The following is a 144179-nucleotide window of genomic DNA, read 5'->3' as shown; positions in this document are numbered from 1 at the left end:
TAAAATGTGTTTGGGAGCCTTCCCACCTTCTGGATTTTTTGGAATAGTTTGAGAACAATAGGTGATTGTCCGTTTTTGAATGTTTTGTAAAATTCACCTGTAAAGCCATCTGGTCCAGGGCTTTTGTTTTTTGGGAGTTGTTGATTATTGATTCAATTTCACTGGTAGTAATCAGTCTATTCAGACTTTCCGTTTCTTCTTGAGTTACCTTTGGAAGTTTGTATGCTTCTAGAAAATTGTCCATTTGTTCCAGATTGTCTAATTTGTTGGCATATAGTTGCTCATATTTCTTAGTAATTTCTTAGAATTGTTTTTGTATTTATGTGGAGTATGTTGTCACTTCTCCTCTTTCATTTCTGATTTTATTAATTTGGGTCCTCTCTTCTTTTCGATGAGTCTGGCTAAAGGTTTGTTGATTTTGTTTATCTTCTCTAAAAACCAACTATTGGATTCATTTATCTTTTGTATTGTTTCATTCGTCTCCATTTCACTTATTTCCACTCTGATCATTATTATCTCCATCCTTGTACTCCCTTTGGGCTTAATTTCCTATTCTTTTTCCAGATCCCTTAAGTGTGAAGATAAACTGTTGATTAGTGATTTTTTTGTTCCTTTGGGTAAGCTTGCATTGCTATAACTTTCCCTCTTAGGACTGCTTTCACTGCATCCCATAGATTTTGGGTCATTGCATTTTCATTTAAGTTTGTCTTGCGATATCTTTTGATTTCTTCCTTCATCTCATGGTTGACCCATTCATTATTTAGTAATATGTTATTCAGCCTCCATGAATTTGTGTGTCTTACAGTTTTTCTCCTGTAGTTCATTTCTAATTTCTTAGCACTGTGTTCACAGAAGACAATTGGTATGATTTCAATTTTCTTAAATTTATCAAGACTTGTTTCGTGACCTAACATATGGTCTATCTTGGAAAATGTTTCATGTGCACTTGAAAAGAACGTGTATTCTGCAGCTTTGGGGTGAAAAGCTCTGAAAATATCAATTAAATCCAAGTGGTCCAATGTGTCATTTAAGGCAGTTGTTTCCATGTTGATTTTCCGTCTGGAAGACATGTCCCTTGTTGTCAGAGGTGTGTTGAAGTCCCCTACTATGATAGTGTTACTGTTGATCTCTGTCTTTATGTCAGTCAATATCTGTTTTATATATTTAAGTGCTCCTATGTTGGGTGCATAGATGTTTAGTAGGGTTATGTCCTCTTGGTGGATTGATGCCTTTATTATTATGTAGTGCCCAACTTTGTTTTTTAATATATTCTTCATTTTAAAGTGTGTTTCGTCAGATATAAGTATTGAACTCCAGCTTTTTTCTCATTTCCATTTGCATGAAATATCTTACTCTAACCCTTCAGTTTCAGCCTGTGTGTGTCTTTTGATCTGAGGTGAGTCTCCTGTATATAGCATATACAAGGGTCTTGCTTTTTTATCCACTCAGGCACCCTATGTCTTTTGATTGGAGCATTTAATCCATTTACATTGAAAATGATTATTGATAGGTACATAGTTATTGCCGTTTTTTTATTTGTATTTAAATTGTTTTCATCTTTCTTCTGCTTACAGATCCCCTTTTAATATTTTCTGCAGTGCTGCCTTGGTGATAATAAATTCCTTTAGCTTATTCTTTTCTGGGAAGCTCTTTATCTCTTCTTCAATTTTAAATGATACCGTTGCTGGATAAAGCAATCTAGGTTGTAGGCTTTTGTTTTCCATCACTTTGAGTATCTCCTGCCACTCCCTCCTGGCCTGCAAAGTTTCTGTAGAAAAGTCATTTGATTGTCTTATAGGAATTCCCTTGTATGTAACCCACTGTCTTTCTCTTGCTGCTTTTAAGATTCTCTCTTTGTCTTTAACCTTTCCCATTTTAACTATAATGTGTCTTGGTGTGGACCTTTTTGGGTTCATCCTGGTTGGAACTCTCTGTGCTTCCTGGGCTTGTATGTCAGTTTCCTTCACCAGATTAAGGAAGTGTTTTGTCATTATCACTTCAAATATGTTCTTGATCCTTTGCTCCCTCTCTTCACCTTCTTGTATTTTGATGATGTGCATGTTGTTGCACTTGATGTTATCCCAGAGGTCTCTTAAACCATTTGCATTGTTTTTTATTCTTTTTTCTTTTTGTTGTTCCATTTGTGTGATCTCTGCTAACTTGTCTTCTAAGTCGCTGATTCGATCCTCTGCCTCATCTAACCTGCTGGTAATTCCTTCAAGTGTGTTCTTTATTTCAGGTATTGTATTCTTTAGTTCTAACTGGATGTTCATTGTGATTTCTTTATCCTTCTTTATGTTGTCACTGAGCTCCTTAACCCTTCTTATCCTCAGTGTTCTGAACTCTGTCTCTGACAGATTGTTTACCTCTATTTCATTTTGTTCCAGTTCTGGAGGTTTCTTCTGTTCTTTTATTTGGGACATGTTTCTTTCTTTCCCCATTCTAGCTGACTCTCTGTGTTTGCTTCAATGTATTAGGTAGATCCCCTAGGGTTCTTGGTTTTTGTGGGGTTATGTTATGTAGTATGTGTCCTTTATGTTTGACTTTCACCACTTCCCTATTCTCCTGTGCATGTGCTCCAAAGGTGACCCTTGTGTTGTGCATATTGTCCTGTTAAAGTTGAGCTTTAATTACTTTTGTCTTGTCAGTAGGTGGGATTGACTCCTAAGCTGACTAGTTGTGAGACTAGGCTCTGTCCACAGTGGATATTCTGCTGCATGAGGTTTGACCACTCAAATGAGGCTTGGCCCCTATGGGCTCTTGTGCCTGTAGAGAATTCCCTCTGGGTGTGTCACTTGTAGGTCAAACCCGATAATAGTATGGTTTGGTCTGGAGTTGGCCTCTGGGTGTGTTGAATTTTGTGCCTCTTGGATTGGGCCCTGGTGTAGGGCAATTTCATAACAAAATAAATCACCAAGCACAACAACAGCAAAGAAAATACCAAATATACTCACATGTAAAAACAACCAATAACCCACACTCAACATAGGCAAAATTATGAAAAATACAAAAACAAAACAAAACAAAAAAACAGCACCGGTCTCGGCTTAAGCCCACCAAGTAATCTCCAGGTTGTCCTCTGCTGTACCAAAGAGTCCTCTGAGTCTTATGCAGGCAGAGCTGGCCACCCCTGGTGCCCAAAATGACCCTGGGACTACAGTTCTAGATGAGTGGGGCTATGGTGTCTGGATGGTAATTTTTACAAAGTCAGTGCAGTTTCTGCTCTTGCTTCCTGTTGATGAACTCCTTTAGCTTTGTCTTGTCTGGGAAGCTCTTGAACTCTCCTTTGATTCTAAATGATAGCTTTGCTATCTGGGTTGTAGGGCCTTGCTTTTCATCAGTTTGAATATTCTGGCTTGCAGGGTTTCTGTTGAAAAACAGCTGACAATCTAGTGAGAGCTCACTTGCAGGTAACTAACTGCTTTTCTCTTCCTGCTTTTAAGATTCTCTCTGTCTTTAACCTATGGTATTTTAATAATGATGTATCTTGGTGTTGGCCTCTTTGCATTCATCCTGTGTGGGACTCTGCACTTTCTGGGCTTATATGTCTATTTCCTTTGCCAGGTTATGGAAGTTTTCCATCATTATTTCTTCAAATAGGTTTTCAATTCCTTGATGTCTCTCTTCTCCTTCTGGTGCATTATAATATGAATGTTGGTATGCTTGTTGTCCCAGAGTCCTCTGGAGCTATCCTCAGTTTTTTGGATTCTTTTTTCTTTTTGCTGCTTTGATTGAGTGTATTCTACTACTTTGTCTTCCAAATCTCGGATTCAGTCCTCTGCTTCATCTAATCTACCGTTGAGTCCCTCTAATATATTCTTCATTTTAGTTATCATATTCTTTATTTCTGATTGATTCCTTTTTTGTTTTCCATCTCCATTTTTATGTTTACTGTCTCTTTGTTGAAGTTCTCCCTGAGATCATTGAGCATCCTTATAACCAGTGTTTGGAACTCTGCATCTGGTAGATTGCTTCTCTCCATTTTGTTAAGTTCTTTTTCTAGCCCTTTGTTCCGTTTTTTCATTTGGGACATACTTCTTTGTCTCCCTATTTTGGCTGCCTCCCTTTGTTTGTTTCTATGTATTAGGTAGAGCTGCTATGTCTCCTGGGCTTAGTAGAGTGGTCTTATGTAATAGGTGCCCTGTGTGGCCCAGTGGCACAGTGTCCCTTATCACCTGAGCTGGGTGCTCCAGGTGTGTGTTTTGTGTGAGTTGTGTGTACCCTTCTATTGTAGTTGAGCCCTGGTTACTGTTTACATGTCAATGTGAGGGAATGACTCTTGGATTGATGGGTTGTGAGGACTGGCCATGACTACCGTGGAGGAGCTATGGTGCAGAGGCTGACCCTACAGAGCAGGATTCACTTTTAGCAGTGCTCTGGTGTTTGCCCAGTTTGTCCTTTGGGTGTGTCATTCTTAGAAGTGGCTGGGTGATGCACCAGGTCAATCTGAAGCTGGCCACTGGGCGTGCCATCTTCAGGGCCTCCTGAGAGGAACCCCCACTACAGGCCAAGTTCAGCAGCAGCCTGTGCTCTGCCCAGAGGCACCTGGCATGAGCCACAAAGCATTCCACAGATGGTGACGGCCTGCACTGCCTTGAAGGTGCCTCAAGAAGCCAAGCTACAAACCGAGGCCTGCTGTTACTAGTTCTGGGATTAGGGCTCCTCAGAAAGAGGTATGGGACATGCCAAAGCTAGATGCTGCTTGTTTGGGTTTTGTGGATTTTTGAGAGTTTTTGGAAACTCTGCAGCATGAGCCAAGACAGGCCCTTTTTGTGGAAAAGCCACTGGAACCAGGTTGGGTGTGCCTGAAATTTGCATGTGGCAGGGTCTCAGTGAATCAATAAGGCATAGTAAATGAATGGTGTTAGCTAGCTTGATGGAGACACATATATTCTGGCTACCTGTGTCTGCATGCTGGGAGGGGGAAGGGTTCAATAAAGAAACAATGGCTTACTCCAGCTTCTCAGTCCTGGAGAAAGCTGCCCCTCCAGCACTTGCCCTGAAACCAGACACTTCACTTCCTCCCTTCATGTACCTGGTGCCTTTAGAGCTGCTGCCCCATCACTGGAGCTCAGAGCTAGTGAGTCAGTCTGCAAGTAAGTATGTGCGCAGAACCTTTAAGAGGATCACCTGGAACTGCAATCACCCTTGTCTCACTCATCCACAATCTCTGCTGGTTTTCACAGCCAGAAATTATGGGACTTCTCTCCCCAGCACTGGAACCCTGGGCAGGGGACAATAGTGTGGGTCTCGGGCCCCTGGTTCCTCAAGGGAGACCTCCACAGCTGAGTTATCCCTCCCGATTTTTAATGATCATACTCAGGTGTGGGACCAGCCTGTTTCACATCTCTCCCCCTCCTGCCAGTCTCAAGGTAGCCTCTTCTGTATATCCTTAGTTGTAGGGCTTCAGTTCAGCTACACTTCAGCCGATTCCCAATGATGGTTGTTTTGTAGATTAGTTGTAATGTTGATGTGGTTATGCAAGGAAGCTTGCACAGCATACCTACTCTGCCATCTTGACCAGAAATTCCCTTTGAGAGATTTTAGGAAAGTCCACAGCATGAGCCATGACAGGCTGTTTGTATGGAAAAGCCACTGGAAGTGGCCTGGGTGGGCCCACAAGTTGGGTGAGGCGGGTCTCAGGAAATCACCATGGGAGGGCAAGTGGTATTAGCTAGGTTAATGGAGACTCAGATGTGCACCCTGGGTAAGGGGAGGGCTCAACAAAGAAACAATGACTTCTGCCACCATTTATTTCTGAAAGAACGCTGTCCCTCCAATCCTGGGCCTGAACTCAGACTGTTCAGTTCCTCCCCATATGTCCCTGGCACCTTTCCAGTTGCTGCCCCAGCACTGGATCTCAGAGTGAGTCAGTCCATCAGCAAGTAAGTCTTTGCATGGACCCTTTAAGAAGAACGCCTGGGACTCTAGCTGCCCTCCATCTCACTCAGCCACAATTTTTGCTGGTTTTCACAGCCAGAAGTTGTGGGGACTTCTCTTTCTGGCAGTAGAACTCTGGGCTTGGGTGCGTGGTGGACGATGGAGCCCCTTGCTCCTCAGGGGGGATCCCCACAACTGAGAAGTCCCTCTCTATTTTTATCCACCACATGTGTATTTGGGACCAGCCCTTTCTGCATTTCTGCCCCTCTTACGAGTCTTGATGTGGCTTCTTCTGTATATCCTTAGTTATAGGACTTCTGTTCAGCTAGATTTAAAGCAGTTCTCAATAACGGCTGTTCTGTAGTTTAGTTGTAATTTTAATATGGTCATGAGAGGGTGGAAGCAGAGAATTTACCTACTCTGACATCTTTACTGTAAGCCTGGTTAGTTCCTTCTGAGGGCAGGACTTTTTAAGAAAAACAGAATGCTCTGGGTGTATTTCAAAATGGCTACCTATCCCTTTCTTTTGCTGGAAACAGAAGGGAATTTTTCTCTGAACTTCACAATGAGAACCTTGTAGATCTCTTAAAGGTAAAACTCCACAAATGTGAAAGACTCCCTAAGACTGGGTCTACCTGGAGTTTTTAATTCTTTTTTTTTTTTTTTATTTTTAATTTATTGGGGTGACAATTGTTAGTAGAATTACATAGATTTCAGTTGTGCAATTCTGTATCACATCATCCATAAATCACACTGTGTGTTCACCACCCAGAGTCAGCTCCCCTTCCATCACCGTACATTTGATCCCCCTCACCCTCATCCCCCACCCCCCAACCCCCTTACGCTCTGGTAACCACCAAATTACGTTCCCCAGATTAATTTTCAAACCCCGTGGCCATCCTGTGGTCACCGACTGCCCTCCAATCCCCTCACCCCCCACCCCCCCCCCGCCCATCTAGCAACCCTCAGTTTTTCCTCATTGTCTCCCAAACAGTTTCTGATTAGTTCATTCACTTATTCTTTTCTTTAGAATCCGCAAATAAGTGAGATCATATGGAACTTATCTTTCTCTGTCTGACTTATTTCACTTAACATAATGTTCTCTAGATCCATCCATGTTGTTGCAAATGGTAAGATTTCTTTCTTCCTTATGGCTGCATAATACTCCATTGTATAAATGTACCACAGTTTCTTAATCCAGTCATCTACCGATGGGCATTTTGGTTGTTTCCATGTCTTAGCTATTGTGTATAGTGCTGCAATAAACAGGAGTGCATAGAGATTTTTGAATTGAAGTTCTGGATTTCTCCGGATAGATACCTAGGAGTGGAATTACTGGATCATAAGGTAGTTCCATTTTCAGAATTTTGAGATACCTCCATACTGTTTTCCATAGCGGCTGCACCAGTCTGCAATCCCACCAACAGTGCACAAGCATTCCCTTTTCTCCACATCCGCGCCAGCACTTGTTGTTTGTTGATTTATTGATGATAGCCATTCTGACTGGGGTGAGGTGGTATCTCATTGTGGTTTTTATTTGCATTTCTCTGATGGTTAGCGAGGTTGAGCATTTCTTCATATGTCTGTTTGCCATCTGTATGTCCTTTTCAGAAAAATGTCTCTTCAAGTCCTCTGCCCATTTTTTAATTGGATCGTTTGTTTTTTTGGAGTTGGGTTGAGTAAGTTTTCCATAGATTTGTGATATTAATCCCTTATCAGATATATCATTGGCAAATATCTTTTCCCATTCAGTAGGATCCCTTCTTGTTTTATTGATGGTTTCCTTTGCTGTGAAAAAACTTTTTAGTTTGATATAATCCCACATGTTTATTCTTTCTCTTAGTTCCCTCGCGCGAGGGTGTATATCAGTAAAAATCTTACTCCGGGTAATGTCTGAGAAGTTTCTTCCTATATTTTCTTCTAGGTATTTTATGGTTTCAGACCTTACATTTAAGTCTTTAAGCCATTTTGAATTTATTTTTGTATATGGTGTAAGGAGGTGGTCCAACTTCATTTTTTTGCATGTGTCTGTCCAGGTTTCCCAGAACCATTTATTGAATAGACTGTCATTACTCCATCGTACATTCTTGCTTCCATTGTCGTAGATTAAATGGCCATATAGGCGTGGATTTATTTCTGGACTCTCTATTCTGTTCCATTGATCTATGTGTCTGTTTTTATGCCAGTACCATGCTGTTTTGATTACTGTAGCCTTGTAGTATAATTTGAAGTCAGGTATTGTTATACCTCCCACTTTGTTCTTATTTCTCAAGATTGCCTTTGCTATTCGGGGTCTTTTATGGTCCCATATAAATTTTAGGATTATATGTTCTATTTCTGTGAAAAACGACGTTGGCAGTTTGATAGGAATTGCATTGAATATGTATATTGCCTTAGGCAGTATGGACATTTTAACTATATTAATTCTTCCTATCCATGAACATGATATGTGTTTCCATCTATTTATATCTTCCTTCATTCCTTTCATCAGTGTCTTATAATTTTCTGAGTATAGATCTTTTACTTCTTTGGTTAAATTTATTCCCAGGTATTTTATAGTCTTTGGAGCGATTGTAAATGGGATTGTTTTTTTAATTTCTCCTTCTGATGTTTTATTATTGGTATATACAAATGCAACTGATTTCTGAATATTAATTTTGTATCCTGCCACTTTACTAAATTCATCTATCAGCTCTAATAGCTTCTTGGTGGAGTCTTTAGGGTTCTCTATATATAGTATCATATCATCTGCATACAATGATAACTTTACTTCCTCCTTACCAATTTGGATGCCTTTTATTTCTTTTTCTTGTCTGATTGCTGTGGCAAGAACTTCCAGAACTATGTTGAATAGAAGCGGAGATAATGGGCATCCTTGCCTTGTTCCTGATCTTAGGGGGAATGGTTTTAGCTTTTCCCCATTGAGTATGATGTTAGCTGTGGGTTTGTCATATATGGCCTTTATACTATTCCCACTTTCTTAAGGGTTTTTATCATAAATGGCTGTTGGATTTTATCAAATGCTTTTTCTGCATCTATTGATATGATCATGTGATTTTTATTTTTCATTTTGTTAATGTGGTGTATCACATTAATAGATTTGCGGATGTTGAACCACCCCTGCATACCAGGGATGAATCCCACTTGATCGTGGTGAATGATCTTTTTAATGTATTGCTGAATTCTGTTTGCTAATATTTTGTTGAGGATTTTTGCATCTATGTTCATTAAAGATATCGGCCTGTAGTTTTCTTTTTTTGTGGTGTCTTTGTCTAATTTTGGGATCAGGGTGATAGTGGCTTCGTAAAAAGTGTTTGGGAGTCTTCCCTCCTTCTGGATTTTTTGGAAGAGCTTGAGGAGAATTGGTGATAATTCTTTTTTTTTTTTTTTTTTTTTTTTTTTTTTTTTTTTATTTATTGGGGTGACAATTGTTAGTAGAATTACATAGATTTCAGTTGTGCAATTCTGAATCACATCATCCATAAATCACACTGTGTGTTCACCACCCAGAGTCAGCTCCCCTTCCATCACCGTACATTTGATCCCCCTCACTCTCATCCCCCACCCCCCAACCCCCTTACGCTCTGGTAACCACCAAATTACGTTCCCCAGATTAATTTTCAAACCCCGTGGCCATCCTGTGGTCACCGACTGCCCTCCAATCCCCTCACCCTCCCCCCCACCCCCCACTCCCCCCGCCCATCTAGCAACCCTCAGTTTTTCCTCATTGTCTCCCAAACAGTTTCTGATTAGTTCATTCACTTATTCTTTTCTTTAGAATCCGCAAATAAGTGAGATCATATGGAACTTATCTTTCTCTGTCTGACTTATTTCACTTAACATAATGTTCTCTAGATCCATCCATGTTGTTGCAAATGGTAAGATTTCTTTCTTCCTTATGGCTGCATAATACTCCATTGTATAAACGTACCACAGTTTCTTAATCCAGTCATCTACCGATGGGCATTTTGGTTGTTTCCATGTCTTAGCTATTGTGTATAGTGCTGCAATAAACATAGGAGTGCATAGAGATTTTTGAATTGAAGTTCTGGATTTCTCCGGATAGATACCTAGGAGTGGAATTACTGGATCATAAGGTAGTTCCATTTTCAGAATTTTGAGATACCTCCATACTGTTTTCCATAGCGGCTGCACCAGTCTGCAATCCCACCAACAGTGCACAAGCGTTCCCTTTTCTCCACATCCGCGCCAGCACTTGTTGTTTGTTGATTTATTGATGATAGCCATTCTGACTGGGGTGAGGTGGTATCTCATTGTGGTTTTTATTTGCATTTCTCTGATGGTTAGCGAGGTTGAGCATTTCTTCATATGTCTGTTTGCCATCTGTATGTCCTTTTCAGAAAAATGTCTCTTCAAGTCCTCTGCCCATTTTTTAATTGGATCGTTTGTTTTTTTGGAGTTGGGTTGAGTAAGTTTTCCATAGATTTGTGATATTAATCCCTTATCAGATATATCACTGGCAAATATCTTTTCCCATTCAGTAGGATCCCTTCTTGTTTTATTGATGGTTTCCTTTGCTGTGAAAAAACTTTTTAGTTTGATATAATCCCACATGTTTATTCTTTCTCTTAGTTCCCTCGCGCGAGGGTGTATATCAGTAAAAATCTTACTCCGGGTAATGTCTGAGAAGTTTCTTCCTATGTTTTCTTCTAGGTATTTTATGGTTTCAGACCTTACATTTAAGTCTTTAAGCCATTTTGAATTTATTTTTGTATATGGTGTAAGGAGATGGTCCAACTTCATTTTTTTGCATGTGTCTGTCCAGGTTTCCCAGCACCATTTATTGAATAGACTGTCATTACTCCATCGTACATTCTTGCTTCCATTGTCGTAGATTAAATGGCCATATAGGCGTGGATTTATTTCTGGACTCTCTATTCTGTTCCATTGATCTATGTGTCTGTTTTTATGCCAGTACCATGCTGTTTTGATTACTGTAGCCTTGTAGTATAATCTGAAGTCAGGTATTGTTATACCTCCCACTTTGTTCTTATTTCTCAAGATTGCCTTTGCTATTCGGGGTCTTTTATGGTCCCATATAAATTTTAGGATTATATGTTCTATTTCTGTGAAAAACGACGTTGGCAGTTTGATAGGAATTGCATTGAATATGTATATTGCCTTAGGCAGTATGGACATTTTAACTATATTAATTCTTCCTATCCATGAGCATGATATGTGTTTCCATCTATTTATATCTTCCTTCATTCCTTTCATCAGTGTCTTATAATTTTCTGAGTATAGATCTTTTACTTCTTTGGTTAAATTTATTCCCAGGTATTTTATAGTCTTTGGAGCGATTGTAAATGGGATTGTTTTTTTAATTTCTCCTTCTGATGTTTTATTATTGGTATATACAAATGCAACTGATTTCTCAATATTGATTTTGTATCCTGCCACTTTACTAAATTCATCTATCAGCTCTAATAGCTTCTTGGTGGAGTCTTTAGGGTTCTCTATATATAGTATCATATCATCTGCATACAATGATAACTTTACTTCCTCCTTACCAATCTGGATGCCTTTTATTTCTTTTTCTTGTCTGATTGCTGTGGCAAGAACTTCCAGAACTATGTTGAATAGAAGCGGAGATAATGGGCATCCTTGCCTTGTTCCTGATCTTAGGGGGAATGGTTTTAGCTTTTCCCCATTGAGTATGATGTTAGCTGTGGGTTTGTCATATATGGCCTTTATTATGTTGAGATAAGATCCCTCTATTCCCACTTTCTTAAGGGTTTTTATCATAAATGGCTGTTGGATTTTATCAAATGCTTTTTCTGCATCTATTGATATGATCATGTGATTTTTATTTTTCATTTTGTTAATGTGGTGTATCACATTAATAGATTTGCGGATGTTGAACCACCCCTGCATACCAGGAATGAATCCCACTTGATCGTGGTGAATGATCTTTTTAATGTATTGCTGAATTCTGTTTGCTAATATTTTGTTGAGGATTTTTGCATCTATGTTCATTAAAGATATCGGCCTGTAGTTTTCTTTTTTTGTGGTGTCTTTGTCTAATTTTGGGATCAGGGTGATAGTGGCTTCGTAAAAAGTGTTTGGGAGTCTTCCCTCCTTCTGGATTTTTTGGAAGAGCTTGAGGAGAATTGGTGATAATTCTTTTTTGAACGCTTTGTAAAATTCACCTGTAAAGCCATCTGGTCCAGGGCTTTTGTTTGTTGGGAGACTGTTGATTACTGATTCAATTTCCGTGGTGGTAATCAGTCTATTCAGGTTTTCTGTTTCTTCTTGATTTAGCCTTGGAAGGTTGTACGCCTCTAGAAAATTGTCCATTTCTTCCAAATTGTCAAATTTGTTGGCATATAGTTGCTCATAGTAACTTCTTAAAACTCTTTGTATTTCTGCAGTGTCCGTTGTCACTTCTCCTCTTTCGTTTCTGATTTTATTAATTTGGGTCCTCTCTCTCTTTTTTTTAATGAGTCTGGCTAATGGTTTGTCGATTTTGTTTATCTTCTCTAAGAACCAACTCTTGGATTCATTGATCTTTTGTATTGTTTTTCTGGTTTCTATTTCATTTAATTCTGCTCTGATCTTTATTATCTCCTTCCTTGTGTTCCCTTTGGGCTTATTTTGCTGTTCTTTTTCCAGATCCCTTAAATGTGAAGATAAACTGTTGATTAGTGATGTTTCTTGTTTCTTTAGGTAGGCCTGCAAAGCTATGAATTTCCCTCTTAGGACTGCTTTCGCGGCATCCCAAAGATTTTGGGTCGTCGTGTTTTCATTTTCATTTATCTCGAAATATCTTTTGATTTCTTCCTTGATCTCCTGCTTGACCCATTCATTATTTAGTAATAAGTTATTCAGCCTCCATGAATTGGTGTGTCTTCCCGTTTTTTTCCTGTAGTTCATTTCTAATTTCATAGCATTGTGATCAGAGAAGACAATTGGTATGATTTCAATTTTCTTAAATTTATCAAGACTTGTTTTGTGGCCTAACATATGATCTATCTTGGAGAATGTTCCATGTGCGCTTGAGAAGAAGGTGTATTTTGCAGCATTGGGGTGAAATGTTCTGAAAATATCGATTAAATCCAAGTGGTCCAATGTATCATTTAAGGCTGTTGTTTCCATATTGATTTTCTGTCTGGAAGACCTGTCCCTTGTGGTCAGAGGTGTGTTGAAGTCCCCGACTATAATAGTGTTACTGTTGATCTCTGCCTTTATGTCAGTCAGTACCTGTTTTATATATTTAGGTGCTCCTATGTTGGGTGCATAGATGTTTACTAGGGTTATGTCCTCTTGTCGGATCGATCCCTTTATTATTATATAGTGCCCATCTTTATCTTTTAGTATGTTCTTCATTTTAAAGTCTATTTTGTCAGAAATAAGTATTGCAACTCCAGCTTTTTTCTCGTTTCCATTTGCATGAAATATCTTACTCCAACCCTTCACTTTCAGCCTGTGTGTGTCTTTTGTTCTGAGGTGAGTCTCTTGTATACAGCATATACAAGGGTCTTGCTGTCTTATCCAGTCAGCCACCCTATGTCTTTTGATTGGAGCATTTAATCCATTTACATTTAAAGTGATTATTGATAGGTACATAGATATTGCCATTTTTAAATTTGTAGTTAGGTTGTTTTGATCTTTCTTCTATTTACAGAAGACCTTTTAGTATTTCTTGCAATGCTGGCTTGGTGGTAATAAATTCCTTTAGCTTATTTTTTTCTGGAAAGCTCTTTATCTCTCCATCAACTTTAAATGATAGCCTTGCTGGATAAAGCAATCTAGGTTGTAGGCCTTTGTTTTCCATCACTTTAAGTATCTCCTGCCACTCCCTCCTGGCCTTCAATGTTTCTGTAGAAAAATCATTTGATAGTCTTATGGGAGTTCCCTTGTATGTAACCCTCCGTCTTTCTCTTGCTGCTTTTAGGATTCTCTCTTTGTCTTTAAGCTTTGCCATTTTAACTATAATGTGTCTTGGTGTGGACCTGTTTGGGTTAATCCTGGTTGGAACTCTCTGCACTTCCTGGACTTGTATGTTGGTTTCCTTCATCAGGTTGGGGAAGTTTTCAGACATTATTACTTCAAATATGTTCTCAATCCCTTGCTTGCTCTCTTCACCTTCTGGTATTCCTATGATGCGCATGTTGTTGCGCTTGATGTTATCCCAGAGGTCTCTTAGGCCATCTTCATTGTTTTTTATTCTTTTTTCTTTCTGTTGTTCCGTTTGGGTGATCTCTGCTACCTTGTCTTCTAAGTCGCTGATTCGATCCTCTGCTTCATCTAGCCTGCTGGTAATTCCTTCAAGTGAGTTCTTAATTTCGGTAATTGTGTTCTTTAGTTCCAACTGGTTTTTCGTTATGATTTCTACATCCTTCTTTATGTTTTCTCTAAGCTCGTTTGTTATGATTTCTACATCCTTCTTTATGTCTTCTCTAAGCTCCTTAAACATTCTTATCACCAGTGTTCTGAACTCTGTCTCTGAGAGGTTGGTTACGTCTGCTTCATTTGGTTCCAGTTGTGGAAGCTTCTTCTGTTCTTTTATTTGGGACGTGTATCTTTGTTTCCCCATTCTGGCTGACTGTGTTTATTTTGATATATTAGGTAGATCCCCTAGAGTTCTTAGTTCTTGCTAGGTTATCTTGTGTAGTATGTGTCCTTTATATTTGACTCGCACCACGTCGTCCTCCTCTGCGTGTGCTCCAAAGGTGAGTCTTGTGTTGTGTACACTGTCCCGTTCAAGAAGATCTTTAATTGCTTCCCGCTAATGAGCAGGTGGGGTCAACTCCTGGGCTGACCTGCCGTGAGACTTGGCTCTGCCCCCCGCAGGGCACTCTGCTGCGTGAGGGTTGACCACCCCAATGTGGTTTGGCCTCTATGGGCTCCAGAGCCTGCCGAGAACCCCCTCTAGGTATGTGACCTGCAGGTCAACCCCGGCTGCACTCAGATTTGGTCTGGAGTTGGCCCCCAGATATGCCGAGTCCCGTGCCACCCAAGCTGGGCCCCGGCAGGGAAGTCCCAGAACAAGGCAAATCACCAAGCACAGCAGCAATGACAACAGCAAAGAAGAAAAGAAAAAAAAAAAACAAAAAAAAAAACAAAACAAAACAAAAAAAAAAACAGCCGATAACCCCCGCTCGACACAGGCAAAGATATCAAAGATACAAGATAAAGCAAAACAAAACCAAGCAAAGCAAAACAAAGCAAAACAAAAAGCAGCGACCGTCTCGGCCTGAGCCCATCAAGCAATGACCAGGTTGTCCTCTGCTGTACCAAAGAGCCCCCTGCTTATTGCGCAGGCAGAGCCGGTCACCTGGTGCTCAGAGAGACTTTGGGACTGCAGACTTAAAAGCGTGGGCCTGAGGGGTCTGGATGATAGTCTCCACAAAGTCAGTGCAGCTTCTGCCCTTGTCCGCACGTATGCACACCGAGAGGAGCACCACCAGTCCTTTGTCCAGAGCTCGTGAGTCCTAGGGCACTCCTTCAGTGTGTGTGTATGGGTGCGGGCGGGAGATTTCTGATCTGCTGACCGTGCCTCACAAGCTGGGCCCCGGCAGGGCAGTTTCAGAACAAAGCAAATCACCAAGCACAACAACAACAACAACAAAGAAAAATATCAAATACGTTCACATGCAAAAACCACCTGATAACCCCACTCGACAGAGGCAAAGATATCAAAGATATAAGGACAAAGCAAAACAAGACAAAACAAAGCAATACAAAAAGCAGCGACAGTCTCGGCCTAAGCCCACCAAGCAATGTCCAGGTTGTTCTCTGCTGTACCAAGGAGCCCCCTGCTTATTGCGCAGGCAGAGCCGGTCACCTGGTGCCCAGAGAGACTTTGGGACTGCAGACTTAAAAGCGTGGGCCTGAGGGGTCTGGATGATAGTTTTTACAATATCAGTGCAGTTTCTGCCCTTGCCTGCACAAATGCAGACTGAGAGTGGCACCACCAGATATGTGACCAAAACTCTTGAGTCTTAAGGCACCTCTTCAGTGTGTGTGTGTGAGTGCGGGCAGGAGATTTCTGATCTGCTGGAAGCCCAGAGCTGCGCCTGCCTCACTGCTGATCTCCGGGTGTGTCTCGGCCGCTGCACCCACCCCACCCTAGGCAAGCCAGGAAGGGTGGGGGCTGGAAATGGAGGGGTCTTCACTCTCCCAGCCCAGCCGTGCGTCGCCCTCTTCCCGCAGGCCAGAAAAGGTGGTGGCTGGGGGTGGAGGCGTCTCTTCTCTCCTAGCGCAGCCAAAATCACGCACACTGCCCAGACTGCCTGGGTCAGGGCTGCCCGTCAGGCTTCCCAAAGCGTGAGCTTTTGATACCACTTCTCGGTTCAGGGGCCGGTTTAAGTCTCTGGAAGGGCGGGGTAAGATTGGAAGAGCGCGGCGGGGGAGGGGCCTAGGTATGGAGACTGCGCTCCCCGTCCACCGCAGGGCGCGCCGCCTTCCCGGCGGGAGAAATCAGCCGCGGGACGCAGGGAAAGAGCCGCCACCCGGTCTCTGCGCTCTCCGCTCCGCCTGGGATCCCGTCGAGTTTTTAATTCTTAAGCTTTTCCACACTGAGCTTCTAGCAATTTATCAATTATAAATTGTTTTCCTACCATTTGCTGGCTCTGGCAGTGGTCTGCTCCCGAGTTTCTGCTCCAGTAAGATGTGATTCTCAATATACACCTCTCTGTCCCTCGAATTTGTGGGGTCATTAGTTCACACTGTGACCTCAATTCTCCAACGGTCTAAGAATTGTTGATTTTCAGTTTGTCAGCTTTTCTGTTGTTGTGAAGATGAGAGTGATGAATTCTAAGCTCCTTACATGCTAAACTAACAAACAAAAATTGACAGGCATACTTTTTCTTATTTTTAATTAAAGTTTATTGGGGTGACAATTGTTAGTAAAGTTACACAGATTTCAGGTGTACAATTCTGTATTACATCATCTATAAATCCCATTGTGTGTTCATCACCCAGAGTCACTTCTCCTTCCATCACTATATATTTGATCCCCTTACCCTCATCTACTACCCCACTATCCCTTACTCACTGGTAACCACTAAACCACAGTCTGTGTCTACGAGTGTTTGTTTCGCATTTATTTGTCTTGTTCTTTTGTTGTTTTTGGTTTATATACCACATATCAATAAAATCATATGGTTCTCTGCTTTTTCTGTCTGACTTATTTCGTTTAGCATAATATTCTCAAGATCCATCCATGTTGTCACAAACAATCCTATTTCATCTTTTCTTACCGCCGAATAGTATTCCATTGTGTATATATACCACAATTTCTTTATCCATTCATCTATAGAAGGACATTCTGGTTGTTTCCATGTCTTGGTCACCGTAAACAAAGCTGCAATGAACATTGAAGCACACGTGTCTTTATGGGTAAATGTTTTCGGATTTTTTGGTTAGATACAAAGGAGAGGCATTGCTGGGTCATATGGTAATTCTAGTTTTAATTTCTTGAGGAACCTCCACACTGCCTTCCATAGCGGCTGCACCAATCTGCATTCCCAACAGCAGTGTATGAGGGTTCCTTTTTCTCCACAAACTCTCCAACACTTGTTACTATTTGTCTTGTTGATGATAGCCATTCTAACTGGAGTGAGGTGATAGCTCATAGTGGTTTTTATTTGCATTTCTCTGATGATTAGTGATGTTGAGCATTTTTTTCATATGTCTATTTGCCATTTGTATGTCCTTTTTGGAGAAATGTCTCTTCAGGTCGTCTGCCCATTTTTCAATAGGGTTGTTTTTTTGTTGTTGAGTTTCATGAGTTCCTTGTATATTTTGAATATTAGCCCCTTATCAGAGGCACTGTTTGCAAAAATCTAATCCCATTCAGTTGGTTGCCTCTTTATTTTGTCGATGGTTTCTTTTGCTGTGCAGAAGCTTTTAAGTTTCATATAGTCCCATTCATTTATTTTAGCTATTGCTTCTCTTGCCTTGGGAGTCAAATTCATAAAATGCTCTTTGAACCCAAGGTCCATAAGTTTAGTACCTATGTTTTCTTCTATGCAGTTTATTGTTTCAGGTCTTATGCTTAAGTCTTTGATCCATTTTGAATTAATTTTGGTACATGGTGACAGATAGCAGTCCAGTTTCATACTTTAGCACGTGGCTTTCCAATTCTCCCAGCACAATTTATTTAAGAGCTGTCTTTTCTCCATTGTATGTTTTTTGTTTCTTTGCCAAAAATTATCTGTCCATATTTATGAGATTTTATTTCTGAGTTCTCAGTTCTATTCCATTGGTCTACATGTCTGTTTTTCTGCCAATACCATGCTGTTTTGATTATTGTTGCCCTGTAGTACAAGCTAAAGTCAGGGGGTGTGATACCTCCAGCATTGTTCTTTTTTCTTAGGATTGCTTTGGCTATTCGGGGTCTTTTGTGGTTCCAAATAAATCTGATGATTTTTTGTTCTATTTCTTTAAAAAGGCTAACTGTACAAAAGTCCCCTTTATCATCATGAAATGTCCATCTTTGTCTCTTGTTATCTTTTTCACCCTGAAGTCTGTTTCATCTGATATCATTATGGCTATACCTGATTTTCTCTGGATACCATTTGCTTGGAGTGTCAATTCCCACCCTTTCACTTTGAGTCTATGCTTGTCCTTGTACCTGAGATGTGTCTCTTTGAGACAGCACATGGTTGGGTTTAGTTTTTTGATCCAATCTGCTACTCTGTGCCTTTTTATTGGTGAGTTCAGTCCATTTACATTTAGGGTGATTATTGATATGTGAGGATTTCTTATCATTCTTTCTTTAGTTTTCTGGTAAGATTGTGTCTCCATGGTTTGTTTGCCTTTTTGTTGTTGTCTATTATTTCTGTGTGGTGGTATTTATGATGTTTCCCTCTGTTTCTTCTTTTATTACACTATGTATTTCAGTTCTGGATTTTTTTTGAGTGGTTACCATTAAGTTTTTCTAAAAGAAAGTTTGATATTTAGAGTATTCCATTTCCTTCAGCATGCTTACTCTCTCCATTCCCATATTCGAGTTCAGGCCTTTACTCTCCCCCTTTTTATGTTTTGGTTGCCACAAATTGTCCCTGTTGACGGTGGTTGAATAGTCTCCTTTAGTATTTCTTATAGTACAGGTTGTTTATTAGAAAATTCCCTCAGCTTCTGTATATCTGGAAATGTTTTATTCCTCCTTCATATCTAAAGGATATCTTTGCTGGATATATTATTCTTGGCTCATCATTTCTCTCTTTCGATAGTTTGAATATTTGGTTCCACTCCCTCCTGGCTTCTAGAGTTTCTGCTGAGAAATCTGATGATAAGCTAATGGGCTTTCCTTTGTAGGTTACCTACTTCTTTACCCTGGCTGCCTTGAGGATTCTTTCTTTGTCCTTGATTTTAGACAGCTTCAATACAATATGCCTTGGAAAAGGCGTGTTGGGGTTGAGGTAACTAGGTGTTCTATTTGCTTCTTGGATTTGAGGATCCAGTTCTTTCCACAAGTTTGGGAAGTTCTCATTTATTGTTTGTTTGAATATACTCTCTATTCCCTTCTCTCTTTCTTCTCCTTCGGATATGCCCATTATGCTTATACTGCTGTTTCTGATGGAGTCTCAAAGTTCTTGTAGAGTTATTTCATTTCTTTTAAGTCTCAAGTTTCTTTCTTCTTCCATCCATGTCATTTCCAGGTTTCTATCTTTGATGTCACTGATTCTTTCCTCCATCTGGTCAACTCTACTTCCTAAGCTGTCTATTTCATTCTTCATTTCTTCTATTGAGTTCTTAATTTCCAGAAACTCTATTTGATTCTTTTTAAAAATTTCAATCTCTTTAGTAAAATGCTCATGTTGTTCTTTGATTGTATTTCTGAGTTCATTAAAGTGCTTTTCTGTATTTTCTTGCATCTCATTGAGTTTTTTCAGAACTGCAATCTTGAATTCTCTGTCATTTAAGTCACATATTTCCATATCTTTAACTTCATTTTCTGTAGACTTTTCACTTTCTTCCTGAGCTGTCTTGTTGCCTTGGTTATTCATGGTATTTAATAGTTTATTATTTCTCTTCCTAGACATATACAGGAGTAGGTTCTGCAACAGGTTGATAGGAAGAGGTCGTTCTTTTGTTTTCCAATATGTGTTGGTAGAATGTTTTGTTTTCTCTTCGACTGCAGCCCTTTTTTCTCTGTCACACTTTAGTGTTATGTTTTCTCTACACTATTCCAGCTTCTCACACAATGGAGTGATTCCCTGGAAGGCGGGCTTCTCCTCTGTTAAAAGTTCGCCTGGGTCATAGGGCACCACGTCCCTGTGGGGATGTGGAGAGCATTTAAAGTTCCAAAGCTCTTCCTGTACCAGATTCAGAGCCCGTATGTTTCAGCAGTTCTTTTACTCCTGCAGGGATCCACCCAGATAGGTGGGGACAGGGGTGGGCTGAGTTGTGAGAGGTGGTCCAGAGCAATGGTGGCACCCACCACCACAGCCGTTCCTGCTTCCACAGCTCCCTCCGCTTTGCCGGAACTAGTTGGCCTGCGAATCTGTGTCTGGGGACCACAGTTCTCAGAACAGCAAATATTCTGTTCTTTTGATCTGACACTGCTACTGTTCCGCTTCTAGCACTGGGCAGGTGGGGGCTGGGCGAGCTCTGGGAGGGTAGGTAGTGTTTGGCTAGTCTCAGTGCCTAAGGCTTCCATTCTCTGCTTGGCAGTGAGGGCTTAAACAACCATTTTCAGTATTCTTCCCTCAGTCTTTTCTCTGAGGTCTCTGCTGTGAGCGTTGGGTTCAGCCGTGTTATATCCTGTCCCATCAGCCTTGTGGGCCATAAATGGAGCCCTAGCAGTCCAAGTTCTTCCCTCTCCTGTAGCTCGGTAGTTCCAGGATCTAGCGAGCTCGGAGCACTGAGCTAGGTCTGCGTCTTTCGCCCACGTGGTTCATTCTCCACACTTCTCCTTTCCCTCCTTCCCTGCTCTGGCAATTTGCCCACCTTTAGTTGAATTCAGTAGTGACACTCTTCGTCTTGCCTGTCTGCTGTGCAGGGAGTCCTTTGTGGAGTTATAGCTGTTTAATTTGTTGTAAATTCCAGGGGACATTTCCAGGGGCTCACCTCACACCGCCATTTTGATGACATCTCTTGCTTTGTTTTTATAACATGGTATTTTGACACAGTATATACTAAATGAACCTACTTCTGTTTGAAATATATACACACAGATTTGAACAGACTGTGGGAGGTTATATTTTAATGTTTTCAATTGGTTCATGTTTGTGAACAACTCATTCATGCATCCATTCACTGTGCATTTATGCAAAACTGACTGCATATTAAATACTGGTAGCCCAAATCAAGACTCCAACGTTAGATCTTCTTGGACCTGGGTTATATCTTTTCAAGACACCCAGGAAATTGTTCCAATACCTGATTTTTTGTTGGGGGGTTCAAGAGAGCAATTTTCAAACTTTGTTCAACTCTTGGTTCCCCTGGTAGATTCTGTGACACTCCCCACATCTCAGTCACCCTGATGATGAGTCAAGAGTCACACCATTACTGTACTTACTGTCTCCTGGATAGAAAGGGAAATGAAAGTAGGAGTCTGAAGTGGAGGCATCCCTGATATCCCTCAGGTTATCCCTGCTTCCAACACCTCACAGGAACTCCATTCCAATGATGTAATCCACTCAGAGTAAGTAGTTTCTTTCTGCATCATTTAATGCAGTTTTTGATTCCTTTCTTGAGTCTCTTATTTGGATAAAGCAAATACTATTATGACCTAGCACGGAACATTTGGGAATTTACCAGCAAAGAAGGGGAGTAAAGACACATCATGTAGAAGTCTATATGCCCTTCATGCGTTAGTTGTCAAAGAGAGTTGTGAAAGGAAAGAACACATGAAAGCATGAGAGGGGATAGAGCCTAAGAAAGGACACAACAGACTGGGATTGCAAGATATGGATTTAGAGAAATTCACTGGGGAAAGACACTCATGCCAAGGATCAGAGATGCTTTTTCCTTTAGGGGGAAAGTCTCAGAGTCAGCAACTCATCCAGATTCCTGAGTCTACCATAAAGCAGATTAGATAGTATAGTGAGATTAAAACATATTCTCCAAGTTACGTTCTCATTCTCTTTTCTCAGTAATTCACTTGCCTCACCTTTTATTCATTCAAAAAGTATTAGGTTGATCCATATGAGTTTGCTGATAATGTGCTTGGTTTTGACCTTAAAATGACAATTTAATAGGTTCAATTTACTAGCTCCTGGGGCTTACCATGTGTCAGGCAATGGTTAGATGATGGATATGGCCTGGTAAATAAGATAGACATGAATCCTCCGAGCATGGAATTTACAATCTAGTAGGGGAGAGAAACATTAAACATTAGTCCCAAATTATGATAAATAAAGAGAATAAGTTTCTGTGAGAGATAACATGAAGGACTAGACCAGGGAATGAGAGAGAGACTTTTAGTAGGCATTATATTTGAGTCCTAAAGGGTAAATAAGAGTTAACTTGGGAGCTAGGGGGGCCTTAGACTTCTAGAAGGAGAAACAGCCTCTGGGGCAGGAAAGTCATTGGCCCATTTAGAACCAAAGGACGCCAGTGTGGCTGCAGCTTATCAATGGGGGAAGAGAAAGGCCTGGCTGAGTGGAAGAGGTGGGCAGGAGCCAGGTCTTTCACAGCCTGAAAGCCATGGTAAGGGTATGTTTTCTTTTGGTTTTAAGTATTTAAATGCAATAGAGGCATTTAAGGAATATAATTGAGGGGAGGAGCATGTTCTAATTCTCCTTCAAAATATTCCTTGGATTTCCATCTAGAGACGGGACTGGAGAAGGGAAGAGAAGAAACAGAGACCAGTTCACTGATCATTTAATGACCTAAGGTCTGTGAAAGATGCAGAAAAATTACAAAACACATTCCAAGACATCACCGGGGAAGCAGAACACAAGGTACCTGAGCAGGTTCAGAATTGCACATAACAATTTCTGGAGGAAAAAGAAATAAAAACCTATGGGGTTCTGTCAGCTTAATAAGAGTAAGAGAAGAGAGGTACTCATAGAACTAGAGAAACTGTCATGAGGAAGAGGGATATGTGTTGAGTCTTTAAAAGTGGGTAAGATTGGAATATTTTTTCAGGAGGAGAAGTTCTGGAAAAGGCTAGCAAGGGAGAGAGAGTAGCCTGGCTGGAATAGAGGTTATGATCCTACCAAGTGAGTAAGCAGTACCCAGTTGAAGTCCCTGCAAACTCCAGTAAGATTCAAAGCTGAGACAACTCAAGTGCTTGCTTTTCAGAGATGTTGTTCAATGACATTCAAGGCTGACTTTCTACCTACACCTGGAGGAAGGGATGTTCTCAGCCCGTCTGGCACTGGTCCATGGAACAAGGCAAGATTCTGTGAAACGAGGTGTTATGTATGCAACAAAAGTGGAAACTCTGTAAAGAACTTATCATCTTGGAATTCTTTCCACTTGGTTCTGTTCCTCATTTACTGGTTTCTTGGGTATCTGTGGGCACAGACCCACATGACTTTCACTTAGCCTTTGTGAGTGGTTTTACTGGACCTGGTACCTTCTTTTGGTTTTTAATTCCAGGGCTTCATGGATCCCTCATATTTCTGTCATCTGGGCAGCTTTGGTTGAGTCATATTTCTCTCTCTCTCTCTCTCTCTCTCTCTCTCTCTCTCTCTCTCTCTTTCTCTCTCTCTCTCTTTCCTCTCTGACTGGATGTTGGCATTTTTTGGACTGCTTTAGTTTTTTATGCCCTGCCTCCTTTCCTTCCAAAGATTATTCAGTATTTCTTCTTGTTGCTTGATCTCCTACTCAGGTCTAGAGTATCATGGGCCATTCCTATTTTTGAGGTTCCCAATGTAGTGTATGCTGACCCAACATAAATTTCCCCCTTCCTGCCTAACAGAATTCCAAATATCTGGATATCCACCCCACTCCACCTCATCGATAGCTTCAAAGGGCAAGACCTAACTATTCTGAACCTCTCGGGACCCAGAATTTCCCTGAGGACTGTTATTGGTTGAGGGTGGCCAATGGTCTTAAAATGGCCCAGTCAGATTGAAGGAAAAGCCTTATATTCTATGGTTGGGAGAGAGGTTTCCCCTTCTCTCCTGATGGATATAAACAGAGAAGAATCTATCCTCAATCATCATAAGCAACCATCTTGTTGCATCAGGGGTAACTATCAGCCTTAGGATGAAACTGACACTAGGCATGGCAGAAGCTGACCAGAGATGAAAGTAACCTAGGTCTTTGGTGACATCCTTTAGTTGCTGAATCTTCCTTGAAGCCTGTCCTACCTACTTCTGATCTTCCTGCTATGTGAAATTATAAACTTCCTTAGTATTTAAGCCAGTTTCAGTCAATTATTCTTTACATATAGCTGAAAATTGCTATCTAACATAATTGATATACTAGTATTAGAGAAAATTTTTATTTCATTCTGTCATTTCACTATCTATTATTTATAATGAGTATATATAGCTTTCCAAAGTATTATTGCATCTTAATGTATTTATCTTTCCCATTATTTATAAGTATTAAAGTCCTGTAGAGTTTTTTGGTATTTCAAAAATGCTGAAATAAATATCCTATTATTGCATATATTTACATACTTGTACACTTGGATGTTTTTACAGCTCAGATACAGATCATATGTATGACTTCTCACCTGGGATATAGTCATAGACATAGAATTCCTGCGTTAAAGGCTATAGAATTGTATGAAGACTTTTAATGCATATTTTCCAACTACCTTTCAGAAAAATTGTACCAGTTCTTATTCTCACCAGTACTGTATGAAAGTGGCTATTTTTCTAAACCCTCATCTCTAGGTATAAATCACTAAAAATGGCATGGACTCAGAAGACATGCTGTCTTTGTTCAAATTCCAGCCCCACAACTTAATAGTTATGTGGCATTGGGTGTGTGGTTCATTCTTTTTAACTGTGAAATGGGCCTAACCATACTATCTACATGCAACGTATGTGGTTAGGGAAATTGAATAAAGCATGAAAAATACTTAGATTACAAGTGGTCAATAAGTATTAGCTGTTACTAAAATTCTTTACCAACTTGTATCTTGTAAATGTTTTCTTGTTCGCCTTTGCATTTCCTTGATTAGTGATAAAATGGATTATTTTTTCCATGTGTCTATTAGTCAACTGTAAAATTGTTTACCATTTCTTTTCTGTCCATTTTGGTATTTCTCTGTTTCCCTTTTTCTGATTGATTTGAGTTATGAGATTAACCATTACTTCCCTATGTGTTATTTTCCCAGCAGTTTATTTACCTTTTAAACTTATACTTACATGACACAAAAGTTTATTTTTTCTGTAATAAAATCAGATATTTTCTGCATAAGTTCTGTCTTGGGTTGTATGTTGAGAAATATGTCTAGCATACTTAAATAATCATCTTTATTTTCTCCTAGGTTTGTTATTATATTCAATTTGTAAATCCATATACAAAACAACTTCGATTCTAATAATTCTTAAGGAGAGTGGAAAAGCATTAATATTAAAATGTTAAATGTTAAATGAAAAAGGAAAATACAAAATAGTATATACAGTATAACCCAATTTTTATAGAACAAGACTCCATTTGTGAATGTCTTGTTTAGAAAAAAGACTAAAGGAAAAGAAACTGAAATATTTAAAAATGTTTAATAGGATTAAAATTTCTTCTTTATGCTCCTTTGTGTTGTCCAAAATGAATATGCATCATTTTTATTATCATAAATTTTCAAGATTTTTAAATTTAAAAAATATACTGTACCTTATACAATATTACTGAATGTCAACAACTGAAAACGTAGAGAGTGGCGTCATCAAAATGGCGGTTTGATGTGAGCCTCTGTAAATCTCCTCTAGAATTTACAACAAATTGAACAAGTATAACTCCAGAAAGGACTCGGCAGAGCAGATAGGCAAGACGAAGAGGCTCACTACTGAATTCACCTAAAGGTGGGTAAATTGCGAGAGCAGGGAAGGAGAGAAAGGAGAAGTGCGGAGACGGGGCCACGCGGCTACAGAAGCAGAGCTAGTTCAGTGCTCAAAGCACGCTGCATCATGGAACTACCCCAGCTGCTGGAGAGGGAACAATTCAGACTCCTAGGGCTCCGTTAATGGCTCACAGGGCTGTGGGGACAGCATATAACACGGCTGAACCCAACGCTCATGGCAGAGACCTCAGAGGAAACACTAAAGGAAGAAGGCTGAAAACAGTGGTTTAAGCCCTCACTGCCAAGCAGAGAACGGAAGCCTTAGGCACTGAGACTAGCCGCCCCCTCCCTAGACTCCCAGATCTCGCCATACACCCACCTGCCCAGTGCTAGAGGCAGAAAAGTAGCAGTGTCAAATCAAAAGAACAGAATATTTGCTGTTCTGAGAACTGTGGACCGCAGATACAGATTCGCAGCCCAAGTAGTTCCGGCAAAGGGGAGGGAGCTGTGGAAGTAGGACTGGCTGTGGTGGTGGTCGCCACCATTGCTCTGGGTCACCTCTCACAACTCACCCCACCCCTGGCCCACCAATCTGGGCAGATCCCGTCAGGAGTAAACAGAACTGCTGAATCATACAGGCTCTGAATCTGATGCAGGAAGAGCTTTGGAACTAAAAAAGCTCTCCGCGTACCCACATGGACACTGCGCCATGTGAACCAGGCGAACTACTATCAGAGAAGAAGCCTGTCTCCCAGGGAATCCCTCCATTGTGTGAGAAGCCAGAATGGTGCAGAAAAAAAACATAGCACTACCGTGTGAGAGAGGAAAAAAGGCTGCAGTCAGAGAGAAAATAAAACATTCTACCAACACATACTAGAAAACAAAAGAAAGACCTCTTCCTATCAACCTGTGGCACAACCCTCTCCTGTAGATGTTTAGGAATATAAGTAATAAAACATTAATTGCCATGAATAACCAAGACAGCAAGACAGCTCAGAAAGAAAATGAAAAGTCTCCAGAAAATGAAATTAAAGATATGGAAACAAGTGACTTAAATGACACAGAATTCAAGATAGCACTTCTGAAAAACTCAATGAGATGCCAGAAAACACAGAAACTCAGTATAATGAACTCAGAAACACAATCAAAGAAGAACATGAGCATTTTACGAAAGAGATTGAAATTTTAAAAAAGAACCAAATAGAATTTCTGGAGATTAAGAACTCAATAGAAGAAATGAAGAATGAAATAGCCAGCTTAGGTAGTAGAGTTGAGCAGATGAAGGAAAGAATCAGGGACATCGAACACAGATATCTAAAAATCAGACAATACATTCTATTCTAGTGTACATGGAACATTCTCAAGGATAGACAATATACTGGGACATAAAATCAGCCTCAGCAAATTTAAGAAGATTGAAATCATACCAAGCATATTCTCTGATCACAAGGCTTTGAAACTGGATATCAACTGCAAAAAGAAAGCAGGAAAAAACACAAATACCAGGAAATTAAACAACATACTTTTAAAGAACAACCGGGTCATAGAAGAAATTAGAGGAGAGATCAAAAGACACATAGAAACACGACTATGAAAATACATGCTACCAAAATTTTTGGGATGCAGCGAAAGCAGTTTTAAGAGGGAAATTTATATCATTACAGGCCTATCTCAAGAAACAAGAAACATCCCAAATAAATAACCTCATGTTACACCTTAAAGAACTAGAAAAAGAAGAACAAGTGAAACCCAAGGTCAGCAGAAGAAAGGAAATAACACACTTGGTAGTGGTGAATGATCTTTTTAATGATCTTTTTAATTGTTGTATTCGATTTGCTAGAATTTTGTTTAGGATTTTTGCATCTGTATTCATCAGAGATACTGGTCTCTAATTTTTTTTGGGTGTGTGTTGTCCTTACCAGGTTTTGGTATCATGGTAATGTTGGCCTCATAAAATGAGATACGGAGTACTGTCTCTTCTTCAACTTTTTGGAAGAGTTTGAGCAGGATTGGTATTAGATCCTCTTTGAAGGTTTGGTAGAGTTCACTAGTGAAGCCATCTGATCCCAGACTTTTGCTTTTGGGAAGGTTTTGGATGACTGATTCAATTTCCTTCTGGTGATCAGTCTGTTTAGATTTTCCAGTTCTTCATGGTTGAGCCTTGGAAGGCTGTATGTTTCTAAGAACTTGTCCATTTCTTCTAGGTTATTGAATTTGATGGCATATAGTCCTTCATAGTATTCTTTGATGATCCTTTGTATTTCTGTGGTGTCCGTGAGAACTTCCCCTTTTTCATTTCCGATTATGTTAATTAGTGTCTTCTCTCTTTTTATCTTAGTGAGTCCAGCCAAGGGTTTGTCAATTTTGTTAATCTTTTCAAAGAACCAGCTCTTTGTCACATTAATTTTTTCTATTGTCTTTTTGTTCTCTATTTCATTTAGTTCTGCTCTGATTTTTGTTATTTCCTTTCTTCTGCTGACCTTGGGTTTCACTTGTTCTTCTTTTTCTAGTTCTTTAAGGTGTAACGTGACGTTATTTATTGGGATTTTTCTTATTTCTTGAGATAGGCCTGTAATGATATAAATTTCCCTCTTAAAACTGCTTTCGCTGCATCCCAAAAATTTTGGTAGCATGTATTTTCATTGTCATTAGCTTCTATGTATCTTTTGATCTCTCCTCTAATTTCTTCTTTGACCCAGTCTTTCTTTAAACGCATGTTGTTTAATCTCCATGTATTTGTGTTTTTTCCTCTTTTCTTTTTGCAGTTGATATCCAATTTCAAAACCTTGTGATCAGAGAATATGCTTGGTATGATTTCAATCTTCTTAAATTTGGTGAGGCTGATTTTATGTCCCAATATATCGAGTATTCTTGAGAATGTTCCATGTACACTAGAAAAGAATGTATAGTCAGATGTCTTAGGATGAAGTGCTCTATAAATGTCAATTATGTCCATTTCATCTAAAGTGTCATTTAGGGCAGAAGAAATTAAATTTCATAATGGCCTCATTTTATGAGGCCAACATTACCCTGATACCAAAACCTGGTAAGGACAACACAAAAAAAGAAAACTACAGACCAATATCTCTGATGAATACAGATGCAAAAATCCTATACAAAATTCTAGCAAATCGAATACAACAATGCATTAAAAAGATCATTCATCACGACGAAGTGGGTTCATCCCCGGGGCACAAGGATGGTTCAACATCCGCAAATCCATCAATGTGATACATCACATAAATAAAATAAAGTACAAAAATCATATGATTATATCAATTGATGCAGAAAAAGCATTTGACAAGATATAACATCCATTTATGAGTAAAACACTTAATAAAATAGGTATAGAAGGAAAATACCTTAACATAATAAAGGCAATATATGACAACCCTCAGCTAATCTCATAGTTAATGGTGAAAAACTGAAGCCCTTTGCTCTAAGTTTAGGAACACGACAGGGCTGTCCCCTATCACCTCTGCTTTTCAACATAGTGTTGGTAGTCTTTGCCAGAGCAATCAGGCAAGAGAAAGAAATAAAAGCCATCCAAATTGGGAATGAAGAAGTTAAATTATCACTCTTTGCAGATGACATGATGCTATATATAGAAAACCCTAAAGACTCCACCAAAAAGCTATTAGAAACAATCAACGAATACAGTAAAGTTGCTGCCTACAAAATCAATGTCCAAAAGTCCATTGCATTCCTATATACTAATAACGAAATCTCAGAAAAAGAAATACAAAAAACAATTCCTTTTGCAATTGCAGTGAAAAGAATAAAATACCTAGGAATAATCTTAACCAAGGATCTGAAATACCTATGTGCTGAAAACTATAAGACATTTTTGAAAGAAATTGAAGAAGACACAAAGAAATGGAAAGACATTCCGTGCTCATGGATTGGAAGAATCAACATAGTTAAAATGGCCATATTACCCAAAGCAATATACAGATTTAATGCAATCCCCATCAAAATCCCAATGGCATTTTTTAAAGAAATAGAACAAAAAATCATCAGATTTTTTTGGAACCACAAAAGACCTTGAATAGCCAAAGCAATCTTAAGAAAAATGAACAATACTGGAGGTATCACACTCCCTGACTTTAGCTTGTACTTCCGGGCTACAATAATCAAAACAGCATGGTATTAGCAGAAAAACAGACACATAGACCAATGGAATAGAATTGAGAACCCAGAAATAAAACCACTTAAATATTGACCAATAATTTTTGACAAAGAAGCTAAAAACATACAATGGAAGACAGAGAGCCTCTTCAATAAATGGTGCTGGGAGAATTGGATAGCCACGTACAAAGACTGCTCTCTGTCACCATGTATCTTAATTAACTCAAAATGAATCAAAGACTTAAGCATAAGACCTGACACAATAAACTGCATAGAAGAAAACGTAGGTGCTAAACTTACGGACCTTGAGTTCAAAGAGCATTTTATGAATTTGACTCCAAAGGCAATGGAAGTAAAAGCTAAACTAAATGAATGGTACTATATGAAACTTAAAAGCATCTGCACAGCAAAAAAAAAAACCATCGACAAAATATAGAGGCAACCAACTGAATGGGAGAAAATTTTTGCAAACAGTACCTCTGATAAGGGGCTAATATCCAAAATATACAAGGAACTCATGAAACTCAACAACAAAAAAACAAACAACCCAGTTGAAAAATGGGCAGAGGACCTGAAGAGACATTTCTCCAAAGAGGACATACAAATGGCAAATAGACATATGAAAAAATGTTCAATATCACTAATCATCAGAGAAATGCAAATAAAAACCACAATGAGATATCACCTCACCCCAGTCAGAATGGCTATCATCAACAAGACAAATAGTAACAAGTGTTGGAGAGGCTGTGGAGAAAAAGGAACGCTCATACACTGTTGGTACAATGAACAAACAATGGGATTTATAGATGATGTAATACAGAATTGTACACCTGAAATCTATGTAATTTTACTAACAATTTTCACCCCAATAAATTTAAAAGAAAAAAAGAAATAAGTCAGACAAGGACTAATACCATATGATCTCACTTATATGTGGAATCTAAAGAAGAAAATAAATAAACGAAACATAAACAGACTCATAGATTTAGAGAAGAAACTGATGGTTGCCAAAGGTGAAGGGGTTGGGGAGCTGGGTGAAAAAGTTGAAGGGATTAAGAAATACAAATTTGTAGTTACAAAATAGTCATGGGATATAAAAAGTACAACATAGAGAATACAGTCAATAATGTTGCAACCATTTTGTATAGGGCCAGGGGTGTACTTGACTAATCAGGGGGAGTCACTGAATAAAATATATAAATGTCTAACCACTAAGATGTACATCTGAAACTAATATAATATCGAATGTCAACTGTAACTGAAAAAATAATTTAAAAGAAGCTAAGGAAAAAAGCATCATTATCCTTAAGAGATACATATTAGTTATCTATTGCTTTGTAATAATTACCCCTAAATTTAGCATCTTAAAAACCATACACATTAATTATCCCAAAGATTCTGCAAGTCAGAAGTCTAGGTGTGACTACTCTGTGTCTTCTGTCTCGTGTTCTTTACAAAGCAACAGTCAATATGTAGACCAGAGCTAGGGTCTTAGCTGAAGACTTGAGTGGGTGAGGATCTGCTTCCAAACTCACTTAAGTTGTCGGCAGGATTCACTTCCTAATGGGCTATTGCACTGAGTTATCTCAGTTTCTTACTGGCTATTGGTTGGTAGATACTCTCAGTTCTTTGCCATATGGGCCTTTCCAACATGGCATCTTGTCTAATCAAAGCCAACAGGGGGAATGAGGAGGGAGTTCTTACAAAGATAGAAATCGCAATGTTCTGTAACACAATCACAAAAGTGACATCACATCACTTTTGCTATATTCTATTGATTAGAAGTAAGACTTAGTGATTTTGCCCACTCAAATAGGAGGGACAATTACACCAGAGTATGAGTGCTGTATCCAAATGTAACTTGAAATCTACATATCTAAGTTCTGACATGAGAATTTTTAAGTGCCTTCAGTGCATTTGTACGTTCACTGAAGAGTTCTTTGGATCTGGATCTATTATTGGCTTTTATTTCTTTTTAGCACAAGCAATCCGTATTCTTTAAGAAAAATGTAGTTGAGTACACAAAAAAATCACCCAATAACTCATAAGAGATAACCACTGTTAAATTTGTAGTGTAAATACTTTCAATTTTAATTATGTAATAAATCTAAAGGTCTTTTTAAATTTTCTCATCCTTTGCATTTTAATGCTTCTCTCTACTGAATTCACTTTTATGTTCTTCTAATTATTATGTTTTCTATTTAAGGATTAAGATCATAATAAATACATACACACCAGTAACATTTTAAACATTAATGTGCATCAAAATCACCAGGAAGTTTGCTAAAATTGAAAGTTCTGGAGCCCCATTCAGATTTAGGGTAGAACTAGGAATCTGTTTTGAAGAAAGTGCTCAGGTAATTCTCACACAGGTGGCAGATTAGCATACTTTTATAAACACTAGGGTATTATTAAATGAGTCTAATATTCCTTTAGGAATTGCAAGTAATCCCTTCTAGAGAAGTCAGGTCAGATATCCTAGGTTATTTTATTCAGGGACTGAACTGAGACAAGAACTCAAGACTCAGTCATTAATAATTGTACTTTAAGTTCCTATGTTTTGTCAGGCAGAACTCACAGATTGACCAGCAGACACTGTAGTCCCGAGGGGAGGAGGGATGCTGAACTTATGAGACCTATCTTTTGGGACTCTGCTAAATATCTGAAGGGAAAATCTGAGGATAAGAGGGCCTTGCCTAATAGGTGGGGGTGGGCCAAAAATAGGTAAACACAGCTCACACACTCCTGAACTCATTTCACAGTCATGTGAAGCAAACGAAGTCCCCAATTCATAAGGAAGTCCTGGGCTTATTAATCTGGCTAAAATATCCAAATTTTGTGACCAAGTACTTAATAAAGTGACCCTCCTGCTTTCATAAAATCATTAAAAATAGTTTTCATTTCTTCTCAAAATACAGGCAATATGAAATAAAACACATCAACCCATCTCACAAAAATGAGTCCCTGTATTAATAATTTGTTATATTTAAGTTTAGCATTTTCTCTTCATGTATTAAATAAACATAAATTTTGAAATAAAAAGGATAAATACAGAGATTGCTTTTTAAAACTGCTTTATTAACTTCACAATATATAATAAGCATCTTTCCACGCAATAGGTAAAATTTTCCTAACAAAATCTTGCAAACTGAATAAAAAACAACATTCAACTAGAAGTTGGTAGAGACCCACCAGAAACAAGTGATATCAAAAGGTTTACAACACAGGTACATTACGATCACCTGTGTTTAGAAAGCAGGTGTCTCCCTATTAACTGCAGGGAAAACATCAGCATTCAAGGCATAAGGCAAAACTCATCATGACGGTCATGGCGAGGGGGGTCAGTGCTAACTGCCCGCAGACTATGACTCAGTTGCCTTTCCCTCAGCTTTTGCCTCAGTTGTCTCATCTCCTCCCCAACCCTTTCCATAGTCTCTTCTCCCATCCTTGCCTGTGGCTCTCCAAGCCTTTGAATTACATCCCATCTATACTGCAGGATGGGCTGCCTAACACGGAACCGCCTACGATTTCCTCTAGCTACACAATATTCACCAGCTTCCAAAGGGAGGGCCAAGGGTTCTCCTTTATTAGCATTTTGCTCCTTTTCATCCTTTTTTTCATTTTCCTGGTTAGTATTTTCCACCTTGATATTTTCTACCACTTGTTCCTCTTTGGACGCCATTACTCCTAGGAGATAAAAAGGGAGAGAAGGGATTGAATTTTTGGTGGAGAGATCAGCACCGAGGACAGAGGCCTGACTATTCATCTTGCAGGACTCTGGATATCAACGGTTAGTTTTTAAATTTCATGTTTCCCACCTGAGAGGCTCCCTGCACCCTCTAGGGGTCCCCCAGTCCAAGCTCTTTCCCTTCCCTCTCACTACTCTCCCTTTCCACCCCTCAAACCCACCATTTTCCTTACAGATCCATCCCCCAGGCCTCTGCAGGCACCAAAAAGGAGGACGGGTGATTGGGTGGGGGGAGGATACTTGGGAGGGGGTGTCCTACACTGGGCTCTGCACCGGCCCCCCACCACTGTCTCCCGCACCCACCTGGGCCTATCCTTACTGTCTCCTCCTCTTCTCAGTTCTTGCCGCGAGGGTGCCGCCCGGACACTTCACACAGACCCACAGACCTGCAGAGGGTCGGGTTGGGGGGGAGCAAGGACTTTTGCAAACGCTGTGCAGCAACCTGCCGCCACCAGGCCCCTTCTCTGCCCTGGCAACCTTGGCCACCCCAGCCCCGAGACTCCCGCCCTCTCTACCCCGACCCGGTTCACCATTTTCCTGCAGGAGCTCGGTGGGTAATCACTGCTTCCCTCCCTGGAGCCCTGCCGCCCCAGCACCGCCACACCAGAGAGGTCACTATTTATGTTCCCAAGAATTCCAGGGGTGGAGAAAGCCGGCGGGGACCGCTGCGCTGATCCCCAGCGCCGGCCTCCTGGGTTGGGGGGCCGCTGCCTCCCTGGCCTCCGCCCGGCCCCCTGCCTTTACCTGCTCTGCTTTCCCCCGGCCGGATGCCAGCCCGCTGTGCGCAGGGCAGCGGGCAGCTGGTACCCAGAGAGGAGTGACGACTGCACCGAAGGCTGTGTCGCTCTGCAGCTCCGGGTCACGTGAGGGTCCCGCGTCACCAACGAGCGCTTCCTAACCCTCCCAGGGCCCGCGAGGAGTTCGACCGACCCTCCCCCCAACTCCGCCTGCAGAACTCCCCCTCCCCGCGTCCCTGCGCGGGACCCCAGCGTGCACCTCCCTGTCACTCAGCCCAGTCCTCTCCAATTGGAGGGCCCACAAGTGGCTTCACCACCTTGTAATTGGGGTTTGCTCCTCTCTGGTTATCAAGGAAGTTCTGCATCTTCCCCTCTTCACCGCCCTACCAAGGCCTTGGCATTGGCCTTTTCTTCTTTCTTTCTTCTTCTCCCTGGCTGTATATCTGTGTCCTAATGGTTTCTCTTTACTTCCTTTTTCAAAATCATTATGCCTCAAAAAACTGAAAATTATGAAATTTCATTTTTAAAACACATGCTTCAACCTGGGGAAGTAAAACACCTCATTTTTTATGTTCTCCAGCACCGCACAGAAAACGTTTATCAGGGCTCCACACAACTTCATTTTTAGAACATTCTAGCTTGGTTCAAAATTTTATGGGAAAAAGGGAAACATTCCTTAACACAGTCAATGTTTTGAAAATGATCTGTGAACTAGCTCTTCAGGGAGAAGACCAGTTGTCCCTGAATCTTGGCCATTTTATATAAATAACATATTTTTTTTTTCATTCTGGGACAAATTTCAAGTTTTGTTAATAAACATTTATAGTTTATTCTATTATAATAAACATTCATTAAATATGAAAAAGCATTTGCTGATAACTGAAGTCATCTGCTGAAAAATAATGGCTAATACTAATGGTGGTTTTGAGGCAGGTTGAGGGATACAGATAGATCTACCTGTCCTTGACAAGAGGCTGGGAAGGGGCTGCCACATTCCAGAGCCTCTCATTTTCTACATTCAGCCTCCTGACTGTTGCTTACTCCAAAAATATAGATGGACAGGTGACCAAGGTACTGACCTGAGTAAATTCTTTTGGTTACTTTCCTCCATTTCTTCCCCAAATTCCTACCTGGTGACTCACCTCCCAGATACACGAGGAGAGAGGTCTGTTCTCATGTTGGAAACCAGATGGGGCTCTTCTACACCTTTGTGGTGGGGTATTCCAAGAACTGTAGAGACGTGACTGCTGGGAAAAGATCCTCCCTAGTCAGCCTGCTCTCTCCTCTATTTCACCTTGTCCAGGTAGAAGACTCTCTGAGACCTTTCTGCTATCTCTCACCTGGCTTAGGAAGTACAGACTGCTGGAATCCTCACCCTAACCTCCTCACCTCCAGGGCATTCACGAAGAGCCCAGTCTTGCTTCAGGGTCACTATCCAGCAGTCCACACCCACGCTGGTAGTTTCTCATTTATACCAGGACCCGAGCAACACTCTCTGCAGAGCATCCTGAGTAACCTTAATTTAAGCATTCTCAACACAGAAGTCTGTGGAACCCATTAAATGTTATTCAAAATTATCTGTATGTGTGAGGGGGGTGGTAAGATATTCACATTTTTTTGTGTGGGAAGAAAGACCATAATTCTTACCAGCTTCTCCAAAGAGGCTGTGATTCCTCACCCCTCAAAAAGTTTAGAAGTCTTCCTATATGCTATCTCACTCTAGTAATTTATTCTCACCTTAGCCCTGCTTCTTTTTCCTTTGTTTTCTGCCTTGCTATCCACACATTGGCCAACCCAGAACCTGGCGATTATCCTTGAATCTCTCTTCATTATCCCTCACATTCAGTTAATAACCGAATCTGGCTGAGACTCTTTTTATATCATTTTAAAACAGCAGTATGGAGCTATAATTCACATACCATAAGATTTGCCCATTTAAAGAGTACATTTCAATAGTTTTTAGTATATTCACAGATATGTACAACCAATACCACAGTCAATTTTAGGACCTTTCCATCACCTCAAAAAGAAACTCAAGAAGTACTATTTAGCTATGACTCACCCATCCCCTGTCTTCTCCAGGCCAAAACAACCACTAACACACTTTCTGTCTCTATAAATTTCCCTATTCTAATACATGTAATAATATAATATACACATATTCTTTTGGAATTGGCATCTTCATTTAGTGTAATGTTTTCAAAGTTCATGGCAACAATTTGACTAATCGTTTGAGGAACTGCCACACTGTTTTCTAAAGTGAGTGACCATTTTACATTCCTACCAGAGGTGTATGAGGGCTCCAATTTCTCCACATCCTCACCAACATTTGTTGTTATCTGAAATTTCAATTCTAGCCATATGAGTGGGGATGAAGTGATATCTTGTGGTGGATTTGATTTGCATTTCCCCATTTCTCAGATGACTAATTATATTGGGCATCTACTCATGTTATAATTCTGCTCCCATTCCAATATGTGGGGGTTTTCCCCATATCATCAAGCAATTCTGACACCAGCTATGTGTCCTACAGTTCACCTCAATTCTTACACTATGTACCTAGAAATAGTAACAGATCCCACAGGTGAAGTAAGGACTCAGTCTCGCAAGACTGCCCTCCACTTCAGTTGTCAATTGCAAATCCTCATTGTTACCTATGCTTCTGACCTACTGGTTATATATCAGAGGTTTCCACCAACCCCTCCTTAGGTTCAATTAATTTGCTGGAGCAGCTCATAGAATTCATGAAACCAGTTTACTCACCAGATTACTGATTTATTACAAAGGATATTAATGGATACAAATCAACAACCAGATGAAGAGATGCATAGGGCCAGATCCCAAACAAAGGAGCTTCTGTCCTCGTGGAGTTTTTCACCCAACATTGCAGCACATGGAAGGGGTCTAGTTCACCAACCAGGAAGCTCTCCGAACCCACATTTTGAGGTTTTACAGAAGCTTCACTACAGACGCCTGTGGAATAAATCATAGGCCATTGATGATTGATTCAAATTCCAGTCCCTCTCCCCTTCCTGTAAATCTGGGGGTAGATCTGAAAGTTCAAACATTCTAATACAGGTTGGTTCCCCTGGCAACAAGACCCCCATCTTCAGGGGATATCAAAAAATCATCTCACTAATATAAACTCAATTGTGGTGGAAAGGGTCTTGTTATGAATAACAACGCACCCATTTCACTTTTATAGCTCTGAATAAATTTCAGGAACTCAGGACAGAAGACCAAATATTATAACAAAAGATTCTGAGAGACATCATAAAATGGCTATCTGAGGTGAGCCTCTGCAAAGCTCCCCTGGAATTTACAACTAATCGAACAACTATAACTCCACAAAGGACTCCCTGCACAGCAGACAGGCAAGACGAAGAGGCCCACTACTGAATTCACCTAAAAGGTGGACGAATCGCGCAAGAAGAGGAGGAGGGAAGGGAGAAGTGCAGAGACGGAGCCGCGGGGTCGCAGGACCCAGACCTACCTCAGTGCTCGCAGCTCACTGCATCCTGGAACTACCTTAGCTGCAGGAGAGGGAAGAACTCGGGCTGCTAGGGCTCCACTTATGGCCCACAGGGCAGAGGGGACAGCATATAACACGCCTGAACTCAACGCTCATGGCAGAGACCTCGGAGAAAAGACTGAGGGAAGAAGGCTGAAAATGGTGGTTTACACCCTCACTGCCGAGCAGAGAACAGAAGCCTTAGGCACTGAGACTAGCTGCACCCTCCCCCACCTCCCAGAGCTCACCCCGCCCCCATCTGCCCGATGCTAGAAGCAGAACAGTAGCAGTGTCAGATCAAAAGAACAGAATATTTCCTGTTCTGAGAACTGTGGACCACAGACACACATTCACAGCCCAAATAGTTCAGGCAAAGGGGAGGGAGCTGTGGAAGCAAGACCAGCTGTGGTGGTGGTCGCTGCCATTGCTCTGGGCCACCATTCACAACTCACCGCGCCCCTGGCCCCACCTATCTGGGCGGATCCATGCATGAGTAAACGGAACTGCTGAAACATAAGGGCTATGAATCTGGTGCAGGAAGAGCTTTGTAACTTCAAAAGCTCTCCACATACCCACAGGGACACTGCGCCTATTAACAGAGGAGAAGCCCATCTCCCAGGGAATTCCCCCATTGTGTGAGAAGATGGAATAGTACAGAGAAAACATAGCACTACCCTGTGAGAGAGAAAAAAAAGACTGCAGTCAGAGAGGAAATAAAACATCCTAACAACAAATACTGGAAAACAAAAGAAAGACCTCTTCCTATCAATCTGTCGCAGAAGCTACTCCTGTAGATGTCTAGGAAGAGAAATAATAAATCAGTAATTGCCATGAATAACCAAGGCAACAAAGACAGCTCAGAAAGAAAGTAAAAAGTCTCCAGAAAAGGAACTTAAAGATATGGAAATATGTGACTTAAATGACAGAGAATTCAAGATTACAGTTCTGAAAAAACTCAACGAGAGGCAAGAAAACACTGAAAGGCAGATTAATGAACTCAGAAACACAATCAAAGAACAACATCAGTATTTTACGAAAGAGATTGAACTTTTTTTAAAAAATTTATTGGGGTGACAATTGTTAGTAAAATTACATAGATTTCAGGTGTACAATTCTGTATTACATCATCTATAAATCCCATTGTGTGTTCACCACCCAGAGTCAGTTCTCCTTCCATCACCATATATTTGATCCCCTTACCCTCATCTACGAACCCCACCTCCCCTTAACCTCTGGTAACCGCTAAACTATTGTCTGTGTCTATGAGTTCTTGTTTTACATTTGTTTGTCTTGTTCTTTTGATCTTTTTGGTTCATATACCACATATCAGTGAAACCATATGGTTCTCTGCTTTTTCAGTCTGACTTGTTTCGCTTAGCATTATACTCTCAAGATCCATCCGTGTTGTCACAAATGTTCCTATATCATCTTTTCTTACCGCCGAATAGTATTCCATTGTGTATATATACCACAACTTCTTTATCCATTCATCTAGCGAAGGACATTTTGGTTGTTCCCACGTCTTGGCAACCGTAAACAAAGCTGCAATGAACATTAGAACACACGAGTCTTTAGGTATATAAGTTTTCAGATTTTTGGGGTAGATACCCAGGAGAGGGATTGCTGGGTCATATGGTAGTTCTATTCGTAATTCTTTGAGGAAACTCCACACTGCCTTCCATAACGGCTGCATCAGTCTGCATTCCCAGCAACAGTAACTGAGAGTTCCTTTTCCTCCACAGCCTCTCCAACACTTGTTACTATTTCTCTTGTTGATGATAGCCATTCTGACTGGGGTGAGGTGATATCTCATTGTGGTTTGTATTTGCATTTCTCTGATGATTAGTGATGTTGAGCATTTTTTCATATGTCTATTTGCCATTTGTATGTCCTCTTTGGAGAAATGTCTCTTCAGTTCCTCTGCCCATTTTTCAATTGAGTTGTTTGTTTTTTTCTTGTTGAGTTTCATGAGTTCCTTGTATATTTTGGATATTATCCCCTTATCGGAGGTACTGTTTGCAAAAATCTTCTCCCATTCCCTTGGTTGCCTCTTAGTTTTGTCGATGGTGTCTTTTGCTGTGCAGAAGCTTTTAAGTTTCATATAGTCCCATTCGTTTATTTTAGCTTTTACTTCCATTGCCTTTGGAGTCAAATTCATAAAATGCTCTTTGAACCCAAGGTCCATAAGTTTAGTACCTATGTTTTCTTCTATGCAGTTTTTTATTGTGTCAGGTCTTATGCTTAAGTCTTTGATCCATTTTGAATTAATTTTGGTACATGGTGACAGAGAGCAGTCCAGTTTCATTCTTTTGCACGTGGCTTTCCAATTCTCCCAGCACCATTTATTGAAGAGGCTGTCTTTCCTCCATTGTATGTTTTTCGCTTCTTTGTCAAAAACTATGTGCCCATATTTATGTGGTTTTATTTCTGGGTTCTCAATTCTATTCCATTTGTCTATGTGTCTGTTTTTATGCCAATACCATGCTGTTTTGATTATTGTAGCCCTGTAGTACATACAAGTGAAAGTCAGGGAGTGTGATACCTCTAGTATTGCTCTTTTTTCTTAAAATTGCTTTGGCTATTCGGGGTCTATTGCAGTTGCAAACAAATCTGATGGTTTTTTTTTTCTATTTCTTTAAAAAATGCCATTGGGATTTTGATGGGGATTGCATTAAATCTATATATTCCTTTCTGTAATATGGCCATTTTAACTATGTGGATTCTTCCAATCCTTCAGCACAGAATGTCTTTGCATTTCTTTGTGTCTTCTTCAATTTCTTTCAAAAATGTCTTATAGTTTTCAGCATATAGGTCTTTCACATCCTTGGTTAAGTTTATTCATAGGTATTTTATTCTTTTTGCTGCAATTCCAAAAATAATTGTTTTTGTATTTCTTTTTCTGAGATTTCATTGTTAGTATATAGGAATGCAATGGAGTTTTGTACGTTGATTTTGTAGCCAGCAAATTTACTGTATTGGTTGATTGTTTCTAATAGCTTTTTTGGTGGAGTTTTTAGGGTTTTCTATATATAGCATCATGTCATCTGCAAAGAGTGATAATTTAACTTCTTCATTCCCAATTTGGATGCTTTTTATTTCTTTCTGTTGCCTGATTGCTCTGGCAAGGACTTCCAACACTATGTTGAAAAGCAGAGGTGATAGGGGACAGCCCTGTTGTGTTCCTGAACGTAGAGCAAAGGGCTTCACCTTTTTCACCATTAATTATGAGATTAGCTGAGGGCTTGTCATATATGGCCTTTATTATGTTAAGGTATTTTCCTTCTATACCTAGTTTATTAAGTGTTTTAATCATAAATGGATGTTGTATCTTGTCAAATGCGTTTTCTGCATCGATTGATACATTTATATGATTTTTGTCCTTTATTTTGTTTATGTGATGTATCACATTGATGGATTTGTAGATGTTGAACCATCCTTGTGCGTCGGGGATGAACGCCACTTGGTCATGATTAATAATCTTTTAAATGCATTGTTGTATTCGATTTGCTACAATTTTGTTTAGGATTTTTGCATCTGTATTCATCAGACATATCGGTCTGTAGCTTTCGTTTTTTGTGTTGTCCTTACTAGGTTTTGGTATCAGGGTAATGTTGGCCTCATAAAATGAGTGAAGAAATACTGTCTCTTCTTCAACTTTTTGGAAGAGTTTGAGCAGGATTGGTATTAGATCCTCTTTGAAGGTTTGGTAGAATTCACTAGTGAAGCCATCTGGTCCCGGACTTTTGCTTTTGTGAAAGTTTTGAATCACTGATTCAATTTCCTTATTGTTTATAGGTCCATTTAGATTTTCCAATTCTTCATGATTCAGCCTAGGAAGGCTATATATTTCTAAGAACTTGTCCATTTCTTCTCGGTTATTGAATTTGGTGGCATATAGTCCTTCATAGTATTCTTGGATGATTCTTTGTATTTCTGTGGCGTCCGTGATAACTTCCCCTTTTTCATTTGTGATTTTGTTAATTAGTGTCTTCTCCCTTTTTATTAGTGAGTCTAGCCAACCATTTGTCAATTTTGTTAATCTTTTCAAAGAACCAGCTCTTTGTCACATTAATTTTTTCTATTGTCTTTTTGTTCTCTATTTCATTTAGTTCTGCTCTGATTTTTGTTATTTCCTTTTTTCTGCTGACCTTGGGTTTCACTTATTCTTCTTTTTGTAATTCTTTAAGGTATAACGTGAGGTTATTTATTTGGGATTTTTCTTATTTCTTGAGATAGGCTTGTAATGATATAAATTTCCCTCTTAAAACTGCTTTCGCTGCATCCCAAAAATTTTGGTAGGATGTATTTTCATTGTCATTTGTTTCTATGTATCTTTTGATCTCTCCTCTAATTTCTTCTTTGACCCGGTCGTTCTTTAAAAGTATGCTATTTAATCTCCATATATTTGTGTTCTTTCCTGCTTTCTTTTTGCACTTGATATCCAATTTCAAAGCCTTGTGATCAGAGAATATGCTTGGTATGATTTTAATCTTCTTAAATTTGCTGAGGCTGATTTTATGTCCCAATATACGGTCTATCCTTGAGAATGCTCCATGTACACTGGAAAAAAATGTATATATACATTTTTAATGTATATATACATTTTTATTATATATATATGTATATATATGTATATATATATGTATGTATGTATATGTATATGTATATATATATATACACAAAAATGTATATATAGAGTACTTCTATATATGTCAATTATGTCCATTTCATCTAATGTGTCATTCAGGCATGTTATTTCATTGTTTATTTTCTGTTTGGATGATCTATCCATAGTTGTCAATGATGTATTTAAGTATTCTGGTATAATTGTGTTTTGGTCAATTTCTCCCTTTAGTTCTGTTAGTAGTTGCTTGGTATATTTCGGTGCTCCCTGATTGGGGGCATAAATATTGATGACTGTTTTGTCTTCTTGTTGTATATTTCCCTTTACAGTTATGAAATGTCCATCTTTGTCTCTTGTTATCTTTTTCCCCCATGAAGTGTGTTTCATCTGATATCAGTATGGGTACATCTGATTTTCTCTGGGTACCGTTTTTTTGGAGTGTCAATTTCCACCCTTTCACTTTGAGTGTATACTTGTCCTTGTGGCTGAGATGTGTCTCTTGGAGACAGCATATGGTTGGGTTTAGTTTTTTGATCCAATCTGCTACTCTGTGCCTTTTTATTTCTGAGTTCAGTCCATTTACATTTAGGATGATTATTGATATGTGAGGATTTCCTGTCATTCTATCTTTAGTTTTCTGGTAAGTCTGTGTCTCCACTGTTTTTTGCCTTTTTGTTATTGTCGATTATTTCTGTATGGTGGCATTTTATGATGTTTCTCTCTGTTTCTTCTTTTATTACAGTACATATTTCAGTTCTGGATTTTTCTTGAGTGTTTACCCTTAAGTTTAAGTAAAAGAAAGTTTGATATTTAGAGTATTCCATTTTCTTTAGCACACTTACTTTCTCCATTCCCATATTCTGATTCAGGCCTTACTCTCCCCCTTTTTATGTTTTGATTGCCACAAATTGTCCCTGTTGATGGTGGTCGAATAGCCTGCTTTAGTATTTCTTGTATTGGAGGTCGTGTATTAGAAAATTCCCTCAGCTTCTGTATGTCTGGAAAGGTTTTTATTCCTCTTTCATATCTAAATGATATCTTTGCTGGATACATTATTCTTGGCTCATAATTTCTCTCTTTCAATAGTTTGAGTATTTGGTTCCACTGCCTCCTGGCTTGTAGAGTTTCTGCTGAAAAATCTGATGATAATCTAATGGGCCTTCCTTTGTAGTTTACCGTCTTCTTTTTCCTGGCTGCCTTGAGGATTCTTTCTTTGTCATTGATTTTTGACAGCTTCAGTACAATGTGCCTTGGAGAAGGCCTGTTGGGATTGAGGTAATTAGGTGTTCTATTTGCTTCTTGGATTCGAGGATCCAGTTCTGTCCACAAGTTTGAGAAGTTCACATCAACAATTTGTTTGAATATATTCTCTGTTCCCTTCTCTCTTTCTTCTCCTTCTGGCATGCCCATTATTCTTATATTGCTCTTTCAGATGGAGTCACAAAGTTCTTGTAGAGTTCTTTCATTTCTTTTAAGTCTCAAGTCTCTTTCTTCTTCCATGTGCGTAATTTCCAGGTTTCTTTCTTCGATGTCACCGATTGTTTCCTCCATTTGGTCAAGTCTACTACCTAAGCTGGCTATTTCATTATTCATTTCTTCTACTGAGTTCTTAATCTCCAGAAATTCTATTTGGTTCTTTTTTAAAATTTCAATCTCTTTCGTAAAATGCTCATGTTGTTTTTTGATTGTGTTTCTGAGTTTATTAAACTGCCTTGCTGTGTTTTCTTGCATCTCGTGGAGTTTTTTCAGAACTACAATCTTGAATTCTCTGCCATTTAAGTCACAGTTTTCTATATCTTTAAGTTCCTTTTCTGGAGACTTTTCACTCTCTTTCTGAGCTCTCTTGTTGCCTTGGTTATTCGTGGTAATTACTGATTTATTATTTCTCTTCGTAGACATCTATAGGAGTGGCTTCTGCAAGAGGTAGATAGGAAGATGTCTTTCTTTTGTTTTCCAGTACTGGTTGGTAGAGTGTTTTATTTTCTCTCCGACTATAGCCTTTTTTTCTCTCTCACTTGGTAGTGCTATGTTTTCTCTGCACTATTCTAGCTTTTCACACAATGGGGGGATTCTCTGCGAGATGGGCTTCTCCTCTGCTAATAGTTCGGCTGGTCACAGGCCGCAGTGTCCGTGTGGGTATGCGGAGAGCTTTTGAAGTTCCAAAACTCTTCCTGACCAGATTCAGAGCCCATATGTTTCAGCAGTTCTGTTTACTCCTGCAGGGATCTGCCCAGATAGGTGGGGACAGGGGCGGGGTGAGTTGTGATAGGTGGCCCAGTGCAATGGCGGCGACCTCCACCACAGCCGGTCCTGCTTCCACAGCTTCCTCCCCTCTGCCAGAATTAGTTGAGTTGCAAATCTGTGTCTGCGGTCCACAGTTCTCAGAACAGCAAATATTCTGTTCTTTTGATCTGACACTGCTACTGTTACGCTTCTAGCACCAGGGAGGTGGGGGCGCGGCGAGCTCTGGGAGGGTAGGGAGGGGGCGGCTAGTCTCAGTGCCGAAGGCTTCTGTTCTCTGCTCGGCAGTGAGGGCTTAAACCACCGTTTACAGTCTTCTTCCTTCAGTCTTTTGTCCGAAGTTTCTGCCGTGAGCATTGGGTTCAACCGTGTTTTATGCTGTCCCCTCAGCCCTGTGGGCCATAAACGGAGCCCTAGCAGTCCGAGTTCTTCCCTCTCCTGCAGGTGCGGTAGTTCCGGGATGCAGCTAGCTTGGAGCACTGAGCTAAGTCTGCGCCGTGCATCCACAGGGCTCTGTCTCCACACTTCTCCCTTCCCTCCTCCCCTGCTCGCACAATTTGCCCACCTTCAGGTGAATTCAGTAGTGGGCCTCTTCGTCTTGCCTGTCTGCTGTGGCAGGGAGTCCTTTGTGGAGTTATAGTTGTTCAATTAGTTGTAAATTGTCGGGGAGATTTACAGAGGCTCACCTCACGCCACCATTTTGATGACATCTCCCCATCACTATTTTATAACTACTAATTTCTGTTTCTTAATACCTTCACCTTTTTCAGCGTGCCCCCAGTCCCACTCCCATCTATCACACTGATAGATCTAGCACCTATCTTGCACCATACATAGTTATTACAATATTGTTGAGTATGTTCCTTATGGTATACCCTATATCCCCATAACTACTGTGTAACAACCAATTTGTATTTCTCAATCCCTTTCCTTTTTCACCGATTCCTAACCTCCCTTCCATCTTAAAGAAGACTCTCTCTAAGATTACTTGTAATACTCATTTGGTGGTGATGAACTTCTTTAGTTTTTTTCTTGTCAGGGAGCTCTTTATCTATCCTTCAATTCTAAATGATAGCTTTGCTGGATAGAGTAATCTTGGTTGGATGGCTTTCTTTCCATCACTTTGAGTATTTTCTGCCACTCTCTTCTTGCCTGCAAAGTTTCTGTTGAGAAATCAGCTGAATCTTATAGGGGCTTCCTTGTAGGTAACTAACTGCTTTTCTCTTGCTGCTTTTAAGATTCTCTCTTTTTCTTTAAACTTTGGAATTTTAATTATGATGTGTCTTGGTGTGGACCTCTTTAGGTTCATCATGTTTGGGACTCTGTGCTTCCTGGCATTGTATATCTATTTCCTTTGCCAGGTTAGGGAAGCTTTCTGTCATTATTTCTTCAAAGAGCAATTCCTTCCTCTTTCTCTTCTTCTTCTGGTAACCCTATAATGCGAATGTCGGTACTCTTGATGTTGCCCAGAGGCCCCTGAAACTTGCCTCACTTTTTTGGATTCTTTCCTCTTTTTGATGTTCTGATTTGGTATTTTCTGCTACCTTATTTCTACATTGCTGGTTCAAGCTTCTGCTTCATTTAATTTACTGTCGATTCCCTGTAATGTATGCTTCAATTCCATTATTATATTCTTTATTTCTGACTAGTTCTTTTTCATGTTTTCTATCTCTATTTTTATATATCCTATGTTTTTGTTGACTTTCTCCCTGAGATAATTGAACATCCTTATAACTAGTGTTTGGAACTCTGTGTCTGGTAGATTGCTTGTCCCCATTTTGTTTAGTTCTTTTTCTGGAGCTTTGTTCTCTTCTTTTATTTGGGACATGTTTCTTTGTCTCCCCGTTTAGGCCAACTCCCTGTGTTTGTCTCTAGTATTAGGCAGAGCTGCTATGTCTTCTAGTCTTACTAGAGTGGCATTATGTAGTAGGTTCCATGGGGCTCAATGGCACAGTCTTCCTTTTCACCAGGATCAGGTGCTCAAGGTGTGTACCTTGCGTGGGTTGTGTGTGTCCTCCTTTTGTAGTTGAGCCTTGGTTGATATTTGAACATCAATAGAAGAGATTGAACCTTGGGCTCACTTTTTGTGAGGACCGGCCTTCATTACAGTGGAAGAGTTGTTGTGCAGGGGCTGACATTACAGAGCATGATCTGCCTCAGCAGGACTCTGGTGCCTGCCCAATGCACCCCTTGGGTATGTCATTCTTGGAGGCAGCTGGGTGATGCTCCAGCTCATCTCAAAGCTGGCCACTGGGGACACCAGTCCCAGGACCACCTTGGAGGGGATCCACTGTAGGTCAAGTTCAGCCACAGCCTGTGCCCCACGTGGGGCCACCTAGCAGGAGCCACAAAGAAATATGAAGATTGTTGGGGTGTGTGCTGTGCTTGGAAGTGCCCTGAGTGGCCACGCCAGGAACCAATGCTGGCTGCCACTAGTGCCAGGCTTAGGGCTGCTCAGCAAGAGGTACAGGACATGCTCAAGCCAGATTCTGTGAACCTTTGAGAGACCCTAGGAAAGTCTGCAGCATGAGCTAAGGCAGGCTGTTTCTACAGGAAAAAAAAAACCCACTGGAGTGGACTTCATAAAAATGGCAGCGTGAGGTGTGCCTCTTGAAATCTACCCTGGAATTTACAACAAATTGAACAACTATAACTCCACAAAGGACTCCCTGCACAGCAGATAAGTAAGACTAAGAAGCAAACTACTGAAATCATGTAAAGGAGGTGTCATGAAGGGTGTCATGTGGGGTCTCTACTCCCGCTCCCCACATAGGAACACAGGACATGGTGAGGCCAAAAAGGAACACACACGCAGCCATAGATAGGGGAGTCATACCACTATAGTCTCGTTGAGAACTGGGTTGGAGACACATGAAGCAGGAGCCACACCATCTGCAATCTAAACTCCACCCTTGCTAGCTTAGCCACCATCTTCTTGCTAGCCCCCATTATTTTGCTAGCGTAACCATGGCAGTTATATTACTGGCCAATGGCTCACTGATTACAGCTGATGGCTAACTAGCCACAGCTGAGGGCCATCCAATCACAGTTGATGGACATTTACTACCTGAGAGAGCACCTTTCCACATGAGAGCGAGAGCCTGGAAACTGGACTCCTGGCTCTGTCCCCACAGACGGGCAAATTGCATGAGTGTGGGAAGAGGGAAGGAAGAAATGTGGAGACGGGGTCGCGCAGGCAGAGGATGCAGACCTAGCTCAGTGCTCCTAGTTCGCTGCATTCCGGAACCCCCAGCTGCGGGAGAGGGAAGAAGTCGGACTGTTAGTGCTCTGCTTGTGGCCCACAGAGCTGAGGGGACAGAATATAACACAGCTGAACCTAATGCTCATGGCAGAGACCTTGGAGCAAAGACTGAGGGAAGAATGCTTAAAACAGTGCTTTAAGCCTTCACTGCTGAACAGAGAACTGAAGCCTTAGGCATTGAAACTAGCCGCCTCCTCCCTACTCTCCCACAGCTCGCCACACCCACACCTGTCTAGTGCTAGAAGCAGAATGGTAGCAACATCATGTCAAAGGAACAGAATATCTGCAGTACTGAGAACTGTGGTCCACAGACACAGATTCGCAGCACAACTACTTCTGAAAAAGGGGGGATAATTGTGAAAGCAGGACTGGCCACCTACTGGGGTGGATCCTTGCAGGGGTAAACAGAATTGCTGAAACACACAGGCTCTAAATCTGGTGCAGGAAGAGCTGTGGAAATTCAGAAGCACTCCAAATACCCCCACGAAGGCTACACCGTATGACCCAAGGGAACTGTCCACAGAGGAGAAGCCTGCTTTCCAGGGAATCCGCACATTGTGTGAGAAAACAGAATAGTGCAGACAAAACATAACAATATAGTGTGAGAGAGAATAAAAGGCTGCAGTCGGGGAGAACATAAAGCATTCTACCAACACATACTGGAGAGTAAAAGAAAGACCTCTTTCTATCCACCTGTTCTAGAATCCACTCTTGTAGATGTCTAGGAATATAAGTAATAAATCATCAATTGCTCTAAATAACCAAAGCAACAACACAGCACAGAAAGAAAGTGTAAAGTCTACAGAAAATGAATTTAAAGATATGGAAATATGTGACTTAAATGACAGAATTCAAGGTTGAAGTTCTGAAAAAACTCAATGAGATGCAACAAAAAAACACAGAAAGGCAGTTTAATGAACTCAGAAACAAATTCAAACAACAAAATAAACATATTACCAAAGAGATTGAAATTTTAAAAAAGAACCAAATAGAATTTCTGTAGATGAAGAACTCAATAGAAGAAATGAAGAATGAAATAGTCAGCTTAGGTAGTAGAGTTGACCAGATGGAGGAAAGAATCAGTGACATCGAAGATAGAAACCTGGAAATGAAACTGATGGAAGAGGAAAGAGACTTGAGACTTAAAAGAAATGAAAGAACTCTACAAGAACTTTCTGACTCCATCAGAAAGAGCAATATAAGAATAATGGGCATACCAGAAGGAGGAGAAAGGGAGAAGGGAACAGAGAGTATATTCACACAAATCATCGATGAGAACTTCCCAAACTTGTGGACAGAACTGGATCCTCGAATCCAAGAAGCAAATAGAACACCTAATTACCTCAATCCCAACAGGCCTTCTCCAAGGCACATTGTATTGAAGCTGTCTAAATCAATGACAAAGAAAGAATCCTCAAGGCATCCAGAGAAAAGAAGACGGTAACTTACAAAGGAAAGCCCATTAGATTATCATCAGATTTTTCAGCAGAAACTCTACAAGCCAGGAGGGAGTGGAACCAAATATTCAAACTATTGAAAGAGAGAAATTGTGAGCCAAGAATAATATACCCAGCAAAGACATGCTTTAGATATGAAGGAGGAATAAAGACCTTTCCAGACATACAGAAGCTGCGAGAATTTTCTAATACACCACCTGCACTACAAGAAATAGTAAAGGAGCCTATTCGACGACAATCAACAGGGACAATTCGTGGCAACCAAAACATAAAAAGGGGGAGAGTAACGGCCTGAACCGGAATATGGAAATGCAGAAAGTAAGCATGCTGAAGAAAATGCAATACTCTAAATATCAAAATTTCTTTTACATAAACTTAAGGGTAACCACTCAAAAAAGATTCAGAACTGAAATATGTACTGTAATATAAGAAGAAACAGAGGGAAACATCATAGAATACCACCATAAAGAAATAATAGACAACAACAAAAAGGCAAAGAAACGATGGAGACACAGTCTTACCAGAAAACTACAGATAGAATGATAGGAAATCCTCACATATCAATAATCACCCTAAATGTAAATAGACTGAACTCACTAATAAAAAGGCACAGTGTAGAAGATTGGATCAAAAAGCTAAACCCAACCATATGCTGTTTCCAAGAGACACATCTCAGCAACAAGGACAAGCACAGACTCAAAATGAAAGGTTGGAAATTGACACTCCAAGCAAATGGTATCCAGAGAAAATCAGGTGCAGCCATAATGATATCACATTATCAAACAGACTTCAGGTTGAAAAAGGTAACAAGAGTCAAAGATGGAAATTTCATAATGGTAAGGGGGATTATACAACAAGAAGACATAACAGTCATCAAAATTAATGCCCCTAATCAGGGAGCACGGAAATATACTAAGCAACTAGTTACAGAACTAAAGGAGAAAATTGACCAAAACACAACTATATTAGTTGACCTAAATACATCATTGACAGCGATGGATAGATCATCCACACAGAAAATAAAAAACGAAATAGCAGCCCTAAATGACACATTAGATGAAATGGACATAATTGACATTTATAGAGCACTTCATCCTGAAACATCAGACTATACATTTTTTTTCCAGTCTACATGAAACATTCTCAAGGATAGACAATATATTGGGATATAAAACTAACATCAGCAAAATGAAGATTGAAATCATACCAAGCAAATTTTCTGATCACAAGGCTTTGAAATTGGATATCAAATGCAAAGAGAAAGCAGGAAAAACCACAGACACATGGAGATTAAACAACATATTTTTAAAGAACGACCAGGTCAAAGAAAAATTAGAGGAGAGATCAAAAGATACATAGAAACAAACGAGAATGAAATCACATCCTACCAAAACTTTTTGGGATGCAGCAAAAGCAGTTTGAAGGGGGAAACTTATATCATTACTGGCCTATCTCAAAAAACAAGAAAAATCCCAAATAAATAATCTCGTGTTACACCTAAAAGAACTAGAAAAAGAACAAATGAAACCCAAGGTCAGCAAAAGAAAGGAAATAACAAAAATCAGAGCAGAACTAAATGAAATAGAGAACAAAAGACGATAGAAAATATTATTGTGACAAAGAGCTGGTTCTTTGAAAGCATTAACAAAATTGACAAACCCTTGGCTAGGATCACTAAGATAAAAGTAGAGAAGACACTAATAAAATCAGAAATGAAAAATGGGAAGTTATCACGAATGCCACAGAAATACAAAGGATCATCCAAGAATACTATGAAGGACTATTTGACACCAAATTCAATAACCTAGATGAAATGGACAAGTTCTTAGAAGCTCATAGTCTTCCTAGGCTGAATCATGAAGAACTTGAAAGTCTAAACCGACCAATCACCAGTAAAGAAATTGAATCAGTCATACAAAACTTTCCCAAAAGGAAAAGTCCTGGACAAGATGACTTCCCTAGTGAATTCTACCAAACCTTCAAAGATCTAATACCAATGCTGCTGAAACTCTTTCAAAAATTTGAGGAAGAGAGAGTACTCCCTAACTCATTTTATGAGGCCAACATTACCCTGATACCAAAACCTGGTAAGGACAACACAAAAAATGAAAACTACAGACTAATATCTCTGATGAATACAGATACAAAAATCCTAAACAAAATTCTAGTAAATTGAATGCAACAATGCATTTAAAAGATTATTCCTCACGACCAAGTGGGGTTCATCCCAGGCACACAAGGATGGTACAACATACACAAATCCATCAATGTAATACATCACATAAACAACATAAAGGACAAAAATCATATGATTATATCAATTGATGTAGAAAAAGTATTTGACAGGATACAACATACATTTATGATTAAAACATTTAATGAAATCAGTATAGAAGGAAAATACCTTCACATAATGAAGGCCATATGTGAGAAACACTCAGCTAATCTCATAATTAAAGGTGATAAACTGAAGACCTTTCCTCTACGTTCAGGAACACGATAGGGATGTCCCCTATCACCTCTGCTTTTCAACATAGTGTTTAAAGTCCTCGCCAGAGCAATTAGGCAAGAAAAGAAATAAAGGGAATTGAAATAGAGAATGAAGAAGTTAAATTGTCACTCTTTGCAGATGACATGATGCTATATATAGAAAACCCTAAACACTCCACCAAAAAGCTATTAGAAACAATCAACGAATACAGTAAAGTTGCTGGCTACAAAATCAACGTACAAAAGTCCATTGCATTCCTATATATTAACAATGAAATCTCAGAAAAAGAAATAAAAAAAATTCATTTTGCAATTGCAGCAAAGAGAACAAAATACCTAGAAATAAACTTAACCAAGGATGTGAAACACCTATGTGCTGAAAACTATAACACATTTTTAAAAGAAATTGAAGAAGACATAAAGGAATGGAAACACATTCTGTGCTCATGGATTAGAAGAATCAACATTTAAAATGGCCATATTACCGAAAGCAATATGCAGATTTAATGCAATCCCCATCAAAATCCCAATGGCATTTTTTAAAGAAATAGGACAAAAAAAACATCAGATTTGTTTGGAACCACAAAAGACCCCGAATATCCAAAGGAATTTTAAGAAAAAAGAACAATACTGGAGGTATCACACTCCCTCACTTTAGATTGTACTACAGGACAACAATAATCAAAACAGCACGGTATTGGCAGAAAAACAGACACATAGAACAATGGAATAGAACTGAGAACCCAGAAATAAAACCACATAAATATGGACACATAATTTTTGACAAAGAAGCGAAAAACATACAATGGAGTAAAGACAGCCTCTTCAATAAATGGTGCTGGGAGAATTGGAAAGCCACGTGCAAAAGAATGAAACTGGACTGATATCTGTCACCGTGTACCAAAATTAATTCAAAGTGGATCAAAGACTTAAGCATAAGTCCTGACACAATAAATTGCATAGAAGAAAACATAGATACTAAACTTATGGACCTTGGGTTCAAAGAGCATTTTATGAATTTGAGTCCAAAGGCAATGGAAGTAAAAGCTAACATAAACGAATGGGACTATATGAAACTTAAAAGATTCTGTACAGCAAAAGAAACCATCAACAAAATAAAGAGGCAACCAACTGAATGGGAGAAGATTTTTGCAAACAGTGCCTCCGATAAGGGGCTAATATCCAAAATACACAAGGAACTCATGAAACTCAACAACAACAAAAAAAAAACAACCTAATTCAAAAATGGGCAGAAGACTTGAAGAGACATTTCTCCAAAAAGGATATACAAATGGCAAATAGACATATGAAAAACTGCTAAATATCACTAATCAGAGAAATGCAAATAAAAACCACAATGAGATATCACCTCACCCCAGTCAGAATGGCTATCATCAACAAGACAAATAGTAACAAGTGTTGGAGAGGCTGTGGAGAAAAAGGAACCCTCATACACTGTTGGTGGGAATGCAGACTGGTGCAGCTGTTATGGAAGGCAGCGTGGAGATTCCTCAAAAAATTACGAATAGAATTACCATATGACCCAGCAATCCCTCTCCTGGGTATCTACCCAAAAAATCTGAAAGCATCTACACATAAAGACACGTGTGCTCCAGTGTTCATTGCAGCTTTGTTTACAGTGGCCAAGACGTGGAAACAACCAAAATGTCCTTCGATAGATGAATGGATAAAGAAGTTGTTGTATATATACACAATGGAATATTATACGGTGGTAAGAAAAGATGATATAGGACCATTTGTCACAACATGGATGGATCTTGGGAGTATGATGCTAAGCGAAATAAGTCAGACAGAAAAAGCAGAGAACCATATGATTTCACTGATATGTGGTATATAAACCAAAAACAACAAAAGAACAAGACAAATGAGAAACAAAAACTCATAGACACAGACAATAGTTTAGTGGTTACCAGAGGGTAAGGGGGGTGGGGAGGGTGGGAGATGAGGGTAAGGGGGATCAAATATATGGTGATGGATGGAAGGAGAACTGACTCCGGGTGTTGAACACACAATGGGATTTATAGATGATGTAATGCAGAATTGTACACCTGAAATCTATGTAATTTTACTAACAAATGTCACCCCAATAAATTAAAAAAAAGATAAATGTAAACTAATAATCATAAACAAGGAACAAACATTTCAAAAAAAAAAAAGAAAACAAATATCCTGATTTTAAAATGGTCAAAGGACTTTAATAGACATTTCTCCAAAGAAGATATATAAATGGCCAATGAGCATATGAAAATATGTTCAACCTCATTAATCATTAGGGAAATGCAAATCAAAATTGCAATGAGATATCGCCTCACACCCATCATGATGGCCACTAACAAAAACAGAAAATAATAAGTGTTACCAAAGATGTGAGAAATTGGAACCTTTGTGCACTGTTACTGGAAATGAAAAATGGTGCAGCTGCTATGGAGAATAGTATGGAGGGTTCTCAAAAAATTAAAAATAGAATGACCATATGATCCAGCAACCCCATTTCTGGGTACATAACCAAAAAAACTGCAAACAGGATCTTGAAGAGATGTTGTCACAACTATGTTCATTGCAGCATTATTTGCAATAACCAAGAAGTGGAAACAACCCAATTGTCCATCAATAGATGACTGGATAAACAAAATATGGTATACACATAAACTGGAATATTATTCAGCCTTAAAAAAGGAAATCTTATTACATGTTACAACATGGATGAAACTTGAGGACATAATGTTAAGTGAAATAAGCCATTCACAAAATGACAAATGATACATTATTCAACTTACATGAGGTATCTAAAGTAATCAAGCTCATAGAGACAGATAGTAGAAGGGTGGTTGTCGAGGGCTGGGGGGAAAGGGGATTGGGGAGTTGTTGTTCAATGGATATAAAGCTTCAGTTTGCAAGATGAAAATGTTCTGGGATCCTCAGATCATGCATTATCCAGCCACATCACACCAGGATTTCAACCATCTGCTGTCTCCCTGTGTGGCAAAAATAAAAATTACTAGCATCTCTTTAACATACAATTATCCATTCTATCATTCACTAATAACTTAATATATAATGCGCTTAAAACTCATCCTCTTTGAGGGCGGCCGGATGGCTCAGTTGGTTAGAGTGTGAACTCTCAACAACAAGGTTGCCGGTTCAATTCCCACATGGGATAGGGCTGCACACCCTGCAACTAAAGACTGAAAATGGTGACCGGACTTGGAGCTGAGCTGCGCCTTCCACAACTAGATTGAAGGACAACGACTTGGAGCTGATGGGCCCTGTAGAAACACACTGTTCTCCAATAAAAGTTAAAAAAAATAAAAACACCACCAACAAAAAACTCATCCTATTTGAGATTGGAGGCATCTCCAATCTCAAATAGGATGAGGCATCTCATTAATTCTATAGTGGAAATAAGAGAGTAAGAAGGGAAGTGAATACATCGGCAAACTCAAGGATTAAATTGAGCTGACAGGGCTCCTTCACATTAACTTTTAAATTTGTTCAATTCGTAAGGCATTGAAGATTTAAAAATCCCTCCTTGGACTCTTTATCCCCAATGCAGCCACAAGTCTCTCTGTCTCTCTCTGTCTCTCTGTCTCTCTCTCTCTCTCTCTCTCATTTGCTGTTTTTTTTTGTTTTGTTTTTTCTGTCTCTCGGTCTCTCTCTCTGGTAAGATGAGACCTTATCGTTTGTAGATAAATATACAAATGTATGCATACATGTATAAATATACAAATATCTGCATAAGCAATCTTCCGAAAAGATATAATGCAAATGAAAACATTCAGGGCTCATCTTTGAGTGGTATATTTTAGGGTAGTATGATTGAGTGGTTGAGTGGTATGATTTTTTCCCCTCCATGTTTACTATGACATGTGCAGTGGAATGAGCCCTGTCACACAGTGTGGCATGAGAAAAAGTCCTGAAACCCAAATATATCAATAAAGGAACAAGGTCCATAAAATACATAAAGGAATACACACCTGTTCAAAACAACTAGGTTGTTTAATATGTACTGAGAGTGAAATGTTCAGGGTGATAATGAGTGAAATACACAAGCAAAAAACTTACCTGCAAGTTCCTATTATTCGTTTGTCAGCTCCTCCTAGCTTCCTCCTATCCCCTACCCCTGCAAACCCAGCACTCACTTCTGAGAACATTGGAGGCTCATCCCAGATGGGGTGGAGAAAGCCTCCAGCATTTCCTGCTGCTCCTGTGACAGTGAGGGTAGGGAGCTGAAGGAGGGTATGCGAAGTCAGATGGAAGATGAAGACTCTGAATTTCATCAGGGATGGCATCCCTCACAAACAGCTCCTCATTCACGATGCATAGACTGGGAAATAAATGGGCCCTCAGACAACTGACAAAAGGACAACCCCACACCACTACCAATGATGCTACTCCCACTGCCACTCGGCGAGGACATTACTTCCGTACTCCAACAGTGGATGCCACCCAGATTTCTAGGCTGCTAACTCTGTCCCTTCCACAGAGCTTACCCTTGGAGAGATTGTCTACTAGCTTCACTAGATTTCTAGTTTACCTGCAACCCAGGGAAGATTTCACACTTGCATTTTCCCTTTACAAAAGCCTAAGGGAATGGACAGTCTAACCCCATTTTCAAGAAAAACACTGAGTCACAAGGAAGTCATGTGACTTGATCAAGGTCACAACCTACTGAGTGCGGGGTCAGCAATAGAACCCAGTGCTCTAACCCCAGAGCCCACGCTCTTAACCCCTATGCTGGACTGCTGCTTGGATCTACCTGTTGGCTTCCACAATGTTGAGAAAACCCCAAGGAAATGCATGTTTCCACACCCCTGGGCCCAGGCTGGGCTGGGTGTTCCCACCCACAGTACAGCACTCACCCGGAACTGCTGGCAGGGATAGCGATGAAGGTCCGGGTGAAGGCATGCACAGAACCTTGAGACTTTCCTTCCACTTCCACAAAAAACAAACAACAGCCCCTTAGAGTCACACATGCTTCACACGCTCACACTGCCTTCCCCTGTCAGGGTCTGGCTTGATTCTCATGCCAAAGGGAACAACTGTTCACTGGGAATCAGGGTGTCGGGGTGGGGAGGGCAACAATAGGGGCCATCTGCTCTCACTGACAGGGATGTTACCACGTGCCGGGCCCTGGGACAACCCCTTCACAAGTTCATAGGTTTCATTTTGTACAGCTACCCAGAGGTGGGATTTATTAAGTCCATGTGGCAAATGAGGAAAAAAGAGGTTAGGTAATGGGCCCAAGTTCTCAGAGTAAGCATCTAGGCTGACAGCCATCAAAGGCCACAGTGTGTGCCCATAACGCCCGAGCTGTGTGGGCATCGATGCAGGTCATACCAGGATGGCTTGGGGGCAGAAGGGATTCAGGAGAACACAGAGGGAACAGGAAGGAAAGGGGAGGGATAAGGGATTTGGGAGAGTTCAGAGAGGGAGCCCAGCTGGGGGGAGGAAGCAGTGGGACATCTGGAGAGGGGAGTCTACACACACTCACCTTCCTTGAACACCCCGTTGACAGAGAAGCAGAGCATCCTTTCCTGAAAGGGAAGGGCCCAGGTGCTCAGTCACCACCTACACCTCCTACCCACCTACAGTTTTCTGGGCCTGCTCCAGAGAAGAAGCAGGTGCTCACCGTCTGGAACCACATGTCCACCACAAAGGAGAGGAGGTCATGCTGAGTTTTGGGCAACACACAGAGGGAACACACAATGTCACGTTTTGTATGCTTCAGCAGCTGAACCCGCAGGTCTGTGGGGAGGACAGCGAAAGTCATGGTTGCCACACCCTGGGCCCCATGACTGACCCCTTCATGCCCCCGTTCCCTGCCCAATCTAACCCATCACACACGCACAGGGGTCCTTGAGGTTCTTCATATTCCTGTTATCCTTGAAGTACTCAAACAAGCTGCTTCTAGGAGAAAAGAGGAACAGGAGGTGGTGGTCTGGCCAGTGTGGGTGTTTCCTGAAGCTGGCCGGTGTATACTGGGGAGCCAGACGGCCCAAGAGCAGGGCCTGAGCTGTGATACTCACGGGGCTTGGTCCGTGGGATTGAAGAGAACGGTCAGGGAGAAGCAGGCCTCATCGTGATAAGCACCAAGGAGACCCTGTCGGACTCCAGAATCATAGATCAAGTAATACCTGTGGGGGAGCAAAAGGGACAGATTGTCTGTGTGAAACGGGCCCCAGATGAGATGTGATAGACCCAGTCAGCACTCCTGAGCCTGGGTGACCTCACAATCCTAGCCCTCCCCTTCCTCACATTCCCAGGAGTGCTTACTGTTGCAGGAATTGCAGGACTAGACTCTTCAGCACATCAGATCCAAAGGAGCTTCCCTGGAATCAAAACAGTCCTCAGGACTATGGCTGATACTCTGTCCTCATGCACCACCTGAAACCTCCTGGATCTCCACTCCTCACCTTGCAGGTTGGTAACTTCTTGTGAGCTTCAATACCAAAGTTAGTAGGTGGAAGTGGCTCCTGGCCATCCTGGGAAGGGAGAGGAAGTCATCAGTGAAGGCCAGGGACGTGGTCTTGGATAGTCAGGAAAAGGCCCAGGACAGGGTTAGGGTCAGAAGTCGGATGTGAAAGAGCCCTGGAAATGTCAATGGGCAGAGCTATATTTGGATCATCATCATGGGGTCCCTGAAGCCTAAGGAGAATTCCTGTGAAGAAAGTTCACATCCTTTGTCAGGTGCCCACATGGGTCTGTCCACCAATGAGAATTAAGGGTGAGATCCAAAAATGTAACTTGGGCCAGTCCTAAGGAGGATCAGGGTAGGTTGTGGGCAGTGTCAGTGCCACTTAGAGGAGTCAATGACCACAGAATACACTTACCAGGCACAATAGCTTGGGGAACAATTCCAGGATGGAGCTGCCAAAATTAACAAAACAGAAAAAGTAAGTGAACCTGCAGAGCAGCCCTGCCTCACGGGAGCAGGCACACCTACAGCAGACACAAAGCCACTTATACCAGTGTCCCAGCCTTCCAGGGACCTGGGCACCTTCCCCATGGACTGACCCATAGGAAGAGCACTCACTCTTCCTCCTTCCTCCACTCCCTCCCTCCTCCCTCTTCTTCTCCCCGGGTAGCTCCCACCTAGACCGATCTGACTCCTTTCTCCAGTGGCATAAAGAGAAGCATTTGGGGCTGGGTGCCTTTCCTTCACCTTCCCTGGCTGGCCCTGGGACCCCGGGTAGAAGTGCAAAACTTGCATGTGTTTGGCTAGGGGCCCATTGGATGCTCGTTGAAACTTTGTCACCTGTGTGAACTCAGTCTGTCCTGAGCAAGGGAAACGAAGCAGCCACAGGGGCTAGAGACTGTCCCCAGAAGGACTAAATGGTCAGGCCCCAGCTCAGCATGGAGTTGAGGGTCTGTAGTCTCCTCCTACGATCACCGCCTTCCCCCCTCATGGCCCCTGTGCTTGTCTTAGTTGGTCCCGCACCTGATGAACCATAACTGTGAGGCTACCCAGGGCTCCTCTGAAGGACCAGGCAGGATGATGTGATGTGTGGAGGGAGGGAGGGGCAGTACCTCTAAGAGGTCTGTCCTTCTGTCTCCTCAACCACTTTTGTCATCTGCCTTCCACTGCTACCCTGGAAAGCCCTGTGCTCACTTGGGGAGGCCCACTTCTGACCCCTGACTCAGGGAAACCTGGTATTTCTCAATGAGGGCCCAAATCGTGGCACCGGGCCAGAAGAACAGATGTCATAATGGCAGCCACCCAAAGCCTCAGCCCTCAGCATGAGGCAGGAAAGTCCCCACATCAGCCTGGGATTAGAGGGGAGACCTTTTTGGACCAAGGGAAAGAAGACTCTTCTCAGGGCAGGGGAGGTAAGCCCCATCTCAGTGCAGAATAGAAGGCCTGTCTCAGCATGAGACCCTGGGCTGGAGAACAATTCTCATTCCAGGTCACCAGCATTCAACCCTGTTCTTGGTGAGGAGGGGGTGTCCTGCTTTCTGGAGCACACTCTTGAGAGGGCATGCTAGAGAAAACAGGGTGCACAGAGGAGGGAAACCGACTCCAAACCAGCAGAACAGGTAGGCAGGTCAGAAGAAGGAAAGGAGTCCTCTAAGCACAGATGAGGGACACAGAGAAGAAGAGCATAGGGCCTGCGGTCATCCCAGAGGTTCAGGGTTGCTGCCTCCTGCCAACAGGCACCATCAGGGGTAGCTCAGGCTCGCCGGGGGTGACAGAGGGTACAACTGACCTTATGTTGGTTGACTTATCTGGGATGGTGGTGCATAGACTGTTTCTGTTTGCACTCATCTCTTCTGGCCACAGCCCTTTGCCCTTGGCCAACTGCCCTGCAGACTTCACCTATAATTATGGGAAACAGCTACGTGGACCAGAGAAAGAGAGCCAGGATGATCTGCACCCCAAGTCCCTTTCTTTTCTAATGAATCCACTTCCCTGTCACCACTCCATGAGACCTCCCACCTTCCTTTCAAAAAAGGATCTATGCAGCAAAGTTTACTCCATTGTTGGAGAGGTTCAAGTCCTCAATGTTGGAGGCATTCTGCATAGTGTTGGACAGGTCATCCAGCTGATAAGAGTTTCTGGTTGCTCTGGTTAAAGAACAAACGCTACAATAACGAAAGAGTTAGAGGTCCCCAACAGGAGTTATGTGGAAACAATCTGCCTCTTCTACCTAATCTCTCCACCCTCACCATCAACCCCAGCACTGGGCCTACATCCTCACCTTGGGCATGTTCCCTTCATCGATCTGCAGGGAGGCAGCCATGCAGATTCTAGGGTTCGGTGCTGTTTCAGTATCACAGGTCATCCAATCTCAAGAAAGCCAAGAGGAGGAAATCCGAACAATGAAAGGGGCCCGGCTGGTAAAGCTGCAGCACCAACACCTCCCCAACTTACCATCCCTAAATCGCCTTCCCAGACAGACCCCTCTGCCCTCACCTGCCCTAGAATCACTGCTATAGCCATACCAGGGTCAAAGCAGAGTCTTTGGATGTCAAGAGAATCCGGGGAGACACCACATTGCTTGTTCATGGTCAGCTGCAGAGTTAGACATGGGGTTCAGTGGCTCTGAGTCTGAGGTGGTGAAGGGGGGCAATAGGTGGGGGAAGAAGAGGTGGGTCTGGATGTGGATGCACAACTTGTCTTGAGTCTGCATTACCTTTATCATCTCTGCCTTTTCTGACTTCAGCTCCTTCTGCACAGAATGTGGTGCATCAGAACGGTTGATAATGACAGATATCTGTAAAAGGGGCTGTGTAAGAACCAGGAAATCTGAGCCTTGGGATCAAGCAAGACCTTGCCCCTGTCCTGCCCTCTCGACCATAGCTAGACTTGGTCATACCCTTGACACACACCTTCTCATTATCCTCATCCCAAATCTTGCCGTTGACAGTCTTCAACGCGAAGGCAATGCTGGCATCCTCAACAAAGAACTGCGCCTGCATTTTCTCGTAGTGAAACTATAGGGAGAGTGGCAAGAGAAACGGAATATGAGACCAGAGCCACTGCTCATCTGTCCTGTTTCCTCTCATCCACTTCACTGCCCTCTCTTACTTCGACTGGAGTGAAGGGGACACTGCACTGCTTCTGAATCAAATTCAGCAACCACTTCTCATCATATCTTATGCCAAATGGAATCTAGGAGCCAGAGAAAAGACGGGAGAGGAGATTGACATAATGGAATCTAAGGTTAAGATAAAACCCAACCATGTATTTCTTTCAAATGCTTTTGTCAGGCTTTAAAATAATCTTTTTGAGATAGGGTAATATCCATTATTGCTACCTTTTGTACCAGACATGGATTTCCTAAATACCCTTTCTTCCCATTCAAATAGTTTTCCTCAAATAATCAACTTAAGATGCTTAACGTGTGAAATAAGTCAGACAGAGAAAGATAAGTACCATATGATCTCACTTATTTGCGGATTCTAAAGAAAAGAATAAGTGAATGAACTAATCAGAAACAGTTTGGGAGACAATGAGGAAAAACTGAGGGTTGCTAGATGGGCGGGAGGGGTGGGGGGTGGGGGGGAGGGTGAGGGGATTGGAGGGCAGTCGGTGACCACACGATGGCCACGGGGTTTGAAAATTAATCTGGGGAACGTAATTTGGTGGTTACCAGAGTGTAAGGGGGTTGGGGGGGGGGATGAGGGTGAGGGGGATCAAATGTATGGTGATGGAAGGGGAGCTGATTCTGGGTGGTGAACACACAGTATGACTTATGGATGATGTGATACAGAATTGCACACCTGAAATCTATGTAATTATACTAACAATTGTCACCCCAATAAATTAAAAATAAATTAAAAAAAAAAAGATGCTTAACGTGTACTTCCTTTTATAAAGTTCCAAGAGATCCAATCTAAGGCAAATGTGGCCTGCTCCTCTGACAGAGACTGCAGAGTCTCAGCCTCTTCCCACACTCAGCTTGGACCAAACTGAGCCTTCCAGGGTGGAGCTGCTCCATCTCCTTAGCAGCAGTTTCCTCCTTCGCTTTTGGATAACTTCTCCCATTCTGCCTGCAGTCAGTGTGTTCCCTTTATATTGCTTCTTTGAGTCTGCCCTTAGATGACCTAGGACGTTAACTCTTAGTAATAGAAAGAGAGATTACTAACTCCTCTGTCCCAGAAAACTACCTAGCATCTACATGAGTTCACCTCAACTCCTTCTGTTCACCTTCTACATATTAGGTCCCTTTTTCCAGGACACTCACAATGACCTTGAACCAGCTCCCCGAGGTCTCATCCTGCTTCTCCTCCATTCTCTCTGGAGGCTTTTGCTCTTTCTCCATGTTAGCACGGGTTTGGTCACGTTTCTTAAAATTTTCTCTCTGATAATAGCATGGAATGGTATAGGGAGCACTGTGGGGAAGTGGAGAGAAATAAGTAGTCCATATATGTTCAGAATGTCTTCTGTATGTGTTTGTCCCACCAATACCAGGGCAAAAATAAAGTTTGCTCAACCATTAACCCGATCCTATCATTTTTCATTCTTCCAGGTTGACATATTTAACTACAGGGTTATGAATTCCACTGGCTGGTATATTTCAGCCACGTTGACTGATCACTTACTATCTTATTCCGGTGCCCATGTGAATGCCAGTTGTTGCTGTATCTCCATCTTGCTGCTGGTGGGATGAAAAATGAATGCCAGAACGGACGTGTTCAGACACATAGTTATATCTCCTTTGATACATAGTCCTGCCTCTTGGTCTCCTTTGTAAGGTGTTATCTTGGGTATTGTGCCCTGACATTGAGAACAAAACATCAATGCTCCTAGTACCAGGAAAAGTCCTGGGGAAATATCATAGGTAATGAAGAAATATCACTGACTTTTATAATCTCAAATGAAATACATCACAGTGCTAAAATCGTTGAGAGACTTCACTGTGGTTCCACTTCCTGAGAGATGAGAGGTAGGGAGCATTTGCAGCCAAGAAGAAAATAAGCACAGAGGAGAGGGTTTGGGTGTTGGGTTTAATCTTTAATGTCAGTCCCTGCTCTGTCCCTTTCAGGCCTAGTGACCTGGGACAAGTTGTTTATCATCTCTAACTTTCACTTCTCTCCTCTGCTCTAAAGGGATAATAAAATCTACTCTGAAAGTTTGGTGTTATGGTACAAGGGTCAAAGGTAAGTTTCCACCTGAGAGAACAATTAGAGAAATGAAAGAGAAGTCTCATGAAAATATCCAGAATGAAGCCTTCAGAGACATAACGTGGAGAATACCAAAAGAGAGGGGGAGAGAATTAAAGGAGATGTAGTGAACCTATCTAACCCATGTTTAATTTGAGTCCCAGAAAGGAGAAAGAACAGTATAGAAGTGGCGTTTGAAGTGATCTTGGTTGAGAAATTTCCAAATGTAACAAGATATCAAGCCAGTATAACAATATTAATAGGTGAAAAAGTATGGTTTAAGGAAAAAGATTCCTTAAGAAATGATATACTCTTAATAATTATATTAATGTAGCAAAAACTGGGAACGTTTGTGACCAGAAGACTTAAATAAAAGAAATATTAAAGTTCTTCTTAAGGCACGGGAAATATGATCCCCGATGGAGGTACATAGATGCAGGAAAGAACAGATGATGACATGTGTGATTAGGAAAATCTAAGTGAGTATTGACTATATAGCAAAATGATAATAATTTATCCTGTGGGTTTAAATATATATATTTATATATATTTGAAAATATATATTTGAAAATATATATATTTGAAATATATATATTTGAATATATATATATATATATATATATATATATATATATATATATATATATATAATTGAAAATGCATGACAATAACTTGGGAGGCAGTAAAATGGGGTCAAAGTGTTCCAAGGTCCCTTCATTGTCTGAGGAGCTTTAAAGAACTAATTTACATTATACTGTGTAAATTAAAAAAATGTACATTGTAATCTTAAGTGTAAACACTATGAGAATGGCAAAAGAATGTTTAACTACATAGCCAAATGAGGGAACAATTTAATAGTTACGAATGTTAATCATTTCAAGAAAAGGAGAGAAAAGTGACTTAGAGTAGGCAACAATAAGAGTACAGTACTATGGTATATATAAACCAATTTATGTCTATATTTACAACAACGGTTTCAGACTAAATATTCCAAATAGAAAGACAAATATTATAAAAATGGATAAAAAAAATAATTCCATCAAATGGTCCTGCAAAATTTAATTATCCAAAAATTTTGAAATTAAAAAATGACAAAATGTATACCATTTGTACTCTAACCTACTAAAAGCTTGTTTAACCATATTGGTAGAAGAAATGGTATAATTTAAAGGAAAAACATTACTGGAAAAAAGAGGGAGATTTCATTATTATAAAAGGTTCAATGCAAAATGAAGACAGTGTAAACATTTTTTTAATTTGTATGCATGTCTTAGAGGCAACATATGCAAAGCAAAAGCTGATAGAAGTAAATGGAGAAATGGACAAATCCATGGTCACATTGGGCAATTTTCACACGCCTCACTGAGTGATACATAAAATGGTAAACAAAAATTGAGTTAGATCGAGAAGATTTAAAAATGTGAATTAAGTAAATTAACAAATTTAGTTAATTGACATAGAACAATGCACATAAGTACACAGGGAATATTTCAGAATAGATCATATGTTGGGACATAAAGTAAGCCTCAATAAACTGTTAAGGGGTAATACAATCTACCCTGAATAACTGATGTAAGATTCAAGGGTAATAGTGCGTTTTCTGTCCCACCACTCATCTCTAATATAAATCCAAAGAATGTTAATGTATACCAATACCCCCCCAAAACTTGGTGTCCCTTCTGACTCTCCAAACCCTGGATCTGAGGACTACATGACTCGGGTCTTTCCCCTCAAACAGGGAAAAATTTTCACCTCAGCCATGACCCCTTCCATGGGAGGGGATGTTTACCATATGGAATCAGATTGGGTGTGTCAGGGACCACTTGGCTCCTTTCCTCAAGAGGGTGGAAAATAGTCCACCTGGGCCCTGCCACCCCTCTTCTACAGGGGAGTTGGTTGGGTGTCCTGTCTGTGGGTTGGGTTACAGGAGGGGACCCAGAACCCCCCCAGTCCTGTGGGAATCTAAGGCCAAGGCCTATTGCTGACCAACTTACCCATGGTGTGGTCTGAAGGCAGTGACCAATGTCTTCACAAGCTCCTTTTGAAGAGAATCTGTGCAGTCTACAGCTGGAGGTTTGGAGAAGATCAAGGGCTGCTGAGGAAGATGAGAGCTGATCCCAATCCACTTTGTCAGTGCCACACAAACAAGATGGAGCCCTTACTGGAAGTCCCTTCCCCAATGGCATAGAGAAGAAATTCTTGAGAGCCAGAGGAGACTAAACTTCTTGCAATCGCTGCTCTTTGAGTTTGCTACCAGTCTAACACCCAGGAAACTGTTCCCAACAGAACCAACCCTGCGAAAGAGGCCAACTAGAGTGAAGAGGCCTGGGGCCTAGGTAATTGTATCTAAACACAGGGAACTCTAAACACCAAGCTCTGTGTTGGCTGCATTACATTGTGTTCCTTCATTCTGCAAATCCAGAGAACTTTGAGTGCCAGCTGTAGACAAGGCTTTCTATTTGCTACATTTCATGTGTTCTTTCATGTATTCTTCACAAGGGGACTCTGATAACAGAATCACTAGCTTTCCAAGGTTACTGAGGCTGAACGAGATGCTTGAGCTTGTCAGATGCTAACTGGAGAAACAGAGACTTGAATTGAATTCCATGGAATGGGGATGACTGCTCCATGCACAGCTTTACTAAATCTTGCTACATTATGTGGAATTTTCTTAGGTTAATGTAACAAAATGTTCCGAAAATAATTACATGGCTGGAATTAACTCCATTCCTACCCAGAGAGATAATACCATAAAACGAAAAAAAAGAAAAGAAAGAGAAAAGAAAACCAGATATGGAAAATATAAAGGAAATAGCAAACAGAGTTTGATGGATCATTATAATGAGAGTAGAAAAAAAACAAAAAAACAAATCATGAACTTTCCTTAAAAACAAGGGGAGGCATCACTGCATAAATTATATAAATGTCTAACCACTATGCTGTATATCTTAAACTAATATAAAATAATATTGAATGTCAATATAACTGAAAAAATAATAAATAAATAAATAAATAAATAAATAAATAAATAAAAGATAGATCCCTTCTAGTGGTCAGAGCCAGAATTGTAGCTCTGATAGACCAGAGGGCTTTGCAAGGGGGAAGAAAGAAAAGCCTCCGCTGCAGTGCATCAGGCAGAACTTTCTCGAATTTTTTACCATTTTCTTGAATTTTCCACTCCTTGTCCACAATCCCTTCCTGGATCTCTATGTTCTGAGAGAGTTAAGTCCAGCCCATGAGAGAGGTGAAGAAAAATCTGCATATGAGAGTGTAAACATTTGAGGAGAGGCATAGTGTAAGACAGAAACGCACATACACAGGTAAACTGTCAACTCAAAAGTTGACCTTTTTTCATTTTTTATAAAACAGTATCGCATGAACAGTTTATAACATTATATATATATATATATATATATATATATATATATACACACACACACATTATATATATAAACTTTTTATCAAATGGTTATACAAATTTGCCTAAACACAAAATATTAAACATTAAACATGTATACTTAGAAAATGAAATCATTCTGTACCTTCTGTCTATATCGTATGATCCCCTCACAGTCAATCACAGATGTGCAAGACATCCAATGTAAATAGATTGGTACATATTTTCTAGATGTGTTTTTCCTTGGGTAAGGTGTACCTAACTTGAAACCTATGAATTTGTACCAACTGGATGAACAGTTATAGATATATATATATATATATATTTATTCCCAGCTTTTCAAACTTTTAATTTTTTTCTTTTGACAATACAGAAATTGCTTTAATTTTCATGGATTTTTTCTTTATTTAAAAATAATACAGCTTTGGCAAAATAAAAATGAGTAATACATAAGATTGCATCAAATACTGGGAATTTTAGATTCAAAGCACTGAAGGCTTCAGGGTACAATAGAATGGAAAAAAAAACATTAGACCTAATTCTATATTTGTAAATAATGGGGGAAATAATTGAATACTTGTTTTCTCATGAGAGATACCAAGTGCCTCTGGCTTAAAATAAAACCTCCTTCCCTCCAGGAGGTTACTTTTCCTGTGCTCTTGCCTGGGTCCACACATCACCCCCAGGACAGTTCAATCCATGTGGCCCTATATTTAGGTCTCCAGGCTAAGGGATGGGATTTCATCTCAATCTCCATACCCATATTCAAGACCAAGACATGAGGGAGAGAGTTGTTTAAGTACTCCATCAGCATGATATAGCACCAAGGGAATTCAAAACAAGATACGTGACCCAAGAAAAGCTTTTAATTATGTTACAAACTTAATTAGAGAATTTAAATGGAAGTTTAAAAAAAAACTTCTGTACACAGATGGCTAATAGACATGTGAAAAGATGCTCAACTAATCATCAGATAAATGCAAATTAAAACCACAACGAGATATCACTTCACACCTATCAGAAAGGCTATCTATCTTCAGTACCATTAATAAATCAATAAACAACAGTTGGCAAGGATGTGGGAAAAAAGGGCACCCTCATGCAATGTTGGTGGTATGGTAAATTAGTGCAGCCACTATGGAAAACAGTATGGAGATTTCTCAAAAAAGTGAAAATAGAGCTGCCATACAATGTAGCAGTTCCACTTCTGGGCATCTAGCTGAAGGAAACAAAAACACTACTTTGAAAAGATACACGTATCCATCCCTGTGTTCACTGCAGCATTACTAGCAATAGCCAAAATACAGAAGCAACCTAGATGTCCATCAATAGATAAATAGATAAAGAAGATGTGCTATATATACACAATGGAATATTATTCAGCAATAAAAAAAATGAAATCTTACCATTTGCAACAATATGGAAGGACCTAAAGGGTATTATGCTAAGTGAAATAAGTCAGACAGAGCAAGACAAATATCATATGATCTTGTCTATATGTGGAATCTAATGAACAAAATACATGAATAAACAAAACAGAAACAGACTTAAAGATGGGAGGTCTGACAATTAAGCTTGCAAACTTGTTGCAACGATGTTGCTAACCTTTTTTGATATCAGAGGTAGGGATTATTCATTATGAATTTGTACCAACTGGACGAACAGTTAACCAAGTTTACTATTTGGAAGTGCTGAAAAGGCTGCGTGAAAAAGTTAGATGACTTGAACATTTCACCAACAATTCATCGCTCTTGCATCATGACAATGCACCAGCTCACACAGCACTCTCTATGAGGGAGTTTTTAGCAAGTAAACAAATAACTGTATTGGAACACCCTCCCTGCTCACCTCATCTGGCCCCCAATGTGTTCTTTTTTTTTTTTACCTGAAGCTAAAGGAAATATTGAAAGGAAAACATTCTGATGACACTCGGGGCATCAAGGGTAATACGACCACAGGTCTGATGGCCACTCTAGAAGAAGAGCTCCAAAATTACTTCAAAGGGTGGACTAGGTGCTGGCATCCGTACATAGCTTCCCAAGGGGAGTACTTCAAAGGTGACCATAGTGATATTCAGCAATGAGATATGTAGCACTTTTTCTAGGATGAGTTCGCAAACTTAATTGTCTGACCTCGTACAAAGAACAAACTGATGGTTGCCAGACAAGAGGAGGGTTGGTGAGCTGGGTGAAAAAGGTGAAGGGATTAAGAAGTACAAATTGGTAGTTACAAAACAGTCATGAGGATGTAAAGTGCAGCATAGGGAATATAGTCAATAATATTGTAATAACTATGTACAGTGCCAGGTGGGTACTAGACTAATCAGACGGGATCACTGCATAAATTATATAAATGTCTAACAACTATACTTTACACCTGTACACCTGAAACTAATATTGAATGTCGAAAACGAAAAAAAAAAAAGAAAGAAAAACCTTGTCTATCCCAAACAAAAACGTCACATAAAAGGAAATGTAAATTATTGGAAAAGTACTTGTAACATATTTTATAAGCAAATGTTTACTATTCTGTTATATAAATAAATCTGATTAGTAAAACAGTGTCATTCAAAGTCTACTGAAATAATTCACATCAGAACTATGCATCACAAACATAAACATTAAACAAGTACAAAAACATTTATATATGTATGTATGTGTGTACTCTATTTACATTTACATATATACATAAACATAGACACATAATATATGAAGAACAGTGTATACGTACTGTGACCAAAATTTGGAAGAGTATACATGTTCATGTAAATTTACTTATATAGTATTGTACACAGAAAAATATATCTGGGAACTATAAATTGCCAAGGATGTACATCTTGCTATGTAGCAAAATGAAAACATATACAAAAATCTTTTCTCTAATAAATAAATACTTTTGCACTGCATTAGCTTTTATAATAAATATACTAAGTTGAAATCAGTAAAATAACTGATATAAAATTTTATAACATTATAGTATATACCTGGTGGGGAATTTCATTACAAAAATGATATGTATGTATGTAGCATAACTCTATATAGCTGCATCTATATATTTTTCACATTATTTTTGTCTCTCCGTCACACACATACAGGTTTCTTGTCAGAGTTGGAAGGGAGGGGCTAAAGAAAACTTCTTGCCACCAGATTTAAAGTATGTGCGTTCTGACTCACCCTTAATGCTTCACTTACCACAAAATCTTCCAGAAATTTCCCCCTAATGGGGACCTTGCTCCCTCTCTCTTTCCAAGACTTCCTAAATTATGTCCAAATTCCCATTCTAGATGTGTTCATCAGGTGGCACGGACCTCCAATCTCTGAATTTTCCCCAGTGAAAAATATTATTTGGGAAAATAAAACTCTGTTAAAAGTTATTTTGCACTGAGAGTGGTAAAAGAACCTGTAAAATAAAATTATGCTCAAATTAATTTACCTGATGATTTTTTTCTCTTTGGTTTCACAGATAGAAATCATAATAATATCATACTCCTCTTACAAGGCTGGTGGATATTATAAGCCTGAAGTGGGAGCAAAGAGGGCAGAAGGAGCTCAGGAAATTTCTACAATTGTCCTGTAAAGTTTTTCCCAGCACGCCAAATTGCTGGGTAAGGGATTTCCACACTGAATTTCCCAAGGGATAAACTATGTTATAAAGTATTTCCTTCCTGTTATATCTGGCTAGTCTCCACTCTTTCCTCTTCTGCTGGCCTAATGCCTGCTTAGCCTCAGATTGCACATTAAGCTTCACTTCTTATGCGAAGTCTCAGACACACCCTACTGGTTTGATTGCCATTAGGCATCTAGTAAGTCCACCACCCTTATTATCTCCAGATATACATTTCATGTAAAAGGGGACCGAAGACTGTGAGTTCAGATTTTCTCGTGGGCTGCAGCTTCACACAGTAGACTGAAGGCTGAAGTATTCAAATATATTATCTGAAGATTTGCTTCAGATTCACCTCTTCCACTTTTGAGAGGAATGCCTGGAACACAGGTCAGTTCAACAATGGAACCTCAGAGTTATTGCACAAATAACAACTGGGGTGTGTACTTCAGAGAAGCTGTAGAGATGGTAGATTGATGCTTCCTCTTCAAAAAGAGCCCATGAGAGTACTGTAATGACAGTATGTAATTTTGCATGGCAAAGACCAAATGAACCTTCCAGAGGTAGAATTGCAAATTTGAAAGTTTTTAAATAATTTGCTTTGTGGAATATTCAAATACACTTCAAAACGTTTAAACAAATTTTGAAAATAGTAAAAAAAGTTAAAGAAGGAAGCAAAAATTTCTGTTAAAGCCTGATGAGGTATCATCATTCTTCATATTTTCAATTGCGTGCATAATATGACACTCAGTTATCTCTCATTTTAAATTCTTATTTTTATTTATTTTCTTTCAGTTACAGTTGACATTCTATATTATTCTATATTAGTTTCAGGTGTACAGCATAGTGGTAGGACATTTATATAATTTATACAGTCATTCCCCGCAGTTAATCCAGTACCCACCTGGCATTGTACATAGTTGTTGAAACATTGTTGACTATATTCTCCATGCTGTACTTTACATCCCTGTGACTATTTCGTAACTACCAATTTGAATTTCTTTTTTTTTTAATGAAATTTATTGGGGTGACAATTCTTAGTAAAGTTACATAAATTTCAGGTATGCAATTCTGTATTACGTCATCTATAAATCCCATTGAGTGTCCACCACCCAGAGTCAGTTCTCCTTCCATCACCATATCTTTGATCCCCGTTAACCTCATCTACCAATCCCCTCCCCCCTTACCCTCTGGTAACCACGAAACTATTGCCTGTGTTTATGACTTTTTCTCTCTCATTTGTTTCTCTTCTTCTTTCGTTGTTTTCGGTTCATATACCACATACCAATGAAATCAAATGGTTCTCTGCTTTTTCTGTCTGACTTATTTCGCTTAGCATTATAATCTCAAGATCCATCCATGTTGTCACAAATGGTCCTATATCATCTTTTCTTACCATCGATAGTATTCCATTGTGTATGTATACCACAACTTCTTTATCCATTCATCTATCGAAGGATGTTATGTTAGTTTCCATGTCTTGGCCACCGTAAATATAGCTGTAATGAACACTGGAGCACACTCGTCTGTATGTATAAGTGTCTTCAGATTTTTGGGGTAGATAGCCAGGAGAGGGATTACTGAGTCATATGGTAATTCTATTCATAATTTTTTGAGGAACCTCCACAGTGCCTTCCATAGCGGCTGCACCAGTCTGCATTCTCACCAACAGTGTATGAGGGTTCCTTTTTCTCCAGAGCCTCTCCAACACTTGTTACTATTTGTATGGTTCATGATAGCCATTCTAACTGGGGCAAGGTGATATCTCATTGTGGTTTTTCTTTGCATTTCTGATGAATAGTGATGTTGAGCATTTTTTTGTATGTCTATTGGCCATTTGAATGTCCTCTTTGGAGAAATGTCTCTTCAGGTCTTCTGCCCATTTTTCAATTGGGTTGTTTGTTTGTTTTTCGTTGAGTTGCATGAGTTCTCGTATATTTTGGATATTAGCCCCTTATCGGAGGCACTGTTTCCAAAAATTCTCCCATTCAGTTGGTTTCCTCTTTATTTTGTCGATGGTTTCTTTTGCTGTGCAAAAGTTTTAAGTTTGATAAAGTCCCATTCATTTATTTTAGCTCTTACTTCCCTTGACTTTGGAGTCAAATTCATGAAATGCTTGATGAACCCAAGGTCCATAAGTTTAGTATCTATGTTTTCTTCTATGCAGTTTATTGTTTCAGGTCTTATGCTTAAGTCTTTGATCCATTTTGAATTAGTTTTGGTACATTGTGACAGATAGCAGTCCAGTATCATTCTTTTGCATGCGGCTATCCAATTCTCCCAGCACCATTTATTGAGGAGGCTGTCTTTTCTCCATTGTATGTTTTTTGCTTCTTTGTCAAAAATTTTCTGTCCATATTTATGTGGTTTTATTTCTGGGTTCTTAATTCTATTGAATTGGTCTACGTGTCTTTTTTTCTCCCAATACCATGCTGTTATTTTTAAAATTGAACTTCATTGGGGTGACAATTGTTAGCAAAGTTACATAGATTACAGGTGTACAATTCTGTATTACATTATCTATACATCCCATTGTGTGTTCACCACCCAAGGTCAGATCTCCTTCCATCACCATATATTTGATCCCCCTTATACTCATCTAACACCCCCATCCTCCCATACCCTCTGGTAACCACCAAATCTGTGTTTATGAGTTTTTGTTTCTCATTTGTTTGTCTTGTTCTTTTCTTGTTTGTGGTTTATACACCACATGTCAGTGAAATCATATGGTTCTCTGCTTTTTCTGTCTGACTTATTTCACTTAGCATTGTATTCTCAAGATCCATCCATTTGTCACAAATGGTCCCATTTCATCTTTTCTTACTGCCGAATAGTATTTCATTGTGTATATATACGACAATTTCTTTATCCATTCATCAACTGAAGGACATTTTGGTTGTTTCCATGTCTTGGCCACCGTAAATAAAGCTGCAATAAACATTGGAGCACACGTCTTTATGGATAAATGTTTTCACATTTTTTGGATAGATACCTAGGTGTGGGATTCCTGGGTGATAGGGTAACTCTATTTTTAATTTTTTGAGGAACCTCAACACTGCCTTCCATAGAGGCTGCACCAGTCTGCATTCCCAACAACAATACATGAGGGTGCCTTTTTCTCCACAGCCTCTCCAATACTTGTTACGATTTGTCTTGTTGATGATACCCATTCTAACTGGGGTGAGTTGATATCTCATTGTGTTTTTTATTATTATTATTATTTTTTTTTAATTTATTGGGGTGACAATTGTTAGTAAAATTACATAGATTTCAGGTGTGCAATTCTGTATCACATCATCTATAAATTACATTGAGTGTTCACCACCCAGAGTCAGTTCTTCTTCCATCACCATATATTTGATCCCCCTTACCCTCATCTCCCACCCCCCAACCCCCTTACCCTCTGGTAACCACTAAATTACGTTCCTCAGATTAATTTTCAAACCCCGTGGCCATCCTGTGGTCACCGACTGCCCTCCAATCCCCTCACCCTCCCCCCCACCCTCCACCCCTCCCGCCCATCTAGCAACCCTCAGTTTTTCCTCTTTGTCTCCAATACTGTTTGTGATTAGTTCATTCACTTATTCTTTTCTTTAGATTCCGCAAATAAGTGAGATCATATGGAACTTATCTTTCTCTGTCTGACTTATTTCACTTAACATAAAGAAGAAAGAAATCTTACCATTTGCAACAACATGGATGGACCTAGAGATCATTGTGGTTTTTATTTGCATTTCTATGATGATTAGTGATGTTGAGCATTTTTTTCATATGTCTATTTGCCGTTTGTATGTTCTCTTTGGAGAAATGTCTCTTCAGGTCGTCTGCCCATTTTTCAATTGGGTTGTTTGTTTTTTTGTTGTTGAGTTGCATGAGTTCCTTGTATATTTTGGCTATTAGCCCCTTATTGGTGGCACTGTTTGCAAAAATCTCCCATTCACTTGGTTGCCACTTTATTTTGTCGATGGTTTCTTTTGCTGTGCAGAAGCTTTTAAGTTTGATATAGTCCCGTTCATTTGTTTTAGCTATTACTTCCCTTGCCTTTGGAGTCAAATTCATAAAACGTTCTTTGAACCTAAGGTTCATAAGTTTAGTACATATGTTTTCTTCTATGCAGTTTATTGTTTCAGGTCTTATGCTTAAGTCTTTGATCCATTTTGAATTAGTTTTGGTACATTGTGACAGATAGCAGTCCAGTTTCATTCTTTTGCAAGTGGTTATCCAATTCTGCCAGCACCATTTATTGAAGAGGCTGTCTTTTCTCCATTGTACTTTTTTTGCTTCTTTGTCAAAAATTATCTGTCCATATTTCTGGGGGTTTATTTCTGGGTTCTCAATTCTATTCCATTGGTTTATGTGTCTGTTTTTCTGCCAATACCATGCTGTTTTGATTATTGTTGCCCTGTAGTACAAGATAAAGCTAGGGAGTGTGATACCTCCAGCATTGTTCTTTATTCTTAAGATGGCTTTGGCTATTCGGGGTCTTTCGTTGTTCCAAACAAATCTTATCATTTTTTGTTCTATTTCTTCAAAAAATGCCATTCGGGAAATTCAGGATTGACGTCATCAAAATGGCGGCGTGAGGTGAGCCTGTGTAAAGCTCCCCTGGAATTCACAAGTAATCGAACACCAATAACTCCACAAAAGCCTCCTTGAACAGCAGACAGGCAAGACGAAGAGGCACACTACTGAATTCACCAAAAGGTGGGCGAATCGCGTGAGCGGGGGAGGAGGGAAGGAAGAAGTGGGGAAATGGAGTCACATGGGTGCAGTACACAGACCTAGCTCAGTGCTCCGAGCTCACTGCATCCCAGAACTACCACAGCTGCGGGAGAGGGAAGAATTCAGACTGCTAGGGCTGTGCTTATGGCCTACAGTGCTGAGGGACCAGCATATAACACGGCTGAACCCAACGCTCAGAAAGACACCCTGGAGAAAAGACTGAGGGAAGAAGGCTGAAAAGGGTGGTTTAAGCCCTCACTGCCGAGCAGAGAACGGAAGCCTTAGGCACTGAGACTAGCTGCCCCCACCCTACCCTCCCAGACCTCGCCCCGCCCCCACATGCCTGGTGAAAGAAGCGGAACAGTAGCAGTGTCAAATCAAAAGAACAGAATATTTGCTGTTCTGAGAACTCTGTACAACAGACACAGATTGGCAGCCCAACAAGTTCCGGCAAAGGGGAGGGAGCTATGGAAGCAGGACCGGCTGTGGTGGTGGTCGTCGCAATTGCTCTGGGCAACCTCTCACAAGTCACCCCGCCCCTGGCCCCACCTATCTGAGCGGATATCTACAGGAGTAAAGAGAACTGCTGAAACATTCGGGCTCTGAATCTGGTGCAGGAAGAGCTTTGGAACTTCAAAAGCTCTCTGCATGCCCACAGAGACTCTGCGCCCTGTGACCCAGTTGAACTATTAACAGAGTAGAAGCCCGTCTCCCAGGGAATCGCCCCATTGTGCGACAGGCTGGAATAATGCAGAGAAAACATAGCACTACCATGTGAGAGAGAGAAAAAAAAGGCTACAGTCGGAGAGAAAATAAAACATTCGGCCAACAAGTACTGGAAAACCAAAGAAAGACTTCTTCCTATCATCCTGTTGCAGAAGCCACTCCTGTAGATGTCTAGGAAGAGAAATAATAAATCAGTAACTGCCATGAATAACCAAGGCAACAAGACAGCTCAGAAAGAAAGTGAAAAGTCTCAAGTAAAGGAATTTAAACATATGGAAATATGTGATTTAAATGACAGAGAATTCAACATTGCAGTTCTGAAACAACTCAACGAGATGCAAGAAAACACAGAAAGGCAGTTTAATGAACTCAGAAACACAATCAAAGAGCAACATGAGCATTTTACAAAAGAGATTGAAATTTTAAAAAAGAACCAAATAGAATTTCTGGAGATTAAGAACTCACTAGAAGAAATCAAGAAGGAAATAACCAGCTTAGGTAATAGAGTTGACCAGATGGAGGAAAGAATCCGTGACATCGAAGATACAAACCTGGAAATGACAAAGATGGAAGAAGAAAGACTTAAGAGTTAAAAGAAAGGAAAGAACTCTCCAAGAACTTTCTGACTCCATCAGAAAGAGCGATATAAGAATAATGGTCATACCAGAAGGAGAAGAAAGAGAGAAGGGAACAGAGAATATATTCAAACAAATTGTTGATGAGAACTTCCCAAACTTGTGGACAGAACTGGATCCTCCAATCCAAGAAGCAAATAGAATACCTAATTACCTCAATCCCAACAGGCCTTCTTCAAGAAACATTGTATTGAAGCTGTCTAAAATGAACAACAAAAAAGAATCCTCAAGGCAGCCAGGGAAAAGAAGACGGTAACCTACAAAGGAAAGCCCATTAGATTATCATCAGATTTTTCAGCAGAAACTCTACAAGCCAAGAGGGAGAAGAACCAAATATTCAAACTATTGAAAGAGAGAAATGATGAGCCAAGAATAATATATACAGCAAAGTTATCCTTTAGATATGAAGGAGGAATAAAGATCTTTCAAGACGTACAGAAGCTGAGGGAATTTTCTAACACAAGACCTGCACTACAAGAAATACTAAAAGAGCCTATTCGACCACCATTAACAGGGACAATTTCTGGCAACCAAAACATAAAAAAAGGGAGAGTAAAGGCCTGAACCGGAATATGGGAATGGAGAAAGTAAGCGTGCTGAAGAAGATGGAATACTCTAATATCAAACTCTCTTTTACATAACCTTAAGGGTAACAACTCAAAAAAAATCAAGAACTGAAATATATACTGTAATAAAAGAAGAAACAGAGAGAAACATCATAGAAAACCACCGCACAGAAATAATAGACAACAACAAAAAGGCAAAGAAACAATGGAGACACAGCCTTACCAGAAAACTAAAGATAGAATGACAGGAAATCCTCACATATCAATAATCACCTTAAATGTAAATGGACTGAACTCACCAATAAAAAGCCACAGAGTAGCAGATTGGATCAAGAAACTAAACCCAACCATATGCTGTCTCCAAGAGACACATCTCAGCTACAAGGACAGGCATAGACTCAAAGTGAAAGGGTGGAAATTGACACTCCAGGCAAATGGTACCCAGAGAAAATCAGGTGTACCCATAATGATATCAGATGAAACAGACTTCTGGGTGAAAAAGACAAGAGACAAAGATGGACATTTCATAATGGTAAAGGGGACTATACAACAAGAAGACATAACAGTCATCAATATTTATGCCCCCAATCAGGGAGCACTGAAATATACCAAGCAACTACTAACAGAGCTAAAGGGAGAAACTGACCAAATCACAATTATATTAGGGGACTTAAATACATCACTGACAGCAATGGATAGATCATCCAAACAGAAAACAAATAACGAAATAGCAGCTCTAAATGACACATTAGATGAAATGGATAATTGACATATATAGAGCACTTCATCTTAAAACATCAGACAATACATTCTTTTCTAGTGTACATGGAACATTCTCAAGGATAGACCATATATTGGGACATAAAATCAGCCTCAGCAAATTTAAGAAGATTGAAATCATACCAAGCATATTCTCTGATCACAAGGCTTTGAAATTGGATATCAACTGCAAAAAGAAAGCAGGAAAAAACACAAATACATGGAGATTAAACAACATACTTTTAAAGAACGACCGGGTCAAAGAAGAAATTAGAGGAGAGATCAAAAGATACATAGAAACAAATGACAATGAAAATACATCCTACCAAAATTTTGGGGATGCAGCGAAGCAATTTTAAGAGGGAAATTTATATCATTACAGGCCTATCTCAAGAAATAAGAAAAATCCCAAATAAATAACCTCATGTTGCACCTTAAAAAACTAGAAAAGAAGAACAAGTGAAACCTAAGGCCAGCAGAAGAAAGGAAATAACAAAAATAAGAGCAGAACTAAATGAAATAGAGAACAAAAGGACAATAGAAAAAATTAATGTCACAAAGAGCTGGTTCTTTGAAGAGATTAACAAAATAGACAAACCCTTAGTTAGACTCACTGAGATAAAAAGAGAGAAGACGCTAATTAACAAAATCAGAAATGAAAAAGGGGAAGTTATCCCGGACACCACAGAAATACAAAGGATCATCCAAGGATACTATGAAGGACTATATGCCACCAAATTCAATAACCTAGACGAAATGGACAAGTTCTTAGAAACATATGGCCTTCCAAGGCTGAACCATGAAGAACTGGAAAATCTAAACTGACCAATCACCAATAACGAAATTGAATCAATCATCCAAAACCTTCCCAAAAGTAAAAGTCCGGGACCAGATGGCTTCACTAGTGAACTCTACCAAACCTTCAAAGAGGATCTAATACCAATCCTGCTCAAACTCTTCCAAAAAACTGAATAAGAGACAGTACTCCCTAATTCATTTTATGAGGCCAACATTACCCTGATACCAAAACCTGGTAAGGACAACACAAAAAAAAGAACACTACAGATCAATATCTCTGATGAATACAGATGCGAAAATCCTAAACAAAATTCTAGCAAATCGAATACAACAATGCATTAAAAAGATTATTCATCACGACAAGTAGGGTTCATCCCCGGGCACAAGGATGGTTCAACATCTACAAATCCACCAATGTGATACATCACATAAACAAAATAAAGGACAAAAATCATATGAATGTATCAATTGATGCAGACAAAGCATTTGACAAGATACAACATCCATTTATGATTAAAACACTTAATAAAATAGGAATAGAAGGAAAATACCTTAATATAATAAAGGCCATATATGACAACCCTCAGGTAATCTCATAAATAATGGTGAAAAACTGAAGCCCTTTGCTCCACGTTCAGGAACACGACAGGGCTGTCCCCTATCACCTCTGCTTTTCAACATAGTGTTGGAAGTCCTTGCCAGAGCAATCAGGCAAGAGAAAAAATAAAAAGCATCCAAATTGGGAATGAAGAAGTTAAATTACCACTCTTTGCAGATGACATGATGCTATATATAGAAATGCTAAAGATTGCATCAAAAAGCTATTAGAAACAATCAACGAATACAGTAAAGTTGCTGGCTACAAAATCAACGTACAAAAGTCCATTGCATTCCTATATACTAACAATGAAATCTCAGAAAAAGAAATACAAAAACCAATTCCTTTTGCAATTGCAGCAAAAAGAATAAAATACCTAGGAATAAACTTAACCAAGGATGTGAAGGACCTATATGCTGAAAAGTATAAGGCATTTTTGAAAGAAATTGAAGAAGACACAAAGACATGAAAGACATTCTGTGCTCATGGATTGGAAGAATCAACATAGTTAAAATGTCCATATTACCCAAAGATATATACAGATTTAATGCAATCCCCATCAAAATCACAATGGCATTTTTTAAAGAAATACAATAAAAAAATCATCAGATTTGTTTGCAACCACAAACGGCCCCGAATAGCCAAAGAAATTTTAAGAAAAAAGAACAATAGTGTATCACACTCCCTGACTTTAGCTTGTACTATAGGGCAACAATAATCAAAACAGCATGGTATTGGCAGAAAAACAGACATATAGACCAGTGGAATAGAATTGAGAACCCAGAAATAAAACCATATACATATGGACAGATAATTTTTGACAAAGAAACTAAAAACATACAATGGAGGAAAGACAGCCTTTTCAATAAATGGTGCTGGGGGAATTGGATAGCCACATGCAAAAGAATGAAACTGGACTGCTATCTGTCACCATGTACCAAAATTAATTCAAAATGGATCAAAGACTTAAGCATAAGACCTGACACAATAAACTGCATAGAAGAAAACATAGGCACTAAACTTATGGACCTTGGGTTCAAAGAGCATTTTATGAATTTGACTCCAAAGGCAATGGAAGTAAAAGCTAACATAAACGAATGGGACTATATGAAACTTAAAATCTCCTGCACAGCAAAAGTAACCATCGACAAAATGAGGAGGCAACCAACTGAATGGGAGATGATGTTTGCAAACAGGGCCTCTGATAAGGTGCTAATATCCAAAATATACCAGGAACTTATGAAACTCAACAACAAAAAACAAACGACCCTGAAGAGACATTTCTCCAAAGAGGACATACAAATGGCAAATAGACATATGAAAAAATGATCAACATCACTAATCATCAGAGAAATGCAAATAAAATCCACAATGAGATATCACCTCACACCAGTTAGAATGGCCATCATCAACAAGGCAAATAGTAACAAGTGTTGGAGAGGCTGTGGAGAAAAAGGAACCCTCATACACTGTTGGTGGGAATGCAGATTGGTGCAGCAGTTATGGAAGGCTGTGTGGAGGTTCCTCAAAAACTTACGAATAGAATTACCATATGACCTAGCAATCCCTCTCCTGGGTATCTACCCAAAAAATCTGAAAACATTTATCCATAAAGACACGTGTGCTCTAATGTTCATTGCAGCTTTGTTTATGGTGGTCAAGACATGGAAACAACCAAAATGTCCTTCGATAGATGAATGGATAGAGAAGTTGTGGTATATATACACAATGGAATATTATTTGGCGGTAAGAAAAGATGATATAGGAACATTTGTGACAACATGGATGGATCTTGAGAGTATGATGCTAAGCGAAATAAGTCAGACAGAAAAAGCAGAGAACCATATGATTTCACTGATATGTGGTATATAAACCAAAAACAACAAAAGAACAAGACAAGCAAATGAGAAACAAAAACTCAAAGACACAGACAATAGTTTAGTGGTTCCCAGAGGGTAAGGGGGGTCAGGGGTGGGAGATGAGGGTAAGGGGGATCCAATATATAGTGATGGAAGGAGAACTGACTCTGGGTGGTGAACACACTATGGGATTTATAGATGATGGAATACAGAATTGTACACCTGAAATCTATGTAATTTTACTAACAATTGTTAACCCAATAAATTTTTTTTAAATGCTATTGTTATGTTGATGGGGAATGCATTAAATCTGTATATTGCTTTGGGTAATATGGCCATTTTAAATATGTTCATTCTTCCAATCCATGAGCACAGAATGTCTTTCCATCTCTTTATATCTTCTTCAATTTCTGTTAAAAATGTCTTGTAGTTTTCAGCATATAGGTTTTTCACATCCTTGGTTAAGTTTATTCACAGGTATTTTATTCTTTTTGCTGCAATTGCAAATGTATTTTTTTTTAATTTCTTTTTCTGAGATTTCTTTGTTAGTATACAAGAATTCAATGGAATTTTGTACATTGATTTTGTAGCTGGCAACTTTATTGTGTTCGTTGATTGTTTCTAATAGCTTTTTGGTGGAGTCTTTAGGGTTTTCTATATATAGCATCACGTCATCTGCAGAGTGACAATTTAACTTCTTCATCCCCAATATGGATGCCTTTTATTTCTTTCTCTTGCCTGATTGCTCTGGCAAGGACTTCCAACACTATGTTGAAAAGCAGAGGTGATAGGGGACAGCCCTGTCATGTTCCTGAAGGTAGATCAAGGGGCTTCAGTTATTCACCGTTAATTATGAGATTAGCTGAGGGTTTGTCGTATATGGCCTTTATTATGTTAAGGTATTTTCTTTCTATACCTATTCTATTAAGTGTTTTAATTATAAATGGATGTTGTATCTTGTCAAATGCTTTTTCTGCATCAATTGATAGAATCATATGATTTTTTGCCCTTTATTTTGTTTATGTGATGTATCACATTGATGGATTTGCGGATGTTGAACCATCCTTGTGCCCCGGGGATGAACCCCACTTCATCATGATGAATGATCTTTTTAATGCATTGTTGTTTTCGATTTGCTAGAATTTTGTTTAGGATTTTTGCATCTGTATTCATCAGACATTGGTCTGTAGTTTTCTTTTTTTGTGTTGTCCTTACCAGGTTTTGGTATCAGGGTAACGTTAACCTCATAAAATAATTTAGGTAGTACTGTCTCTTCTTCAATTTTTATGTACAGTTTGAGCAGGTTTGGTGTTGGATCCTCTTTGAAGGTTTGGTAGAATTCACTAGTGAAGCCATCTGGTCCTGGAGTTTTGCTTTTGGGAAGGTTTTGGATGACTGATTCAATTTTGTTACTGGTGATTGCTCTGTTTAGATTTTCCAATTCTAAATGTCTCTAAGAACTTATCCATTTCTTCTAGGTTATTAAATTTGGTGGGATATAGTCCTTCATAGTATTCTTAAATGATCCTTTAGATTTCTATGGCATCGGTTATAAATTCCCCTTTTTCATTTCTGATTTTGTTTATGGTGTCTTCTCTCTTTTATCTTAGTGAGTCTAGCCAAGGGTTTGTCCATTTTGTTAATCTTTTCAAAAAACCAGCTCTTTGTGACATTAATTTTTTCTATTGTCTTTTTGTTCTCTATTTAATTTAGTTCTGCTCTGATTTTCATTGTTTCCTTTCTTCTGCTGATCTTGGGTTTCATTTGTTCTTCTTTTTCTAGTTCTTTAAGGTGTAACATGAGGATATTCATCTGGGATTTTTCTTGTCCCCTGAGATATACCTGTAATGATATAAATTTGCCTCTTAAAACAGCTTTCGCTGCATCTGAAAAATTTTGGTAGGATGTATTTTCATTTTCATTTGTTTCTATGTATCTTTTGATCTCTCATCTAATTTCTTCTTTGATCCAGTCGTTCTTTAAGAGTATGTTGTTTAATCTCCACGTATTTGTAGTTTTTCTTGCTTTCTTTTTGTAAATGATATCCAGTTTCAATGCCTTGTGATCAGAGAATATGGATGGTATGATTTCAATATTCTTAAATTTGCTGAGGCTAGTTTTATGTCCCAATATATGGTCTATCCTTGAGAATGTTCCATGTACACTAGAAAAAAAAATGTATAGCCTGATGGTTTAGGATGAAGCACTCTATAAGTGTCAATTATGTCCACCTCATCTATTGTGTTATTTACGGCTGCTATTCATTATTTATTTTCTCTTTCGATGATCTATCCATAGTTGTCCATGATATATTTAGGGCCCCTAGTATAATTGTGTTTTGGTCAATTTCTCCCTTTAGTTCTGTTAGTAGTTCCTTGGTATATTTCAGTGCTCCCTGATTGGGGGCATAAATATTGATGACTGTTATGTCTTCTTGTTGTATAGTCCCCTTTATCATTATGAAATGTCCATCTTTGTCTCTTGTTACCTTTTTCACCCTGAAGTCTGTTTCATCTGATATCATTATGGCTACACCTGATTTTTTCTGGGTACCATTTGCTTGGCATGTCAATTTCTACCCTTTCACTTTGAGTCTATGCTTCTCCTTGTAGCCAAAATGCATCTCTTGAAGACATCATATCGTTGGGTTTAGTTTTTTGATCTAATAGGCTACTCTGTGCCTTTTTATTGGTGAGTTCAGTCCATTTATATTTAGGGTGATTATTGACATGTGAGGATTTTCTGTCATTCTATCTTTAGTTTTCTGGTAAGACTGTGTCTCCATTGTTTCTTTGTCTTTTTTTCATTGTCTATTATTTCTGTGTGGTGGTATTCTATGATGTTTCCCTCTGTTTCTTCTTTTATGACAGTATATATTTCAGTTCAGGATTTTCTTTTGAATGGTTACCATTATGTTTATGTAAAAGAAATTTTGATATTTAGAGTATTCCATTTTCTTCAGCATACTTACTTTGTCCATTCCCATGTTCCAGTTCAGGCCTTTACTCTCCCTTTTGTTATGTTTTGGTTGCCACAAATTATCCCTGTTGATGGTGGTTGAATACTCTCCTTTAGCGTTTCTAGTAGTGTAGGTCGTGTATTTGAAAATTCCCTCAGCTTCTGTATGTCTGGAAAGGTCTTTATTCCTCCTTCATATCTAATGGATATCTTTGCTGGGTATATTATTCTTGGCTCACAATTTCTCTCTTTCAATAGTTTGAATATTTGGTTCCACTGCCTCCTGGCTTGTAGAGTTTCTGCTGAAAAATCTGATGATAATTTAATAGGCTTTCCTTTGTAGGTTACCGTCTTCTTTACCCTGGCTACCTTGAGGATTCTTTCTTTGTCATTGATTTTTGACAGCTTCACTACAATGTGCCTTGGAGAAAGCCTGTTGGGGTTGAGGTAATTAGGTGTTCTATTTGCTTCTTGGATTCAAGGATCCAGTTCCTTCCACACGTTTGGGAAGTTCTCATCGACGATTTGTTTGAATATATTCTCTGTTCCCTTCTCTCTTTCTTCTCCTTCTGGTATGCCCATTATTCTTATATTGCTCTTTCTGATGGAGTCAGAAAGTTCTTGTAGAGTTCTTTCATTTCTTTTAAGTCTCAAGTGTCTTTCTTGTTCCATCTGTGTAATTTGCAGATTTCTATCTTCGATGTCACTGATTGTTTCCTCCATCTGGTCAACTCTACCACGTATGCTGCCTATCTCATTCTTCATTTCTTTTATTGAGTTCTTCATCTCCAGAAATTCTATTTGGTTCTTTTTTTAAATTTCAATTTACTTGGTAAAATGTTCATTTTGTTTTTGATTGTGTTTCTGAGTTTATTAAAGTGACTTTCTGTGTTTTCTTGCATCTCTTAAATTTCAATTTACTTGGTAAAAAGTTCATTTTGTTTTTGGTTGTGTTTCTCAGTTTATTAAAGTGCCTTTCTGTGTTTTCTTGCGTCTCATTGAGTTTTTTCAGAACTCCAATCTTGAATTCTCTGTCATTTAAGTCACATATTTCCATATCTTTAAGTTCCTTTTCTGGAGACTTTTCACTTTCTTTCTGAGCTGTCTTGTTGCCTTGGTTATTCTTGGCAGTTACTGATTTATTATTTGTCTTCCTAGACATCTACAGGAGTGGGTTCTCCAACAGGATGGTAGAAAGAGGTCTTTCTTTTGTTTTCCAGTTCTTGTTGGTAGAATGTTTTATTTTCTCTCTGACTGCAGCCTTTTATTCTGTCACACACTGTAGTGTTTATTTTCTCTGCACTCTTCCAGCCTCTCATACAATTCGGGGGATTCCCTGGATGGCAGGCCTCTCCTCTGTGAACAGTTCACCTGGGTCATAGGGCGCAGTGTCCGTTTGGGTATGTGGAGAGCTTCTGAAATTCCAAAGCTCTTCCTGCACCAGATTCAGAGCCCATATGTTTCAGCAGTTCTGTTTACTCCTGACGGGATCTGCCCAGATAGGTGGGGACAGGGACAGGGTGGGTTGTGAGAGGTGGACCCGAGCAATGGTGGCAACTACCACCACAGCCTGTCCTGCTTCCACAGCTCCCTCCTCTTTGCCAGAACTAGTTGGTCTGTGAATCTGTGTTTGTGTTCCACAGTTCTCAGAACAGCAAATATTCTGTTCTTTCGTTCTGACACTGCTACTGTTCTGCTTCTAGTGCCGGGCAGGTGGGGTGGGGTGAGCTCTGGGATGGTAGGGAGGGGGCGGCTAGTCTCCGTGCCTAAGGCTTCCGTTCTCTGCTCAGCAGTGAGGGCTTAAACCACCATTTTCAGCCTTCTTCCCTCAGAGTTTGCTCTGAGGTCTCTGCCGTGAGCGTTGGGTTCAGTTATATGCTGTCCCTTCAGCCCTGTGGGACATAAACAGAGCTGTAGCAGTCCGAGTTCTTCCCTTTCCCACAGCTGTGGTAGTTCCGGGATGCAGCGAGCTCGGAGCACTGAGCTAGGTCTGCGTCCTTTGCCGCTCGTCTCTTTCTCCGCACTTCTCCCTTCCATCCTCCCCTGCTCTCGCAATTTGTCCAACTTTAGGTGAATTCGGTAGTGAGCCTCTTTGTTTGCCTGTCTGTTGTGCAGAGAGTCCTTTGTGGAGTTATAGTTGTTCGATTTGTTGTAAATTCCAGGGGAAATTTCCAGAGGCTCACCTCACGCTGCCATTTTGATGACGTCAGCAGTCTTATTTTTCAAAAAATAATGTCTTCTTTCTGTATGAATTGTTGTTACAAGCTACACATACTATTGGACAACTCAGTTGCAGTCAGCTTATCCTTTTCTAAGCTTCTTATGGCCTCTTCCAAGATCATCAAAAGAGTTTTGGAGAAATAGCATAAGAATTTCTGCGTTAGTTTAATTATTTTCTCCATTCTCATTATCAATGTATTTCCAAAGTACAGAAGGACATTCTTTTTCTATGTTACAAACACTTTGAAATTATGATTTTATGTCTGGCCAACATTTTAACATATTTTCATGGCCAGCAACGATAGCTGTCTTGCAGGCACATGCCTAAGGAGGCTATCTCCTTCCATTTCCATACAGTCCAAAATCTCATTGAGAGCTTCAGCTCATTTTGAGGAAACTGAAAAGTGACCAAAATTTTCCTTATGAAAGTCTTAAAGTCACAGGTAACTTTTACCACGTTATGTACAAGTAGAACACCATATTTAACAGATAAGATCTTTTCATTTTCTTTGGTATGGAGTTATGCACTGAATGCAATTTACCAGATTTTACATTTGCAGCATCTTCCAAATATGCACATAGTGATCAAAATCTAGTTCGAACTTAGATAAGATGTAACATATTTTGTTTTATGTTTTCTGTGATTGCATTAAAATCTTTATAGAAATAAGAAACACAATTGAGATCTCCGTTTTTCAAACCAAAGTACCTAAAGGCCAAGGGGATTTTATTTTTTGGTTTTATTGGCCATGATTTGAGGCATCACTTTATATACTGTAGAAAGCATGATTGTTGGTAAGATCTGACAGAATTGGTCCTATATTGTAAGGGGCCTTCACATTTGTTATCAAAATTTCCCCTTTTGTTCATCCACAGGATGTTTTAATTGTCTCCTTTAGATTACAGAATATAATTTTACTCAGTTCCATAGAGCAATCAAAAGAACTATATGGTAATGTAAGTTCATTTTTTTGGTATATGCAAGCTTATTCAGCTGCCATTATTTTTAACTGAACATCGTGTCTTTTCATGAAATGGAAAAAAAAAAAAAAGACTGATTTAGAAAAACTTGCCTGTCTCATCCTGTAATTGTGAAATTCAGTCTACTTATGTGCTTCCACATCACCTTTTCCACTATGCTCAACTCAAAATTCTTTTCTGCATATTGTGCAGGATGTTTTGTTTTAGTATTTGCCTTCCTAGATCCAGTTTTATATATCTTCCCACCTGTCATTAAAATAACACAGTCATTTAGTCTATTTTTTTAGTAATGTCTGGGTCATGCAGCCATTGGTATTTCAATTGTTCCCATTTTCATTATCTGAACTTTCAGAAAACAAAGTCACTAAATTCATAATGTTAACAATTTAAATAATACTATCTCAATAAAAATCACAATGGTTAATCTATCAGCAGAGTTAAAGACAGTGTTACTGCCTTTATTGTGAACCACAAAATATAATTTCCAACATCAGCAGTAGTAAAACTAGCAAAGCGTCTAGAGAAGCTGGATAATCTATGCCTTATCCATTTGACACTAAAAACAATGTTGCTTTTATTCCCTAATTTGGGGGCCACCTTATAGATTTTGTGTTTCTCCCTTAATCTTCTGCATCCATTGCCCAAACCATAACTTTTTACATTCTGAGGAGGGATTTCCCATCATGCAAGGATTTCAGTGCTAAAATCAAGAAAATTTTCAGGAAAACTACAATGGCCAGTTACCATCGCTTGGAGACCAAGTGGGGAGAGGAGGAGGGCCTTCGTGCAGGGAGCAGGTTGGCTTGGATTGTCAGAGCACAGGAAATTTGAGGAGGGTGCCTTCATTGTGATGGAAGTAGCAGCGATGGCCTACTCAGGGTATAGATGCCTGAATCAGGTGAAGAGGCCCTCAGTGGAGGAGAAGGGATGGTGTCTGCAATGAGAAATTATCTACATACAAGTGATTGGTGATTGCATAAAGGAGTATTTGGCACATAAGTAAATATATTAATGAAATTGGGTAACAGGTTTCTCACTATTGAGGAAGGGAATTACAAATATGAAAATGAAAAGAAAAACTGGAATGAGCCCAAGAGTGTTGGATTGGAGTTGGAGTTATAAATTGGAACCAATAATTTTCAAGGTGTTTAAAGAGATTTGGAATAGATTTAAAAAATAGTGTGTGTGTGCATGTGTGTGCACGCCCTAGCTCTCTCTGTCCATTGAGAAAACTCAGAAGCAGCAAAACTCCAGTAGCATTGGAGCCAACTATATCTTGCTTTCTAAATACTTTTCCTCATTAAAATGAACCATAGCTCCTTGAAGAACTGTTTAATTCTGAGTCTGGGACAGGCAAGTACCAGATGATTTGGGGATATTTTATGCCAGATAGCAAGGAAGTACTCAAAGAAGATTGGGAGCTTATTCAAAAGATAGAGAAAGCAGCCTGAAGAGGAACAATTTGAGCATCAAAACAAATAACGATAGAATACATTATAGCCAACTCAATTACACAGGAAAATATGGGTCCATGATATAAATGTATTATTAATAAATAAATGTAAAGTTTTAATGAGGAATGGGATATTTGCATAGTGTCAAATACTTATTAGTTGCAGATGGGGTTTCTTTATGATGAGAAAGCCTGGGAGACAGCACAATCAAGTGACCCAAGTAGAATGTCATAAATAATAGAAAAATCCAAATTACACACTTTCTGCAAGGATGCAATGAGAAAAAAACAGCATCGCTTCTATAATATCCCTACATATAGTCATGAGGAAACTTCAGACACACCCAAATCAAGGGGCACTATACAAAATAACTGGCCCACAATCCAAAAAATGTCAAAGTGATGAAAGTCAATGAAAAACTGAGAAACTTTTCTAGGCTGTAGAAAATTAAAAAGATATGGCAACTATATACAATACAGTACAGGATTCTGTCCTGGATCTTTTTGCTGTGAAATTTAAACCTCTGATGTAAATTGATTTGACAGTGGTTTGGCTTGGGACTTTTTGAAAGTTTTTAATTCCTTTCTTTGCCTCCCTCCCCTCCCACAAAAACTTGATGACTCTGTTTACTGTGTGCAGACTATGCATAACAGTTTCAATGGTTCTGTTTCCTTCGGACCAGTGTGCACATCTGGCCTGGTAATTTGGGAGGGGTTTTTGCATCTGTATGGGTTTCACTCCTGACCCTGGGGCAGACCAACTTCTAGGAAGCCTGAAGTTGCCTAGATGACTTCTCCTTCCTTTGTTTGCCCCTCCTTGCATGTCTATAAAACCTGTCGGCAATATTGAGAGAGGAAGGCAGTCTTTGTGACAGGGAGTCCACCATCTTCCTTTAATGTTGGCATTGCGGAATAAAACCTGCTTTTCTTTCCACCAACCTCACCTCTCGAGTTTTGGCTTTCGTGCAGTGAGCAACCCAACCTTTTGCACAGTAACATATGGTCCAGGGATGGGAGAAGGGGGACTCTTTGTTTTACACCAGCAACTTTTCTGAAAGCTTGCAATTTTTTTCAACAACAACAAAAAAACAAGGAGCATGTATTCTTTTCATCAGAAACAAAGTAAACATGGACTGACACTACAGATAAGGGCTGAAAGGAACCCCTTTGGGTTTTATAACAATGATGCCATTGGTGACCTTGTTGAGAGCAGATTCAGTGGAATGGAGAGGCAATAGACAGAGGAGTAGTGAGGAATGACAAGAAGTTTGAAAAGTGAAGATAGTGAACATAGTCTTCCCCCTTGAGAAGTTTGTTGTTTGTGAAAATGAGAAGAGAGAGGGGGAGGATGTAGCTTAAGGGAATCAATATGTAGGAGAGGGTTTTTTTGGTATATTTCGTTGTCTATTTTGTGGAGAAACATACACCAGTTCATATTAATGATATAAAGAGAAGGCCTAATGAAGAAAATTGAGGGCTCAAGTTCTAACTATTCAGACGAAGATGAGGAACACTCAGCTTTTAGTTTGTCTGGCTCTTCTGCATTGTCAAGACAATGTGCAAACACTCAATTCACTATTTTCAGGGGGTTGGGTGTGGTGGATGTTCTCCTACAAAAAGGTCTTGCTATAAAGCTATTCAAATAACATATAATTGGTAGAACATACACCAAACTACAAACAATGGATATCTCCAGGGCTGTGAGGAAATAAAGAAGTTATATATTTTCTTTTTAAAATTTAATTATCCTTTTTATTGAGCTGAAATTTGCATAACGAAAATTAACATTATAGAGTGAACAATTCAACATTTAGTACATTTATAATGTTGTGTAACTACCACTTCTTTCTAGTTCTAAAACACTTTCATCACCCATATTTTCATGTTGTGTGAATTTATTTTACAACCAGGATTTACTACTTGTGTAATTATAAGAAAAATAACATTTAAAAATGGGTGGTAGCAATATGGTCTTAAACTTATTCATAAAATTGTTATTGTAGAGAGAGATTTACTTATCTGAAAATATGTCCACAACTAAACATGAAGGGGGCAGATTAGAAATTATGTATAGCATCATCCCAAATTTTGCTAATCAGACACAGTGTCTGTCATAAGGCTCAGAGCCCACAGAGATAATAGCAGTGGCAGCACAGGGTCTTGTGTCACATTTCACATGCAGAAAACTCCATCTGGTGGGTCTAAGGAACCCCCTGGTTCTCCCTCAACCCCTCCTAATATGTTATCCTCAACTGTGAGGTTCAAACTGCAATTCCAGTTCTTGTCACCAGACTAACAAAGACCTCTATTTTCTAAATTTTCTCCAAGCATACTGTGGGGACACTCGGGTATTAAATGGCCACCAACTGTGATTGGATGGCCATCAGCTGTGGCTAGTTGGCCGTCAGCTGTAACCAGTGAGCCATTGGCCACTAATATAACTGCTGTGGCTACGCTAGCAAAAAATGGGGGCTAGCAAGAAGATGGTGGCTGAGCTAGCAAGAGCGGATTGCAGTTAGCACAGTGGATTGCAGTTAGCATGGCGGATTGCAGCTAGCAAGTGGGGTTGGTTGGTTGGCAGAAAAGCAGATGGCAGGTTACAGATGGTATGTCTCCTGCTTCCTGTGTCTCCAACCCAGCCGCTAGAGAGAGTATAGTAGTATGACTCCCCTATCTATGGCTCCATGGGTGTTCCTTTTTGGCCTCACCATGTCCTGCATTCTTATTTGGGGAGCGGGACCAGAGACCCCGCATGGCACCCTGCATGACACATACCTTTTTAGCAAGGAGAGAAAATCAAAGCAATAACAATTTTTGTTTGTTTAAATAAAATTTATTTTGTAGAGTAGTTTTATGTTCAAGGCAAAATTGAGCAGAAAGTACAGAGTTCCCACTATCAACCTCCTGCCTCAAAATGCTACATTTGTTACAATCAATGAGCCTATATTGACACATCAATTATCACCCAAAGTCCATATTTTACATTGCCAAAGCAAAAACATTTTTAAACTAACTTTCACAAAACAGGTTCTAAAGCAGGAAGTATGCAATAAGCCTCCTTTTCATACACAATTAAGAAAAGGTTGGAAAGAGTTAAATGAGATCCCATCTGGAAAATCAATCTGAGGTCCTAGATGAACACTGGGCTTCCCAGTAGTTACACATTCAAACTGACAATTATAATAGAACTCTGCCTGATAAGTAATAGATTAATGGTACAGAAGCCGTTTTCCCTAGTAAAACACCATTTTTAAAAGTTTGTGTTGGTCTAAGCATGAGCCATGGGCCAGCTTTATTAGAAGCACCTGGTATCTTGTTAAAACTGCAACTTCCCAGACCTTAGCCCAGACCTGCTGAATGCTTACTCTGATGTTGCAGGCTCAGGAATCTGTATTTTGCACAATTTCCCTGGCAGATTCTGATATTTCCTATAGTTTGAGAACTGCTAAATTGATCATGTTTGAGATTTCTTTAAGTGTTTTGTGTACTGTGATCTCTGATTCCGATGTCAATTGGTTTTGCCACTCAACTTTAAGTACCCGTTTGTGTTTTGCTGTATCTGGTAGATAAAAATTCCAACATGCAGAACTTGTTTACCGAGGGCTTACTCTTCTCCTATCAGGCTGGTTAATAGGCAACAAGACAGGAAAGTCCCCTCCCATTATGGAGCTTATTTTCTCTTTTGGATACACATAAACAATAAACAATGTAATTTCAGTGGGTAAGGAGTGCCATGAAGAAAATAAAACAAGGAAACGGGATAGAAAACAATATTTATGGAGAAGCCAGTTAAGGGTGTCTAGGGCCACCCAGTCTAACAACTTCAAAGACCATCACTTACTTCAACTACACCATGCATGATGATCCCTGGAGTTGTGCTATGCTTTATCACTAGAGGCCACACTATGGACGTGACTTTTCAGCTTAGACCTTGATGACAAGAAAGAGCTGTGTGGGTGTGAAGATCTTTTAATATTAGACTAGGGAACAGGACATTCTGAAGTGGGAGTGAGCACTACTTGTTCCAGAAAAAGACAAAAACCAATGTGACTGGATCCTGGTGGGAAAGGGGGGAGGGGTGAATTGTGGGAGATAAGGTAGAAGGAAAGGTATGCGGCAGTACTCAGGCCTGGCTGGCAATCTTACCACATTTCCACAGTCAACAGACTTTCTCAATATCTGAGACCACTGTGGCACAACATTTATTCTCTGCACAAACCTTCAACACCTCAACATTCTCAACTGCTCTTTTGGCTTGTTTCTTTGGAAAAGTAGATGTTATAACAAAGGAGATTGTCTATATGCTCCCACCACCAAACCTACCAATTTACCAGAATCAGCAACTATACAGCCTACTTTCACTCCTGTGACAAATCTTCCTAAGGCAGCTCCTTCTCATTGGCATGAATGACACACTCCAGGACTGTGAATGTGTAATTATCCCCCTTCTCCCTTGAGCCAGCAATATTCCTCTCTCTACTAGATGAATGAACATATGAATGAATGAACAAATAGATGAATTCATGAAAGATTTGAGAATTGGGTGGGGGGTATAAAAGGAGGTGTTTCTATGATTCTCAGAAGTTTCTCCCAATTATGGGTAGTGATATTAACTGGAATGGGCAACACATCATATATCCTTTTTGGAGGGAACAAAATGGGCCATTTTGATTTCTCAATACCTTTGTATACCCCACTGGGGATGTTGAGAATACAGCAAGATATTTAGATCAGAGACTTAACTAGAAAGAAAAATGTAGAAATCATATGTGAGTGAATGGCAATTGAAGATATAGTTATTGATGAGATGGCTGCCTAAGGAGAGAGCATGGTGTGAAAAGAGGTGACCAAAAATGGGCACCAAGGAACTCCCAACACATGAACTTCAAGAATCTTCAGTGAGTACATGGCAGAGCCCGGAATCAATAGCCAGGCTGTCACCTGATTCAGTTGTCACCTGATTCAGTGTGGCCTCTAGTGATAAAGCATAGCACAACTCCAGGGATCATCATGCATGGTGTAGTTGAAGTAAGTGATGGTCTTTGAAGTTGTTAGACTGGGTGGCCCTAGACACCCTTAACTGGCTTTTCCATAAATATTGTTTTCTATCCCGTTTCCTTGTTTTATTTCCTTCATGGCACTCCTTACCCACTGAAATTACATTGTTTATTGTTTATGTGTATCCAAAAGAGAAAATAACAAACTCAGTTGTGTGATTCAGTTGTGCTCTTTCCTCTACAGGATGCCACCCCTGGAATGAACCTCTTCAAGGTAGGCCCAGCCTTGGGTCTAATAGTCCCAAACATAATTCTGTGAAATAGCTTTTTTGTGGGTTCTACCCACTCTGGACAAGTAACCCTCCCATTTCATTAGACTTATCCCTCCTATTGTAATAGCCTATTTCTCCCGGCATACACCCCACTAGGATGTAAGCCCCTTAAGTACTGGGCACTGTCCTGTTCATCACTATGTCCTCCTTAGCCCAGGTCAGATGGATTTAACCTAAATATCCATCAATAGGGTTCTGGTTGAATACATAGGTTGACAGAGTACACAGACATGTCAGAACACCATGTAGCTATTTAAGAGAAAGATGTAATTCTATACATAGTGGTATGGAATTACGTCTTATATTATTATGTAAAGCAAATGCAAAGGGTAGAACAGTGTATGTAGTGTTTCTTGTCTATTTTCTAATTCCATTGCTGTGGAAAATGTGCTAATTAGGCGGAACATAATTATTCCAGCTCTAGTTGCGAGCCATGTGAATCAGCTACTCTAGGTATTCCATCAGTTGAACCTCCAGATTGCTACATGACCAAACAAAACCACATGGAACAGAAAAATTGCTGAGCTGATCCCAGTCAACCACAGAATTATGAAAGATATTAACGTTTGGTGTTCTTTAAGCCATACCAAATTTTGTGGTGGTTTCTTACATGGAAATAGGTAACAGAAACACCTTAGTTTAATACTGACATCTTAGACTCTGGTCAACAGCCCCAGCTGAGCTCCCTGCCAACAGCCAGCATCCACTGCCATTTAAGTCCTCATATGCTCAAAGCTCCAACTGAGATTTAACAGCAACTTCATAATGGATGCCATGGGAAAAACACCCAGGCGAGCCCAGTCAACCCACAGAACTATAAGAGATGATGATGATAATCATGATAACAATAATAAAAAAAATAACTCATTCTGTCAAGCTACTAATTTGGGGCCTTGTATCATATGCAGCAATAGATGACTAGAATGACATAGCAAGTGAAACAAGTTAGAGTGTAGACTTAAAAAATTTTTAATATGCATATACAGAAACACATGTATTATACATATATAATGCATTTAGTGGAATCACATAATGCATACTGATCTGATTTTCACTTTAAAAAAAAGTCTTGAGGATGTCATCAAAATAGCGGCGTGAGGTGAGCCTCTGTAAAGCTCCCCTGGAATTTAAAACTAATCAAACAACAATAATTCCACAAAGGAATCCCTGCACAGAAGACAGGAAAGACGAAGAGGCCCACTACTGAATTCACCGAAAGGTGGGCGAATCACGCGAGCAGGGGAGGAGGGAAGGGAGAAGTGCGGAGATGGAGCCGCACTGGCGGGCGCAGGACGTAAACCTAACTCAGTGCTCGGAGCTCGCTGCTTCCCGAAACTACCGCAGCTGTGAGAGAGGGAAGAACTTGGACTGCTAGGGCTCCGCTTATGGCCCACAGAGCTGAGGGGGCAGCATAAAACACAGCTGAACCCAACGCTCACGGCAGAGACCTCGGAGCAAAGACTGAGGGAAGAAGGCTGAAACGGTGGTTTAAGCCCTCACTGCCGAGCAGAGAACTGAAGCCTTAGGCACTGAGACTAGCTGCCCCTCCCTACCCTCCCAGAGCTCACCCTGCCCCCACCTGCCCGGTGCTAGAAGCCGAACAGTAGCAGTATCAGATCAAAAGAACAGAATATTTGCTGTTCTGAGAACTGTGGACCGCAGACAAAGATTGGAAGCCCAACTAGTTCTGGCAGAGGGGAGGGAGCTATGGAAGCAGGACCGGCTGTGGTGGTAGTCGCCGCCATTGCTCTGGGCCACCTCTCAAAACTCACCCGAACCCTAGCCCAACCTATATGGGCATATCCATGCAGGAGTAAACAGAGCTGCAAAAACATACGGGCTCTGAATCTGGTGCAGGAAGAGTTTTGGAACTTCAAAAGCTCTCCGCATACGCACACGAACACTGCGCCCTGTGACCCAAGCGAACTATTAACAGAGGAGAAGCCCGTCTCCCAAGGAATCCCCCATTGAGTGAGAAGCTGGAATACTGCAGAGAAAACATAGCACTACTGTGTGAGAGAAATAAAAGGCTGCAGTCAGAGAAAAAATAAAACATTCTACCAACGAGTATTGGAAAACAAAAGAAAGACCTCTTCCTATCAACCTGTTGCAGAAGCCACTCCTGTAGATGTCTAGGAAGAGAAATAATAAATCAGTAATTGCCATGAATAACCAAGGCAACAAGACAGCTCAGAAAGAAAGTCAAAAGTCTCCAGAAAAGGAACTTAAAGATATGGAAATATGTGACTTAAACAACAGAGAATTCAAGATTGCAGTTCTGAAAAACCTCAACTAGATGCCAGAAAACACAGAAAGGCAGTTTAATGAACTCAGAAACACAATCAAAGAACAACATGAGCATTTTACGAAAGAGATTGAAATTTTAAAAAAGAACCAAATAGAATTTCTGGAGATTAAGAACTCAACAGAAGAAATTAAGAATGAAATAACCAGCTTAGGTAGTAGAGTTGACCAGATGGAGGAAAGAATCCGTGACATCAAAGGTAGAAACCTGGAAATGACACAGATGGAAGAAGAAAGAGACTTGAGACTTAAAAGAAATGAAAGAACTCTACAAAAACTTTCTGACTCCATCAGAAAGAGCAATATAAGAATAATGGGCATACCAGAAGGAGAAGAAAGAGAGAAGGGAACAGAGAACATATTCAAACAAATAGTTGATGAGAACTTCCCAAACTTGTGGAAAGAACTGGATCCTCGAATCCAAGAAGCAAATAGTATACCTAATTACCTCAATCCCAACAGGCACATTGTATTGAAGCTGTCTAAAATCAATGACAAAGACAGAATCCTCAAGGCAGCCAGGAAAAAGAAGACAGTAACCTACAAAGGAAAGCCCATTATATTATCATCAGATTTTTCAGCAGAAACTCTACAAGCCAGGAGGAAGTACAACCAAATATTCAAACCACTGAAAGAGAGAAATTATGAGCCAAGAATAATGTATCCAGCAAAGATATGCTTTAGATATGAAGGAGGAATAAAGACCTTTCCAGACATACAGAAGCTGAGGCAATTTTCTAATACACGACCTGCACTACAAGAAATACTAAAGGAGGCTATTCAACCACCATCAACAGGGACAATTTTTTGCAACCAAAACATAAAAACGGGGAGAGTAAAGGCCTGAACCAGAAGATGGGAATGGAGAAAGTAAGCGTGCTAAAGAAAATGGAATACTCTAAATATCAAATTTCTCTTACTTAAACTTAAGGGTAACCACTCAAGAAAAATCCAGAAAGGAAATATATACTGTAATAAAAGAAGAAACAGAAGGAAGCATCATAAAATACCACCATACAGAAATAACAGACAACAACAAAAAGGCAAAGAAATAATGGAGACACAGCCTTACCAAAAAACTAAAGATAGAATGACAGGAAATCCTCACATATCAATAATCACCTTAAATGTAAATGGACTGAACTCACCAATAAAAAGCCACAGAGTAGCAGATTGGATCAAAAAACTACACCCAACCATATGCTGTCTCCAAGAGACACATCTCAGCTACAAGGACAAGCATAGACTCAAAGTGAAAGGGTGGAAATTGACACTCCAGGCAAATGGTACCCAGAGAAAATCAGGTGTAGCCATAATGATATCAGATGAAACAGACTTCAGGGTGAAAAAGGTAACAAGAGACAAAGATGGACATTTCATAATGGTAAAAGGGACTAAACAACAAGAAGACATAACAGTCATCAATATTTATGCCCCTAATCAGGGAGCACTGAAATATACCAAGCAACTGCTAACAGAACTAAAGGGAGAAATTGACCAAAACACAATTATACTAGGGGACCTAAATACGTCACTGACAGCTATGGATAGATCATCCAAACAGAAAATAAATAACGAAATAGCAGCCCTAAATGACACATTCGATGAAATGGACATAATTGACCTATATAGAGCACTTCATCCTAAAACATCAGACTACACATTCTTTTCCAGTGTACATGGAACATTCTCAAGGATAGACCATATATTGGGACATAAAATCGGCCTCAGCAAATTTAAGAAGATTGAAATCATACCAAGCATATTCTCTGATCACAAGGCTTTGAAATTGGATATCAACTGCAAAAACAAAGCAGGAAAACACACAAATACCCGGAGATTAAACAACATACTTTTAAAGAATGACCGGGTCAAAGAAGAAATTAGAGGAGAGATCAAAAGATACATAGAAACAAATGACAATGAAAATACATCCTACCAAAATTATTGGGATGCAGCGAAAAACAGTTTTAAGAGGGAAATTTATATCATTACAGGCCTATCTCAAGAAACAAGAAAATTCCCAAAAAAATAACCTCATGTTACACCTTAAAGAACTAGAAAAAGAAGAACAAGTGAAACCGAGGTCAGCAGAAGAAAGGAAATAACAACAATCAAAGCAGAATTAAGTGAAATAAAAAACAAAAAAACAATAGAAAAAATTAATGTGACAAAGAGCTGTTTCTTTGAAAAGATTAACAAAATTGACAAACCGTTGGCTAGACTCACTAAGATAAAAAGAGAGAAGACACTAATTAACAAAATCAGAAATGAAAAAGGGGAGCTTATCACGGACACCACAGAAATACAAAGGATCATCCAAGAATACTATAGAGGACTATATGCCACCAAATTCAATAACCTAGAAGAAATGGACAAGTTCTTAGAAACATGTAGCCTTCCAAGGCTGAACCATGAAGAACTGGAAAATCTAAACAGACCGATCACCAGTAATGAAATTGAATCACTCATCCAAAACCTTCCCAAAAGCAAAAGTCCGGGACCAGATAGCTTCACTAGTGAACTCTACCAAACCTTCAAAGAGGATCTAATACCAATCCTGCTCAAACTCTTCCAAAAAATTGAAGAAGAGACAGTACTCCCTAACTCATTTTAAGAGGCCAACATTCCCCTGATACCAAAACCTGGTAAGGACAACACAAAAAAAGAAAACTACAGACCAATATCTCTGATGAATACAGATGCAAAAATCCTAAACAAAATTCTAGCAAATCGAATACAACAAGGCATTTAAAAGATCATTCATCACGATCAAGTGGGGTTCATCCCTGGGGCACAAGGATGTTTCAACATCCGCAAATCCATCAATGTGATACATCACATAAACAAAATAAAGGACAAAAATCATATGATTATATCAATTGATGCAGTAAAAGCATCTGACAAGATAAAACATCCATTTATGATTAAAACACTTAATAAAATAGGAATAGAAGGAAAATACCTTAACATAATAAAGGCCATATATGACAAGCCCTCAGCTAATCTCATAATTAATGGTGAAAAACTGAAGACCTTTGCTCTACGTTCAGGAACATGACAGGGCTGTCCCCTATCACCTCTGCTTTTCAACATAGTGCTGGAAGTTCTTGCCAGAGCAATCAGGCAAGAGAAAGAAATAAAAGGCATCCAATTTGGGAATGAAGAAGTTAAATTATCACTCTTTCCAGATGACATGATGCTATATATAGAAAACCCTAAGGACTCCATCAAAAAACTATTAGAAACAATCAACGAATACAGTAAAGTTGCTGGCTACAAAATCAACGTACAAAAGTCCATTGCATTCCTATATACTAACAATGAAATCTCAGAAAAAAAAATACAAAAAACAATTCCTTTTGCAATTGCAGCAGAAAGAATAAAATACCTAGGAATAAACTTAACCGAGGATGTGAAGGACCTATATGTTGAAAACTATAAGACATTTTTGAAAAAAATTGAAGAAGACACAATGAGATGGAAAGGCATTCCGTGCTCATGGATTGGAAGATTCAACATAGTTAAAATGGCCATATTATCTAAAGCAATACACAGATTTAATGCAATCCCTATCAAAATCCCATTGGCATTTTTTAAAGAAATACAACAAAAAATCATCAGATTTGTTTGGAACCACAAAAGACCTCGAATAGCCAAAGCAATCTTAAGAAAAAAGAACAATACTGGAGGTATCACACTCCCTGACTTTAGCTTGTATTACAGGACAATAACCAAACAGCATGGTATTGGCAGAAAAAGAGACACAAAGACCAATGGAATAGAACTGAGAACCCAGAAATAAAACCACATAAATATGGACAGATTATTTTTGACAAGGAAGGTAAAAACATACAATGGAGGAAAGACAGCCTCTTCAATAAATGGTGCTGGGAGAATTGGAAAGCCACGTGCAAAAGAATGAAACTGGACTGATATCTGTCACCATGTACCAAAATTAATTTAAAATGGATCAAAGACTTAAGCATAAGACCTGACACAATAAACTGCATAGAAGAAAACATAGGTACTAAACCTATGGACCTTGGGTTCAAAGAGCATTTTATGAATTTGACTCCAAAGGCAATGGAAGTAAAAGCTAAACTAAACGAATGGGACTATATGAAACTTAAAAGCTTCTGCACAGCAAAAGAAACCATCGACAAAATAAAGAGGCAACCAACGGAATGGGAGAAGATTTTTGCAAACAGTGCCTCCGATAAGGGGCTAATATCCAAAATATACAAGGAACTCATGAAACTCAACAACAAAAAAACAAACAACCCAATTCAAAAATGGGCAGAGGACCTGAAGAGACATTTCTCCAAAGAGGACATACAAATGGCAAATAGACATATGAAAAAATGATCGACATCGCTAATCATCAGAGAAATGCAAATAAAAACCACAATGAGATATCACCTCACCCTAGTCAGAATGGCTCTCATCAACAAGACAAATAGTAACAAGTGTTGGAGAGGCTGTGGAGAAAAAGGAACCCTCATACACTGTTGGTGGGAACGCAGACTGGCGCAGCTGTTATGGAAGGCAGTGTGGAGGTTCCTCAAATAATTACGAATTGAATTACCATATGACCCAGCAATCCCTCTCCTGGGTATGTACCCAAAAAATCTGAAAACATCTACACATAAAGACATGTGTGCTCCAATGTTCATTGCAGCTTTGTTTACGGTGGCCAAGACATGGAAACAACCAAAATGTCCTTCGATAGATGAATGGATAAAGAAATTGTGGTATATATACACAATGGAATATTATTCGGCGGTAAGAAAAGATGATATAGGAACATTTGTGACAACATGGATGGATCTTGAGAGTATAATTCTAAGCGAAAGAAGTCAGACTGAAAAAGCAGAGAACCATATGATTTCACTGATATGTGGTATATAAACCAAAAACAACAAGAGAATAAGACAAACAAGTGAGAAACAAATACTCATAGACACAGACAATAGTTTAGTGGTTACCAGAGGGTAAGGGCGGTGTGGGTGGGAGATGAGGGTAAGGGGGATCAAATATATGGTGATGGAAGGAGAACTGACTCTGGGTGGTGAACACACAATGGGATTTATAGATGATGTAATACAGAATTGTACACCTGAAATCTATGTAATTTCACTAACAATTGTCACCCCAATAAATTTTTTAAAAAAGTAACTAAACAAACAAGCCACAACCGCCAGCAACAAGAAATCCTTGAGAGAGAATATGATTCCCAGAGGTGTCACATTATAATATTCAAAATATCCAGTTTCGATAACAAAAAAAATTTATGAAGCATGCAAACAAGGTATGGCTTATTCACAGAAAAAATAATGCCTGTTAATACACAATACCTTCTTGGGAGTGATGAGTCATTTACACACCTCACAAAGTGATAACCCCAACAAGTTTGCAACCCATCTGACATCGTACATAGCTATAACAAAACCATTGACTATATTCCCTATGCTATACTTTACATCCCATGACTAGACATTTTTTAAAATTATCGTTGACATTCAATAATATTTCATATTAGTTTCAGGTGTACAGTGTAGTGGTTAGGCATTTACATAATTTATGAAGTGATCCCGCACAAGTTGGAGGTGGGGTAGGTGGGGCATCTTGCTCATCATGGATATTCTTGCATTCATTTTTTAAAAATACTGCATTAAAATGCGATTTATCTTCACTACTGGGTTTTTGTTTTGTTTTGTTTTGTTTTTTTTGCATCCCCTTAAATTTTACACCTGAGTCCTGGTGCAGAGGAGGGTTGTGTCCTGGGAGCACAAGAGGGAAGAGGCAAGTCCTCAGAGTATCAGTGAGAATGGCCAACAGGTCTTTGAGTAAATACTGCCCTTGCCTTGCAGCAAAGGACCAACAACAAAACAGAGATATTAAGAATGTTTTAAAATCCACTCTTCTGGGCTGTTTCCCTGACACATCTCTTCTACGCATTTTAGTGGAGGGAAAATGGAGAGCATTGGTAGCAGAAAGAACAGCAGGTGGAAGGAGGCGTGTCCCGGGAGCTGGGAGGGAAGAGGCAAGTCCCCAGAGAAGCAGAGGGAATGGCCAACAGGCCCCTGAGAAGATACAGCCCATCCCTGACAGCAGAGAAAGGCCCAGGAATACACAAAGGAGGGACAGCGATAGGGCCCAGGCTGGTGCTGTTAAAAGGGAGCCGGGGGCAGGGCCGGGTTGCGGGCCGAGGGCTCTTCCAGACCCCCCGGAGCAGGAGAGGGGCGGGACGGGGGCGTCGCCGCTCGCAGTGACGAGAGACTCACATGACCGACCAACGCTGACTCTGGCGCGCCTCGCTCCAGCGTCAGACCCGGCCATCGCTCGCTCCCTTCTGGGTGTCTGCTCCAGGTGGCCCTGAGGGCGTGCTGGCCGGGGGTGGCCCCAAGAGTAGGAGGCGGAGGCGCAGGGGGACCAGGTAAGGGACCCGGAGCGGCTCCCTGGGGTTGGTGTGGAGAGCAGGCGGAGCCCTCCGGGGGGTCGGTCCAGCCCCCCGGGGCGAAGCAGCGCAGAGACCGCAGCCCCCACGCCCCGCAGCGGCCCCGCGTGTGGCGGCAGAAAATGGTGGGCCTTTCCCGGGGGAGGGCTGGACGGCCCAAGGCGACGACCCTTCGGAAACACTTGCCCCTCGGTCTCCCGCCCCGCCTGCCCCCCGCGGTCCTTCTTGGGGTCGAAAATGGTGGTCAGCGGGGGTTTGGGGGTGGCCGAGGGTAGGGGCGGCCGGGCTGCGGCGCGGGGGGCGGGAGGCGAGGGGGCGCCGTGAGGCGGAGGAGGGCGCCCAGCGCTCGGCTGCAGCGGCCCTCGCATTTCCACCCCAGCCCTCTGCAGGTCTGCGGGTCCAAGTGTCCGGGCGGCGCACTCGCGGCGAGAATCGGGAGGAAGACGAGACGGCAAGGATAGGCCCAGGTGGGTGCGGGGGCAGGGGTGGGGCACGGGGGTGGGGGACGAGTGGAAAGCCCTGAGACCCCAGATCCTTCCCCCAACCCCGTCCTCCGTTTTGGTGCCTGCAGAGGCCTGGGCATGGATCCGCAGGGAAAATGGTGGGTTTGGGGCGAGGGAGGGGAGAGGAGCCCGAGGGAAGGGTGGAGAGCTTGGACTGGGGGCCCCCTAGAGGGCGTACGGAGTCTCTCTGGTGGGAAAAATGCAATTTTAAAAAGCCTTTGAAATCCAGGGCTCTGAACCTTGAAAGGCGCACAGTAGGGCCTCTGTCCTCGGTGCTGATCAGTCCACCAAAATAATAATAATAATAATATAATAATTCATTTTCTTGTCTCTTAGGAGCAATGGTGTCCAAAGAGAAACAAACAGTAAAAACTCTCAACATGGAAAATGTCCAACAGGAGAATGAAGGAGGGGAACAGGCCCCAATGCAGAAGGGAGAGGAACCACGCCATTTGGGAGGAGCCGAAGTCCAGAAGCCTGGAGGAAATGTTAGGCTGGGGTGGGTTAGGAGACTTGTCCCTAACTTTCGATGGGCCATACCTAACAGGCATGTTGATCACAATGAAGTGGGAGATGATGTAGAAAAGATCATAGTGCAGCGAATGAAAATCAAGAGAAGGACTAGGGAGCAGCAAATGAGACATCATATGCGCTTCCAAACTCCTGAACCTGATAATCATTATGACTTTTGCCTTATACCTTGAATCCTAAGGTTTTCCCAGAGGTTAATAATGTGGCTTCTGCTCTACAATCTTGTAGTTTTGTGATTTACTTTTCTGTAAACCTTTTAGTGTTTCCTCTTACCAGTTTCTAATTGAATATTGTTTTCTCTCAGTGGAAAACTTTCTGTCCAGCAGGACAATTTCACCTAGTTGTGAGGGAAAATATTGTTTTCATAATGTGAAATTAATAAAGCAGTTTAAAAAACAATCTTCCTCTTCCCCAGTTTTTACTTTTTGTTAATATTGCCTTTCCTCTCCTAGCTACCTGGACCCAAAATTTCAATCAAACTTGACCTTTTTCTCTTGCCCCCCCCAATCAGAAAGGAAGGATCATACTCATAATTCAACATTTGATACCTTTTTAAGAATGCACTTCCTACTATTTTTCAAAGAGTGTGGGTCCATCATCTGCATAAAACCACCTTGGTGGGGGAGCTTTTAGAGAATGTTCCTCTAGTTCCTATTCTCCAGACACACAGGATGGGGCTCTAGAATCTCCACTTTTTAACAAGCTCCCCAGGTAATTCTAATGTATACCAAAGTCTGAGGCCACTATTGTGTGTATGTATGTATCTATGTACAGTTTGTGTGTATATCGGTGTGTGTATGTATGTGTACATATATCCATATATTGTCATATTAAGTGTAAACAATTCAGTAGAATTACATAGGATGAATACTTATCTGAATTCAATGGGCAAAAATATTAAAGGAGAAAAATACAAGACCTTAAGATAGACCGATTAATAAAATCGTAGGTTCAGTGGCAGATGAGGATACCGGAGTTTAGAGATGCTAAGTACCAAGACTACTACCTGCTGTATATGTTGGGTGGGCCATTCTGGCCTGAGCTGTTTCCAAAGGACTTTGTCATATGGAGATTCAGAAAATGTTTGACTTTGGTAACATAAGCTGAGGAAAGTCAAAGAAGACAGCAAGTCTGAGGCTGACTTTTTTTTTTTTTTTTTGTATTTTGTTTTTCTACATTTCCAATGCAGACGCTAATTTTTAGAATACAGCAGAAAGCAATCTTGAAGACTCTCCAAAACAGTGTTCTTCAAAGTGAGGATTGCAACCCATTATGGCTCTTGAAATTTTTGTGGGTCACAACAAGCAATTAAAAAAAAAAAAAAAAACTGGGCCAGCCGGGTGGCTCAGGTGGTTGGAGTACCGTGCATCTAACGCCAAGGTCGTGGGTTCGTTTCCCACATGGGCCAGTGAGCTATACCCTGTACAGCTAAGATTGTGACAACGGCTCTCCCTGGAGCTGGGCTGCCATGAGCAGCCAGAGCTCGGTGTGAGCTGTGGCGGGTTGCCGTGCTGCCGTGGGCTACTGTGTGCTCCCTGGAGCGGCCAGTGGCCAGCTGAGTGACCAGCAGCCAGCGTGAGCAGCTGTGGGCTGCTATGGGCTGCCGTGGGCTGCCATGAGTGGCCGGCAGCCAGCAAGAGCTGCCGTGAGCTGCTGTGAGCGGTCGACTGACGACTGGCGACTGACTGCCTCAGCCGGTGGGGAGCTCAAGGCTCATAATACCAGCATGGGCCAGGGAGCTGTGTCCTACACAACTAGACTGAGAAACGGCTTCAACCAGAGAGGGGTGGAGTGGAGGTGGAGAAGCGGGAGGAAAATAAAGAACAAAAAACATCAGAGCCCATCACCCATGAGGAGTAGTGTTAATTCTTTTGAGAAGCTTGTTTTAGTTTTACATGTAAGAAATACTGTCACCTCATAAATGCATAAAACGTATAATTTTAAAAAGTATTTCAAACTGTAGGCCACAGGGTAAAAAAATTGAAAGTCATTTCTTCAGTCCAAACTTAATTTCACAAATGAATAAATGGTAGGAAAGTGATTTTCTCAAGGTCATACAGCTAGTTAGTGGTAGAGCTAGGACCACAGTTCCGAGTTTAGGGTCATGGTCTACCACAGTGCCTCCAAAAGGCACAATTTGGAAATTCTTGCGGTGTGTACTGATTGCCAGTGGTATGTATGAACAAATATATACAACTTATATAAAAATCACTTTATTTAATGTTCACAATTTATCACCAGAGTCCCTGCATTTTCAGTTGAGAAACGTTTAAGGAGAACTCTTGCCCCTTACAACATTTTGGAGCTAGAATGATCTTTCATCTGTCTAGAGGAAGGGGAAGATGGAGAGTCTGATCTAAAAATGCAAGGTGGTAAACTCAGAGACTTCTTCAAGGCAAAGTGATTGAGTGATATTCATTAATGGGCTTTTGGTCCCTCTGAAAGTCAATATTGCACCTTATACACCAATCCTAGATTTCCCAAAGTAGCCTCAATTTTAAAATTAATCTGGAGATAGAGGGTGAGATAAGAACTTGACTGTTAGAAGAGCTGAAGGAAGCCTTACCAGGGTTTTGGGGTAATGATGGGAATGAGGACAGACTTTCTGGAAGAAGTAAGGGTAAATGTTGGGTTTCAGAATGTGTGTTTTTTTGTGTCTTTTTTTAAAAATTTATTGGGGTGACAATTGTTAGTAAAATTACATAGATTTCAGGTGTACAATTCTGTATCACATCATCTATAAATTACATTGTGTGTTCACCACCCAGAGTCAGTTCTCCTTCCATCACCATATATTTGATCCCCCTTACCCTCATCTCCCACCCCCCACCTCCCTTACCCTCTGGTAACCACTAAATTACGTTCCCCAGATTAATTTTCAAAACCCCGTGGCCATCTTGTGGTTACTGACTGTTTTCTAACCCCCTCACCTTCCCACTTACCCCCACCCCCCCACCCATCTAGCAACCTTCAGTTTTTCCTCTTTGTCTCCAAAACTGTTTCTGATTAGTTCATTCACTTATTCTTTTCTTTAGATTCCGCATATAAGTGAGATCATATGGTACTTATCTTTCTCTGTCTGACTTATTTCACTTAACATAATATTCTCTAGGTCCATCCATGTTGTTGCAAATGGTAAGATTTCTTTCTTCTTTATGGCTGCGTAATACTCTATTGTATAAATGTACCACAGTTTCTTAATCCAGTCATCTACCGATGGGCATTTCGGTTGTTTCCATTTCTTAGCTATTGTGTATAGTGCTGCAATAAACATAGGAGTGCATAAAGATTTTTGAATTGGAGTTTTGGATTTCTCTGGATAGATACCTAGGAGTGGAATTACTGGATCATAGGGTAGTTCCATTTTCAGATTTTTGAGATACCTCCATATTGTTTTCCATAGTGGCTGCACCAATCTGCAATCCCACCAACAGTGCACAAGCGTTCCCTTTTCTCCACATCCGTGCCAGCACTTGTTGTTTGTTGATTTATTGATGATAGCCATTTTGACTGGAGTGAGGTGGTATCTCATTATGGTTTTTATTTGCATTTCTCTGATGGTTAGTGAGGTTGAGCATTTCTTCATATGTCTGTTTGCCATCTGTATGTCCTTTTTAGAAAAATGTCTCTTCATATGCTCTGCCCATTTTTTAATTGGGTCGTTTGTTTTTTTGGAGTTGAGTTGAGTGAGTTTTTTATAGATTTGTGATATTAATCCTTTACCAGATATATCATTGGCAAATATCTTTTCCCATTCAGTAGGATCCCTTTTTGTTTTATTGATGGTTTCCTTTGCTGTGAAAAAACTTTTTAGTTTGATATAATCCCACATGTTTATTTTTTCTCTTACTTCCCTTGCGCGAGGGGATATATCAGTAAAAATCTTACTCCAAGTAATGTCTGTGAAGTTTCTTCCTATATTTTCTTCTAGGCATTTTATGGTTTCAGATCTTACATTTAAGTCTTTAAGCCATTTTGAATTTATTTTTGTATATGGTGTAAGGAGGTGGTCCAGCTTCATTTTTTTGCATGTGTCTGTCCAGGTTTCCCAGCACCATTTATTGAATAGACTGTCTTTACCCCATCGTACATTCTTGCTTCCATTGTCGTAGATTAAATGGCCATATAGGCGTGGATTTATTTCTGGACTCTCTATTCTGTTCCATTGATCTATGTGTCTGGTTTTATGCCAGTACCATGCTGTTTTGATTACTGTAGCCTTGTAGTATAATTTGAAGTCAGGTATTGTTATACCTCCCACTTTGTTCTTATTTCTCAAGATTGCTGAGGCTATCCGGGGTCTTTTATGGTCCCATATAAATTTTAGGTTTATATGCTCTATTTCTGTGAAAAACATCGTTGGTAGTTTGATAGGAATTTCGTTGAATATGTATATTGCCTTAGGCAGTATGGACATTTTAACTATATTAATTCTTCCTATCCATGAACATGATATGTGTTTCCATCTATTTATATCTTCTTTCATTCCTTTCTTCAGTGTCTTATAATTTTCTGAGTACAGATCTTTTACTTCTTTGGTTAAATTTATTCCCAAGTATTTTATAGTCTTTGGAGCAATTGTAAATCGGATTGTTTTTTTTTTAATTTCTCCTTCTGATGTTTTATTATTGGTATATACAAATGCAACTGATTTCTGAATATTAATTTTGTATCCTGCTACTTTACTAAATTCATCTATCAGCTCTAATAGCTTCTTGGTGGAGTCCTTAGGGTTCTCTATATATAGTATGTGTGTTGTTTTTTTTTTTTTTTTTTTTTTTGAAGAACTGAAATAAATCCCCTCCACTTGGTGTTTCTGAGGATGATGCTGTCAGAACTTTGGGAAAGTGGTAAAAGTCAGGGAACCAGGTTACAATATGATTGGTTGAAGGATAACCAAATTAAGATGCCCTTCCTGGTGGTTTCTCTAATGGTAGGGGATGAGTACAGAACTTTCTAGAAACAGTAAAATTCAGGGACCATGATCAGAACATGATTGAAGGCGAACTGAAGGAAGCACACTTTCCAGAGCATTTCTGCAAGGGTGGAGGAGTGAGAACAGAACTTTCTGGAAAAAGTAAAAGTCAGGGAGCCAATTCAGAAGGTAACTGAAGAACTGAGTCACCACACAGTGAACTCGTCCATTAATTTATACATCCCATGGGAGTGTCAACTCTTCCTGATCCCTGAACTTGATGGGCAATACATTCTGACTTTTTAAGTTGAGGATAGAGAGTTGTCAGTGGGAGTATTCCTAAAGAGGCCTGTAAGAAAACAAAATGGATCTCTTATGAAAACAAAACAAAAAAAGTGAATCAACCAGGAACAACAAAAGGGACTAACACATTCATCCCAATCAATCATTTATACATCCATATTTGTAAATTTTTCAGTTTCTTGAGGAAATCTGTATGTTTTTATAGATTTTGAAACAAGGCTTGGGATAGAAGCCTAGAAATTAAGGAGAAAAAGAGATCGCAGAAGAGGAGTCAGACTTTCAGTAGCATATACTATTGTCTTCAAATTACAGAAAATGGATTTATAGCTAAGGGAGTCTTTTAAAGAGGCCAGCAAGGAAAAAAAATGAAGTTACAATGAAAAAAGCAACAACATATCAAATATCACGAGAATAAAACACCCAAACAGGTTGTCATCTTTAGACCTTTCAGTCTGTATCTACACGTGAGTAAGCATTTCAGCTTTATTAAGGTATAATTAAACTTTTAAAAGTACCTAAAGTATTCAATTTGATCTGTTTTACATATATTTAAGCCTATAAAACCATGACCATAATTAAAATATCAAACACTTCCATCATCTCCAAAAGTCTCTTTCTTCCCATTTATAACCCATTTCTACTTCTACCCCATCCCCAACCAAACTCTGATCTACTTGCTGTCACTATACTTTGCATTTTATAGTATTTTTATATAAATTGACTCATAGAGCATACACTCTTCTATTTTTGCCTGGTTTTATTTATTAAACATAATGATTTTCATGTAACAGTAGCATATTCCTTTCTATTGCTGAGTAGTATTCCATGATAGGGTGAATGTTTATCCATTCATCTATTGATGGACATTGACGTAATTTCCAATTTGGGGCTATTACAAATAAAGCTGATATGAATATGCACATACAAATTTTTGTGTAGATATATGTTTACATTTCTCTTGGGTAAATACCTAGGAATGGAATGGCTACATTGTATGGAAGTTTTAAGTCTGATTTTTACAAAACTGACAAACTGTTTTCCAAGGTGGTTTCACCATTTTACATTCCCATCAGTAGAGTACTGGAATTCCAATTTCCACTCATTCTCACCAACGCTTAGTATGGTCAGGGTGGGTTTTTTGTTAATATTTTAAAATTTTAACCATTCTAAAGGGTGTGTAGTGGTATCTCGTGGTTTTAATTTCTATTTTTCTGGTGATTAACGATGTTCAGCACTTTTCATGTACTCCTTAGCCATTCATACATCTTCTTTTGTGAAATAATTTGTCCAAATATTTTGCTTATTTTTTAAATTTGGTTTTTTGTCCTCTTATAACTGAGTTGCAAGAGTTCTTTATATATTCCACATTCAATTTCTTTGATGTATATCTTGTGAATTTTTCTCTCAGTCTTGGCTTGCTTTTTCATTTATTTAATGTTTTCTTTTAAAGAAAAAAGTTTTAAATTTTATGAAATTCATTTAATCCACTTTTTATTTTATAATTGTGTTCAATTTAAGAAATGTTCTGCCTAAATGGAAGTAAGAGAAAAAATAAACATATTGGATTACATCAAACCAAAAAGTTTTTTCACAGCAAAGGAGACCATCAATAAAACAAAAAGGCATCCTACAGAATGGAAGAAGATATTAGTCAATGATACATCTGACTAGGGGTTAATATCCAAAATGTACTTTAAAAAATTCATTTAACTCAACACCAAAAAACCCAAACAACTCAATTAAAAAATGGGCAGAGGACATGAAGAGACATTTTTCTAAAGAGGACATACATAGGGCCAACAGACATATGAAAAAATGCTCAACCTCACTAATCATTAGAGAAATGTAAATAAAAACCACAGTGAGAGATACCACCTCACTCCAGTCAGAATGGCTATCATCAATAAATCAACAAACAACAAATGCTGGAAAGGATGTGGAGAAAAGGGAACCCTCATGTACGGTTGGTGGGATTGCAGATTGGTGTAACCACTATGGGAATCAGTATGGAGGTATCTCAAAAAACTGGAAATGGAACTACCTTATGACCCAGCAATTCCACGCTTAGGTATCTATCCAGAGAAATCCAAAGTGCTAATTCAAAAAACTATATGCAACCCTATTCACCATAGCCAAAAAATGGAAACAACTAAAATGCCCATTGGTAGATGACTGGATTAAGAAACTGTGGTATAGAGCACTTCATCCTAGAACATCAGACTATATACATTCTTTTCTAGTGTACATGGAACATTCTCAAGGATAGGCCATATATTGGGACATAAAACCAGCCTCAGCAAATTTAAGAACACTGAAATCATACCAAGCATATTCTCTGATCACAAGGCTTTGAAATTGGATATCAACAGCAAAAAGAAAGCAGAAAAAATCACAAATATGTGGAGATTAAACAACATACTTTTAAAGAACGACTGGGTCAAAGAAAAAATTAGAGGAAGATCAAAATATACATAGAAACAAATGAGAATGAAAATACATCCTACCAAAAATTTGGGGATGCAGAAAAGCAGTTTTAAGAGGAAAATTTATATCATTACAGGTCTATCTGAAGAAACAAGAAAAATCCCAAATAAATAACCTGGCATTACACTTTAAAGAACCAGAAAAAAAGAGCAGATGAAACCGAAAGTCAGCAAAAGGAAGGAAGCAATAAAAATCAGAGCAGAACTCAAAGAAATAGAGAACAAAAAGACAATAGAAAACTTAATGTAACAAACAGCTGGTTCCTTGAAAAGATTAATAAAATTGACAAAACTTTGGCCAAACTCACTAAGATAAAAAGAGAAAAGAAACATACAAAATCAGAAATGAAAGAGGGAAAGATACCATGGGTGCCACAGAAATACAAAGGATCATCCAAGAATACTATGAATGACTATATGCCACCAAATTCCATATCCTAGAAGAAATGGACATCTTCTTAGAAACATATAGCCTTGGAAGGCTGAATCACGAAGAATTGGAAAATCTAAAAGGACCAATGAACAGTAAGGAAATTGAATCACTCTTCGAAAACCTTCTCAAAAGCAAAAGTCCCGGACCAGAAGGCTTCACTAGTTAATTATTTTTTATTTTTTATTTTTTCTTTAAATTTATTGGGGTGACAATTGTTAGTGAAATTACATAGATTTCAGGTGTACAATTCTGTATTACATCATCTATAAATCCCATTGTGTGTTCACCACCCAGAGTCAGTTCTCCTTCCATCACCATATATTGGATCCCCCTTACCCTCATCTCCCAACCCCACCGCCCTTACCCTCTGGAAACCACTAAACTATTGTCTGTGTCTATGAGTATTTCTTTCTCACTTGTTTGTCTTGTTCTTTTGTTGTTTTCGGTTTATATACCACATACCAGTGAAATCATATGGTTCTCTGCTTTTTCTATCTGACTTATTTCCTTAGAATTATACTCTTAAGATCCAACCATGTTGTCACAAATGTTCCTATATCATCTTTTCTTACCCCGAATAATATTCCATTGTGTATATATACCACAACTTCTTTATCCATTCATCTATTGAAGGACATTTTGGTTGTTTCCATATCTTGGCCACCGTAAACAAAGCTGCAATGAACATTGGAGCACACGTGTCTTCATGTGTAGAAGTTTTCAGATTTTTTGGGTAGATACCCAGGAGAGGGATTGCTGGGTCATATGGTAATTCTATTCGTAATTCTTTGAGGAACCTCCACACTGCCTTCCATAACGGCCACATCAGTCTGCATTCCCACCAACACTACCTGAGGGTTCCTTTTCCTCCACAGCCTCTCCAACACGTGTTACTATTTGTCTTGTTGATGAGAGCCATTCTGACTGGGGTGAGGTGATATCTCATTGTGGTTTTTATTTGCATTTTTCTGATGATCAGTGATATTGAGCATTTTTTCATATGTCTATTTGCCATTTGTATGTCCTCTTTGGAGAAATGTCTCTTCAGGTCCTCTGCCCATTTTTCAATTGGGTTGTTTGTTTTTTTCTTGTGGAGTTTCATGAGTTCCTTGTATATTTTGGATATTAGTCCCTTATCAGAGGCACTGTTTGCAAAAATCTTCTCCCATTCAGTTGGTTGCCTCTTTATTTTGTCGATGGTTTCTTTTGCTGTGTAGAAGCTTTTAAGTTTCATATAGTCCCATTTGTTTATTTTAGCTTTTACTTCCATTGCCTTTGGAGTCAAATTCATAAAATGCTCTTTGAACCCAAGGTCTATAAGTTTAGTACCTATGTTTTCTTCTATGCAGTTTATTGTGTCAGGTCTTATGCTTAAGTCTTTGATCCATTTTGAATTAATTTTGGTACATGGTGACAGATAGCAGTCCAGTTTCATTCTTTTCCATGTGGCTTTCCAATTCTCCCAGCACCATTTATTGAAGAACCTGTCTTTCCTCCAATGTATGTTTTTACCTTCTTTGTCAAAAATTATCTGTCCATATTTATGTGGTTTTATTTCTGTGTTCTCAATTCTATTCCATTGATCTATGTGTCTGTTTTTCTGCCAATACCATGCTGTTTTGATTATTGTTGTCCTGTAGTACAAGCTAAAGTCAGGGAGTGTGATACCTCCAGTATTGTTCTTTTTTCTTAAAATTGCTTTGGCTATTCGGGGTCTTTTGTGGTTCCAAACAAATATGATGATTTTTTGTTCTATTTCTTTACAACATGCCATTGTGATTTTGATGGGGATCGCATTAAATCTGTATATTGCTTTGGGTAATATGGCCATTTTAAGTATGTTGATTCTTCCAATCCATGAGCACGGAGTGTCTTTCCATCTCTTTGTGTCTTCTTCAATTTCTTTCAAAAATGTCTCACAGTTTTCAGCATATAGGTCCTTCACATCCTTGGTTAAGTTTATTCCTATGTATTTTATTCTTTTTGCTGCAATTGCAAAATGAATTGTTTTTGTATTTCTTTTTCTGAGATTTCATTGTTAGTATATAGGAATGCAATGGACTTTTGTACATTGATTTTGTAGCCAGCAACTTTACTGTATTCGTTGATTGTTTCTAATAGCTTTTTGGTGGAGTCTTTAGGGTTTTCTATATATAGCATCATGTCATCTGCAAAGAGCGACAATTTAACTTCTTCATTCCCGATTAGGACGCCTTTTATTTCATTCTCTTGCCTGATTGCTCTGGCAAGGCCTTCCAACACTATGTTGAAAAGCAGAGGTGATAGGGGACAGCCCTGTCGTGTTCATGAACGTAGAACAAAGGGCTTCAGTTTTTCACCATTAATTATGAGATTGGCTGAGGGCTTGTCATATATAGCTTTTATTATGTTAGGGTATTTTCCTTCTATTCCTATTTTATTAAGTGTTTTAATCATAAATGGATGTTGTATCTTGTCAAATGCTTTGTCTGCATCAATTAGTATAATCATATGATTTTTCTCCTTTATTTTGATTATGTGATGTATCACATTGATGGATTTGTGGATGTTGAACCATCCTTGTGCCCAGGGATGAACCCTACTTGGTCGTGATGAATAATCTTTTTAATTCACTGTTGTATTCGGTTTGGTACAATTTTGTTTAGGATTTTTTGCATGGGTATTCATCAGAGATATTGGTCTGCAGGTTTCTTTTTTTGTGTTGTCCTTACCAGGTTTTGGTATCAGGGTAATGTTGGCCTCATAAAATGAGTTACGGAGTACTGTCTCTTCTTCAAATTTTTGGAAGAGTTTGAGCAGGATTGGTATTATATCCTCTTTGAAAGTTTGGTAGAATTCATTAGTGAAGCCATCTGGTCCTGGACTTTTGCTTTAGGGAAGTTTTTGGATGACTGATTCAATTTCATTACTGGTGATCGGTCTGTTTAGATTTTCTAGTTCTTCGTGGTTCAGCTTTGGAAGGCTATATGTTTCTAAGAACTTGTCCATTTCTTCTAGGTTATTGAATTTGGTGGCATATAGTCTTTCATAGTATTCTTGGATGATCCTTTCCATTTCTCTGGTGTCCGTGATAAGCTCCCATTTTTCGTTTCTGATTTTGTTAATTAGCGTCTTCTCTCTTTTTATCTTAGTGAGTCTAGACAACGGTTTGTCAATTTTGTTAATCTTTTCAAAGAACCAGCTCTTTGTCACGTTAATTTTTTCTATTGTCTTTTTGTTCTCTATTTCATTTAGTTCTGCTCTGATTTTTGTTATTTCCTTTCTTCTCCTGACCTTGGGTTTCACTTGTTCTTCTTTTTCTAGTTCTTTAAGGTGTAACATGAGGTTATTTATTTGGGAATTTTCTTGTTTCTTGAGATAGGCCTGTAATGATATAAATTTCCCTCTTAAAACTACTTTCGCTGCATAGCAAAAATTTTGGTAGGATGTATTTTCATTGTCATTTGTTTCTATGTATCTTTTGATCTCTCCTCTAATTTCTTCTTTGACCCAGTCGTTCTTTAAAAGTATGTCGTTTAATCTCCATGTATTTGTGTTTTTTCCTACTTTCTTTTTACAGTTGATATCCAATTTCAAAGCCTTGTGATCAGAGAATGTGCTTGGTATGATTTCAATCTTCTTAAATTTGCTGAGGCCGATTTTATGTCCCAATATATGATCTATCCTTGAGAATGTTCCATGTACACTAGAAAAGAATACATAGTCTGATGTTTTAGGATGAAGTGCTCTATATATGTCAATTATGTCCATTTCACCTAATGTGTCATTTAGGGCTGCTATTTCATTATTTATTTTCTGGTTGGATGATCTATCCATAGCTGTCAGTGATGTATTTAGGTCCCCTAGTATAATTGTCTTTCAGTCAATTTCTCCCTTTAGTTCTCTTAGTAGTTGCTTGGTGTATTTCGGAGCTCCCTAATTGGGGGCATAAATATTGATGACTGTTATGTCTTCTTGTAGTATAGTCCCCTTTACCATTATGAAATGTCCATCTTTGTCTCTTGTTTTTCACCCTGAAGTCTGTTTTATATGACTTCATTATGGCTACACCTGATTTTCTAGGGGTACCATTTGCTTGGAGTGTCAATTTTCACCCTTTCACTTTGAGTCTATGCTTGTCCTTGTAGCTGAGATGTGTCTCTTGGAGACAGCATATGGTTGGGTTTAGTTTTTTGATCCAATCTGCTACTCTGTGCCTTTTTATTGCTGAGTTCAGTCCATTTACATTTAGGGTGATTATCGATATGTGAGGATTTCCTGTCATTCTATCTTTAGTTTTCTGGTAAGGCTGTGTCGCCGTTGTTTCTTTGCCTTTTTGTTGTTGTCTATTATTTCTGTGTACTGGTAGTCTATGATGTTTCCCTCTGTTTCTTCTTTTATTACAGTATGTATTTGAGTTCTGGGTTTTTCTTGAGTGGTTACACTTAAGTTTAAGTAAAAGAAAGTTTGATATTTAGAGTATTCCATTTTCTTTAGCACGCTTACTTTCTCCATTCCCATATTCCGGTTCAGGCCTTTACTCTCCCCCTTTTTATGTTTTCATTGCCACAAATTGTCCCTGTTGATGGTGGTCGATTAGCCTCCTTTAGTATTTCTTGTAGTGCAGGTCATGTATTAGAAAATTCCCTCAGCTTCTGTATGTCTGGAAAGGTCTTTATTCCTCCTTCATATCTAAAGGATGTCTTTCCTGGATATATTATTCTTGGCTCATAATTTCTGTCTTTCAATAGTTTGAATATTTGGTTCCTCTGCCTCCTGGCTTGTAGAGTTTCCGCTGAAAAATCTGATGATAATCTAATGTGCTTTGCTTTGTAGGTTACAGTCTTCTTTTCCCTGGCTGCCTTGAGGATTCTTTCTTTGTCGTTGATTTTAGACAGCTTGAATACAATGTGCCTGTTGGGATTGAGGTAATTAAATGTTCTATTTGATTCTTGGATTCGAGGATCCAGTTCTGTCCACAAGTTTGGGAAGTTCTCATCAATAATTTGTTTGAATATATTCTCTGTTCCCTTCTCTCTTTCTTCTCCTTCTGGTATTCCCATTATTCTTATGTTGCTCTTTCTGATGGAGTCAGAAAGTTCTTGTAGAGTTCTTTCATTTCTTTTAAGTCTCAAGTCTCTTTCTTCTTCCATCTGTGTCATTTCCAGGTTTCTACCTTTGATGTCACGGATTCTTTCCTCCATCTGGTCAACTCTACCACCTAAGCTGGTTATTTCATTCTTCATTTCTTCTATTGAGTTCTTAATCTCCAGAAATTCTATTTGGTTCTTTTTTAAAATTTCAATCTCTTTCGTAAAATGCTCATGTTGTTCTTTGATTGTGTTTCTGAGTTCATTAAACTGCCTTTCTGTGTTTTCTTGCATCTCGTTGAGTTTTTCCAGAACTGCAATCTTGAAGTCTCTGTCATTTAAGTCACATATTTCCATGTCTTTAAGTTCCTTTTCTGGAGACTTTTCACTTTCTTTTTGAGCTGTCTTGTTGCCTTGGGTATTCAATGCAATTACTGATTTATTATTTCTCTTCCTAGACATCTACAGGAGAGTCTTCTACAATAGGTTGATAGGAAGAGGTCTTTCTTTTGTTTTCCAGTACTTGTTGGCCGAATGTTTTATTTTCTCTCCGACTGTAGCCTTTTTTTTTCTCTCACAGGGTAGTGCTATGTTTTCTCTGCACTATTCCAGCTTTTCACACAATGGGGGGATTCCCTGGGAGAGGGGCTTCTCCTCTGTTAATAGTTCACTTGCGTCATAGGGCACAGTTTCTGTGTGGGTATGCGGAGAGCTTTTGAAGTTCCAAAGCTCTTCCTGCACCAGATTCAGAGCCAGTATGTTTCAGCAGTTCTGTTTACTCTGGCAGGGATCCGCCCAAATGGTGGGGCCAGGGGTAGGGTGAGTTGTGAGAGGTGGCCAAAAGAAATGGCAGCGACCACCACCACAGCTGGTCCTGCTTCCACAGGTCCCTCCCTTCTGCCGGAACTAGTTGGGCTACGAATCTGTCTGTGGTCCACAGTTCTCAGAACAGCAAATATTCTGTTCTTTTGATCTGACACTGGCACTGTTCCGCTTCTACCACCGGCCAGGTGGGGGCGGGGTGAGCTCTGGGAGTGTAGGGATGGGGTGGCTAGTCAGTGCTTAAGGCTTCCTTTCTCTGCTCGGCAGTGAGGCCTTAAACCACCGTTTTCAGCCTTCTTCCTACAGTCTTTTCTCCGAGGACTCTGCCGTGAGCGTGGGTTCAGCCGTGTTATATGCTGCCCCCTCAGCCCTGTGGGCCATAAGCGAAGCCCTAGCAGTCCGAGTTCTTCCCTCTCCCGCAGCTGCGGTAGTTACAGGATGCTCAGAGCTCGGAGCACTGAGGTAGGTCTGCGTCCTGTGCCCGTCCGCGCCCCTCTGTCTCCACACTTCTCCCTTCTCTCCTCCCCCGCTCACACGATTCGCCCACCTTTCAGTGAATTCAGTAGTGGACCTCTTCGTCTTGCCTGTCTGTTGTGTAGGGAGTCCTTTGTGGAGTTATTGTTGTTCGACTAGTTTTAAATTCCAGGGGAGCTTTACACAGGCTCACCTCACACCGTCATTTTGATCCCAAATGCACAACATACTTTTAAAGAACAACTGGGTCAAAGAAGAAATTAGAGGAGAGATCAAAAGATACATAGAAACAAATGACAATGAAAATACATCCTTCCAAAATTTTTGCAATGCAGCAAAAGCAGTTTTAAGAGGGAAATTTATATCATTACAGGCCTATCTCAAGACACAAGAAAAATCCCAAATAAATAACCTCTAGTTACACCTTAAAGAACTAGAAAAAGAAGAACAAGTGAAACCCAAGGTCAGCAGAGGAAAAAAAATAAGAAAAATCAGAGCAGAACTAAATGAAATAGAGAACAAAAGGGCAATAGAAAAAATTAATGTGACAAAGAGCTAATTCTTGGAAAAGATTAACAAAATTGAAAAACCCTTTGCTATACTCACTAAGATAAAAAGAGAGAAGACACTAATTACCAAAATCAGAAATGAAAAACGGGAAGTTATCACGGACACCACAGAAATACAAAGGATCATCCAAGAATACTATGAAGAACAATATGCCAAAAAATTCAATAACCTAGAAGAAATGGACAAGTTCTTAGAAACATATATAGCCTTCCAAGGCTGAACCATGAAGAACTGGAAAATCTAAACCGACCGATAACCAGTAACGAAATTAATTCAGTCATCAAAAACCTTCCCAAAAGCAAAAGTCTGTGACCAGATGGCTTCACTAGGGAATTCTGCCAAACGTTCAAAGAGGATCTGATACCAATCCTGCTCAAACTCTTCCAAAAAATTGAAGAAGAAACAGTCCTCCCCATGTCATTTTATGAGGCCAACATTACCCTGATACCAAAGCCTGGTAAGGACAACACACAAAAAAAGAAAACTACAGACCAATATCTCTGATAAATACCCATGCAAAAATCCTAAACAAAATTCTAGCAAATCGAATACAACAATGCATTTAAAAGATTGTTCATCACGACCAAGTAAGGTTCATCCCCGGGCACAAGCATGGTTCAACATCCACAAATCCATCAATGTGATACATCACATAAACAAAACAAAGGACAAAAATCATATGATTATATCAATTGATGCAGAAAAACTATTTGACAAGATAGAACATCCATTTATGATTAAAACACTTAATAAAATAGGTATAGAAGGAAAATACCTTAACATAATAAAGGCCATATATGACAAGCCCTCCGCTAATCTTATAATTACTGGTGAAAAACTGAAGCCCTTTGCTCTACGTTCAGGAACACGACAGGGTTGTCCCCTATCAACTCTGCTTTTCAACATTATGTTGGAAGTCCTTGCCAGAGCAATCAGGCAAGAGAAAGAAATAGAAGGCATCCAATTGGAAATGAAGAAGTTAAATTATCACTCTTTGCAGATGACATGATGCTATATATAGAAAACCCTAAAGACTCCACCAAAAAGCTATTAGAAACAATCAACGAATATAGTAAAGTTGCTGGCTACAAAATCAACGTACAAAAGTCCATTGCATTCCTATATACTAGCAATGAAATCTCAGAAAAAGAAATACAAAAAACAATTCCTTTTGCAATTGCAGCAAAAAGAATAAAATACCTAGGAATACACTTAACCAAGGATGTGAAGGACCTATATGCTGAAAACTATAAGTCATTTTTGAAAGAAATTGAAGAAGACACAATGAAATGGAAAGACATTCCATGCTCATGGATTAGAAGAATCAACATAGTTAAAATGGCCATATTACCCAAAGCAATACACAGGTTTAATGCAATCTCCATCAAAATCCCAATGGCATTTTTTAAAGAAATAGAACAAAAAATCATCAGATTTGTTTGGAACCACAAAAGACCCTGAATAGCCAAAGCAAATTTAAGAAAAAAGAACAATACTGGAGGTATCACACTCCCTGACTTTAGCTTGTACTACAGAGCTACAATAATCAAAACAGCATGGTATTGGCAGAAAAACAGGCACATAGACCAATGGAATATAATTGAGAACCCAGAAATAAAACCACATAAATATGGACAGATAATTTTTGACAAAGAAGCTAAAAACATACAATGGAGGACAGACAGCCTCTTCAATAAATGGTGCTGGGAGAATGGATAGCCACTTGCAAAAGAATGAAACTGGACTGCTATCTGTCACCATGTACCAAAATTAATTCAAAATGGATCAAAGACTTAAGCATAAGACCTGACACAATAAACTGCATAGAAGAAAACATAGGTACTAAACTTATGGACCTTGGGTTCAAAGAGCATTTTAAGAATTTGACTCCAAAGGCCAGGGAAATAAAAGCCAAAATAAACGAATGGGACTATATGAAAGTTAAAATCTCCTGCATAGCAAAAGAAACCATCGACAAAATAAAGAGGCAACCAACTGAATGGGAGATTTTTGCAAATAGTGCCTCCGATAAGAGGCTAATATCCAAAATATACAAGGAACTCATGAAACTCAACAAGAAAAAAACAAACAACCCAATTGAAAAATGGGCAGAGGACCTGAAGAGACATTTCTCCAAAGAGGACATACAAATGGCAAATAGACATATGAAAAAATGCTCAACATCACTAATCATCAGAGAAATGCAAATAAAAACCACAGTGAGATATACCTCACCCCAGTCAGAAGGGCTATCATCAACAAGACAAATAGTAACAAGTGTTGGAGAGGCTGTGGAGAAAAAGGAACCCTCATATATTTTTGGTGGGAATGTAGATTGGTGCAGCCGTTATGGAAGGCAATGTGGAGGTTCCTCAAAAAATTACGAATAGAATTACCATATGACCCAGCAATCCCTCACCTGGGTATCTACCCAAAAATCTGAGAACATTTATACATAAAGACACGTGTGCTCCAATGTTCATTGCAGCTTTGCTTACATTGGCCAAGACATGGAAACAACCAAAATGTCTTTCAATAGATGAATGGATAAAGAAGTTGTGGTATATATGCACAATGGAATTCCATTCGGCGATAAGAAAAGATGATATAGGAACATTTGTGACAACATAGATGGATCTTGAGAGTATAATGCTAAGCGAAACAAGTCAGACTGAAAAGCAGAGAACCATATGATTTCACTGATATGTGGTATATAAACCAAAAACTACAAAAGAACAAGACAAACAAATGAGAAACAAAATCTCATAGACACAGACAATAGTTTAGTGGTTCCCAGAGGTTAAGGGTTGAGGTGTGTGGTAGATGAGCATAAAAGAGATCAAATATATTGTGATGGAAGGAGAACTAACTCTGGGTGGTGAACATACAATGTGATATATAGATGATGTGTTACAGAATTGTACACCTGAAAGCTATGTAACTTTACTAACAATTGTCACCCCAATAAACTTTAATTAAAAGAAAAAAACCACTGGTACATTTATACATTTGGGTACTACTCGGCCATAAAGAAGAATGAAATCTTAACATTTGCAACGATATGAATCGACCTAGAGATATTATGGTAAGTGAAATAAATCAGATGGAGAAAGACAAATATCATATAATCTCATTTATATGTGGGATCTAAAGAGCAAAATAAATGAGTAAACTAATCAGAAACAGTTTCAGAGATATAGAGAAAAAACAGAGTTGCTAGATAGGAGAGGGAAGGTGAGAGGATTAGAAAGCACAAATTGGTAACCACAATCTTTGGCAATAGGAAAGACAGTTTGGGAATATAATCAATAATGTAAAGATTTTGTAGGGTGTCAGATGGGCACTTGTCTTATTAGGGAGACCAATTCATGGATAGTGTAAATGCGTGACCACTGCAGTGTTCACCTGAAGCTTAAGCTGAATAATACTGAATGTCAACTATATTTTAATATACATATAGTCACAGGATATGGAGTACAGTATAGGGAATAGAGTCAATGGAATTGTAACTGCTATATACCATGTCTGAGGGGTAGTAGATTGTGGGAGGGTTATCACTTTATGAGGGGTGTAAATGTCTATTACATTGTTTTGTACACGGGAAACTAATAAGAAAAAATGTGCTGACTAATTCAAAGTTATGAAGATTTTCTCCTATATTTTCTTGTAATAGTTTTATACTTTTAGGCTTTTTATTTTGGTCTATAAACCATTTCAGGTTAATTTTTATGGATGGTGTAAACTCTGGTGTTAATTTTATTGCATATTGATATCTAATTAATACAGTACCATTTGTTGAAAAGACTTTTTTCTTTCTCCATTGTATAGCTTTTGTACCTTTGTCAAAAATCAAGTGCTCATATATATGTAGGTCTGTTTCTGTACTCTCTATTCCGTTGATCTATATGTCTATCTTTTCACCAATATCAAACTGTCTTGATTACTGTAACCTTATAATGAGTCTTGAAATTGGGTAGGGAAAGTTCTGCAACTTTGTTCTTCTCTGTTAAAATTGCTTTGGATATTCTAGGTCCTTTGAATTTTCAAATAAATTTTAGAATTAGCTGGTTATATATTTTTTTAAGCCTGCAGGAACTTTTATCGGGAATCTGTAAGTTGATTTGGTGAGAATAACTATATTAATAGAGTTTTTCAATACATGAACACGGTATAGCTTCCATTTATTCAGGTCTTACTAAATTGTCAACAATGTTTTATAGTTGTCATTGTGGTGGTCTTGGACATATTTTGTTAGATTTGTCCCTAGGTATTTTATGGATTTTGTTGCTGTTGTAAATGGAATTTAAAATTAAGTTTTCTAGTTTTTTGCCACTACTATATAAGAAATACAATTGATTTTTCTATATTAACCTTGTATCTTATGACATTGCTAAATTCATTTATTTGTTATAGTAGCCAACTGTAGATTCCCTACAGCTTTCTACATAAGCATTCCTATCATTGGCAAATGAGGAAAATGGTTCTTGTAAGTAAGAACACAAAAACAAGAGTCATGTCTCAGCACTCTAGGGCAAGGGCAAGATCGCTGGGGTCTCCATAAACTGAAAGAAGCTGAACACTCTGTGAATCTTTCACATAGGGTGTCTTCTCTCTTTTTCTCATTTTTGGAAGTTTCCCACACTCATCACAATTAGTCAAGTATAGCTTCAGATAAATGACCTATTCAGATCCCGTCTGATAATGAGATCTGAGAAGGATGCCAGGGCCCAGAAATTGCATTTGGAAGGCAGCAGGACATACTCACAAATGTCCAAGGACATGTGTGGAGAACAATGTAAAATGTGAGTGGATTCTGACCATTAGGCTAAACATTTCTAAGTGAATGGCAAAGTCTGGTCCAGGAGTAAATCCATCAGGAGGACCAATTTCTGCAGAAAGATTAGACAAGAGCAGAACCAGTGGAGATGTTCCTCTTAGGCACTCAAACCCACTAGCAAGGCTAATACATACATATATATGTATATACATATATATGTATATACATATATATATGCATGTATACATATATATGTGTATATATATTATATATACATACATATATATATATATATATATATATATATATATATATATTAGCTGGTAACACATATAACAAGTGCTGGTAAGGATGTGGATGGAACATTGTAACCTTCATACATTGCTGGTGGGACGATATAATCATGCTGTCACCATGGAAAACAGTTTGACAGTCTTTCCAAAAGTTATATGTAGAGCATAACTTGTAGGATGCAATAATAAAACAATTTTTTCTTCCTGCTACTCATGCAAACCCACTCTTTGGCATTAGTTCTCCTATCCTCTAGGTGAAATCTAGGATATGTCCCATGACTTTCCTGCTGGCTTTTGTAAAGAAAAAAAATTCTCCTATCAGTTGTAGTCACACAAGAGTTTCCATTCAACGAGGGCAGAGAAGAAGTAAGAAAAAATTAAAGTCGAATATAACTGCTACTGTTGTGGCCATCTAGTATTAGCACTTTCCAGGCTAGAAAGTGTAAAAAATAATATAAATGGAGCTACTTTAAAATAAAGTCGGAGACCCCATCCCAGAAAAACTGCCATGCACGTCTTACTCCTCAAACCTTTGGAATGCTTAAACTGGGCAAAATAATCTTAGGACTGGGAATAAAACAGCATTGTATTCCAAATAACTGTTTGCAAAGCTCATAGGAAAGCAGACATGACTACCAACTGAAAAGTAAAGATATTCTTTAGAATTAACATCACTATGTTAGCTTATTGCACCTATAGAAATTCTTCCCTTATGTTATTAACACCCGTAGAATTCCTTGCTTCTATTCATGTATAATAATTATTCTCCTTCCCTTTTCCATAAATACCCATTGCCTTCACCTCCTAATGGAACACTATTTGAGTTTCTGTCTGAATTATTGCTTCCTGAATAGCTATGCTTTTGGATCTCAAGTAAACACTTGTTAGCTCTCAATTTGGCTTTTTATTTTTAGGCATTTAAAAACAAAGGGTACTTAAAGTTGATTCCTTCCCTTTTCTGGTTCCTTTGTGTATTCTGCAGGGCGTCACCCATTGTTCAAGAGCTCTCACCTGCTGTTCTCTTGACATAGCCAAACATATATCCCCGGTCTAGTCACTTTTGACTCCTTCTTTAGCCTTTAAGCTTCCAATAGTGTATCTCCCGGTTGTTTCTGATGAGGTTTCCTTGCTCCTCCAGAAGACCATCATGACCTAGATCTATGGCATCCCCAAACTAGTCCTATCTCCTGCATGGCCCATGTTATGTCTACAGGAACCACACACACATCCTTTGCTCAATTTAACTCCCAAATTCAAGAAGTCCAGTTTCTTCTCAAAATTTCTTCATGCTGATGTCAAAGCAGCTGGCCAGTCAGTCTTTTAGATTTCTCAGAAATTAGTTAGATATTTACTGTGTTACTAACATAGAGAAGGGGCGTAATAATTTTTTTTTTTTTTTTACAAAAGAAGGAACTAGGAGGCTGGATTCCAAGCCTGCTGCCTACGTGCTGCAAGACACAGAATTCAAGCAGATGTTAATCAATCACACAGAACAAACCATCTGAAGGCTATTGAGCAAAGAGAGTCCATTATAGTAATTCCCGTGGTTAAACCTATTACAAACATTCCACAGGTTGTACCTTACAAAAGTTAAAGATAAATTTGCCCCTATTCTTCTTATATCTTACAGAAGTTAAAGATAAACTATCATTGTTCTTCTTTCCGTCTTTTCTTATACCAAGAAATTTTCCATAGATGCAAGAAAACACATATAAACCCTAGCCCAGTGGATGGAGGAGTCTCTCTTCCGCTAGCAATTAGAGACTGCCACTCTGTGGGGTGGCCTTTTCTTACTTTCTGCTAAATAAACTTACTTTCACTTTAAACTGTGTCAGCTCACGTTTGAATTCTATACTACATAAAGCCAAGAATTTTCAGGGCCTAGAGCTTGAGTCTCCACTCCGGGGGGTTTGCTCCTCCAGCATCATTACCAAATTCCAGGGGCTCTGATTAGTCCCATAGAAGCTTCTTGCCTTAGGCTTAAGGTGACAAGGGAGAATGCCTCCTCCTTCCCTATAGTGGAAACATTCATGAAATGCCAACGATTCTCATTAGAAATCTTCTAATCTCCAACAATCTTCTTGGCCTCTCAAATGTCTTTTGTGGGCTGGAAGTAGTTATTTAAGGCTGGAAGGTGGTTATCTAAGGGGAACCAAGTCAGTACTCATCTAAGTCCTTTGCAAGGTCTGTTTTCATCACCTGTTTTACACTTTGGAATTTGGAAGTCATTGGCACCTATTGTTTTGGGACGACCTCAATCCAAAATGAGACTGAAGTAGGTAATGTTTTATTTCCTAATATAACAATATACATCTTTAAGAACTTGCCATTCATCTGGTGTGTGAGCTAGTTGATTTTTCTAATTGCATTGTTCTCCTACCCACCCCCCATCCCTCCACCCCAACTTACCCCCGCCATCCTGCCCTGGTATGCTGGGATTTTATCCTAGTTATAGACTTAGAGAAAATGAGTGTGGCTGTGGGGCTAAAGGGGAGAAAATGAGGACAATTGGTCTCCATTGCAAGATGCCTTCAGGCAGATTGTTACAGGTCTTCAAACAGGGCAGTAAAACCCTCACTCATCCAAGGGAAGGTAAGGAAGACCCAGTAAGGGCAGAAAGTCAGGACACTGAGTTGGAGTTCCATTTTTCCCCTTTCCTCTTTTGACCTCCTCTTCCTCCTAGATCCTTGTACTGCTCATTCCATGTGGCCCAGCTCTGATCACACAGCACTTGAGACCATGTCAACTAGAAGTGCTGTCTCCCATCTCTGTTACTGATGCACAGCACATGGGGTCTCCACCCCTCTTATAGTCCTTAACAAAGGATGCCCTGTCTCTTACCCCTTTCCAGCATGTGTATGGTGGGTGGGGAGGGGCTATCTTCTCAAGAAGTGAGGTGCCAGGGTAGCAGGCAGGTGCCCACTCTCATTATGCTTCAGTGATTTCTGCTAATGTTTAAATTGTGCATCTCCAGAAACCTCAGAGGCTCAGAAGGAGCTATTTGCTGATTGGCTCACAAGTATACCTTCTTTTTGCCCACACAAAGTTGGGAGCAGAAATTTTATTGATTCTTCCTCTGCTTATTCTGTTTACATGTAGTCAGAAGCAACATCATCTTAATGGAGTTATTGACAGATGATGTCCTCAATTGGGTATGAAGGTGGTGATCTGTTTGTGATCAAGTGCTGTTTTCTGAGCAATTTCACAACACATAAATTCTATTCACGTTTGAATTTAACTTAACCACAACATGTTTTATATTTTTAGCTTGGTAATATATTCACATAGTTAAGTCATAACACAGAATTAAAAAGCTATTTGTGTTCCTTTCCCTCATCCATTCCCAAACAATTCAGTCCTGACACCATTAAATGGGGAAGAGCATATGAGAGATAAAAAGCTGTGTCGGCCTGAGCAGGGTAAGAAAGGCATCCATCCTCGGACAGTGGCTCATCATAGAGAGTGAGTGCCTAAGAATTGTAAGGAGGGCTTCCCAGGTAGGAGACAGCCAGGTGAGGGGTATTAGGGTTCTATTTGGTTGAAAAGAGCACCCACTTGGAGAGTGTGTGGCAGATTAGAGCAAGATTTCAGAGTCTGAGCAGGGTGAGAAGCATGTCCACGCAGAGAGCCGACAGCAGTCTGAAAAAGGCACTTATTTGGCTTTCAATAGATATACAGATATAGATATAAATAGATAGATATAGATATACAGATATAGAAATATAAATGTAAACGTGTGAATGTACATATGTGTGAGTACCTATGTCTGTGGTGAGCCCCCAGGATTAGGGATCAACTAGTTCAAAGTAATGAATATTGTCCATGCAGCATTATGCCCATATGGTTGGATAACATTTATCTTAGTCCAAGTGATCAATATAAGTAAGCAGTTGAATATAGAGTCTCAGGAGAAAACTCTGGGATGGATAAATTGATTTGGGCTAGCACAGCCTGACACATAGTAGGCATCCAGTAAATATCTGTTGAATGAGTAAATAAATGAAATGTACTGATCTTGGGTTCAAAGAACATTTTAAGAATTTGACCCCAAAGGCAAGGGAAGTAAAAGCTAAAACAAACGAATGGGACTATATCAAACTTAAAACCAGAAGCACAGCAAAAGAAACCATCGACAAAACAAAGAGGCAACCAATTGAATGGGAGAAGATTTTTGCAAACAGTGCCTCCGATAAGGGGCTAATATCCAAAATATACAAGGAACTCATGAAACTCAACAAGAAAAAAACAAACAACCCAATTGAAAAATGGGCAGAGGACCTGAAGAGACATTTCTCCAAAGAGGACATACAAATGGCAAATAGACATATGAAAAAATGCTCAATATCACTGATTATCAGAAAAATGCAAATAAAAACCACAATGAGATATCACCTCACCCCAGTTAGAGTGGCTATCATCAACAAGACAAATAGTAACCAGTGTTGGATGGGCTGTGGAGAAAAAGGAACCCTCACACACTGTTGGTGGGAATGCAGACTGGTGCAGCCGCTATGGAAGGCAGTGTGGAGGTTCCTCAAAAAATTAAAAATAGAACTACCATATGACCCAGCAATCCCTCTCCTAGGTATCTACCCAAAAAGCTGAAAATATTAATCCATAATGACACGTGTGCTCCAATGTTCATTGCAGCTTTATTTACGGTGGCCAAGACATGGAAACAACCAAAATGTCCTTCGATAGATGAATGGATAAAGAAGTTATGGTATATATACACAATGGAATACTATTCGGCGGTAAGAAAAGATGAAATAGGACCATTTGTGACAACATGGATGGATCTTGAGAGTATAATGCTAAGTGAAATAAGTCACACAGAAAAAGCAGAGAACCATATGATTTCACTGATATGTGGTATATGAACCAAAAACTACAAAAGAACAAGACAAACAAATGAGAAACAAAAACTCATAGACACAGACAATAGTTTAGTGGTTACCAGAGGGTAAGGGGGGAGGGGGTAGTAGATGAGGGTAAAAGGGATCAAATATACGGTGATGGAAGGAGAACTGACTCTGGGTGGTGAACACACAATGGGATTTATAGATGATGTAATATAGAATTGTACATCTTAAATCTATGTAACTTTACTAACAATTGTCACCCCAATAAACTTTAATTAAAAAAAAAAGAAATATACTAGTATATTTGTGAATCTCTAGCAAATGCAACTGAGGGTATATCCTTCCAGTATTTTCCTACACCTGTGTATTTTAAAAGCAGAATTGGGAATCAGTTTCATAATGTTATTTGTTATGTTTATTGCAAATTTTATTTTTGAAAAATTAATATCACTTCGTGTGAGGATATTTATAACATAGTTATGAAATGCCCCCTTGTGACCAACGACAGAAACAGCATAAATTTAGCTGACAAGGGAGAGTGGCGAGGAGGTAGCATAGAGAGGGGAAGCTTCTCAGCCTGGACCCGCAGAAGTCGGACGCTTATACCAGGTTCTTCTCAGAAGTAAGGTGGGACAGAAAGCAAACAAGAAACTGGAAGAGCCAACAGCCCCATCTCACGGAAGAGAAAGGAGAAACAGAATTATACTATTTTCACTTTTACTTTTTTTTTAATCGTAAAAACTCCACATGCTCATTGAAAAAGTTAAAACTGGATAGAAGGACAAAGATGAAGTTAGAAAATTTTCCATGAAAACACCATCTAGAAATATTCACTTCAAATATTTTGATACTGATCCTTAATGAGTGTGTGTGTGTGTGTGTGTGTGTGTGTGTGTATTTTGCATCTGATTTTTTCACAAAACAGAATGTCAGGAACAGCTTTCCATGTCAATTATATATTTCTGCATCATATTTTGTAATTCATGACAGTAAGGTTTTCCTCGTGATTTCAAATTTTCTGGCAGGTAACTAAGTAAAATGAAAATGTGGAGGGAATTTTCTTTCTCATCCTACATTACAGAAACCGCACCAGAGTGCACAAATGATATAAATGTAGATAGAATTCAATTATCTTTTATAATTCCAAATGAATGACAGTTATTCCGTTTAGTGTATTACTATTTACTTCTTTCATACAAGGGATAAGTTTGGATGAAAGGAACGAGCATAAACTTTTGCTTTAGAAGGGTGGTGTAGAGTCAAGGAAGCATGGATTTTCTGAGTTTTATTTGAATATTATCTCAACATCACTCAAGGATGATGACGACGACGACAACAACATTAATGATTATGATGATTAAAGATCTAACATTCTCTGAAGGCCAGGAATTTCATATAACTCTCTTCATTTATTTCCCACAATAGTCTTGTGGGTTGTATAGGGTTATACTCATTTTACACATGAGTGAACCAATCCGGCGGCCTCACACTTCATATAAGCAGAGAATCCAATTCTAGTCAATATTTTACCATTCTACTGGATCAACCCTTTCAGATGATGAATTTCCAGAGCTTGGCCACTGATCGTTATAAACCTTCACCGTATGTGGCTTGTGCCCAACGGTAATCCACTAAGTATTCACTCAATACCATGCCATGATGATGATGATGATGACGATGATGATGTTGATAACAGCAATAATGGTGGAGGAGAGGAAATTTTCTCTTTAAGACTTTTATGTTCAGGGACACTATGAATGGCCTAGTCTCCACGGTAGCAGGTGTCCTCCAACAACGAAGATAACTGATTTATGCAAGGTCACATACTGTAAAGGGAATAGCCCAGATCGCAACCCAGGTTTATCTGGCTCTAAGACCATACACTTAACCACTTTCCCTTCCTAAACCCAAGAATTTGAATTTTATCTTCACCTTATTGTTCAACCAGTCCTTTAGGATGTCAGAAAAAGTGGTAATGATTCCTCACATGACAGACCTGAAGAGCAAGGGTCACAATGGCATTGCTTTCTCCACCATCAATGCCTTCAAAAGCACCTTTACCTCAATTCACAGCTTGACTGCCCAGGCCCCCAGTTTGTGGGCTGGGCCTGTAATGCATACAGGCATTCACACAGAAGGTAACACCCCTTTTCTCCTGAGCTGTAGTACCTTCCCAAGCTCCCTTTACCTGGGGTCCCTGTGCCTCTGGGCCTGGGGGGATGCAGACATCACAAGCACTGCACCGGGATCACACACAGCTACAGTCACCATAGAACAAGCAAAACAGGCTGCGGCACATCCAAGGCTCTTCTGGGAGTATGAACAAGATAGGAGAAGGGTAAAAGAGGTCTTGTTTGAAATCTATCCCCATTTTCACCACAATTGTTTTGGGAGCTACTTCACTGGACTCTGAGAGAAGGGCCAGCCCCTTCTGCTTTAACTCCAAGTTATCTGGTCAGACCCAGTTCAGACAAATACTTGGCCAAAGACTATCATGACCCACGTTTGCAATTAGGAATCTTTGAGGCTGTATCTAGTCCCTTACAAAAAGTTCCCCAAAAGAGAAAATGGACAGGAGGGAAATGCAAAGTGTTCTGACCTGCAATGGGACAAGTCATTGTCCTCCAAGTAAGTATGTCCAGAACAGCACGGCCATAGGAGGGTCTGGTGCCCAATGCAGGCTGGAGCAGAGAAACACAAATCAGACCACTGTGGAGAGGAGTGCGGTTGGAGTGAGCCCTTCCACATCCCGCCTGAGCGCCACCCCTCAGAGTGCCAGGAGGATGGACTCGTCCTGTCTGGAAAATTGCCTGTGAGTCTCATATGTGGAATCTAAAGAACTGAATAAATGAGCAAAGTAAACAGAAATAGTCTCAGAGACATAGAGGAAAAACTGATGGTTACCAGAAGGGAGGGGGGTTGGGGATGAGGGAGAAGGGGGAGGGATTAGACAGCATAAATTGGTAACCACAATATTGCCACGGGGATATGAAAGACAGTTTGGGGAATATAATCAATAATATTGTAAAGATTTTGTAGGGTGTCAGATGGGCACCTGTCTTATTAGGGAGTCCACTTCATGGATGGTGTAGAAGCCTGATCACTGCACTGTACACCTGAAGCTGAAGCTGAATAATATTGTATGTCAACTATAATTTTATATATATATATATATATATATATATATATAGTCACAAGATATGGAGTACAGCAAAGGGAATAGAATTAATAGAATTGTAATAGATATATACGATGTCAGAGGGGCAATAGATTGGGGGAGGGGGTTATCACTTTGTAAGGGGTGAAATGTCTAACTATTGCATTGTTTTGTACACCTGAAACTAATAAAAATATTTTAAGAAGAAAATAACATTACTAGTACCTATTTAAAAAAAAAAAACTGCCTGTGAGTTCCTGGACCCTCATCTCACTCCAACCAGAATCCTGCTCCACCAGTACCCACCAGGCTGCTGTAACCTTGAAGACTGGTCTAGAGATAAACATCCCCCAAAATGCCACTGCATAGTAGAAAAACAAAAACAAGAAAGCCAAAGGGCACAGGGTTGGCTCACTGTTTTTGTGAGCTGATCACAGACAAGAGAACTTGGATATATTTTACTGATGGAGAAGTGAATGCATGGCCAAACGGGGTTTGAAAATTAATCTGGGGAACGTAATTTGGTGGTTACCAGAGCGTAAGGGGGTTGGGGGGTGGGGGATGAGGGTGAGGGGGATCAAATGTACGGTGATGGAAGGGGAGCTGTCTCTGGGTGGTGAACACACAGTGTGATTTATGGATGATGTGATTCAGAATTGCACAACTGAAATCTATGTAATTCTACTAACAATTGTCACCCCAATAAATTAAAAAAAAAAAAAAAAAAAAAAAAAAAGCATCTTATATTACATTCCCTCCCTTAGCTTTTTATCTTGTTTTTCTTTGTTAAAGGGAATCTTTTAAATTTTAAGTATAAATCTGTCAATCTTTTCCTTTAAAAGTTCATACTTAAAAAATAAATGCTGTTACAGACCTCTACCTCCTGAATTTCAATAAACATTAACCAACAATTTTTTCTGATTATTTTATGTTTCATATTTGTAACAATGGAAAGCATACTGTATATACCTGTTGTCCTCATGTTTCAGCATGTATCATAAGCACCTGGAGGAACTTCTGAACTGTTACTTCCATAGCCTAACTTCAATCAGTGAATCTTAGATGGGGTCCAGAAATCAGTATTTTAAAGACGTGTCCTAGGTGATTCTAATGCAAGTGATTATGTAAGACTTGGATAAAACATTTGGAGTGCAATCTACTTCATGAACTGTTTCTTCTTGGAATTGCTTGTTACAATACTGGAGAAATAAGACTTGTGGACAATTACTGAGTTAATGGAAGAATTTGGACAAAACCTAATGGCTCCTCAATCAAGAAATCAATTAAATATTAAAGCATGATATGTGTCAGTTAAACACAAGTATGTGGAGATATCAGGAGGAAAAGATAGTCTTTGTTTGATCTGTAGGGGAAATATAATTCCTAATATTTACATACCGTGCTTCCCCGAAAATAAGACCTAGCCAGACAATCAGCTCTAATGTGTCTTTTGGAGCAAAAATTAATATAAGACCCGGCTGGTCCAGTCTCTGGCCTCCCCTCCCCCTTCCACACCTCTCCAGTCTCCCCCTTACCCTCCCTCGCCTCATTTTATTATTTTACTTTAAGACCAGTCTTTTATTAATTTTTGCTCCAAAAGACGCATTACAGCTGATTGTCCGGCTAGGTCTTATTTTCAGGGAAACACGGTAGTAGCCATTCAACTTCAAGTGCATTTATAAAGTTCTTAGTGCCTTTGCAATCCTTTCTTCATTTTTCAACTGGGGATGGGATGGGGCGAAGACTATTCCCTTAGACCTGTTTCCTGTATTCCTTTGTGCAATTTTCAGAACCTGTAAGGCAGGCCCGCCAGGAGCCTTCAGGGAGAAATCATGTCGCAAGAGAATCAAGACACAACTTTAGTCCTTAGATTTAGGGCAGCAGCTCTCAGTACAGCATATCTTTCACTCAAACTTCTATCCCAGTCCAGCTCCCAGAATGGACTCATCGTATCTGACTCCTATGGAGAGGAGGGGTCCTGGGATTAAAAACAGAAGGGGCTGTTTTGCTAAGAACTCTGCAAGACATCGCGGCCCAAGCAATCCTGGAACAGTCCCTACCTGTGTTAAGTGTCACTATAAAGCAGAGAGAAGCTTCAGAAAACAGAGTGGGGGTTCAACCCACTGGGGACTCCAGGTAACTCCATGGGGTTTTGCCACTTGAGGACTCCAGTGCCCCAGAAGCTGTGGGGCTAGCAGAGAGCAAAGGACCCGGGGGAAGAGGCAGCAGTGCCTAGAGGCATGACAGGACCCAAGGGAGGAGACTGAGGTGGAGCTCACCAGCAGAGGACTGGGATGGAAGCCCCCACCTCCCTGCCTGTTGAACTTGTTCCTGAGCACAGGTTGAGTCATGTCAGGGCCCACCCTCAAATAACTGATGTTCCGTAGTGGGTTGGGATTCTGTACGCACAGGTGGGAACAAGAGCCCACCAAGCACAGGTCAGTTACCTTTCTTCCCCACAGCAGCCCGGTGAGGCAAATGTTTTCCCCATAAAAAGATCAAGTCTTAAGCAAGTGCATCTGTAATCATTGCCAGTTTTATTCCTCTGGCTAAGAGATCCAGAGGTGATTTGAGGTTTACATTTTAATAGTTATTTCATCAAGAGTTTACGTGCCCCCATTGCCCTTATAAGCTAGTTGCAAATTATTTGATTGAGTCTTACTTATTAAAAAAAATTAATTCTGTCTGTGACACGTTCATTAAAAAATACACATAAGCAAAAAAAATAAAAATAAAAAAACAAAAACAACTCACACCACACAGGAATAAGCAGTTTTTGATATAGGTACATATGTATGTATGTATGTACGCATGTATACACACGCACATGCACACACACAATTTGGGATTTTATCCTACATATGTGAGCTGATACTAAATATGCTGCTTTGTAACTTGTTATGCTTTACTTTACACTAAGGAATGAACATATTTTCATGCATATGTGTGAAACTTTCCAATTGAAAATAGACCTGGAGAATGGTTCAAAATACAAAATCCAGTGAGATGCTGGTAACAAGGAAACTACATAAAACAAAATCCCACCAGATAATTAAAAGTAAAACAAAGGTAAAAGATACATCAGAAAATACTAACAGAAAGAAAGCAGGGGCCAGGGGCCAAATTTTACTATCAGACCAAAAAAAAAAAAAATTTAAAAATTAAAAAAAAAAACACTCAAGGCCTAAAGCACACAGGATAAGGACGGCTGCGTGAATGTCTTTGCTTCCAATGCATCATCACAAACTTGTTTCTTACTCTTCTTATTTCTTCCCTAAGCCTTTCCAATTCATCTACTCCTCTTAGCATTTCTTCAGGGTCCAAATTCCTAACGGGAGTGTCCTCTTTAAATCCCTGGCCAGGTTCAGTCAGCCCGCTTCTTAGATTTCCTTCTGCTTCCTGGCTTACACCTTCTTCGGAAGGCTGAGGATTTCCTTCTGCCTCCTGCGGTACATCTTCTGAAGGGCGGTCTTCCTCGGCTTTTGGCATGTTCTGTGGTTTTCCTTCATTTTCTTCACAAGACTTTTGCATGTTGAGTATTTTTCTATTATTTTCTTTTTAAATAAATTAATCCTAGAAAATAAGGAAACAAAACGACTAGACGCCAAGCAAACAGACCAGCAGCCAGAGTATGGATTCCCATAGGGACTGGCCTTTTCTCATTCAGGTCCCTAAACTGTCCAAGTTTTCCAACTAGAGAAGGCTAGATCCCCAGGTTCAAAACTCCCCTGACTCCACCCCTTCCTCCACCTCCCTTCCCTCCCCCTCTCGCTCCAGCTCCATCTTCTCTTCCCGCTCCAGCCCACCATTTCCCAGCAGGCGCTGCTACAGGCCTCTCCTAGCCCAGAAATGCCTGCTGCGCGGAAGCGATTAACCCCTCCCTCACTGCCGCTGTTCTCTAACACTCCCGCCCTTTTGAGCTTTCCCTAGCCATCCCAACCTTCTGCCTCTCACCTGAGACCGGCTGGTCCAGTCTCTGGCCTCCCCTCCCCCTTCCACGCCTCTCCAGCCTCCCCCTTACCCTCCCCCGCCTCATTTCCGCTGCAGGCTCTGCAAAGGCCGCTGGCGCTTTATCCGGATGGGGAGAAGCTGCGGCGACCCGGAGATGTGCTTTGGTGTCATCCACACTCCCACCCCAAGGGACCTGAGGCAGTTGCACTCTTACACTGACCTGCAGGGATCCTGGGGATCTTTCTCCCTCTTCCCTCACTCAGTTTGTGTCACGCCCAAAAGACCAAGAGTCCTGCAGACCAACAGGAGTGCTCGGTGAGCAAGCCAGTACCCAAATCACGACTCCCTTTCACGATTCTAGGCCTTGTTAGTCTAAAGTTTCCCCACGTCCTCATCCTCTCCCACCTTTTACGGCAACCCCGCCCTCCTTCCCCGTGGCCGACCGGTTCTCGGCAGGCGGGGAACTGGAGACGCAGGTTATTTCCAAATTGCTTCTATGTCTCTCTCTCGCGACCCTCAATTGGCTACCATTCTCCCTCTCCACCCCCGCTTTCCCCCACCAGACAGCCCACAATTTCCTGCACAAAAATGGGAGTTTGGTAGAACAGTAGTGTTGGGGAAACAGTGCCGGCCTTGCTTGGTTTCTGCTCTCTGACTCCTATACCCCCGGGTTCCCAAGACAGCGCCCACCTTTATACTGACCTGAAAGGATCCGGAGCACTTTTCTCCTTCTCCAGCAATAGGGTGCAGCTTCAGGGAAACAGGCCCCGGACTGTAAGGACTTCTGCACACGTCGACTCCTGGTCACGTGAGGGGTTCGCGTCATCAATGAGCTCGAGGCTTCAGTTACCACCCCCCCTTTCGCACTGCAGCCCGCCCCCTGCATTCCCTCCGCTTAATACTGTCAATCTTTTTTCGTATTTGCCAATCAGAGACAATAAAACTGGTGTCTTCTCCCTGCAGTTTCTATTCGCCTTCCTCGGATTACCAGGGAGGATCAAGCTCTTGGGGTTAATCGACAATTTCTCCTTCTTTGGGGAATCATCTTTTTCACTCTCCTGCTTCCAATTCGCCCACTTCCCCTCCTTCTCCAAGACATTACAATCAACCATTTCCACTAGAGTCCTATTTAGCATCAAAGTGGGAGAAGGTGGTAGATGGGGGGACAACTAGAAAAGAATCTAGCAATGAGGGTGTAGGACTTTTTTACATGTAGTTCTCTTGAAAAGATTTCTGTGGGTTTTTTTTTTTTAATGTTTTAAACAATCAGCACACTTTAAAAAGTACTTTAAAAAGAGATTCCACATAACCAATATTTGACACACTGTGGAAGACAAATTAGTTTATATCAATTTTAAGATGTTGGAAAAGTTTTCTAATGGCTACAAATGAAATAACAGTTTTCACAACATATTTATGTGTTAGAAAAAAAATTTGTTTTAACTCTTATTGAAACAGCACCTTTAAAAACTGTCTCCCAAATTAATCTGTGCACAAAGGCCCAAATGTCTCTTGTTAGCAATTTTATATAAGTAATTCACTACTTTTTCTCTTTCTGGCTGAATTCAAGTTATCAAGTGCTAAACGTCTGACCTTTTTAGTGATGAGTGATGGATGGTTCCACTTGGGTTTCAGATGGAGGCTTCAGACAGACCTCCTTCTCTTGTCCTCTGTAAGATGGAGCACCTTGTTAATCAAATGAATCCATAGAAAAGCCTGCTTTCTGCGGAGTGAACTTTATTTTGGAACTCAGGGAAATATGTTGGAAAATAACTACCATACATTCATGAAACACTCAGAGAGTTGAGAGTTCCCTATATCTCACTATTTGGTGTGAGGCTTATTAGCAGGTGGAATTTTCATTTATTCATTGGCACTCTGGAAATATTCTGGTATCATTCACTTTGTTCCATTAAAAAGAGAACTATCAACCTGCATAATTATTATGATCAGAAAGCAGAGGGAACATCATTGCTGTAAAAAATATATATATTAGTTAAAAGAGGAAACTGATATCCCCACAACCCAGAATGCACTGGTACTTGGAGGTGTGTTGGTGCTGGGAATGGCAATCTGGCCAGTGAAGCCAGCTGCAGAGTCAGGGGAAGGAGACAGAGAGAGGTCTCTTGTGTAGGATGGTCACAGTGGGATGTGGCAGCCCACCACGGGGAAGAAAGGGTTGGAAAAAATAAATGTTTTTGCTGGTTTAGTGTTTTATAATTTATATTAAAGCATGAAAAAGTTATTCCACAGTTGAGGGATACATTTTGCATTATTTGAGGGTGAGTTTTTAATGTAAATTTAACTAGTGAATTATAAAGATGTAATCATTAATTACCACAAAATGTTTCCATTCTTTCAGATGTTACATTTAAAGGGGGACAACTCTGGTATTTCAAAAGTATTATCATACAGCAAAATTGACCCTTTTCTGGGTGTTCAGTTCCATGAAGCTTAACAAGTATATGGATTTGTGTAACCACCACCACAATCAGTATACACAGTTCAATTACCCCAAAAACTCCCTCATGCTACCCCTTTGTAGTCATATCTTACGCCTGTCCTCAACTCTGGCAGCCACTGATCTATTCCTATAGTTTTGCCTTTTTCAGAATGTTATATAAATGAAATGTGCCATATGTCACATTTAGAGACAGGCTTCTTAAACTTAATATAATGCCCTGGAGATTCATTTAAGCTGTTTTATGTATCAATAGTTCATTCTTTTCTTTTTGCTAAGTAGTATTCTGTTATATGGATGTTCCAGCTTATCTGTCAAGTTACCTGCAGAAGGACATTTGGGTTGTTCCCAGTTTTCAGTAATTATGAAAGAGCTGCTGTAAACATTTGTGTACAGGTCTAGGTCCTTATTGCTTCACATCAGTAACCTCTTCTCTGACCCATCTGCTTTCAGAGCCTCCTTCTCCTTTTCCAATTTACCTTGCATGTTACCATCAGATTAAACTTTACTCTTCTTTATTTTCAACTTGTCATTCTCCTCCCTGAAGGCCCTGGATGGCAACCCCACCGTCTGGGAAGTAAATCCTACTTTCCTCATTCTGACATTCAGTGTTGATCAGAATTGAGCCTTGGGATACACATTCCCAGCCTTCTCATCCATTTCTCTGCCCCATCCAAAAGGTACTCTCATTCACTGTGGCCCCAAGTATGCCTTTGTTCTTGCATGACATTTTCTTCCTCCTGATTACCCTCCTCTTCTTCCTAGATCCTGGTCCAGCCTTCATCACCCAGCCTCTGAAGCCACCTCAGCTGAAAGTTAGCTCTCCCTCCTCTGTCAATGCTTCACATAGAGTCTGCATCCCTTATGTTGCCCTTAGCAAAGGTTGCCTTGTATACCTTTCCCCTTCCCTGTGTGTTTGTGTTTGGAATGGCGGGGAGTGAATGGAGAGGGGAGGGTTATCTAACCAGTCAGATGGTCAGACATGGATCGGGGATTGCAAGTGGAAGTCAATCTCCAGCTTTCATTATGCTTGAGTTTCTCTTGTAATTGTAAATGGTGCATTGCCCAGAAATCTCAGCATTTCTGAAGGAGCTGTTTACCAATTGACTCCCATAGGAACCTTCTTCCTGACTGCACAAAAATTGGAACAGAAGTTTCATTGTCCTCTCCTCTGCTTATTCTGCTTACATGTAGTCATAGCAAGTCTAGCACCATTTTTGTGATGCCATTGACAGAGAATAATGACCCTGTTTTCCTAAATACTCATGAGAGAGATCTTTCAGCTCACTGGTGCACACCTGACAGGCAGCAGATGACGCAAGTCTTCACCTTCATCCTTGTCCCTGAACAATTTCAATGCATCAATATAACGCTCAGCTATCTTGGAAATTAAGTTAATCACAGTAGCTTTTAAATATAAGTAGATTTTTTTAGACAATAGCATGCTATTTAAATAAAAACAATATTCTAAAAAGGAATGAAAAAGGTGCACATATTAATTTTAACAATGAAGAAATTAGTTCTGGAGAATAGACACCCTGAGCCTCTGACCCAATCAATGTCTTGTTCTTGTGCACCAAGAGGGTGCTATGGATAGGTCCAAAGTCCAAAGTCCTCCAGGTGGTGTGAGGGGAGGAGAAAGGAGGCAGCATTTTACCATTCAGGAGCTCTTATATAAGACTATTATATCCAGCATATTGTTTTCTGTGTTCCCTTTAGAAATCGCTTAAACTTCCACGGTCTTGTGTTCTGAAGCTCTATATTCGGCAACTCCTCCTGCACATTTCTTTATTGCTGTTTCAAAGCTCAGCCCATAGAAGAGCTTGAGATGGCTATTCCTCTCCCTCACTTCTCTAGCATGCGCTATATAGCTTGAAAACACTCCTTCCAGCAAGGCAAAAATCTGCTCAGATCCAAAGGTTTGGTTGCGTAGCATGGACTCAAGAGCCATCATCTGAGATGATTTGCCCTTCAGAGTACAAGCAGACCCAACACATTCTATCACTGCTCAACTGAGGGCGGTCTACTCATGTTCTGGTGTGAGTGGTGCACACACAGTCTAAGCTGATTTCCGCTTAGATTATTCCTGCTTTAGAACATAAACTCTTCTACCATCATTTCTGTCACCGTGTTCCCTGACATTTGGGAATTTGGCGTGGATAAGTTTCAAAAGTTCCACAAAGTATTCAGAATAGCTACTGGCCACATCCAAGCAAATGAAGTGAACTTCAAGCACAACTTCTGTGATATTTCTCATTTCTTCCAGATAATTCTGCACACTTTCTAAACTCACAGCTAACTGCTGCACACATTGTAGGTTATTGTGGCAAAGATATCCAGTTATCCAGGACCTAATACTTATGAATTGCTGTGATCCTGAAATGCTCGGCCATAACCACTGCCATTTCAAATGCCTCCACGGTGTCCATGTTGGAATCCTTTGCTAAGGGCCACATTACTAAGTAATAGGAATCTCTGAGTTGGTCTGCTTAGACTTTCAATAGGTGACAGTATGCTTAGCATCCACCTCAGCTAGAGTCTTGCGATTGCTTTGCTTAAGCCCTGAGGTATGCATCTATATAGAGCATGTGCTGGGTTGGGGAGTGGGATGGGGCGCACACTTCAGCTATACTACCGCTTGGGCCAGGCAACTTTTTCCTGTGGCAGAAGCAGAGCTATTGGGGAGACAGTGCTGTTGCTGCTGGCCGGAAGTTTTTAAAAATTAAATTTATAGTGGAAAGGATATCTTCGTGGACCTCTTGATTCTGCCTTAGTTGCCTGTGCTACATTATCCTTAAGACCTTGTATTTATCCATCCTAATACTTTCACCCTATTTTGTTGGCTTTCTCCTTTGTATCCCTCACTTATCTGAAAGTGCCATAAGGATAAGAACCTTACCTAGTTCAACTTTGTAACCACTCCAATGTGGAAACATCAAGTTGGTGGACACAATTTAAATTTCCATTAATATGATCATTATCAATTTATTGAATAAATTATCCATACTAAATTTCCATACATGGAAATTGTGCAGCTATAAAAAGGAATGAAATTATGCACATATAGTGACATCAAATTATATTAAAGTTATAGTGTTGAGTGAAGAAAGTGGCAGTAGACTATTTAAAGAATACTGTTCCACTCACATACATACATATGTATGCATCAACTAGTTTATTACGTAGTTCCAATTTTCTGGTATAAACATGGAAGGCTTTTATTTTTTCCAGTAATTGCTGTCAATTGTGTTCTGTAAAATCTTTCCTTTCTCACTGAATAATGAATTCATTTAATGGCATTTCAGTTTGCTTCCTCAATTATTCAGTCACTTTCATTTATTAAGAGAGTTTTACTTTGGGTTCTCGAAACTCAGTATGGTTTATTTTTAAACTTTTTGTTTTGAAATAATTTTAGTTCTAAAGAATTGTTTTAAAAATAGTACTAAGTTTCCTTACACCCTACACCCAGCTTTGCCTAAATGGTACATTTATAAAAGCAAACAAGTTAACATTTGTGCAATACTATTAACTAAATTACAGATTTTATTCAAATTTCTCCAGGTTTTCACTAATGTCCTTTTTTCTGTTCCAGGATTCAATCCAGGATACAATGTTGCATTTAGTTAACATATTTCTTTAGTCTTCTCTACTCCATCACAGTTTCTCAGTCTTTCCTTCTTTTTCCTGACCTTGACACTTCTGAAGAGTGAGGTATTTTGTAAAATGTTTCTTAATTTGGGTTTGTCTGATGTTTTCTCATTACTGTGTTTCCCCAAAAATAAGACCTAGCCAGACCATCAGCTGTAATGTGTCTTTTGGAGCAAAAATTAATATAAGACCCAGTATTATATGATATGATAGATGATATGATATATGATATGATATGATATGATATGAAAGACCCAGTCTTATATTTATAGTAAAATAAGACTGGGTCTTATATTAATTTTTGCTCCAAAAGACACATTAGAGCTGATGGTCCGGCTAGGTCTTATTTTTGGGGAAACGTGGTAGATTGGGATAATTAATTTGGGGGAAGAAGACGGAAGAGGTGAAGTGCCCTTTGAATCATAATGTCAGGATTACATGATAGCAACATGACTAATCAATTGTGATGTTAACTTTGATCATTTGGTTAAAGATGATGTCTGCCGGGTTTCTCCACTTATAAAGTTACTATTTTTCCTTTTTTGTATTCTAGTTGTTTGAAGAAAATTACTAAATCTAGCCATATTAAGCAGGAAGGGAATTAAAGTCTACCTCCCAGAGGGAGGAGTATCAAAGAATTTGTGGGTATATGTTTGAAAACAACCACAGTAATTAATAAATATTTGGGATCAGATAATTTGAAACTATCCAAATATTCTGTGGATTTTGCCTGCAGCAATTATTACTGTGATGTTCTGATGGTAATTTTTTATATTCCTCATTTCCTTCTATATTTAATATTTCAAATTATTCTGTAAGGAATATTCCCCCTCCACCATTTATTTTTTAATACAGTTATTTGTTTCTATCAGTATGACTCATGGATTTCTAAGTCTTTGGGGTTATAATCCAATATGATTATTAATTTTATTTTTATTTAATTTTATTTTTTTGCCCACATTGTTCCAGCCTTGGCTATTGGGAGATCTTTCAGGTTGGCATGCCCTCATCCTTTTTCTGTTTTCTTGCTTTCTGGTACTACAAGATATCCCAGATTCACCTTGTATTTTTCTTTTCCCAGCCCAATAATCAGCCGTTTCTCTGGGGAGCCTTGATTACTTTTATTGGTTAATCCTATTTAGTAATTAAGCTCTGAGTGCAGGGTGTTTTGGTGGCTACTAGGCTGTCATTGCTTCTAGGACTTCTCAGCTGATAGAACAAGGAGATACATGTATGTATACTAAACTATATATATATATATATATATATATATATGTATTATATATAATGTATATTATATATATAATAGTATACACACAAACAAAAGTTCGTACTGATACATGTGACTCTAATCCATCATCACAGGTATCCATTTAGCTTTCTCCCCTCTTATTTTGAACTTCTGTCTCTGACAGTGAGAAATCTGGTTCTTCTTATGTGTAATTTATTTACTTATGTATTTAACCATAGTATGCATATAAAGTAGTTTCAGAATTTTTGTCATGTACCCCTGTGAGAAATAAATTTCCCAACCAGAACACAGCATTTATGTACAGGTCTTTTTGTCTTGAGCCTTGTAATATCCAGGCAAAACACTGTTTTCCAAAGTAACTTAGGTCAGCTTCTTTTTTTCCTTGCCCTTTTCAGTAAGGTTATGGCTTGTACATCTGTAATACAGTGAGATTCATTTACCATAGTGTGTTTTCCATTTAGGCCTCCCCCTACATCCTGATTAGTATATTTTTAATTGACATAAAGCAAAAGTCACCCTTTGTGGTGTGCAGTTCTGTGAAATTTGACACATTCATATAGTCATGTATCAACTACCATAATACCTTACAGAAGAGTTCTATCACTCTAAAATTTTCCTTGTGTGGCCCCTTTATATTCAACTACTCCCCCCATACCCACCCCTGAAGCCTCTTTTATATCCCTTTAGATTATCCTTTACATACTGTCATACAAATGGAATCG

At 39.5% G+C, this 144179-nt stretch overlaps 4 protein-coding genes across 7 annotated transcripts; 1 reads left to right on the top strand and 3 right to left on the bottom strand.

Moving 5' to 3' along the window:
- Positions 1–32998: 32998 nt before the first annotated feature.
- LOC117021045 (protein BEX1) lies at positions 32999–37260 on the bottom strand. 3 transcript variants are annotated; one of them, XM_033103787.1, is made up of 3 exons: positions 37139–37260; positions 33942–34024; positions 32999–33577 (listed from the first exon to the last, which is right to left on the bottom strand). In XM_033103787.1, exon 3 carries the CDS (start codon positions 33570–33572, stop codon positions 33186–33188), a length of 387 nt encoding a protein of 128 aa, XP_032959678.1. In that variant the 5' UTR covers positions 33573–33577; positions 33942–34024; positions 37139–37260; the 3' UTR covers positions 32999–33185. The 3 variants fall into 3 exon arrangements, with proteins under 3 accessions (XP_032959678.1, XP_032959662.1, XP_032959669.1); XM_033103771.1 differs by lacking the exon at positions 37139–37260 and adding an exon at positions 34383–34493; XM_033103778.1 differs by lacking the exon at positions 37139–37260 and adding an exon at positions 34169–34370.
- An 18856-nt stretch (positions 37261–56116) lies between these two features.
- Positions 56117–103321, bottom strand: NXF3 (nuclear RNA export factor 3). Its single transcript, XM_033133869.1, is given in 19 exon segments — positions 56117–56224; positions 56227–56305; positions 56841–56913; positions 57473–57515; positions 57611–57726; positions 57830–57888; positions 58008–58115; positions 58255–58310; positions 58395–58463; positions 58812–58848; positions 60186–60295; positions 60678–60766; positions 60922–60991; positions 61113–61193; positions 61309–61413; positions 61508–61591; positions 62667–62814; positions 63025–63199; positions 102781–103321. Coding segments are annotated over 19 exon segments (2151 nt in total).
- Positions 102774–104386, top strand: BEX4 (brain expressed X-linked 4). The gene is made up of 3 exons (XM_033103799.1): positions 102774–102932; positions 103333–103420; positions 103793–104386. Exon 3 carries the CDS (start codon positions 103798–103800, stop codon positions 104158–104160), a length of 363 nt encoding a protein of 120 aa, XP_032959690.1. The 5' UTR covers positions 102774–102932; positions 103333–103420; positions 103793–103797; the 3' UTR covers positions 104161–104386.
- A 30880-nt stretch (positions 104387–135266) lies between these two features.
- TCEAL8 (transcription elongation factor A like 8) lies at positions 135267–136931 on the bottom strand. 2 transcript variants are annotated; one of them, XM_033103811.1, is made up of 3 exons: positions 136799–136931; positions 136317–136388; positions 135267–135718 (listed from the first exon to the last, which is right to left on the bottom strand). In XM_033103811.1, the coding sequence occupies exon 3, from the start codon at positions 135674–135676 to the stop codon at positions 135323–135325; it is 354 nt and encodes a 117-aa protein (XP_032959702.1). In that variant the 5' UTR covers positions 135677–135718; positions 136317–136388; positions 136799–136931; the 3' UTR covers positions 135267–135322. The 2 variants fall into 2 exon arrangements, with proteins under 2 accessions (XP_032959702.1, XP_032959710.1); XM_033103819.1 differs by lacking the exon at positions 136317–136388 and having other exon boundaries at positions 136799–136915.
- Between the last annotated feature and the right edge of the window lie 7248 nt (positions 136932–144179).

The sequence above is a fragment of the Rhinolophus ferrumequinum genome, chromosome X (assembly GCF_004115265.2).
Source record: "Rhinolophus ferrumequinum isolate MPI-CBG mRhiFer1 chromosome X, mRhiFer1_v1.p, whole genome shotgun sequence".
NCBI classification, from domain to species: Eukaryota; Metazoa; Chordata; class Mammalia; order Chiroptera; family Rhinolophidae; genus Rhinolophus; species Rhinolophus ferrumequinum.
Note: the sequence above shows the minus strand (reverse complement) of the source record. Positions and strands in the feature narration are given on the sequence as shown.

Excerpts from the sequence above, each read along its gene's own strand:
- LOC117021045 (XM_033103787.1), bottom strand. The coding sequence starts at position 33,572 with ATGGCGTCCAAAGAGGAACAAGTGGTAGAAAATATCAAGGTGGAAAAT.
- BEX4 (XM_033103799.1), top strand. The coding sequence starts at position 103,798 with ATGGTGTCCAAAGAGAAACAAACAGTAAAAACTCTCAACATGGAAAAT.
- TCEAL8 (XM_033103811.1), bottom strand. The coding sequence starts at position 135,676 with ATGCAAAAGTCTTGTGAAGAAAATGAAGGAAAACCACAGAACATGCCA.